The sequence below is a fragment of the Balaenoptera acutorostrata genome, chromosome 3, assembly GCF_949987535.1.
Source record: "Balaenoptera acutorostrata chromosome 3, mBalAcu1.1, whole genome shotgun sequence".
Taxonomy (NCBI): Eukaryota; Metazoa; Chordata; class Mammalia; order Artiodactyla; family Balaenopteridae; genus Balaenoptera; species Balaenoptera acutorostrata.
In genome coordinates this window covers 24,500,665-24,644,843 of record NC_080066.1, presented here as the reverse complement: position 1 = coordinate 24,644,843, position 144,179 = coordinate 24,500,665, and the positions used below count along the sequence as shown (strand labels likewise).

Sequence of the window (144,179 nt, the reverse complement as noted above, 5' to 3'; positions counted from 1 at the left end):
TGGTATGTATGAAAATTCCTGTTTTCTGCATCTATAACCAACACTAAGTTGACAATTGAAAAAAGAAGCCATTCTGCCAATGAAATTAGCTAAAAATACTGTCTCACAGTATTAATTTCTGTTTCTTTGATGGCTGGAGTTGCACATACTTCCATATATTTATTGCTCAGTCACTCTTCTTCCATTATGAAATGCTCATACATGCCTTTTACTCATTTTCTTTTATTTACTTGTTTATTTATGTCTTCTTGATTTGTGAGTATTCTCTTTTTAAAATTAAGAAGTTAAATTTTGATTCTCACATACTTTAAGGTTACCTTCTCCTCATTAATTATCTGCCTCCTAATATATAAGATATTTTGATATACATTAAAATATATTAGTATAGTCTATACAAATTTGTATGATCTATACTATATTTGTGTAGTAATATTTTCCCTTATGGTTTATTCTTTCAATGTCACAACTAGAAAGGAGTTCACCTACCTAAGATTATATACTTACATACTTTCATTTTTAACTGGGCACATTGAAAAAAAATAATGAAACACCCTGGCACTTGGAAATCAAATACCTAAATAACATAAAATGGAGACACAAAGCAACATATATATACTGAAAGACAAAATCCATTACTAAACTGTTTTTAAATTTTAGGTTGACTGAAAGTTACCAATTATGAACCCATTCTTTCTCTAGGAAACAAAGCAGGAGTTTCATCTCAGATTAAATTTATTTAAAAATATTTCCAGGGCTTCCCTGGTGGTGCAGTGGTTGAGAATCTGCCTGCCAATGCAGGGGACACGGGTTCGAGCCCTGGTCTGGGAGGATCCCACATGCCACGGAGCAACTAGGCCCGTGAGCCACAACTACTGAGCCTGCGCGTCTGGAGCCTGTGCTCCGCAACAAGAGAGGCCGTGACAGTGAGAGGCCCGCGCACCGCGATGAAGAGTGGCCCCCGCTTGCCGCAACTAGAGAAAGCCCTCGCATAGAAACGAAGACCCAACACAGGCAAAAAAATAAAATACATAAATAAAATTTAAAAATCCAGCCATTAAAAAAAAAAAAAAAGAACGGACTTTCGTTACTTAAAAAATAGGAAAAAGGAATTAAAAAAAAAAAAAATTTCCATCCCGGTTACATTCATCTGCATTATTTAAGTCCTTAAAAATTACTAGGGATAAAATGAGACAAGAAAATATTAAGAAACTCAGGTGGCAAAGACTTCTATCTATTCCTCTCTTTCCCGTGGATAAAACTGCACGGAGGCAACGATGAGAAAATTCACTCTAGACCTCTAAATGCGTATCACCCCATCCTTCGTGTGGTGGAATAAGAACAGTTATCGTCTGAATGTGAAATGCTGTCATCTAGTGGACTGCAGACTTCATCATCGACCTGGTTCCTATTCAGAAATGTCCCTGGAGAGTCTTAAATTGGTGGCCACAGAATTCTGCAGCCTATAATTCACATGATTATTTTATTATTATTATTTTTTGGTCTTGTGCCAGAGAAAGAAGTAAAACAATGCATTGGGAGTTACAGTAATGGAGATATAGCAGGGACCAGGGAGGGGAGAGCTGGGGGAGGAGAGTAAAAGGGGAGGTTGAAACCCATACTGTCAAGGGTACATTGCAAACTAGCTGTTGTGAGGTGTTCTGTTCCTGAAGTAGAGATTATTACCCCATTTTACAGATGAGGAAACAGAAGCTCAGAGAGGACTAGCGACTTCCGGTGGTCACACAGCCAATGAGTGAAGGAGCTAGGATGGTGGAAGTAACAGGAATAAGTGATGAGGGTCTAGCATCAAGTGGGTGATGGGGACCAGCTTTTTAATTGACGGATGGCCTGTGGGTCTCATATCAGTCATCAGGGGCGGTGTCCAGATGGGCAAAGTTTAGAACTGAGCACTGAATGCTGTCAATTCAAGCATAAAAATACACGTCTTAGTAAGAGTGGCCTATGTATACATAGGCCACCGGCATGTGGGATCATAGTTCTCCAACCAGGGATCGGATCTGCGCCCCCTGCAGTGGAAGTCCGGAGTCTTAACCTCTGGACCACCAAGGGAGTCCCACCAGGCCCTATATTAACCCTTTGCTTCAGAGTCAGAAGTGCTTGCTAATTGACTTTGTGTAAGAATTCGGGCAACTGTGTTGCAATTCTGTGCCCTGGTTATGCAATAAGACCCAAACCCAGCCAGGATATTCCCCTACTGAAAACGGAGAGATATGCCTTCTCAATAATGCACATATGCTTTTAAGGAAGGCTGTGCGTCCCTGCCTACATCGTAGAGCTGCATGAAAATGCTGTCTGCAGCCTCAGCTGATTCTATTCAAAGTGTGTGCTCTGCTTTTCCCCTAAATAAAAGCATTTCCAGGAATACGAAGCACATCTCTTTTTTTGGAGACTTCCTCTTGGCAGGACCAGTACGGTTGATTTATAAATTGCACGCAGGTGTGCAAAATAGATCACGGTTCGCTGATAGGAGCCCACTTGCTACACCTCCTGCACCATCAGATGCGCTCTTAATTAGCAGCACATCGCTTCTGCAGACGTTGTTAGTTCCGGCCACTGGGGCGGCTGCGCTGGATCCAAGGGGCATTAGCCGTCCTCCTCTTGGAAAAGGGGGCACGAGCTCCTTAGTTTTGCAGATGCTGTAGTCAAAGCACGACCTCCCTGTTTAATTTTTTACTGATTCATATTTGAAAGAGGTCCCTCTGCCTCTGGGTTAGGCCATTTTCACTGGTGATGTAATTTGCCTTTTTTTTTTTTTTTTTTTTTTTTTTTTTTGCTCTCAGATGCTATTGGAATAAAATCTTTACAGGAGAGATAAGATGCCTGCTGGACATTGCTCTCCCAGAATCTGATGCTAGAATGCAGCTGAGTGAAATGAGTGTCGCTGCCCCTAGCAGACACTGAAAAGGAGAAATTCTTTGGCTTTGCGGACTAATTACTTTGTGTGGACTAGTTCCTGGAAGTGTGTGTGTTTGTGTGTGTGTGTGTCCCAATACGGTGAGTACATTTTTTGGATCTTTGGATCATACTGACTACATGAAACTTAAAAACCACACTGGCGCTCCGCAGAGACTCATGGTGTCCCTCTCTCAACTCTCCTGGCGGGGTGCCTCATGACTTCATGAACAAAAGAAGGAAGGGAGATGAAGTTCAGGGAAGGAGGAGAGAGGGCAGGAGACTCTGGTACACAGAGCATTGCTCATTGGCTCACTTACCCACGTCTGCCCTATTCTTTTTTTTTTTTAATTTTTATTGGAGTAGAGTTGATTTACAATGTTGTGTTAGTTTCAGGTGTTCAGCAAAGTGAATCAGTTATACATATACATATATCCACTCTTTTTTTAGATTCTTTTCCCGTATAGGCCATCACAGAGTATTGAGTAGAGTTCCCTGTGCTATACAGTAGGTCCTATTATTAGTTATCTATTTTATATATAGTACTGTGTATATGTCAATCCCAATCTCCCAATTTATCCCTCCTTCTCATTACCCACCCCCCGTAACCATAACTTTTCTTTTTTACATCTGTGACTCTACTTCTGTTTTGTAAATAAGTTCATTTGTACCATTTTTTTAGATTGCACATATATCATATGATATTTGTGTTTCTCTGTCTGACTGACTTCATTTAGTATGACAATCTCTGGTGCAACCTTGTTGCTGCAAAAGGCATTATTTTTTTCTTTTTTATGGCTGAGTAATATTCCATTCTATATATATACCACATCTTCTTTCTCCATTCCTCTGTCGATGGACATTTAGGTTGCTTCCATGTATTGGCTATTGTAAATAGAGCTGCAATGAACATTGGGGTGCATGTATCTTTTTGAATTACGGTTTTCTCTGGATAATACGCCCAGGAGTGGGATTGCTGGGTCATATGGTAGCTCTGTTTTTAGTTTTTTAAGGAACCTCGTACTGTTCTCCATAGTGGTTGTACCAATTTACATTCCCACCAACAGTTCCCTTTCCTCCCCACCCTCTCCAGCATTTATTGTTTGTAGATTTTTTTGATGATGGCCATTCTGACCGGTGTGAGGTAGTTTTGATTCGTAGTTTTGATTTGCATTTCTCTAATGATTAGTGATGTGCTCTAGTCTTTCCCTCTCGACTCCAACCCACACTGGGATTGTAGACTATTTGCGTTGAAAATCCACGGGATTGGACTGCCTTTCCTCTTTCGGGCTCCTGGAAGCAGAATGCTGTAGCCCAAGGCCATTATAACTTAACAATAGGAAGTTGTGTTGGTTGGTTTTACATCCACTTGACTGGGTGAAGGGATGCCCAGATTTCTGGGTGTGTCTGTGAGGGTGTTTCCTGAAGAGATTAGCGTTTGAACGGGTGGACTCAGTAAAGAAAACCACCCTCCCCTAGGCGGGGCACATCTAATCCACTGAGGGCCTGAGGAGAACAAAGTGGTGGAAGAAGGTTTGTTCTCTTGCAGGAGCTGCAATATCCATCCTCACCTGCCCTGAGACATGGGTGCTCCTGGTTCGCAGGCCTTCGGACTTGGACTGAACCACACCCCCTCGCTATCAGGGGTCTCCAGCTCACAGATGGCAGATGGGGGTCATCTCGGTAACTGCGTGAGCAGATTCCTTGCAGTAAATCTCCTCAACTGTATCAATTTCTACAAATCTCAACTATCTATTTCTTTTCTATTTTTCCTAAATTTATTTATTTTTGGCTGCCTTGGGTCTTCTTTGCTGCTCGCGGGCTTTCTCTTGTTGTGGCGAGCGGGGGCTACTCTTCGTTGCGGTGCGCAGGCTTCTCATTGTGGGGGCCTTTCTTGTTGCGGAGCACAGGCTCTAGGCGCGCGGGCTTCAGTAGTTGTGGCTCGTGGGCTCTAGAGCTCAAGCTCAGTAGTTGTGACGCACGGGCTTAGTTGCTCCGCGGCATGTGGGATCTTCCCCGACCAGGGCTCGAACCCGTGTCCCCTGCATTGGTAGGTGGATTCTTAACCACTGCGCCACCAGGGAAGTCCTCAACTATCTATTTCTATATCTAGCCGTATCTGTAGTTATACCTATATTTTTATCTATCTAGATGAGGAGTAGATAGATATATATAAATATAGATAAATAATAAATATATAAGTAGATATAAAGGTAGAGCTAGAGCTGTAGACATAGACATAGGTGCCCTATTGGTGCTGTCTCTCTCAGGGACCCTGACTAATACACAGATGAAAGTCAGAAGGGAACCTCAATTGGTTGGACACAGGACCACCCACGATGGTAGGACAGATGAAGTGGATTTTCCGTGGTACCCACAGCTCACGAGGATCAGAGCCTGGGCGAGGCGGCTGGTTTTCAGGCTCCCCTGTCCAGTGATCTCTGTCCAGCACCACCCTGCTCCCTCCACAAGGCTCAGCTTCCCAAGTCCCTTCTCAGAGGACTTTCTGGCAATGTTTGGAGATACTTTTCATTTTCACAACTTTGGGAGTGCTAGTGGCATCTGGTGGGTGGAGACCAGGGACGCTGCTAACATCCTACAGTGCCCAGGACAGCCCCCCAAGAACACAGAATTATCCTGCTCCACACTGTAGGGTAGACGGAAGTAGAAATACAATGGTGTACACATTAAACTCAATGTTACCTCAACACAAAATAAATCTAAAAACAACTGTAACTGCATCGGTTTGCTCTATGTTATAACGGGCTTACGTCTCAGAAAGTCTACTGGGCAGCTTTTTTGTAGTTCCATTTCATTAGTACTGCACAGAGAGTGTGTCTTACTTTTTCTTATCACTGTTAGTTTCTTGCCATCTCGCCAGAAACTCACAGCAGAGGAGGAAAAAGAAAACAAAATTCAGTTCTCATACCGAGTGAAGTAAGTCAGACAGAGAAAAACAAACATCATATGACATCGATATACGATATGTGGAATCTAAAAAAATGGTACAAATGAGCTTATTTACAAAACAGAAGTAGAGTCACAAATGTAGAAAACAAACTTATGGTTACCGGGGGGGATAATGACATAATGACAAGGAGGGATACACTGGGAGATGGGGATTGACATATACACACTACTATATATAAAATAGATAACTAATAAGGACCTACTGTAGAGCACAGGGAACTCTACTCAATTGTCTGTAATGGCCTATACGGGAAAAGAAGTTTTAAAAGTGTGGATATATGTATATGTATTATATAACTGATTCACTTTGCTGTACAGCAGAAACTACCGCAACATTTTAAATCAACTATACTCCAATAAAAATTTTTAAAAAAAGAAACCAAAACTCAGAAAGCTCAAGATGAAGATGAGTAGATGAAATGGAACTCAGCTACTGCTGACCCCAAATCTGAATTTTAGAGAACACTGCTCTGATATTTTTCCCTCACCATCATCTATCCCTTGAGAGCACTAAGTTAAAAATGAACCAGTCTTACTGTACAGCACAGGGAGCTATATTCAATGTCCTGGGATAAACCATAATGGAAAGGAATATAAAAAAGAATATATATATGCATAACTGAGTCAATTTGCTGTACATCAGAAATTAACTTTGTAAATCAACTGTACTTCAATAAAAAGAAAAAAAAGAACCAGTCTGAAATCTGGCTCTTGTTTTGTGTATTTTAAAATATAGAGATACAGACATGTTCTTTCAGAGTTTCAGTCTTTTAACCACAAGGAGAATCCATTTCAGTAAATGTCTGTAAACAGGGCAATTGTGGACCAGAATCTGTTAATGGGCAAAGCCAGATTTTTCCATCCAGTCTCTTCTTTTAACTGATAAATCTCCCCAGAGCGGAAACCAGAGCCACAAAATGTCACAACAGGGAGTAAAACACCGTGGGCACTTAGTGACTCAGAAGTGATTCTGCCTCAGCCCTAGAGCGCAGCAGCTCTGGCTAGAGCCGTGTGGCTGGGAGATTTTCATTAATTGTATGGGGCCCCAGGATGTGTTTTGCAAGGTCTTTGGCAGGGCCTGCCTTCCTGTTTATCTGCCTCAGCGTGCTCTCCCAGAACATACAATTCGAAACACAAGTGGATGTCTCATACAATTCAAAGTCAGAAAACACCAGAATATTTTAAATTGGGCTGAAAATAAAAAGATAGCAGCTCTGGAAGATGTGTTTCCCCTAGCTCCTTTCCTTTGAAGGCTGCAATGAAGCACGTTTATAGGAGAACTTGTCCTTGCCATCTAAGAAAAGAGGGGATATGAACCCAATTATTTGGTGGTCAACTTCACCCCTAAGGTAAATGAAACTGCAAAGCTGTCTTTTACCAGATGCCCAGGCACTGACAGAAAACTGCACTACCAGAGTTTCGTATCCATTCCCTTGGGGCATGATTTAAACCAAGAAATCTGTCATCAGGAGACAAGTGGTGAACCACTCCAGGGATGGCTCAAAAATGATGGTGAAGGGTTCTTGTCTCCCTCTCAACCCTGTAAAATTAAGTGAAACTGATCTCTGATTGATTATTAAACACTTTGCATTAAATGGCTGGGGATATTCTGCTCATTAAATCCATGACTCTCAGCAGAGCTATTTCTGCCAGATTTTATCATAGCGGGGGTGGGGTGGGGTGTGGCAGATAATGAGAAGGAAGTAATAGTGTCAAGTTGGCAAAACTCCAGAGGAAGTCAAAAAAAACTTCTGTTAGTAACATCACCTGCAAAATGAATGCCATTCTTTTTGAGATTAAGGAACCAGGTGAACAAATGTAAGTCAGCACCTTTCCTATGGAAAGCAGTTACTCACTATGACGTGTAGAAGAAAAAGTCCAAAGGAATTTTTTCCTTCTTTTTGGAAGAGGCATACATGTAGGACAAAATGTCTCATTCACTTCATATGGATTCTTTGAAGTATTAATGCTAATTCAGGTTAATGTGTTTCTCTTTATTTTGCTCACCAATTATAATTGTCTCTGGCATCGTTTGTTTGTGCCTTTTAAAAGATTTTGCACACCAGTGCCTATACCATGATAGCTAATATAAACGAGGCTTCCTTGGTTTCCTACAGAACACTTGATGGGGCTCAGCAGTGTGGGTATAAGAGTTATTATGATGCCTTTACTTACTAGATGTGTTTTCTTTCCATTCACATGGTTTTTATTTTTTCCCCCACTTTACGTGAAATCACATCGTCCTCTATCTATCTGGGGATAAACGATGATTACCTTTTTGTTCAGAATCCACTAAACTAATACAGTTCTTCTGTTTGTTGCTAAGCAACGGAGCTGGGTTACCCAGAAGAATCTCACTCCACTGTCAGATCCCTGTTCCCTTTTTGATAAGTGACCAAGGAGAGAGTTTGCTGACGGGAAGAAAGAGCTTGTCACCTAGAGATTTGAGGAATCAAAAAAAAATGAACCGTCCCAAGTGTCGCAAAAAAGCTTTTATCTTAGATAAACAAATTATGGTGTATTCATACCATGGGATACTCTTCAGTAATAACAAGAAAGGGCCACTGATGCACAAAACATGAATGCACGTTACACGCGTCTGAGAGAACGCCAGACGCAAGAGTATGTACTACGTGTATTTCATTTTGTGTCTGTGAAACCCTAGAAGAGACGAATCTAATCTAAAGTGACAGAAAGTGGGCAGTGGTGACCTGGAGCTTCAGGTAGGAGTTGTCTGAGATGGAGCACAGGGAACTTTTAGGCATGATGGAAATGCCCCACTATCTGTATCTTGATTGCAGTGGAAGTTGCACAGCTGCAAATTGAAATGAAGTTTAAATGGGTGTATTTTATTGTATGTATGTGCTACCTCAACAAAGATGCTGTAGCTATTAGCATCCTAGTTATTAAACTTAGATTTAGTTGTGTGATTTTTAAGACTAGGAATATCTTTTTCTATTGAGAGTCATTCTTTTACAAGGGAAAGAAATTCATGTCATGTAAGGAAAGTGCAACTTAATTTTTAAAAAAGAGTTTTTGCTTATTTTTTTAAAAAAAGGAATGTTTACTTGAGAAGTACTGTAATTAATATTTCTCCCCTGGCTGCTTTTTCCCTTTCCTTTTTGTTTTTATTAAAGTTATACATGTAAATAATTTAAAGAATCTCCTGCTCCACAGAAACAATGACTTTCAACTGTTTCTCTTGGAATTAATTTTGCATTTCCAGTAAAATGCTTGTACTGCTGCTTCTCGATTTCTGTTTTATTGGTTTCTCACTCTAGAAATTTAGTATTTCAGTTATTTTCCCTCTCTCTCTCACACACACACACCCACACACCCACACACACACACACACACACTTCCAGTCTCCCATCTTCTTAATGCGGTTATAGCATAATGTTGTTTAACGTTGGAGTTTAGCTTATTGTGACCATGTGAATGGCATTCATTCCTGAGACAGATGGTAAACTATGATTATTTTTCCTTTCCTGCACCCTTTTCTGTTTTCCCTGGAGTACGATGGGGATGGTTTTTTGGCTGGGTTGGTTTGCTCCCGTGAGGACTGGTGACCTCCAGGCTCCCCGCACAGCTGTAATCATGGACCCTCCTCCCTCTGCACCCTGTGTGTCCCCTTCACCCCTCACTGGATCCCCTGTTCGCATGTCTCTGTAATGCTCTTCAAAAGGGTAAGTGACAGGTCTGCTTGACCTGAAACATTTTTAATCTGCCCTCATATACAAATGATTGCTTCTCTGCGCATAAACAACTAGATGGAAATTCATTCCCTTTCTGAAATTTGAAGCTACTTCTCTAATTTCAGTTTCTAGTGTTGTTTTGTGAGGTCTATGCCCGTCTGATCCATGTTGCTATAGGAAACCGTTTTCTTTCTCTGAAAGATTCTCACAAAATCTTCTTTCTATTGTCCCTGGGTTCTGAGACTTCACAGTGAGGGGTGATTGTGTGGGTCCATTTTCACCTATTGTGCTAAGGACTCAATGGTCCCTTTCAATCTGGCAACCGATTCCCTTATGTTCTGGAAACTCTGAATTGTTCCTCTGATGATTTTTTTCCTTCCTATTAGTTGTGTGTTTGGATACCCCAGACCCATCTTCAATTGTCTTATCTTTTCATTCCTATTTTCTATTGCTTTGTGCATTTTCTCAGTTTTATCTTCCAACATTTCTATGGAGTTGTTTGTTGCAGTCATATTGTGATTTCCAAGGGTTGCTTCCAAAGGTGTGATAGTCTTTTATTCTTCTGCATATATTAATAAATGTTTCTTAAAATTTTGTTCTCCCTATATGGTCACCTTCCAGTTTCTGTTTTCTGCATGTTTTGGTCTCTGTCTTAGTCTGTTAGGGATGCTATAACAAAAATACCATAGACTAGGTGGTTTATACAAAACACACATGTATTTCTCATAGTTCTGGAGGCTAGAAGTCCAAGATCAAGGTGCCAGCAGGTTTGGTGTCTGGCATGAACCTCTTCTTGATTCATAGATGACCACCCTCTCACTGAATAGGCTTCATCCTCAAACAGAAGAAGGGGTGAGGGAGCTCTCTGGGGTCCTTTTATAAGGGCACTAATCTTATTCATGGGGGCTCAACCCTCATGACCTCATTACCTCCCAAAGGCCCCACCTCCAAATACCATCACATTGGGGGTTAGGTTTCAACATATGAATTTGGGGGGATGATGAACATTAAGCCTATTGCAGTCTCTCTCTTTTACAATGAAGGCTTCCACAGATGTCTGGTGATCCTTTGTGATCCGCGCATAGTTAAGGCTAGAGCATTGAAAGGCAGATTGGATGCTCTCTGTACGTAGATGGGGTCTGTTGCGCACAGCCCTCACTTTCCAGTCTTCTGTCAGGTGGGGAGGAAGAACAGCTCAAGGACCCAACTGCTTCTTGCACGGACTTTCACCTAATCCTCTTGTTTTCAACACCACTTCCAACACTATTCTAAGGGTTATCAGTGCAGCAAATTCCTGAGCCTCCTGGGGTCCTGCTTCTTGGCTTCTATTAATGCAGGCTTGGAATTTACCTTTCTTAGATCTGTACTTCTTTCTACCGAAGAGATACCTTCCATTTCCCGCTTGCAAATCCCCACCCACCCCCATTGCCTCTCCTTTTCTTTTCCTTATCTATGTGAGTTTACATTTCATGATGACTGTTTTTTTGATAGCCTCCTTTGGGTTGCTGTGTGAAGTTTTAGGAGAGAATAAAGATGCATGTGTGAGAGTCACCTGCCATCTTTAACTAGAGAAAATAATTTTTAGAAAGGGTTTTAATTTTATATTTTGGATCAGCAATAGAACAAAAGGAGTTAGAAAAATATACTCGTGGAGACAAAGTAGATATGGAAAAATACACAGAGAAAAGGTTGACCAAGCAAGACACACAACAGAGAGGGACAGTGAGATCAATGAAAAGACACAGACAAGTATGAGATAGCAGCTGGTGGGATGCTATTGCTGTTCAAATAATGTCCCAGTTCTGTGACAGACGACATCAGGGGCAGAGGTTTTTTTTATGTAATCGACTCTAGCCATTGAACAAAGGCCATGGCAGGATGGTTGCCTGTTACATGTAAGGACTCTGGACTTAAGCCTTTAATGCAACTGGGCTTATCTCCTAATAGGTTAACTATTCCCTCTCCCACATCCTTGCACCTTGTAACCAAAAGGAAGAGACCCTGCCGGTTACAGAGAAGGCGAAGTTCTGTGCACACAGGGCACACAAGACCCAAGGTGACCCTGCTATCTTTGGACTGAAGAATCTCTCAGCCACAGGATAGTTTAGTCTAAATATTACTTATAAGAATGAAATCTCCCCCAAACAACTAAAATATCCAACATTGGAGGGACAATTTACAAAATGTTATATTTTTGCACTTCACACATTTATCTCTAAACTTAAAAACAAACCTGCAAGACTGTTACTTGCATCGCCATCTTACAAATGACAAAACTGAGGCTCAAAGAGGTGATGTGATTCGCCCAAAGTCATTTAAATTTAATTCCCAAGCCAAGTAATTATTTCCCTATATCATGCTGCAAGAGAGGCAAGATGTCCTTTTCAGAACTCCTCTCTTCTAGGACTATGTGTTTTTGTTTCTTGAGCTGATTTAAACTCAGCAGAAATGTCTTAATTATTACAAACCAGGGAAGCAAGAAATTGCAAGTTTCTAAAGCTTCACCAGCCATAGAGAAGCATTTCAAACAGGCGGAGGGGCAGATACTTAGAAAACCATTGAGCTACTGACACTGTCAGAATTTCCAGGGCTGTGAGTTAAAGAGGAAAACAGCACAAGTCTATTGGCAGGCGGCCAACGGTTCTGTCTGCCCTCACAGCACTAGATTTTCAGAACTCTGTGCCCTTGACTGATGGAAACCCTGCAGAATACCTTCTAAGTATCATTATTTTGAAACTTGAGAGGACCACAGAAAAATTCTGAAGGCTCTTTCTCAAGCGAAGTTTCGAGATATTACAGAAAACATAAGCCCTCAAATGTGGGGATTTTCCATTTAAAAAGTACAGTATGTAGCAACTTGTGGCACTTTAAAAAAACCCAGCAAAACAGCTGTTCCTTTGGCTGTTTCCTAACTGGGGCTCAGTGGAAGAGATTAGTCTTCACAGGCTTACTTTGAAATCAATCTACACATGAACCGAGACCAAAATCAGAGAGACCACGGAAGCCTTGGTCATTATCCTTCTGTGTCTCTGCAGCAATTGTGCTACAGTGTTTTCTGCACACCACGCAAGCAAGCGTTTGAAGGAGAGTCCTCACTTTGCAAAGGATGAAAAGAATCAGCCATCCTTTGTCGAGTTATCTGTGTTATCGGTGACAAGCCTGAAATGAAGATTTCACAGCTTTATTTCATCATAATTCTAAAAATAATTCACACTGAAATGTAAACTACTGAAAATGCATTAAGATGCTACCCTCTCTTGGACATTTACTTTTAAACTGCAGGCAAGGGAGGGAACCTTAAGGCAAAGACATGAGCTTGTCCCTGCAGAATTTCAGGTAGGACGGTAAAGCAGAATCTTGGAGCCAGAAAGGGCCTGAGAGATGATCACCCCCCTTTTCCTCATTTATAGAGACCTTGGGCATAAAGACGTAGGTGACTTGCTGTTGTTAGAACTCAAACTCCCCGACACCCCAGTTCTGGGTTTCATCCACTTTGCCAGTTTCTTACTCTCTGTGGAAGGCAGGGTTGGCTTTGTGACAGAGGGACCCATGGATCCGCAGGATTGGATGGCTGACATCAGATCTGCTCAGGGCAAACTCTCAAATCATCTCGAGTTTTATCATGTCGGTGAGGTAGGGATGGGGTGGTGACAACTCTTAGAGAGAAATCCAACACAGAAATGTTTTCTGAAGACCACAGTCTTCCACCCAATCTTGCCCAAGGTGGTAAATAAGAAAGGCCTTTCTGAAGTAGCGTTTAGGCTGTAAGGACCTTGACCTGTGGGCACAAGAAAACCCTTCTCTGCAGCCTCAGTGCTATTATTCATTTTATTTTCAATCATGATTTCAAATAACCTCTAAATGTTTAGTGTGTAGATTGTTTGAAGTGTGATTAGTGTCGGAAGTGCGCTCCCTACAATAAAGAGGTTTATACACGCCTGTTTTCTTTTTGGAAAAGGCTTAGTTTAATATACAGACGTCTTAACAACAAACCTGCATCTACACAGATGACCCCACAATTGCCTGCTTCTCTTCTTTGGCTCTCTCTCACTCTCTTTTCTTTTATATTCTTTTTTCTGACTTAAGTATGCGTTATTGTTGCTTATTATAACAAGGACCCACCAAATAATTATGACTAAGTATTCTCTTGGGGGATTCAAAATTTTGAAAAGACAGCCAAAAGAGTTGATTCATTTGCAGAAAGATGGCATTTTAGGGAAGTTATAGAAAAAGTGTCAGCAACCATATTTTGCTCAAAGCTTGAAACTTAAAGCACGGAAATGTTGTCATGATAGTAATCCAAGTAGAATTAAATTTCTAACAACCAGGGTGGATCCCGGGGAGAGGAAAAGCTGAAAAGTTCACAAACACACTTAATGTACCATAGGAAATACCTTTGTGTACACCTCTTCCTTTTGTTAAGTTGGCATCCCTGGTCCCTTACCTGCGCATTTCAGCAGGTGAAGGACCAGGAACTAGGAGACTGGAGAGAAAGGGCCAGTTTTGCTAACACAACACAGATTCTACCTATTGGGCGGCCCTCAGAGTGACTTTGCACTGAACCAGGAAAGAGATGGAAACCCCAAGAGAAAAAGACTCACTTGGTCTCTGCAATATTGCCGTGGGCTCTGCTTACCGCCCAGGTACCAGGGCCTCGGTTAACATTTTAAGAGCAGGTTTCAGTTCTATTTTCCTCTGCTCCTAAGGAGGAGAAAGGGAGAAGAAAGAGACAAAATTTCAGGAGCAGGAGGATATGAGCAAATATTCCTGGCATCCCTCCTTCTCAAGTGGGTCCCTGGAGCCAAGGAAAAACACACAGCCTTTCCGGAGTCCTATAATGTTGGATGACTTGTGTTGTCTCACAATTTGTAGGCCATACCCTTGAGAACAAGGTACATGGAGGCACTTAACATAGCACTTGGCACTGGTACATGTTCTAGAAGTTTTTGTTAAATTTTGATCCAATCTGAGTGTCTAGAGCCCGCTGTGTGCTCTATTGTGAGAACGGACTTTCATAGGGTACAATTTCTAGGGATAATTAGGGAGTCGGGCACTGTGGGTGGGGCAGGAGGAGGGAGGGGGGATTGAGAATTCAGGGGGCAACACAGCTCTGAAGATAGAAGGACAAGGGAGCAAAGACTGCCAGTTATTACCGATACCCATCCATTCTCCCGCCTCAAAGAACAAACCTCTAAACATCACATACACAGGCACTGAACATTGCATTTCTTGGCCTCCTTTGCAGTTGAAAGTGGCCGTGTGACTAAGCTGTGGTCAGTAAGATGTAAGTGAAAACATGGAGTGGGAAGTTTTCTTGAAGGGCATAGACTCCTAGGAAGAGTCCTTTTGATGTTTCTGCTATACATCTTTCTCTTTTCTTCTTTGAAGGTGTGATAGCTGGAGCTCCAGCAGCTATTTTGGACCATGAGGTGGCCTTGGAAATGAAAGCCATGCATGCACTGAAAATGTCAGAGTGGAAAGATCAGAGCGTGAGTCCCCAAAGACCACCTTGGCAGCCTGGGACTGCCCATTGGCAGAGTTCTGTGACAGAGGAGCAAACTTCTACCTTGCTGAAACAACTGTTATTTTGTGGTTTCTGTTATGTGTAACCAAACCTAATGTTAACAAACGAAGAAATCTATTTTCTTTCATCCTCCAAGTGACCTCAAATGGATGGGGATGGCTTACGTTTAACAGTTACCTACATCAAGTATAGTGACAGTTTTTATATCATTCAATGAGTGAAGATAACTTCGTTTTAGGATTTATTTGGTTAAAACAGTCATTTTTTTTTCACTCATACTTATCTAGTTTGCTATCAGATTTCCAAGAAAGGGAAAGAAGTCAACCTGCTCTCTGTGCACAAGAGGTTTCCTGAAACACCACCAGCCAAGAATAATGCAGGATCACAAAAACCCTCTACATTTCTCCCACAGTAGTTCGAGAAATCCCAAGAGGAAGGTCTCACATTTGCTCACAGCGAGGTCCTTTGCCTAATCACACTTTCCCCTTCCTGTTTTCCGTCCCCCTGAAACTGCCTGGAAGGAGTGAATCTGCTTCTGACAAGCCTGGGGTCCCAACCAGCTCCCCCTCTGTCCAGGTCACTGTTTCTCCATGGTCTGATTGGGTCCAAATGCATCCTTTATATCTTCCCACACATTTGCTCCAACAAGAAGGTCTGGTGCTTACAATATCTTAAGTAGCTTTATAGCAATGTTATTGAAGGAGTTCTTTCACTATGTACTTGTTTTTTCATCACAGACCCATTTCCCTAGAATCCAGCTGGATTGCAAGGCCCTGTGGGGAGGTTTATATCTTATTATTCTTGACATTCCTCACACCTCTCATAGTGTCTTAGTCTGTGCAGAGCTGCTATAACAAAAATGCCATTGACTGGGTGGCTTATAAACAACAAACATTTATTTCTCACAGTTCTGGAGGCTGCAAGTCCAAGATCAAGACACAGGCAGATTCGGAGGGGTGTTTGTTGAGGACCTGCTCCCTGGTTCATGGAAGGCGTCTTCTCACTGTGTCCTCACATGGCAGAAGGGGTGAGGGGCTCTCTGGGGCCTCTTTATAAGGACACTAATCCCATCATGGGGGCTCCGTCCTCATGACCTCATCACTTCTTAATACAGTCACCTTGAGGGTTAAGATTTCAACATACGAGTTTGAGGGGGTGTAGGTCACAAACATTCAGACCATAGCACATGGTGCTTGATACCTGGAAGGTATTTATTACAGTTTTTGAGTGAATGAGGGCTTCAGTGGCCTATAACACAAATCCATTTATTCTCACTTCTAACCCTAAACAACCATCCTGGAACCAAACTCAGCTCTCGCATGTCCCAGCTCTTGTCCTTAATGGCAAGTTCTTCCCTGGAGACTCTTTTTCACCCCTGAATATCAAAAGGATTTATCTCAGGTTCTCAGGTTGTGACCCTGGCCGCACACAACACTGGATGTCTGGAGGGGCCAGGGGAGAGGAGACAGTCTTTTGCCTCCGTGACCCTGATACGCTCAGTGGGTCATCCAATGCGTTCCTACTTCTTTAGGTCCTTACTAATGGGCTCAACCTAGCAAATGTAAGGGTCAGCATTTAACTGTGGAAACACGTGCCTAAAGCATCCCAAATCCCCAATGCCCGACTTTTCTCTGCCCCTATATGTCCACATTCTTCTGTGGATAGAAAAAAGGAAGAGGCACAATAAAATGGTAGCATCGTGATACCCGCTTGGGACTGGGCAGACAGAGTACGAGAAGACAACTTTGAGGTGCTTGGGCTAGACTCCCTCTTGGGACAACTTTTCGGTGATGGGGGGGTTAGTTAATCCCTTAGAAGCACACAGCAGGAGAGCACAAGATAGACACAAAACTGAGCTCCTGAATCCAGATATAGGAAAGAGAACAGGTTACTATCTGTTCACTTCCTGTTGCAGAGCCACTGGACTGTCCAAATACAAAGGGCAGAGGCGTTAGCCCATTAGAAATCTACTGCAAGTTCTTCCTGAGGAAGGTGGGAGGTGGGGAGTTGCTGTGTTGCAGAATTCTCCAGAGCGCGGGGTGGGGGACGGCAGTCACGGTGGGGACCCAGGGCCAACAGGACAGGGAAACTGGCTTAGGAAGCGCCTCCAACACCAGCCTCCTTTGGAGTTTCCCTGCATGACAACACTCTCCATCCCGTTAAATCACAATGGGATGGACATCCGTCCTGTTTCCTTATCATATACCCCGCAGAGAACACGTTGTCTGACATGTGTTAGGAACCCAATACAGATTTGTTGAGCAAATAAATGAATACACTCACAATGAAATTGCTGATTGGTGTGGCTTTAAAGCAAATCATTGGGAACATTGCAAGATGTTAATATAGACCAGATGCAGCACAAGAAGCTTTGGTATATAAATGGTCACGTGCTTCTCTCAGGCCTAAGGATTTTGAGAAGCCAAGTAAGAAACCTTACTTATAGCTAATAAGTAAGTGCTATAAGGGCTTATAGCACTGACCTTTATGTCCTGTTCAGCCATAGATTATAAAACTTACAGGGGCTCATGCACGGCCCCAACAATGTTCAGAATCTCTTTTTCTCTCTCTCCTTCCAAGCCAGCACCTTGCTCTAGTGGAGAGACTAGGAGCTGAGACGCCTGACTTCCAGGTGAGGTTCTGACAGCATTTTGTGTGAGTGTGAGTACGTGTGTGCGGTAACCTGGGTCCAGTGATTTTCTCTCTCTACACCTCAGTGATGGGATAAGGGACAGAGTAAGTCCTGCTTGGCTTAACTCACAAGTTTGTGTAGCTATTGAACGGAGGAATTCGTGTGAAAAACACTTTTAAAAACCCAGAGTCTAAGAGGCGATGCATTATTCCCATTTTCTAGCTTTTTCTGTTTTCCTCCCATTTCTCATGTTCTTAACTCACATGCCTTCTTCTACTTTTCCAGTGGTCTTATCTTTTTCGATTGTGTTTATGCGGGTTTGTCCTCTTCCTAAAAATGCTGGAAAACTCCTTCTGACCTGTGAGCTCCATTTGATTTTGTCTTTTCATAAAACTGAGCAAAGGACTTCTTACAAAACATAAGCTCAAGAGATTGGATATACTTCCCCGGGCTTTACCCTAAGTAGGACCTTATTGTTTATCCATTCTAAATGTAACAGTTTGTATCTCTTAACCCCAAACTCCCATTCTATCCCTCTCCCTCCCTCCTCCCCTTTGGAAAATAATATTAAAAAAAGAATGTATATATGTGTATAACTGAGTCACTTTTCTGTACTGCAGAAATTAGCACAACACTGTAAGTCGACTATACTTCAATAATAAAACAAAAACAAAACAAACATAAGCTCAAAACACTTGGTGGTGCTGAGCAAGACTGATTAAATTGGCTGGAGGCCTGTGCTTGGGGCATAAAGGGACAGACAGGCTGTTTGTCTGAACTCAGGGAACCCAACAAAGTAACAGTATTCTCCAGAGTTCACAGCTTGGACATAATTATGTTCTCAGCTCTGTGAGGAAACTCCCCTATGTATTAAGCAAAGTTTGCTCCCTTGACTTCCCCATTTCTCCAATTTCCTTTCCAAATGATACTTGAGTAAGGACAATTTACTCAGTGGGAACTTCTGTATCCAGAGAAAAGAAGCTAAAACTCTAGATTCCAAACCGTGCCGAAGTAGAACATACACACATTGGGTCAACAGAGTTTTTCTCAGGACCCAGAATTTCATTTTTGGCCAAAAATAGAACAATAGTTTGAATAAGGAGAGGACTTTATCCAGCCAAGCATCTCAGTGCCATGAATGACTCACAGCTCAGAGAAAAGACGAAAGTACTGAGAAAGCCTTTCTCCCCGGTGTTCCCATGTTTGATATTCCCCAGAACAACAAGAAACAATTGCTACACCAAACATTTAGCGAAAAATTACTACATCAAATATTTAGCAAGTCAACCTTGGTTATATCATTTAACCCTCAAAAAAAACCCCCACAACACAGCACATCAATATTATTATTAACATCACTTGACCAAGCAAGAAACTGAAATTGAGAGAAGATTAATAATGTGCAGAGGGTCACCAACTAGAAGCGGCAGAGCTGGAATTTTTTTTTTTTTTTTTTTTCAGAGCTGGAATTTTAACTAGGTTTTCTGGTTTGTTTTATTTTCTTTGCAACTAATTTATACATTTATTTTGGTTTTGAGGACCACAGGAGTAAGAAGTTGATGCTGTTCATACTTCAGTAATATTATCATTTAAATGATATCAATGGATAATGGGATTCCTAAGCATTTTTCCTGCAGAGGCTTTGTGAAGCTACCTTGGTTGTTCACACCAGTGGTTCAAGTCCAATGTCATGAGGTAGCGGATGATTTGAGCGGCTCCAGGTCACTGAGCTAAGCTTGGGGATATCAGGGGTTCCACACATCCTGCCTAGTCTATTAAGTTGATAGTGATGACATGGTCAGAGTGGGTTTAAACATGCTGTTTTCCAATTTTAAATGTAATTTATAGATATTGTAGACATTTCTTAAAAATGATAGAAAGTTCAGAATATAACAGAAAAAAGCTCCCTTATAATTGCTACAAAGCATAGTTTATGGAATGTTGGAAGATTTGTGCTCGGTTTCCTTCCAGCCTTCCTTTCTAAGTCCATAATTGGCATCGTGCTTTGTATGCCAGAAAAGTGCCACTTTGTTCATTTAATATCATATTCTTTATCCCCATGTCACTAAAAATCATGTAGAAAATTTTTATGCCTTTCAATGTGTCATGACTTGCCATAATTTGTTGAATGATCCTCCCTGTAATAGGACATTTAGATTATTTCCTTTTTAAAAAAAGTCATAAATAACCGTGGTTTTTTGGGGGTTTTGGTTTTTGGATTTTTTGATTAGTACACCATCCACAGAGCAGAATGGCTGGGATAGAGGGAAGGAACATTTTAAAGCACTGACAATGCAATATGTTGCCAGCTGTGCAAAAAGGCTGGATGGATTTGCACTCAGTAAGGTGGACACTCTCTTTGTGGGGTCCCAGGTCTCCCAAACATTTGGGGATTCCCCCCTGCAGCCTTCTAGGGGTTCCCACTGCCATGTCCATGATATCTTGTTCCTTCACTTCACAGAGCCTGTTCCCTGTCTGAATAAGTGACAGAGCTGGAGAAGGATGTCCCAGAACCCTTTCAGTAATCTGTGTCTGCACACCTTAAGCACAGGCATGGGGGCTCTTGGGGCTCAGGGGTCACCCTCACACACCTCCTGGCCCGCATTGTCCCATGCACATGGCGTGTCTGGGCCCTGGGGTCTGAGCGGCTCCCTCTCTTGCACACTTATCTCCTGCACACCAGTCTCCCGAGCAGGTGGATGGCAGTGGGGGGCATTTTGCAAAACAGCCAACCTCAAAGACCCTCCTCCTGGCTAAGCCCCTCTCTTCACAGCCTTCCCTATGATCCCACCTTGCAGCTGCAACAATGGGGCGCTTTTGGACCGTCTGGGGTCCCCTTACAAGCTCTCCTGCCTGTGGGCACCTCCAGCACCTTGACGTGTAAGTAGAGAGTTCTGGTTTACTTCCTTGGGAAACCTGGTACCTTAAACCCAAACACAGAAAAGTGGTCTGAGAGTTTATTCTGAGTCCCACTCAGACTTGGGCTGTTTGCAAACATGTTCCCAAGTGGTAGGGAGCTCTTGGTCAGGTTTGCATTAGGATTAGGGAGACAGTGGGATGGCATCAGTGTGGACAGTGTAGGGGGTACTACTTAGCAAGTTTCCTTTGGATCAAACAATGAACAACATGTGGATGGTGAGAACCCGCTTGGACTTGCAGGATTCCAGCAACGGAAGGGGTTAAACCAGAAGCTTCTCCTTGTCAAGGATTTTGAGTCCACCAGCTGGTTTTTGATGTGAACTACAAAGGACCACAGACTCACGGTCTCTGGGTCAGTCCCGATTCGAAGGGGGATGATTTCCTCTTTAGAGAGGAGAGCTTTCCGATTTGACCAGGATGAATAGATCTGATTACACTTGTTGTTGCGAGCGTTCACATCTCTTGTTCTTAGTCCTGTGATTTTCTAGGTCAATGATATGATGTCCCAAATCGTGAATAAAAGCCAGCTTTTTTTAAAAAAAGGGACTGAATGCCTATGGCTTAATATACACTGTTCTACTGAATTATGATTATTGAGTCCATTTGAGAGGATGAGAAAAGTCGGGAAGTGATTTTTGTTCTTTAGAGGCTGAATATATGGCAAATTATTGATCAGACCTCAGTCAAGTCTTTGCAAGATTAGCTTTGTCTTAATGTCTGAAATGGAAGGAAATGTTATTGATGCAATGATTAGAAGTTAACTCTCATTTCTTCTATTTCTTCGGGGTAGGGGAGAGAAAGCTGGATTCCACGGCCCTGAAAGCAGGGCCTGGTAATGAGGCAAAAGCAAGAGGCTATAAATACTCGGGCTGACAGAGCAGCAGATGGTTGGGTTGTACGCGGATGGTGGGGAGGGAAATGTGCTAAGTGGGATTGGCATATGTTTCCTCAAGTCTTTGACCTGCTTGTTTCTCTGAAGACTTTATTAAAGGCTTGAAAAAATTGATGTGAAAGTTGTGATAGCAAAGGAAAGTTGGAAAAGAAAATGGGAAAAAAAAAAGATTCCCTGAGGCATGAGACTCTCTCTCCCCATGTGATTGAGTTGTATTATAAGTAATCATTTTATCCATCCTGAAAGATGTCAAAGCACCACCCCCAATTTCCCTTCCCCCTCCCCCTGGCCACTACCCCACTGGCCCTAGACTGCAAAGCAGAAAACCAAGAGAGCAGTTGGGCTGTAGGTCTGAGGGCAGGCGCAGAGCTGGTTTGCACCCATAGGAACTTCCTGTTGTCTCTCATCTTGGGACCATCCACGCAGGTATTCGTTGGGCAGCCCAGCCCCGAGGTGAGAACGGCCCTCCGGTTCTGAGCCCTCTATTCAATGAAGTAATACAGTTCCAAAGTGTGATACCAGTTTTGCTCATGTTAGACCAAGACAGGTTTCTGTTTAGCTCGAATCAGTATTTCCTTTGACTGAGACATTACCCATTGGCCTTATTTATTTTATTTTAAAAAATTTTATTTTATATTGGCGCACAGTAGATTAACAATGTTGTGTTAGTTTCCATTGACCTTATTTATGATTTACCCTTGGTTCATTATATTGTCAACTCCCTGAGGGCAGGACCCTCCTTCTTCCCTGCACTTAGCATCGGGCTTCTAGCTTGAGCAAGAATATGCTCCTTCATCATCCAACTGCATTGTTTGTGTCTTTGTACCTCAAGGCAATAGAAAAAGAAAAAACCAAGCCCCAAATTAGCAGAAGGAAGTAAATAATAAAGAGTAGAGTTGAAATAAATGAAACAGAGCATTTTAAAAGTTTAAAAAATCAATGAAACTAAAACTTGTGGGGTTTTTTTGGTAAAGATAAACAAGATTGACAAATCTTTAGCTAAACCAACTAAGAAGAAAGGAGAAGATTCAAATAAATAAAAGCATAAAGGAAAGAAGAAACATTACAACTGATATCATAGAAATAAAACAAATCATAAGAGATTAATATGAAAAATTATATGCCAACAAACTGGGTAACTTAGAAGAAATGGATACATTTCTAAAAATATATAACCTACCAAGAATGAATTATTAAGAAATAGAAAATCTGAATAGACCAATAAAGAATAAAGAGACTGAATCAGTAATCAAAAACCACCCAACAAAGAAAAGCCCAGGACCAGATGGCTTCACTGATGAATTCTACCAAATATCTTAAGTAGAATTAATGCCAATCTTTCTCAAACTCTTCCCCAAAATGAAAGAGAATGGAACATTTCTCAAACTCATTTTATGAGGCCAGCATTACCTTGATATCAAAGCCAGACAAAACACAAGAAAACTACAGACCAATATTCCAAATGAACATAAGTATATAAAGAACTCATACAACTCAGCAAGAAAACAAAGAATATGATTTGAAAAATAGGCAGAGGAACTGAATAGACATTTTTCCAAAGAAGACATACACGTGGCCAACAGGTACACGAAAAGGCTCAGCATCATTGATCATTAGGGAAATGGAAAATCAAGGGGTATTTCAATTGCATTGGAGGAATGGCTTCAGTAAGTAAAATTTTTCAAGAAGTCTTTCTTGAAACTTCTTTCTTTAAAACTTCTTTCTTTAAAAAAAAAATCCATTGCCCTGAGCCTATGTAACTCAGGAAAAGTGTATTTAACCTCACAAGGGTGGACGGGACACTTGGAAGATTTGTTTTCCTTGCTTGCAAGGAGCATTGGCTCTCTGATCTTTGCTTCGCAGTTACCACCTTCCCTTCCTTCCCTCCACACCATCCCCTCCCTCCCCCCCTTTTCTTCTTGTCCGCATCTGCCATCCAGGTGCAAGCACGCAAGGCAGTAGAAGTCTGAGTGAATAGCATCACTCCTCCAAACCTTCCAAAGAGGCTCGTCTTCCCCTTGCAGTGTTTCTCAAACAATAAAGAGAAGTTTCACTCCTCAGGAAGACCGGCCTGGCTGGAGTTTTATCCTTCCTGAAACTGATGAGGCATATGCTTCTGTAAGCGCATCTACGATCAAACTTTTCCTCTGGAGTCATTATCTGCTTTCTTATAATGTATCGCGGAAGAGGAAGTCTTCGCTCGGCAAGATCCTTCACCACTAAAGAAGGTTTACACGCACACTCATTCCAGATGTATGTCTGGACATACAGTACATGCTTGCCAAACAAGAAAGTACAATATTCATGATTGTTGTAAACTCCTATTTTTTCTGGTTTGGATTTTTTGTTGTTGTTGTTTCCTCTTTGTGTTCATTTTTTGTGAAAGGTGTAAGGTGTGTGTCTAGATTCTTTTTTTTTTTTTTTTGCATGTGGGTGTCCAGTTGTTTGGCACCGTTTGTTGAAAAGACACTAGTCTTTTCTAGTAAGGTTTTTTTTTTCAATAACGTTTTCTGGACGACTGCTTCTAGGTTGGACAGGAGCCTACCACCAAGCACAGTTGAGGAAATCTGTTTTCTGCAGTTGAGGCTAAATTTATTGGGCAGAGTCCAATTAGATGATCTCTGATATTCTGGGCCAGTCCTGGGATAAAATCTAGAGCAGTGATTGATTAAAACCTTAGAAATACTTACGATCACCTGGCACACATTGCTCCGGGCCCTGCCTCCATGTCTCCCTCTTCTCCATGTGTCCAAGTCCTATGCCACCCGCTTGCAGCTCCAGACTTCAGCTACTTCTAGGCTCCTAGCACAATTCTTGTCTTTATGACTCATGTGGTATTGGGCTGTTTCATGATAAGAAAGAACCAAAGACCTGAAGGTATAAACTCCTGAAAAGACCACTCTCTCCCCCTCCTCAACTATGTTTCTTTGTAGCAGGAACAATGTCATAAACTCTTTGTATTGCATACAGCTCAGGGTATAGCACAGAAGTGAATGCATAATTTAATAAATGCTCGTTAGTTATTTGATTGACTGGGAAGGCCCTTGTGAAAAAGGAGTAAGTGACTCTCGACCTGTGAAAGAATGTATACAAACCTGATCTTAAAAACCGCAAAGGAAACCATGACTTTATCAAAGGTCTTTTACTGGCCGATACAGCCCTTTGCAAATGCTGACTGTGCAACTAGAAGGCTGTCAAATAAAAATGCATTTGCTGCAATATATACAGTGTGTGAGTGTGTGTGTGTATTTACACACATATACATGTATATGTGTGTCTGTGTGTATATACCAGGAAATTATTAATCCTCCTTGCAATTCTTCATGTTTTCCTGTTCTGCGGTCATGATTTATAAATTAGTGCAATTATCAAAGTTAATCATTTAAATATTCTCTTACTGGGTACCATTCATTTATTCGTGAATATTTAATAAGTTTGGTAGAGAATAGTGAACAAGACTGGCCTGGACCCCATTCTCAAGACCTATTTAAAGGATGCTACTAATATAAAAACATATTTGAAATGATTATCTCTTCAGAAAGCATGTCCAACAATTAAAAGCAAATGGTTTTCCCTCTTCTCCATTGTCGGTTGGGTGTTAAGCATATCCCTGGACTGTTCAATACAATGTCCTGTTTCTTACTGCAGATAAACGCACTGCTTTTCAAACATCATGTTGTTGTAGCCTTAGAGATCTCCAGCTTCAACAATGTAAGTTGTTTTTTTTCCCCATGTAGCCAGGAACTGGATCAATAAAGTAAAAGCATAATGACTTTCCCTGCTTTATTTTAGTATGTTATCTGATACTATTTGCTTTCTTAGTCTTAGTCAATATTGTTGTCTCCCAGGAGGTGCAGATGTTATCTCTTCACTCAACCCATTTTTCCACCATCCTAAATAAAAAGCCAGCCGGGACAAAGGATACTGACTGTGCTGGTGATTTCTGAAGTGATTCTCAAGCAAATGATAGTGCAGCCTAATTTCTATCCTCATCATTTCCTTTGCTATGACTGTGAGCCCCAGTGGCCACACCTTTCACCTTGAGCCCCCAGCTGCCTTAATGATTAGGACTCTGTTTTGCGATGGGGCAGCGCTCGGCTGCATCGCTCAGCTGAGGCCCTGCGCACAGCTCTGACCGCTCAGCGACACATTTCAAAGCTCAGGCACGATAAATGTGCTGCCTTATGCAACAGGAGGAAAGAAAGGCATTCTTCCGCCACAGCCCGGTTTTCTCAGGACGTAGGAAGTTTATGACATCGTGGAGGCACCATACATCCCCCCTCCTTGCTTCTTAAACCTGCTTTTTACTTCTTTTCCTCCCTCCTGAGTGCTTCAAGGGCTCCTTTCAAGTGGTTAAGAGTCTCAAAGACAAATTTTGGAGCTGCCCGGTATGATTGAGAAAATGAGATTCCTCATAGAATAATTACATTCAGATCCCCCTTTTCCTCTGGCTTCTAAGCTTAATTCGATTTATGGGGGCATTTCTCCTTCCATACTGGACTTTCACACCAACTGTGACAATGGTACCCAAGAAAGCTGGTCAGTGACTCCTCATCAACCATGTGAAAAATTGTTTCCCAAGAAGCATCAGCAGTATTTTCCTATAAATTCACCTCATGCTGTGACCGTGGTCCTTGTCTGGGCTCTCATTTTATATACAGGTAAACGGAGGCACAAAAAAAGTAAAGTTTTTTTTTAATTTTTATTAAAATATAGATTCCTTTCCATTGTAGGTTATTACAAGTTACTAAGTCTAGTTTCCTGTGCTCTACAGCAGGACCTTGTTGTTTATCTATTTTATATATAGTAGTCTGTATCTGTTAATCTCAAAATCCTAATTTATTCCTCCCCCATTTTTCCCGTTCGTAGCTATAAGTTTGTTTTCTATGTGTGTGAGTCTATTTCTGTTTTGTAAATAAGTTCATTTGTATCATATTTTAGATTCCACATATAAGTGATATCATATGATATTGGTTTTTCTCTTTCTGACTTACTTCACCCTGTATGACAATCTCTAGGTCTATCCATGTTGCCGCAAACGGCATTATTTCACTCTTTTTAATGGCTGAGTAATATTCCATTGTATATATGTGCCACATCTTCTTTATCCATTCATCTGTTGATGGATATTTAGGTTGCTTCCATGTCCTGGCTATTGTAAATAGTGCTGCAATGAACACTGGGGTGCATGTATCTTTTCAAATTATAGTTTTCTCTGGCTATATGCCCAGGAATGGGATATACCTGGGTCATATGGTAGTTGCTGGATCATATGGTAGTTCTATTTTTAGTTTTTTAAGGAACCTCCATACTGTTCTCCATAATGGTTGTACCAATTTACATTCCCACCAACAGTGTAGGAGGGCTCCCTTTTTCTCCACACCCTCTCCAGAATTTATTATTTGTAGTCTTTTTGATGATGGCCATTCTGACCTGTGTGAGATTATACCTCGCTGAAGTTTTGATTTGCAAGAAATGGAGTTTTTGAAAGCCATAGACTTAGTACCCAGAATGCGCTGTCCCTGGACCGGGTCCAGTGTGGCTGTGAAAACAAGACAGAAAGTGGAGGCTTCTCTAGATTCAAATCCCAGCTCTGACGTTGAGTCACTGGGTGACCTTGAGCAAATAATTTTGTCTTATTTTCCTCATCGATATAAAGGAAGAGGTTGAATTAGAGGCACAGGACTCTAGGATGATAACATGCCCTGATTTCTGGTTTCGTTTCACAGTAGGATGAAAGGCAAATGTTTAAATATATTTACAATTGGCAACTTAGGTGCACAATGGAATAAGATACTTTTTTCATTACATTATAATTTGCAACAGGGGAAAATATGTAGGCTGAGGAGATTTGTAAGGAGAACTGTGTGGGAGTCACCAATAAACTATAGCTCTTAAAAGCTTTATATAGGGACTACACTGGCGGTCCAGCTGTTAAGACTTCGCCTTCCAATGCAGGGGGTGCGGGTTCAATCCCTGGTCAGAGAGCTAAGATCCCACATGCCTCAGGGCCAAAAAACCAAAACATAAAACAGAAGCAGTATTGTAACAAATTCAATAAAGACTTTAGAAAAATGGTCCACATTAAAAAAAAAGCTAAAAAAAACCCAAAAGCCTTATCTACCAGATCGTCATCTTTCGTTCCTTTCCCATTTGAGAAATTTTACCCTCCTTTACTTGTCTCGTCGAAGTGAAATAAGGGATGAAGAGGGTCGTTTTCTGAAGTTCCATTTTTTTTTAGCACCAGTGGTTCCTGACTTTCAAGCTACTTTTTCCAAAACATTAAGCATAAAGTGTTAAATTTGGAGCTGCTTTCTTTTCTCTTCAATGTTTATGAGGTAGACACTCACTCATTCGTTCTGCTTTGAATATCAAATTATTTCATCCACCCAAAGATGAAAATTCTGCACACAGGTCCTAGAATAAATATATTACATTAAATACATTTTGTTTTGCATGAAATCTTACCTCTTCTTATTTGTAGTCTACTCCTGATATATTTTAAACAACAGAATGAAATATAGATTCCTTTGCTGCCTTCTTTCTGGATATTTCTAGATTAGCATTTCTTAACCTGGAGAGCATGGATCCCACCTAAGGAGCTTGCCCTTCTGGATGGTATAAAATGGTTTTGAATCCTCTAAATAGAGTTTAAAAGACTTCAAGTGTCTGTCTATACCTGCAAGCTTTTTTAACCTTGGGGAAAATCTCAAAGTTTTCATCCCATTTTCAAGGGAAACCATAATTTCAAAAGGGTAAGAATCACTGCTCTAGGTATAAATTTAAAGGATTTGACTTGTTCACAATATCGGACTTTTTTTTTTTCCACTTTCTTAGCTGATAGTAGCTAGATTACTTGAGTTAAACTAAGGTCTTCATTTGAACTAGTGAGTGCCTCGGTTTTAAAAAATACTCAAATTTCTGAACTGTCAACTTTGTAGATCAGAACTTCTACCAGTCTGTAGACGTCTATGTACTCCCGTCCTGAGCATCTCTTTGTGACCTGTTCAGTACAAAGTTAACATGCTACATTTCTTGGTCTTAAGAAAATCCTTTTGTAAAATGAATTTATACAAGATTGTGAATATCCTGGAACTTGCAATCTTTTTAAAATTGCATGTCTTAGGAATAAAGACACAGACATAGAGAATGGACTTGAGGACACAGGGAGGGGGAAGGGTAAGCTGGGACGAAGTGAGAGAGTGGCATGGACATAGATACACTACCAAATGTAAAATAGATAGCTAGTGGGAAGCAGCCACATAGCACAGGGAGATCAGCTTGGTGCTTTGTGACCACCTAGAGGGGTGGGATAGGGAGTGTGGGAGGGAGACGCAAGAGGGAGGAGATATGGGGATATATGTATATGTATAGCTGATTCACTTTGTTATAAAGCAGAAACTAACACGCCATTATAAAGCAATTATACTCCAATAAAGATGTTAAAAAAAATTGCATGTCTTTTGGGAAAATGGTTATAGGTTTTTTCTTTCTCTCTTTACCAAGCAAACAAAAAAATGTTATAAACCCTGTTTTCTAGATCTACAGTTGAGCTACCAAATCAGATCACCTTAGTGCAATTTTACACCCCCTTTTCCTTCCCCCTTCCTGTCCACCAGTTTTGAATTTTGACTGAGGTTAAGTGTATAAAATGTCTCCTGGAAAAATATTGGCAGAAATTGAGTAAATACAGAGATTGAGTACATCTGACTTGTATAATATAATGCAATTTATAGTATATGCCAGGAAGTTTCCTCTTTTCTCCCCCACTACCTGCAAAATGAATCACGTTAATACAGCTGCAGTAGTCACTTTGAACTGTACCCGTTTAAATGGACTCCAAGTGCATACAGCCATCTAAAGTAACAAATCCACATGAAAAAATCAAGACATTCCTGTAGAAACGATATTGGTAGAAACTTCAATTCCATTGAATTCGTGTATTTACTGGTCACCTCCTGAATGACCAACACTGGGGGAAATACCAAGGAAGTAAATGTGAGGGTCTGACCCCATGGAGTGTTCAGTCTCATTGAGCAGGTGGGCTTTGCATCTTCAAAACAGCAAGGAAACCACATGTGGAATAGAGTCCGGTTTAAAGCACGTGCTCATTCAAATGCTTGGATACCAAGGGGTGGGGGGATGGGATGAATTACGAGATTGGGATTGACATATATACACTGTTGATACTATGTACAAAATAGATAACTGATGAGAACCTACTGTATAGCACAGGGAACTCTACTAGATGCTCTGTGGTGACCTCAATGGGAAGGAAACCCAAAAAAGAGGGGATATATGTCTACGTATAACTGATTCACTTTGCTGTACAGTAGAAACTAACACACCATTGTAAAGCAACTGTACTCCAATAAAATTTTTTAAAAATCTACAGGAAGTTGGAAGAGGGCTGAGTTGGAGGCACTGAAACAGTCAAAGACAGAATTCTAAAGATATACTTGGATGGAGCCCAGGAGGTGGAGAAAACATTTGAAACTGGGGCAGTAATATAACAAAGGCTCTCCCGGAAACGGGGAGAGGATTTACAGGACGGGCTGAAGTTGGCCCGGAAGAGAGTGGAAAACGCAGGGTGAGGGGGTGAACCTGGGGCTGCTGGCGGCAAGAGTTGAGTCTGGGCCTTGCTGATACCCTGGCTGCTGGAGAAAGAAGGGGTGAAGAGGATGGACTCCCAGCAAGAGGGAAGAATCCCCTTAACTCTGGGCACCTCCAGGGTCAGTCAGTACCTGTGGCACCAAGGACACACCAAAGGTTTGGACAGATGCAGTAACAGAGAGAGTAAAAGAGAGGATTGGGTAATGAGAAAAGGAAGAGGAAGAGAAAAAAGTGAATGGATTCATTTCACTAGATATCTACCTGTGACCAGGGCTTGATAAGGTCAACCTAAACTGGTGGCATTACTGTTTCATGAAATGCTTTAGTGGGTAAGGTGATATGCCCACGTAATAAACAAAACTCCGCAGAGGTGTTTTGATCCTCCTAAACCAGTTTCTTTCCTGGGATCAGGCGTTCCTTGACACAGATGAACAACTTCACTCACCCCTAGTCGTTTAGGAAGTGACCAATGAATACATGAATTAAACCGAATTGAAGTTTCCATCAGTATAGTTTATGAAGGATGACCTTGGTTTTTTTCCATGCGGATTCCTTAACTTAGATCCCACTATACGCTTGGAGCCCATTTAAGATGGGATGATCCAACCACCTCACACCCATTAGGGTGGCTACTATCAAAAAACCAGAAATTAACAAGAATTGGTAACGATATGGAGACATTGGAATCCTTGTGCACCATTGGGAAAATGTAAACTGGTTACAGCCATTGTGGAAAATAGTTTGGTGGTTCCTCAAAATATTAAAAATAGAACTACCACATGATCCTGCAACTCTATTTCTAGATATAAAGCCAACATAATTGAAAGCAAGGTCTTTTTCTTTCCTGATACTCATTAATTTTTTTAATTGAAGTACAGTTGATTTACAATGTTGTGTTAATTTCTGCCTTACAGCAAACTGATTCAGTTATACATATACACACATTCTATTTTTATACTCTTTTCCATTATGGTTTATCACAGGATATTGAATATGAAAGCAAGGTCTTGAGCAGACATTTGTGCACATTATTCACGATAGGTAAAAGATGGAAGCAACCCAGATGTCCCTCAACAGATAAATGGATGAACAAAATGTGGTCTATCTATACAATGGAATATTATTCAGCCTTAGAAAGGAAAGAAATTCTGATACATCCTACAGCACGGATGAATCTTGAGGACATGATGCTAAGTGAAATAAGACAGCCACAAAAAGACAAAAACAAATGCTGCATGATTCCATTTCTATGTGGTATCTAGCGCAGTCAATTTCAGAGGCTGAAAGTAGCATGGTGGTTGCCAGGGGCTGGGGGGAGCGAGGTGGGGAGTTACGCTTTTACGGGGACAGAGTTTCAGTTTTGCAAGATGAAAACATTCTTGAGAAGGATAGTAGTGGTGACTGTACATTATGAATGTACTTAATGCCACTGAGCTGCACACCTAAAAAAGGTTAAGATGGTAAATTTCATGTTATGTGTATTTTACACAATAAAAAAAAAATTGAAAGAAAAAAAAGAAAAGTCTGGTCTAAAATGACTAATGTTGCCTGAGGCTCCACCCAGTGGAAGGCCCCCCCCACCCCTTGCAGCCTCTCAGGGACTGATCTCTGGGCCAGCAGCTCATAAGATGCCCTATTAAGCAGTTAATTATTTCTCTTTGATACTGGCTTTTTCATCTTTTAATACAGCAGTTTTACTGTCTCTGATAATTATTCTGTCTCGATAACTCTTTTAAATCTAATGAGGCGTGGCCAGCTCTGCTTAACAAGGCCACACGTCATTAGCTTCTTGTCTCTGTGTCATCCTGTCACCCTCAATCACTACATGACCAGCCAGGCACTAACTGGTCACTTGTCATTGGCAAAAGAGTGTGAAGTGACCTGCTGTCAGGTCAGTTAGCAGTGGTGCTTAATAAACTTCCAGGACCACACGCAATCCTGCCTTTTATCCCCCCCAGCACAATCCAGGTTGAGGGAACCTAGTTGAGGGATAAATCCGTTTTCCACTAACCCAACAATAAGATCTTTAGGGAGGGTCCTCTGCTTTCTCATCCTCTGCTCCCAGGAATTCTAATGTTTTGTCTCAAAAGCCCCCCCGAAAGAAGCAGGGAGAAGTAATGCACTGAGCACGGGCTTTAGTCAAAAGACGTTGAGTCAGTCTTGCTGAGCTATTTACCAACTGTGTGGCTTCGGGCCAACCACTTAACCTCTCTGGCCCTAGTTCCTTTCCCGAACAACAGACTTCTGAGGGCTGTCTCAAAAGTTAAATGAGTTCATTGCTACCTATATTGCCAAGCCACATCAGCCTGGAAGAAAAAGTAAGATAGTTCCCTTCAGTCTACTTTTGAAATGAGTTAGGGTATAAATTCATATGGAGTCAAGATGGTATCAAACATTTATTTCTTTAGGTTTTCTTTCTCCCCCGTACCGATCTTCTGTTGCATCACTCCCAAATCATTTGGGGGTGGGAGAGTAGGGGTCTATTTATTTATTTGCTTCCAAGCTCATTCTGAGTCTGCTTCTATAAATGAACTTCAGTGGCGAGATCACAGGGAAGGCTTTCCATCTTGTCAGGGTTATTGCTCTGATCTCAAAATGAATCTCAAACACACTTCTTGAATTGAAGGTCGGTTTTCATCTGGGCACACAGATTTCTCTTATTTTCGGAAGACACAAAATCAAGTCATTTGTCACAGGTAGTGTCAGGTTATCATCTTAGGAACTTGATCAGTTTATAATAAACATAACAAACTACGTCTCCATGCTTCCAAGTCTGGAAAGACCATTGCACTGTTATCCTCAAGAATCCCTTCTTAGCCCAAAGCAGAAGACCATGGGGACCAGGTGCCGAGTCAAGGTCGACCACAGTGGCTGTTCACGTGGCCACGGGGACTGCTGGCTCCCAGGATGCTCAGGACCACCCCCCCCCCAAACCACAAGACTCTGTTCCCTCACTGTTGCTTAGAGTCCCAGCATTGCCGCCGGGGTGCTTCCTTCTGGTCTGTGCCAACCACCTGGAAGTTTCTTTTTCTCACAAAGGAATAGAGTGAGAGATTTGGGAGACTTGGGTCCCCGTGAGCTAATGAGCCCTGTTCTAGGGTAACAAGGTCCCTCTGCTCTGGACCCACAACTTCACATGGAAAGTGCAGAGCCTTCACTCGGTTTTTGATTTCCTCGTGATTTTGCCATTTTGTCCCCAGAACACTCACCTGAAAGAGAGCTGGGCTGGCTCAAAGGCAAAGGAGGGGAGCTGGTCCCCAAGAGTCCTGTCTGCCTTAGGCCGTGAGCTCCCTGGGGACAGGGCCACATCTTCCCTACGCTCCTTATGTCCACGGTGCTCAGCGCAGCACCTTGCATGGAATCACACCCAGCAAGCATTCCTTGAGTGAATGAATGAGTAATGAATGGGTGCCTGCCTGGTAGCCCCTCCCCCGACCTTGCAGACTTGGACCCACTTCTACAGCCATCAGGTCTTCCATCAGGGACGCTCCTCAGAGTACTGAGTGATGAGTGACCCTCGTTCCTTCACTTCGAGTGAGGTTTCCATTCCTCTAGCAGCTGGTTACGAGGGCAACCTCGACTTACCTAGTCAGCTGTCTTCTCAAATTCATACGTTCGCTCATTAATCCACTCTTTCTTTCAACATAACTAACTGAGCACCTGCCAAGTGCCAGGCACTATTCTTTTTCTAAAACATAATATATTTGCACAACTCAAAGTCCAAAATTAGATAAAAAAGATATAAACTAAGTTTCCTCCTACAAAGCACTTTACTTTTTTTTAAAATTTATAAGCAGCGGATATATGTATATGTACAGCTGATTCACTTTGTTATAAAGCAGAAACTAACACACCATTGTAAAGCAATTATACTCCAATAAAGATGTTAAAAAATAAAATAAAATTTATAAGCAAATAGAAATATATAAATCTTAGTTCCTGTGTTAAGAAGCACCCTTTATATACTGTTTTGTACCTGGATCTCTCCATATCTACCCATAGATGTCTTCCCGATATTTTTTGTAGCTGTATAGTACTCCATTACCATAAGTGCCATGGTTTATTCAACTTGTTTTCTATTGCAGGGCATGGGTTGTTTCTAATCTTCTGTTACTGTAACACAAACACTGTCACAGTGCACTTTTGTGCATGTGTTATTACACAAGTGCATCTGTAGAATAAATGTCCAGAGGTGGGGTTGCTGGATCACAGAGTACATGCGTTTACATTTTGGGGAGGTCAGATTCCCTTCAAATAGGGGTTTGCCATTCTGCAGCCCCACCAGCAACTGTGGGGGCCAGGCTCTGTCCTGAGGAATGGGGATGCAGTGGGACGAAGATAGACAGGAGCTCAGCTCTTATGGAGCTTACATTCCAGTGTGAGCAGCCTGCAGACAACCTTCACGTACAAATAACCAAGATAATTGCAAATTGTGATACAATGCCGTGAGGACAATAAAACAGGGTTCTGGGGTGGAGACTTATGCAGGCTGGTGAGTGAGGGGTGAGCGGTGCTAGATGAGGGGGTCATGGAAGGTCTCCGAGGAGATGACACTTCATCCAAGACCTGAATGAGGAGGTAGCCATGAGATCAGAGGAAGAACATTCCAGAACATCTGAGGGGACAACATGAGAAGGTGTTTAGGCTCCTTCTGGAAAACCGCCCCTGCCCACCTCACCCATAGGTAGACCAACACGCCACAAGGTCAAGTTCAGGGATTCCTGTTACCCACTAATCAAGGGCTGTTGAGTTGTTTGAAATATTTCCAATCCCAAGAGTGTGTAAAACTAGGTGAGATGGAGAAAAGGCAGGTTCACTTTGCTGCTTAGAATCAGATCTTTCTGTTGTCCACACGTAAGTTATTTCTCATGATTTTTCAGTTTCCAGAATCTAGTAGATAATACACTTTTTAAAAATTGTGCTTTAAAAAATATGACATAAAATTTACCACTTCAACCATTTTTAAGGGTGCAGTTTGGCGGTGTCAGGTATATTCACATTGTTGTAGGGTCTTAAATTTTTTAACTAAAAAAATAAATAAATAATAAGCCTAGGCTGTGAAAAAGGTTGAAACAAGAGAAAAATCACTAGAATTTGCAGCAGAGTTACATGAGTGCCTGTGATTTCAAAGTTCAAGGGAAACCAAAAGAGGGAACATCACTTATGGATGAGAACGAAATTGAGGGTCTCTGACGTCTGGAAATGTCCTTTCCCTAAAAGATTTTGATCGCAACAAATAGCCTCAACTCTTTCTCACAGCCCACTACCATCTAGGTTAGAAAATTGCTGCGTTTTTCCAGCTCCCACAAGGCACTTTCATGCTTGGTAATGAATCGCATCTTTTACTCAGCAGTAGAAAATGATTAGTGCCAGGTGGTACAAGCCTGGATCAAATCAGTCAGCATTAGGCAGGTCAGAGGTCTCTCAGCGGCTCACCTGCTCACCTTTGTACCATGGAGAGAGGATGTACCTATAGATGATCCAAAGAATGTAGCTCTACTTCAAAGAAATGAAATGGGAAATCTATTAATAGCGGAAACAATATAGCTGTGAGTGTCATCTTCGGCCGTGAGAAAATCCACTGTCCTGTCTTCCTCTTATGCTCATTTTCCCTTGGACTCAGTATGCCACATGACAATCATCCACTAGATGGCGCCATCCATCTGTTTATCTGTCAGTGCGCAGCCCTTCCACTGGGTTGAATCCAATTTTGAGACTCGAAAGCTAGAGGGCAAGATTTCCTCAGAAATGACTTATCAATTAAAAAGAAAGTAAAATAAAGACCGCTTTGAATATAAAATGCCTACAAGGGTCCCAGTCTCCTAGCTGCAAGGCTCGGTTTGCCGCAAGGAAGCAACTGACGCGAGGGGGTTTTTAACAAAGCCTGGGTGATGCCTTTCTGGAGGTGGACAGAAGGCATCAAGGAAAGAAGATAAGATTCCATGGAACACCATTTCTAAGTTTCAACAAATTTTGTGGCTACCTGGAAAATCCATCCTAGACCTGTGTGCTTCATTTCACCTGACTGCCCACCAGGGCAAGAGGGTCCGGGTTCCCTCCTCCCGTGAGCCCGGCCTGTCATCTGGAAGTCATCAAGCCACTTTGGGAAACATTTGATGTCACTTCTGTGAATGGCGCTCAAGTTTCCAGGCCCTTCCCTGGGTTTGAGCTCCAAGGGCACATTGGCAAGAGGAAGAGAACATTTCCACACGGGGGTGTCCTGGCAGCTCCAACCACAGGGTGGGCTGGGCCTTCTGTCCGGTCCCTGGCCTTGACCTCAGCTGCCCCGGCTCTTTCCACGCTTTTCTTCTGACTCCCTCTGTCCCCTTCCCCTCTTGTCAGTCTCTTGTTTTTTTGTGACCTCCGACCAAAACAGTCTGCCACTTTCTTTTCTTTTTTCCTTTTGAAAGTTTCACCACAATTTTTTTTTATTATTATTAAAAACTAGGATCTGATTATTTCAGATTCACAAAGAACTGGACGTGTCCTTGGTGGGCTATGATTTACCACACCCTTCAGTGCCCAGGACCACCCCTCCACCTGGCAGTGGGGGCAGGGGGCAGGGAGGCTGGGGAGGGGTGGTCCTCCCTGTACTAGACCATCAGGCTGATGAGATGCAGGGTGACAGCTCTCCCCAGACCACCCCAGGGTGCGTCCACTTGCATTAACGTCAACATTGGGATGCTGATGCCTCGTAGCTCCTCAGGAAGGAGCCCCAGACGTGTTCCGGGAGGAATTCAGGCAAACAGGCCGCCCACCCCCATCCTGTGTGGCCTCACACACATTGCCGCTCCCTCGGCCCTCTCCTCAGCTCTCCCACTCCACCCCCTCACCTCCATCTATCTGAAGTGCCTTTACGGTAATTGTGACATTCATTGGGCAGACATGGCCTGAGTTTTCTGAAAACACTCATCTAGGGTGCTTTCCAAAAGTGATTTTATTTTTTAAGTTGAACAAGGGAGGGTGTGGGGAAGGGAGGGTGAGGTTTCCAGCCTCAGTAGCACCACTGGAAGCGTTCATTGACTGTGTTCATTTTATTTAACCAAAAAGAAGAGAGAGACAGAGAGGGATGATTGATAGATTAGATGGATGGATAGATGGATGGATAGATTATGGACACACAGATCTATAGACAGATAGATGATAATGATGATGAAGATAGATAGATATGATGGATGGATAGATAGGTGACAGATAAGTGGAAGATGGATAAATAAACTTTACACTCCACTTTATTTTTCATAGCTACAAAGGTAATCCAAAGAAAAGGCACAGATAATTTATTAGTTAAATCCACAGAGAAATCCTTTTAACATATTTTTGGTAAAACGAGCTATAGAGCCTCCTCTGGTTTGCTGCAGGGATGTTGCAGTGTTGGGATGGCCGTGAGCTCCGTCCACGGAGAAGGTGGGCAGCTGTTGGGAAGCAGGAGGGCTTTTCTCTGTAGCAACAAAGCAGAGTTAAGAATTCAGAAGCAGAAGAATAAATACAGCATTTATCCTGCCTTTGAATGGCAGAGGTCCTAGGACGCTTCCAAGGGATGCAGTGTGTGTCTCCACCGCAAAGAGCCCTTGGGGTGCGGGCTAATGTCCTCCTGTGAGAACTATTCTTTGACCCAAGCGTGCTCTGTAGGTGGACTCTTGGAAGAAGAGAGGAGACTTTGATGGGAGGGCTTTACTAGTAGAGTTCTGGCTGTTTGGTTCATAAATGAAAGTATTCAACTTGAGGTCACATTAGAAAATGCTCTGGGACTTCCCTGGTTAAGAATCCCCCAGCCAATGCAGGGGACACGAGTTCGAGCCCTGGTCCAGGAAGATCCCACATGCCGCGGAGCAGCTAAGCCCATGCGCTACAACTACTGAGTCTGCGCTCTAGAGCCCGCAAGCCACAACTACTGAGCCTGTGTGCTGCAACTATTGAAGCCCATGCACCTAGAGCCCGTGCGCTGCAACAAGAGAAGCCACCGCAATGAGAAGCCCGTGCACCACAACCAAGAGTAACCCCCGCTCGCCGCAACTAGAGAAAAGCTCACACGCTGCAACGAAGACGCAATGCAGCCAAAAATAAATAAATAAATAAATGTATTATTTTTTTTTAAAAGGCTCTTGTCAATTTCTCTAGCGGTCTTAGACACATCCTGGGACTTATGCATCCCTCAAGTCTGCATAAGTGCCCTGAAGAAGCCACTTTAAAAATAACAATGATTAATTAAGACCAGGTCCAGCCAGTCCTTCTGCTTTTTAAAAGGATCCCCCAAACAGCAGTTTGTTATTTTATGGATTGGTGTACATACAATGGGCTCACTTGATTACAATGCCACATGCTTTGAATATTTTTACTGAAACTGATCAGGCCCCAGGGAGATGCTCAGTGATGGGGGGGGTTATGCAAATGCCCCCCCAGGGGAGAAACGGAGATCACTTCAAAGGTTTTGGTCTTGTGATTAATAACAATAAGAAAAAGGACTTTACACAGTTACAGGGTAGGTTCAGGTCTTTCTTCTTTATGTCCTTGTTTACAACTTTTCCTACCTCCCTGAATCTGAAAATATTGTGGTGGAATTCTGATTTTTCTTTTGCCTTCTCTTCTAGTGGAACATTTTAAGGAACCAAAGGAAGAAAGACACGCTTGAGAATCTGGTCGGTTTTGACCACTTTTCATGTGTATCTAAAGAAGATGAAAGTTCCCAGTTTCCAGAGCATTTTCCCCAATGATAACTTGTAATCCTATTACTTTTTTCTCCTGGATATTCCAAGCATGACCCATTTGGGGGGTATTTTTTCTTAGTTTATATAATAACCTCTAACACGAAATATGTTGTTATTCCTTTTACCTACCACACGTGGAAGTCAAATGAGATAAACCTAATATTTACCAAAAAAGCATAAAATTATTTCAGAAATACATTTGACTTTAACTTCATTTTATTTTTAAAAGGCCTTGGTTGGGTATATGGATGTTTTCCAGATTTTTAGTTTATCCAACTGTCCTACCAATTTGTCTGAGGATGTTTCTTAAACTCTCCATAATTTCCTCATTTTGCAAAAGTAAAATGGATGACTTATCATCAGAGTTATCGTGAATGTAAATAAAATATTAATATCATAATTTAATTCTTCCATTGAAGTAATTGGGACAAACATCATAATGTATAAAGAACTGTAATATATTTATATTTGATGCCCATCTCATTCATTTCTAAATGTTTGCCCATATGAATAGCGTAGAATCAAATGCATTTGCAAAGGTATGATATAGAACAGTACAGGGTAAACTAGAATGGTATAATAAAATGATGAGATTTAAAGAAACCTATTTCTCGGTTCTATGATACCTGAAAGCAAATAATAAGAGCCTTTTTCATGCATCTCACCATCTCCCTATAACATCTTGTAGAACAAGACCCTAATCTCTGTGCGCATACAGAGTTCGCTAAAACGTGCCATTGTCTTTGCAACCATAATTATTGAATCTTGTCTACAAATAAATATGTATAATATATCTAATTGTCACTAATTGCTATACAGCTGGAAATGGGCTCTGGCTAGCAGTTAGCCATGCTGAGTGAATCTAGGATGGATATTCAGTCTGTCTGAGCAATCACAGCATTTTTTTGGCAATAAAACCTGATGTCATGTTGATGGGCTCCTCCTTTTTTCTTCCATCCTTATTTCTTCGCCTGATAGCATTTCATATTAAATGAACACATCTTTGGGAAAACAGCTCAATTCATTTTCACTGGATATGCCGCACTGCATTTTGCCTTTGATCTGTGAAAACGGATTGGTCAGTTTCTCTGAAAATTGTTGGCTAGATGGTGGTTGTCGGAAATGAGACAGGGTAGCATGATAGCACTTGATTTGACAGGTATTGCTTGGTACCTATCACTGCCCACGAGACCCTGTGCTGGGGGCAGGCCGTACAGAAGTTCATTACTTTCTGCCCTTCGCTCGTGGCTTTGTGAGAAACACAGACATCTGGTTCTCCTGCCCTGTTAGACGCTGGGTCCCATCCTTTTCTGTTCGTCCCTAAGTGCAGTCAATGACTCAGCCCTCTTCCCTTTTTAAATGCATTCATTTGTTCTTTTGACACATCTCTACCTGGTCCCTCCACATGCCAGGCACCACGCTGGGTACCAGGAATAGAAGGAATTGCAAAAGCAGCCCTGATTCCTGTTCTTGAAGCTCACACCTCATTGGGGGAGAAAGATGTCCGTCAAAGAATCGTCCTGAGCACATGTAACGTTGTAGGGTGAGCAGTGCTGTGAAGGGGGAGGGCAGTGGGTGCTGTGAGTCATGTGAGCGTAGGGGTGATAGGGGGGCACTGGGCTGGGATCCGACGGTGGAGGAGGGACTGAGAAGCGGGTGGTGTGACCAGAGCGGAGAACACAGGATGGGAGAGGAGAGCAGAGTTTGTGCAAGACCAGAGGAGAAAGGGGCCAAACCATGGCAGGGCTGGTAGGAATCATTCTGGATGGGGCGGTGACTCACTCAGGCTTGGATTTTGTAAGGATGTCTCTGGCTGCTGTGCAATGAACACCTTGATGCACGCCTTGCTGGAGGTTATAACCCCAAAGGATTCGTGATGGATGAGTGATCATGAAAGGGTGCTCGTGCCTTTGTGCCCAGTGAAAGGCACTGTGTTGTGTGCCCTTCCTCACCAATCAAAGGGGTCAGAATTTGCTGGACTGGTCTTTACAATTCATTTTCCAGAAGTAGACAAATAGCCCTGGGAATGAAGTGAGTTCCAGCGGAACAGTAAAAAACAATACGGATTTTATTCATTCGTTTGTTCATTATCTGTTCTAAGAAGCTGTGAAAACATGGCAGAAGAAAATAATATGGTGGCTTCCTGCACTCCTGATTACCTTGAAAACTATTCTCTCCACAAGGGCAGAGCCCAAGTTTCTGTTGCCTGGAAAGGATGGTGCTCATGTTTTTTAGCCAAAGAACTGTGGGAAAAGACTGGATCGTTTCAATAAAATGGGATTGCCATACAGAACTGGCCGCCAATATAAAGCCTTAGTTTTTTTTTTTTTAAGCCAATGAAAGAGAAGCCACGTTTCCCACTGGGGGGACCTGTGTATGGGTCTTTTTTGATGGGCAAAGCCTACGAGTGTGGGTATAGCTTGAATTTTTTTGAATTTACACATTTAAAAGGAGTTTTCAGTAGGAAATAGATGGCCGGGTGATTAAGAACTGTGGCGGTGAAGCCATGTGTCTCTGAGCCCTGGAGTCTCAGCTCTGGTCACATCCCTTAGCCTGGGAGAGCCTGCGTCCTCTCATCTTTAAGGTGCAGATTAGAAAATGTACTTCGCTGGATCGTTCGGCGGCTTAAAGGAGAAAACGCCTCACGAGAAGCACAAGGTCTGGCACGCGGTAGGCCCTCCACGGATGCCAGTGAGTCTTACTTCGAATTGGAGAGGATCCACCGGAATTTCTTCAAGTCTTTGTAACTTTCTAGGAGGCCACTTTAACAGCCCGTAAAACCAGTGTGACAAAGAGCGAGTGGGTATCAGTTGAGTTCAGGGAGGCCACCACAAAGTAGCCAATCCCCAGTCAGGGATAGAGCTGGAAGTACCGTCTGAAAAGTGCTCCCTTCATGGGGAATAAAATTAAAAATAGATTCATCTCAGGGCAAATCTTATCACAAAGAAGGACCAAACTGACTTAGGGGGAGTAGCAGGGTGCAAGGCACGCCTTGTGCTGGTATGGACACAGCCGAATTCGTGGAGTCCCAGCTGAAACCGCAGGTGGCTTTCCCACAATCACTGCACGGCAGCTCCATGGTGGCCCGTTTCTGTGCTGTGACTTTGGGAGGAGCTCCTGGAAACTCAGCCTAGAGCTTCTTCAATTTCTTCAGTCCCACTGAGGATCCTGGGAGTCACGTAATGCCCGGTAATAAATCCTTCTCTGCTTAAGCTCACCAGAATGGACTGTGCTCTTTGCCAGGGAACCCTGATCAGTGTGGAAACTCCTGAAACCCCTATTGTTAACACAGGAGTTGCAGGGATCCCACAAAAACCTTCTGTGAGGACCCACACTGCGGGGGAAAAAAGCTGAAGCTTTGAGCAAACAGAAAGTTGACGCCAGTGTCTCTTTCTCTGTTGCAAAGATTAAATCCTCCAGAGCTGGATTGCATCTGTCACTCATTGTACTCTCCAACACCAGTGGGACTAATCCCGACATTCCACTAACCAGGGCACTAATTTCACTCCAGCCCACATGCAGCATTGCATTCCCACAGAAGCACCTAAGACAAAATTCGCTGGGTAATTAAGCAAAGAGGAAAGGAAACAGGAGATGCTAAACCCACACTCGTAGGCTCTCCATGCCAACCTTAGCATTGTTCTCCAATGCCAACTTTCTGCTGTTCTGGGAAGGGCTGTCTTCTCACAGTGGGCACTGAACATTTCTCTCTCCTTCTGGCTTCTGCCATCCTGCCATCTTTCAACATTCAGCCACATCACCTCCCATGCCTTTCCTGGCTGCTCTGGTTCACAATATCCTCTCCCTCCTCTGAACTTTTACTCTCTATATCACTGGCAGAACCCTTCGTATACTTGCTTCTATTATGAGTTGACTTCCTTGTGTGTATGTTTACCTCTCGACTAGATACGAACACTTTGGCATCTCTTACACTGCTGAACACAGAGCAGGCATGCAATAAATGGTTCTTGATTAGATTATACATTCATTACATCATGTAAAATTAGTCTCCATGGGTTACATACCAACATGGAAGAAAGCTGCAGCCCCATGACCTATTTAAAAATCTGACATCTCATTTGAGTGCTGCGTTGTCTTTCGAAAACAAGAAAATAAATGTCAGATTTGTCTTCTTGCTTCTCTGATCTTCCTGCAATCCTGGCTTTGTAGTTCTGAAGATGGGAAGAATTGGATGTTTCATGATTGCTTGGAATTAAGCATGAAAAGCACTAGCCATGTAACTCTGGGGTGGTAAAAAAAAGAAAGAAGCTGGGAAGGGTCAGAATTAATGGAATCTGGGGCGGGGGCACTCCTCACTGACTCCCTTTGTGCGGGAGGAGAGCAGATGGCCAGAGGATGGAAGAAATGACTATTCCAACTTGCTCCAAAAACTGGGAGTGGGTGGGAATAAAGTCACTGTCAGGCCAAGTTCATGCTGGTTGGACTTAGGGAAGTCAGTGATGGTGAGCCTTGACATTCATCTGTTTAGAAGGAGTTTAAAAGTCATTTCAACAAAATCATCCAGCTCCACCTAATGTTACACTTATGAACTTTCACAGGTAATTTCCATTGACTTATTGAGGCTTAGTTTTCTCTACCGATGGAGGGCTATGCATCTTTCTTTTTTTTTTTTTTTTTAATTTTTATTTATTTATTTATTTATTTTTGGCTGTGTTGGGTCTTCGTTTCTGTGCGTGGGCTTTCTCTAGTTGCGGCGAGCGGGGGCCACTCTTCATCGCGGTGCGCGGGCCTCTCACTGTCGCGGCCTCTCTTGTTGCAGAGCACAGGCTCCAGAGGCGCAGCCTCAGTAGTTGTGGCTCACGGGCCTAGTTGCTCCGCGGCATGTGGGATGTTCCCAGACCAGGGCTTGAACCCGTGTCCCCTGCATTGGCAGGCAGATTCTCAACCACTGCACCACCAGGGAAGCCCCATCTTTCTTAATCTGAAAGCCCAATGGGGAGAGAATATGTATTTGTTCTCCTCCCATCTCTTTGCTTAATAACACTGCTCCCAGCTGTCTTCTGTTCTTGGCAGAGGGGGCAGGGCAGAACCACCCTCCTTGGGACTTGGAGGCTATGTCCTGATTAGAAGTGAGAAACAGACCACGGGCCGTGCTTCGCAGGGGTGGGCACCCTGGAGGCAAGAAGGAGAAGGACTGGGGGCCTGGGACGAGCTGTAGCCAGAACGAGCTGTACAGGAATGGAATGATCACATTACTTAGCCAAGAGTGGATCATCCAAAATTCAGCCCTTCTTTGTTTAGAATATAAATAATGTGCTGCTTTCATGTCAAGTTCTACTTTTCCAGTTATGTTCTACCTGTTTAATTCTACAGTTGCTCTGTATTTGCCTAAAGCACATGCCAATTTGTGGCAGGGAAATTTGCCCTGGAAGCACATTAGTTTCAAGGATGGTGCAAGTTTGTACCAGGTTTCCATTCACAGATAACAGATGTTTTTTTGTCCATCCTTAGTTGACAGCTAACAACTATGTGATTGATTAAAAGGTGAGAAAATGTCTATTCTAATATGCTAGGCAACCATTTCACTCCCTCCCTATTTTTAAAGCAAAGATTGAGGTTCAAGGAGAAGCCTCATTTTATTTTTTTGCACTTTTGAGGATAGACGCCTGAGGGCAGAGACAGTTGTTCTCTTAGGAATAAACCCCATGGAGTGTCCTACAACACTGTGCAAATAGCGTATGCATGGGTGGCTGGTGGTGAGCACTCAGTAAGATCATGTACAAAGAACAGGATGAAAGTCTGACAAATTCTCCTCCTTATGTAAGAATAAAACTATATATTATATTCCAATGAAGGATGAACTGAAGCAAGTCATGGGTCTTTTTTCTTTGTTTCTTGTGACTGTCTCTATAGATATGGCCCTTGGGGTAGCAGTCATTCATCATCCAAAGGACATGGAGACTTAATTCCTCCCTAAAATAAGATTGATTCTGAATGTGGCTGGTCCTTTGCCGTCATGTCTTAGACACACATCCAGCCGGCCATGGAGGCAGGCGTGGGGGATGTTATCTGTTCTGTTGCCATGACACCAGGCAGTGTTTCCATAACACAGCCTTCCCACTTTCTGGGCAAGCCAACTTGGACTGTTTGCCCTGCATGATGCTAGTCAGGCTGGAAAGGGATCGAGGGCCCTTGGGGATTGCTATTCTGATTTGTGCGTGTGAAAGTTTAACTGCATCTCGAGCCAGGCATGTACATAGGCACAGGCTCAAGAGCGAAAGGGGGTGATCCCGGAGGAAGACACGGAGTTGCTTGGAAGGTATTAAATGAACACACTGTCTCTGCTTTCCTTTCCTGTGCAGGGCGAGCTGAGTGTCTCAGCTGCAGGGGTTTGCATGTCCGTGAGATCCGGGTAGCTGCAGAGAGCAGAGAAAACAAAAGGTGAGGAGGGGCAGAGAGCTAATGACAAGGGGGACATGCAATGGCGAACTTCTGCAGCTTCAAGATTTTAGCCTTTTCTACAAAAGAACAAAAAGGAATTCGGGAATGTAATTTAAACTTGAGCTTAAGGAGAGCTTTTTGTTTCTGGGAGGTGGCAAAACACCCTCCATCTGGGGCTTGTATATGTCACTGAGAGGACGGATCCCCTCCTGTCATAAACGGAGCGTGGTGAGTGTGGCTTGGAGTCTACATTGGGCTCAGATCGTACTTAAATAAGCAATTTTATTGGAGTAGCAAGTATCCAGGGAACAAAAGTCACTAACTGCGTTTACTCAGGATCAGAAAAAAGACTTGACTTGGGCCGAGAGGTGTCCTCCTGCTGGTGACTCTGCAAGGGACGTCTATGAAGACGGTCAGGCCGCTGTCACGGGCAGGCATTCCCTTCTCAGCGTGCCAGGGTGACCTTTTCCCCAAGTTGGCCCCATCTCACTATTCCTCCCTCAGTCCTGGTTGACTCCATCATCCATCCAATGGAGAGGAAATCTGAATATTTTTGTCCAAGCTCTCCCATCTGGTAAAGTATGAAATAATTATATATCTGCTTTTCTTATCTTCCCAATTAGACAGCAAGTTCCTTGAGGACCGACTTCCCTTTTACCCATGTTTGCACTCCTACTAACACATTTGTATTTACGTAATAAGCATGTGGTAAATATCTGTTTACATCGTGTAAGTCAAATAGCTTAATGCTTTCAGTATCAACTCCTAGGCAATGGTACCATTTCCAAATCCCTTGCCTTACCAGGAATTTTTTGGTGACCATATAGATGATTTTTTCCCCCATAGTACCTGACTCTTCTTATTTTTGGCTGTGTTGTGTTTTCGTTGCTGTGCAAGGGCTTTCTCTAGTTTCAGCAAGCGGGGGCTACTCTTTGTTGCGGTGTGTGGGCTTCTCATTGTGGTGGCTTCTTTAGGTGCACAGCCTTCAGTAGTTGTGGCACGAGGGCTCAGTAGTTGTGGCTCGTGGGCTCTAGAGCGCAGGCTCAGTAGTTGTGGCGCATGGGCTTAGTTGCTCCACGGCATGTGGGATCTTCCCGGACCAGGGCTCAAACCCGTGTCCCCTGCACTGGCAGGCGGATTCTTAGCCACTGTGCCACCAGGGAAGTCCCTCTACATGTGTCTTTACATTGGATATTTTATGCACGACAGTGTGGTAAACACATTATTTCACTGAAATCTGACTGTCTTGGTTCATGCATATAACTCACGTTCCTAGAAACATCTTTTTTTTTTGTAAGAACACACAACATGGGATCTACCCTCAACAGATTTTTAGTGCACAATACAGTATTGTTAACAGTGTACAGTGTTGTACAGCACAGTCTTAGAAGTTATTCATCTTGTGTACCCATTAGCAACAACCATTCTACTATCTGCTTCTATTTTATTTTTTTAAAATATGGAATGCTTCATGAATTTGCATGTCATCCTTGCACAGGGGCCATGCTAATCTTCTCTGTATCGTTCCAGCTTTAGTATATGTGCTGCCGAAGAGAGCATTATTTTAATTTCCTTATAGAAGTGGGATCATGCAGTGTTTGTCCTTCTGTGACTGGCTTATTTCACTTAGAATAATGTTCTCAAGCTTCATCCGTACTGTCACAAATTACAGGATTTTATTTTCTTTTTTTAAGGCTGAGTAATAGTCCATTGTATGTGTACATCACATTTTCTTTATTCCTTCATTCATCAGTGGACACTTAGGTTACTTCCATGTCTTGGCTATTGTGAACGATGCTGCAGTGAACATAGGAGAGCGTATCTCTCTCCGAGATCTGGAATTTAATTCCTGTGGATATGCATCCAGAATTGGAATTCTGGGTCATATGGTAGTTCTATTTCCAATTTTTTGAGGAACCTCCATACTGTTTTCCATAAAGACTGCACTATATTGCATTCCCACTAACAGTGTGCAAGGGCTCCAAATTCTCCACATCCTCACCAATACTTGTTGTCTTTCGTTGCAGTTGCTGTTTTGATAATAGTCATCCTAACATGTATGAGGTGATATCTCACTGTGGTTTTAAGTTGCTTTTGACGGTAGTAGATTGGGTTAGTAGTTTGACTCTGGCCACTTATCTGCTCTGATGAGGTCCCCTATATAAAGGGCCTGACATACTGCCCAGTGTACAGGGGATCTGTAAATGCTGATACCTTTCCTTTCCCTGCTATGAAGAACTTAGCAACAAGCACGGGCAGAAAGTAGAGCCTGGAGCTTTGTGCTGGCTCTGACTCTGCTGCCTTGCTTAGGTGACCATCAGGAAATCATGTGCTAGTTTCCTTCATCTGCTAAGAGGGAGTGATGGCTGGTTTTGCACAGGAATAAGAGGCTTTATTTAACACACTTTGTGATCCCAGAAGAAAAGAGTGCTCAAGACCCCACATTATTTCTCTATTGTTAATAACAAAATAAACATGTGTCTGGTACAGGGACCCACACTTAGCAAATAAGCAGTAAAATGACCAAGTGAATGAACAAACAAAGCACCCAAACTATCAGTGTAGTGACATGTCATTTTTTGGCCATCTGGCTTCGATGGGCAGAAGCCCAACTTTTGGCGAATTCGCTTTGAGTGGTGTCTCCCATGTGGAAGTGTCGGAGGGCTTTATTTCTCAGGCCCACATTTCCATAAGCTGAATAGGAACGCTCTGTACTCCCTCTCTCATTTTTCTTTCTCCCCAGGCATCTCCCAAGAGGAGCTTGTTGGGAAGACAGAGTCTTAGGAGAGGATTTAGCCTTGGTCCTTTTTGCTTTTTCAAGTTCAAGTTCTGCAGTCCTGATTTTCAAAGGGAAATAGAAATGGGAGGTAGGGCTGATGGAGAAGGAAGAGGTTTGGACCTCACGACTCACAGTGTGGTCCAAGGACATGGCCTAGGCCTCCCTTGGGGGCTGTTGGAAAACGGAGGATCTCAGGTTCATCCCCCTCCCCACTCAACACCAGGATCTACAGCTCGGCAAGTTCTCCAGGTGATTCGTAAGTGGTTAATGCTGGAGAAGAAAGGTTAGAAAAGCCCACACAGCCATCTTCAGAACTGTGAAAGAAATCTGTATTTGGCCGGGTCAGAAACAGTTTCAGCACCAAGGAAGACAGAGAATTCCAGATATAAGAGAGCAGTTCTACAGCAAACATTCCATCCTAGAAGCTTCTGGGTTCCTTTAGTTGCAAATCTCCAACAGATTAACCATCTATCCGGCCCTGGCAGGGGCAGGGGCATGTGGGCAGGAAAAGAAGAAAAGGAGAAAGATGAAACCATTTTCCCATTAATTTTAAAATGATGCATATCTGTTACAAAATTTTATTTTATTTTATTTTATTTTAGCTGCAAGGCATGTGGAATCTTAGTTCCCTGACCAGGGACCCAACCCGTGCCCTCTGCATTGGAAGCACGGAGTCTTAACTGGACTGCCAGGGAAGTCCCTATTACAAAATTTTAAACACTACCTAAGACCATTAAAGAAATGGACTTTAGAACTACCCTCTTCCAAGATTGTATTAATCATATAAAATTGGGACTTCCCTGGCGGCGCAGTGGTTAAGAATCGCCTGCCAATGCAGAGGACATGGGTTAGAGCCCTGGTCCAGGAAGATCCCACATGCCGTGGAGCAACGAAGCCCATGCGCCACAACTACTGAGCCTGCATGCCACAACTACTGAAGCCCGAATGCCTAGAGCCCGTGCTCCGCAACAAGAGAAACCACCATGATGAGAAGCCCGCGCACCATAAGGAAGAGTAGCCCCCGCTCGCCATAACTAGAGAAAGCCCACGCACAGCAATGAAGACCCAACACGGCCAAAAAAAAAAAAAAAATCATATAAAATTGATCAAGAGCACAGACTCTGGAACCAAGCTGCCAGGAACCAGCTCCAGAGCTTACCAGCTGTGTGATCTTCGGCAAATTAATTAACTTGTCTGTGCCTCAGTTTCTGTTGCTGTAAAACAGAGACAATAGCAGAGTTGCTGTGAGGATTCAGTTTTGTTACATGTAAAGCTCTTCAAACCATGCCTGCACAGAAGTGTTCGTGTTAATGACTTTTCACATTTAAAACTTAGATCCCTTTGGCCTTTTAGTGTAAGGAGTGGGTAATAAATTAAGGAATTCATTTTTCCCCTAAAGGTTCGCCAGTTATCCAAACATCATTTAGGGACTGATCTCTCTTTCCGCGTGTCTTATGGGAGGAACGGTGTCTCCCAAAAAGAGAGGTTGCGGTCCTAACTTCCAGTCCCTCAGAATGTGACCTTCTATGGAAATAGGGTCCTTGAAGAAGTAATTAGTTAAGAGGAGGTCATATTGCCCCTTGATTTCAGACTTTTAGCCTCCAGAACTGTGAGACATTAAATTTCTGTTGTTTCAAGTCAAGCATTTACGGTACTTTGTTATAGCAACCCTAGGAAGCAAATACAGTCTTTGGGACCTGTAGTTGTGGAAAGAGATGTTATGGCAGCTGTGACAGCAGAGTCAGAGCAGGAGGAGGCCTCTTTCCACCCTGGACCCCTCCAGGACTCACGAGCGTCTGACAGAAACACCTTTGGGGACTTCCCTGGCAGTCCAGTGGTCAAGACTCTGCGCTTCCAATGCAGGGGGCGCGGGTTCGATCCCTAGTCGGGGAACTAAGATCCCACATGCCATGCAGTGCAGCCAAAACATAAAAAACAAAACAAAAACAAAAACAAGAACACCTTGAAGACCAGTATAGCTTCCTTTCCAGTCATGTTCTGCCTCTGTGGCCTCGGGACTAGGATTCCAAATAACCTAGATCACTCCCACCACCCCTCAGCCAGCTCCCAACATAAGTAAAAAGAAGAACACAAAAGTTCAAGTGCTTTTATGGATTTCCATGCTTCTTAAATATTTAGTAGGAAATATGTATTAATTTTACTGTAACTAGCAAAAAAAACTTTGTCTAAGAAAAAAACAAAAAAGATGAGGTCATATTGGAATAGGGCAGGCCCCTTAATCCAGTATATCTGGTGTCCTTAGAAGAAGATGAAAAGATGGAAACACAGTGAGAAGACAGAAGCAGAGACTGTAGTAATGGTGCCACAAACCAAGGAAACCTGGGCTGCCAGAGGCTGGAAGAGGTGAGGAAGGATGCTCCCCTAGGGCTTTCAGAGAGAGCATGGCCTCTGACACCTTGATCTCAGACTCCAGCCTCCAGAACTGTGAGACAATGCATTTCTGCTGTTTGAAGCCACCCAGTTTGTGGTACTTCATTATGGTAGCCCTGGGAAGGTAAAACAACATATAATGGACACATTTTTGACCTGGTGGCTTATTCCTGTGCCTTAATGAGATGTTTTGATAATCTACAAATCTCAGAAGAAAGCGATCCTGAACATTTCCATGTTTGCCAATAGTTTTTGAGATAAAATTCGACATCTTGATATCCAAAAGGGCAAATCAGTAACTATTATCAGCCGTCGTGAATATTCTCATACTTTTCTGAAAGTCTGAACCTCCCTGTCAGCCCCACTGCTCACTTCTGGGCCCCCGACATGGAGATTTCCACTGTGACACTTCAAATAGAGTTTAACGTCTCGGCCACCATGTCTCCTTGTATTAAGTGAGGAAGGTTTACAAAGCTTAGTGGGGTGCTGTTGATAATTCATAAAGTCCATCCACACGTTGCACTAAAGACTGTATTTGTGCAAAATAAATCTTCCTTCCTTGGTTTATGACGATGTTAATTGCTTCTTAAGGACTGTTGGTGGAATTGGAGAGAGAATGCCAATGCCAGGTTCTATTTCACTTAAGTAAAGAAAATCAGATTAAAATAATGAATGACACTCCAGGAACTATGAGGTTTCCTGGGGGAGCGAATGACTGTCCACAGGGTCTTAGCCTGAGACCCCCCCTGTGGCATAAATAGGGATGCATTTCATAGCAGCTAAGCGTCAGGAAATATGCTTTTAATTATCACTTAAGATGTAACCTGTCAGAGGTCTTAGTATCACTTGTTTTTAATGAGAATTGATTTTCAGATTGCATTACCCAGAAAGCCTAGGATAATGGAAACCCCTGGTTCTTTCCTGAGACCTTTAGTCATCACATGTTTCTTTGTCAATCTCGCCGGCATCGGCAGCCACCAGACATCCGATCTGCCCACATGCGGCCCCGGCAGAGGGGCCGGCTTGTTAGCCTTCAAGTGATTCTGATGAATGAGATTCTACAAAGCTGAGCCTGGCTCATGAGTATCGCTGCAAAGTGGGAGCCCCAGGGAAAACTAAAGAGGGGTTGAATTTTTCACTGTGGTCCACAGGCCGGCCTTGTCGATGCAAGGATGCAGTGCAGAAACAATGTGTTGATAGGAGAAGCACTCATCTGAGCCATGCCCACCTCTGGCTAGATCTTTCACTGGTTTCCTAACCTTTTCTGAAATGGCCAAGCAAGTCCTGCAAAGGCATGCCAGGTGCGGATGTGCACAAAGGCAGAGAGAAGAAGGAAAAGATGTCTGGTTGTCCAAGTTTTTCCCAACTTAAGTCATTCCCATACCATATAGCACCTTCCTGTTTTTCTTGCCATAAACTGGTACTGCCTTTACAATGATTTACTTAATATTTTACCTTAAGCTGACTTGGTAAACTTTGTAAGTTTACTTTGCAAAGAACACTAAAATCGGTACTGAAAACACATTAGTCTTACTGGTTTGGAAATAAAACTTTTCAGTTATAGATGGATATTGTTGCCTGCTGTTGCTTTTGCCTGTGATGGTTGCCTTTGCTAACAAGGATATTTCTTTGCTAACAAGGATATCTAAGAGGTGTTAAAGGCATAGTAACATGATCTGGGACCTTGTCCTTTTCCTTGTCAGAATCAGAAAGATGGAAAGAGAATTGGACGGGGAATAACTTTCTCACTCTTCAATACCATATAATTGTTTTTTTATATATAAAACCTAAAAGAATGGTGGTATGTGTCCCTTTATTTGGGAAATGGTGATAGAATCCATGCATGATTACATGCAGACCAGGTTGGAAGGTGATGTAGAGGGAAATTGGAGGAAGATGGAAAGAAAGGAGACAAAAAAGCAAGAGCAAGCAGGCTCTTGCTTCTCTCCACTATGCGAGAAACATAGTTTTGAAAAACAAAAATGATCGGAGTTAAAATCAGCCCTACTCTCAGTCCCTCTATGTTCTTTCGTCCGTTCCGTGTGTATTATTTGCCTCCCGTGTATCAGCCATGAGGACAAGAATCCCTGTCCTCGGGGGGTTGTTTAGTTCCACAGAAAACAGAGAGGTGCGTGGAGAGCTGTAGGGTCTGCTAGGAAGTCGCCTGAGTCAGATTCTGGAGTACCAGCAGCAGCAAAGGGGAGAAAGTGGTTACCACGTCGTCGTCACCCTGATGGAGGATTCTAAGACCTTGGGAAATGGAATGGGAGAAAGTGGTTACCGCGCTGTCACCCTGATGGAAGATTCTAACACCTTGGGAAATGGAAAGTCATCACAATCAAACCAGCACATTTAGGAAAATAGAACACAGTGTCCCACTGCTTAGGCCCCCTGACTTTCTGGGCCAGGGGACAAGTATTTTTCCCTGCTTCACTATGTTTTGCTGACTATAAAAGAGGAATATCGGCGCTGGACGCCAGGTGGCACTGGTCATTAAAGTTCCAAGGCCCGGAAGTAGAGATGTCTCAGTTAGAAGTTAAGCTTTGAATTCACCAAAAATTTCACTGGTTGGCCTGATGTGATCCCGTGGGTGCCCCCAGGGTGGGTATTAGTCAGTGGTTACCACTGGGTTCATCCTATCCTTCCAGGTGACTCTCCCCAAGCCACGGCCTGGGCTGGGCAGTCCCTCCTGAACTTGCTGACCATGGTGTTTGTGAAGGTGGCCACCAACCTTGCTCTGCTCTTCCTAGGCTGGACCATGGGAAGAATTCTGGTGACATTTCTGACAGTTTTGCGGGTTGGTGTTCAAGGGAGTGGTGAGGTTTGGAGCCAGGATGACGATTAGATCTGGCCACCTCTTGGCTATTCAAGCACTGATTATAGGGATGCAACCTGCCACTCACATTTGAGCCATTTCTCTGGTCCTCCAGGGGAACATAAACCAGTCCATTTTATGCATTTTGAAGCAGTTTTGACCAAACACATATTAGGGCAGAAAAGAAACCTCAGTAGAGTTCCCTTGAGCCTGGGAGGATTTTGTAGATTTCATGACTTATCTCTGTGATTTCCATTGCCATGAAAAATTGAGAGTTGCCTCTACTTGATTTCGATTCACTGTCCCCAAAGCATCATTCCTTCCTTTGCCATATATAATTGTGAACTATATGCTTAATGATAATTTTCCTTCACGTTTCCTGACAATGTGGAGAAGCACAAGTTGGCCCCAAGTGTGTGGCAGCTGCCCGAACTGTGTTCACGTCTCTGTGGGAGAAGCCAGGTCACCGTGATGATCATTTCCTGTGAGCAAGAAGCTGTTCTTGGCCGAGACATGCTTAGAGCTCTGATTGCTGCAGAATGTACCTTCCTCCCCTCTTAACTAATGGGGTCAGACCTTAATAGTGATACTAACTTGTAGGGCTCTTAAAACATTTATGGCCACACTAGTGGTCTCCATCCAAGGTTAAGGAAACCTAGTGGACCCTGTACATAGGACCTGCCTAAAGGTTTTCTAGCTTTGGTGGACAAGACAGGGATCCAAGCCTCCTCATTCCTCCCCGAAGGCTTTCTTCCCATGGTTAGTTGCCTAGAATGCTGTCAGCTCACCTGTTCAATGAATGACACGGATCTAGGAATGTAGAGATTGAGTTATAACCACATGCTATGGACTGAATTGTGTCCGCACAGAATTTATATGTTGAAGCCCTCACCTCCAATGTGACTGTATTTGAAGTAAAGAAGGAATTAAGGTTAAATGAGGTCATAAGGGTGGAGCCCTGATTTAATAGGATTAGTGTCCTTATAAGGGGAGGCATCAGAGAGATCGCCTTTTCTCTCCTCCATATGAAGACACAGCAAGAAGGTGGCCATCTGCAAGCCAGGAAGTGGGTCCTCACCAGGGACCACACTGGCTGGCACCTTGATCTTGGACTTCCAGCCTCCATAACTGTGAGAATAAATATCTGTTAGTTAAGCCACCCAGTCTGTGGTATTTTGTTATGGTGGCCAGAGCTGACAAAGACACCATACAACAAAGGAAGTCTCAGGTCTGTGTATGAGAAATAAGCAGGGGTTCATGGAGGCACTAAAACTCCAATTTTAAGAACAAAACCGAGACAGGGGTTCAGTGTCGTCATTTATACAATAGAAAGAGTGCGGTCAGGCGGCCCCAACGGCGCAGGTGGCAGGGGTCCTATCCGTTCCACTCTTGTCAATTACAGTACGTGTCAGGCCGGATTGGTTTCAGCCTTGCAGATTAGTAGACAAAGGGTCAGCTCAGTCCTATCGCTGCATCTTGTTTTTTCCCGCCGGCAGCAGTAGCCTTTGGAACAATGTGTGGGGATAAAGTGTCTGCCACAGAATTCAGGGCAGGAGTGCAGTATTCATTCCCATCCTTGGAGAGGCACCTTCTAACTCTCTCTCTGGCGTATAGTCCAGGGAATCACACACTTTTCACTCCCAGCAGAGCAGAGAGATAGAAACAAGATGAGGTTTCCTCCACCCCCACGATTGGCGCCTTCCCCCAAATCCCGCGAGTCTCACGGCACCAGGGGGACTCATGGCATCAGATGCCAAGTAAACAGAAAAAGATCACTTGGGAGCGAGCTGGCCACTCCTTGGATAAACCCAAGTCTTTGTTGTCTTATTCAGAAAGGCTAGTTCGGAACGGGTATCCTAATCACCTAGAGGCCTGCGTGATGATTCAAGGCAGGTTGCTTAGTAGAGAAGCTCAGTGGCTTGGCTATTTATTGGATACATAACTATCGCTTTTGAATACTTAGTATATGCCAGATGCAGCCCCAGATTCTCTCCATGCATCAGCCCCTTGATTCTTCTCAACCACTGGGAGGCAGTCACTAAGATCTTCTGCATTTTACACGGGAGGAAACTGATGCTTTAGAGGCATTCGTGGACCTTTCCAAGGCCACGTGGTCAGTTACAGCCCAGGGAGGACCAGATCCTTTACTGCTCACTGAGTGCTCTTCTCCATTTGTCACTTGTCTTTCTTGAGGGTCAGATAGACATTCATTGGAGAGGGACAGGAGTCCTTCTGCCTTTGTCACAAGCAGAAAATCCAATAATACAGGACTATGGGGAACCAATCTTTTTCTCAATTTTTTCTCAATTTTAAAGATCCTGAATCTCACTTTGGAGAATACATGTTCCTGCTGTTTACTGACATGGCTTACCTAAACTGTCAGAAGAGGTGTTTTATTCCTTGTAGATAATCTCCTGGAAATAGGTCTCTTTTGAAAACATTTTCCCGCCAAAAGGACCCCAAAAAGATTTTAAAAATCAAAAAGAAATTGATTCTTTGTGGTCTTCTCATTTTCCAAGGTGTTCTTTTTTAACAGTGAATGTGTATTATTTGCAATCAGATAACAATTGTGCTTTGTTTGTCATTGAAAATAGAGGGCTTTCAGCCCAACTGCCAGTGGGAGCACAGAGGGGCATTTTGCACTGTGTTCTCTCAAATCTCTCTTTCTCTCTCTCTCTCCCCCACCCCACCCCTCCCCTTGGAGAGCTTGCTTCATGGAATGTTCCTTTCAAAGTTCTTCCAATGAGGAGGCTAATGCAATGTCTTCTAGTGAAAGAACAAAGCACTTTCACACACATTATCTCTTGCCAACTACTCACAAGTGAAGCAAAGTCCTTCTCAACAGTTGGTAGCTTAAAACAATAGACTAGAAAGCTGAATATCTTTGCAATAATTATAGAAGTAATTTTGGAGTATCTACTACTCAACTCACAGAACCACATCAACCAAGTACCTTCCTCTTTCTTTGAAAAAAATGATGTCAAATTGTTGAAGCAGTGGTCTGAACGGTGGTCCATTTCGATGATTTTGAATTATGACAAATACTAGTCATTTTAAATGGTTTTTGTCTTCCAGGTTTAGCTTCTTGCCATGAGAGAGGTCAAGTGTCCTGGGTGTGTAGATGGGAAAGGGAGGTGACGGACACAGTGTCTGCCTTGGGTCAAAGAAGCCGATCATGTGATCAGTCACGTGATCACGGGAGTGTGTCAATCCCAGCATGCCTTCAGGTCAGAAATTAAATATATGTATATACATATTTAATTTATATATATGCTGTATGGCTTATGTATAAACACTTGGGTGACTTATGAAGAAACATGGGAGCAGATGTAAAGGATTCATATGGAGAATAAGAGGAGAAGAGGAAGGAAGGGGGGGGAGAGGCAGTGGGGGAGGTGAAAAGGGGGGAGGAGGAGGACGACGGGGAGGAAAAGAGAAGAGAGAGGAGTTACCCTAACCCATCCTACAGAGAAGCGAGGTATTTCTTTTGAAAATTAAAAAAAAATATTTCTGGCCCTGTATTCCATTTGTACTTTTTCTCTTTTCCTCCTGCCTCTCAAGAATCTTTTTGTCGTTACACAACCCTCTTCTTAAGGATCAAGGCCCCCACTTTGAGGGACCTGGGGTCCCCTCTCACCCACAGATGTTCACCGCCAATTGGCCAAGCTAAACCATGAGTCACAGACATCCTAGGAGCGTGTGAACCTCTGGGCCCTGCCCCATTGTCACCCAGCTGAGCCGCTGACTGGGAGCCAGAACATCCTGGTGCCTGCCTGGGATTTCCCATGGTCATGGGCTTGGCCTTGATGCCCAGCTGGTCTTCCCACTTCACTTTGGAGCCCCTGAGGGGTTTGTTCTTCGGGTTGGAAAGTAAAGGACTCAGGGGTTTTAAAAAAAAATTGTGGTAAAGTACATAGAACATAAAATCTACCACTTTAACCATATTTTGTAGGTTATTCTTTTAATGTAGTTAGATTCTCTTAGCCAACGTTGAAGAGTTTTGCATCCATGTTCCTAAAAGTTTTGTCTATAATTTCCTCTCATTAAGCATTTTGTCAGGCTTTTCTATCAATGTTGCACTCACTTTTCTCCCCCACTTTTTTTTTACTGCGGCAAAACCCACATAGCACTTTGGGTGACAGTGATTTGTCGGTGAGGGTTCATCGATTGTAACAAATGTCCCGCTCCGGCGGAGGATGCTGATGGTGGGCAAGGCAGGGGCGTGGGGGGCAGCGAGTCTGTGGGAAATCTGGGTACCTTCTCTCTACTTTGCTGTGAATCTAAAATGGCTCTAAAACTAGTCTATTTTAAAAAGTACCATGAAATTTACCATCTTAATCACTTTTAAGTATACAATTCCATGGCACGGAGTACATTCACATTGTTGTGAAGTCGTAACTTTTTCCTCTGGCAAATGGGAAACTGTATCCATTAAACAGCAATCCCCCCCTCCCCCTCCCCCTCCCCCAGCCCCCGGTAACCACCATGCTACTTCCTCCTTCTATGATTTTGACCATTTTCCATAGCTCGTATAAGTGGACTCAAACAGTATTTGTCTTTTTGTGGCTGGTTTATTTCACTGAGCATAATGCCCTCCAGGTTCATCCATGTTGTAGCCTGTGTCAGGATGCCCTTTTTAAAGGCTGCATCTTATTCTGCTATATGGATGGACCACATTTTGCTCATCCAGTCATCCACTGATGGACACTTGGGTTGCTTGCGTCTCTTGTTTATTGTAAATAATGCTTCAACATACAAATATCTCTTCTAGTCCCGTTTTGACCATTTTTTAAACACTCTCTCAGCAAGTTTCGATTATATGATGCAGTGTTATCAGCTATAGGCACCATGTTATACATGACACCCTCAGACTTTATTCACCTTATAGCTCGAAGTTTGTACCCCTATATCAACCCTTCCCTATCCTCCCCCAGCGCGCCCGCCACCCCAGCCCCTGGCAACCATTTTTCTACTTTCTGTTTCTACGAAATCTTTTTTTTTGGTCTTTCTTTGTGTGGCTTATTCCACTTAGCATAATGCCCTCCAGGTTCATCCACATTGTTGCAAATACAAGATTTCCTTCTTGTTCAAGGCTGAATAGTACTCCTGTGTGTGTGTGTGTGTGTGTGTGTGTGTGTGTGTGTGTGTGTACCACATTTTCTTTATCCATTCCCCCACAGACAGACACGTAGGGCCTTTCCATACCTTGGCTCTTGGCTTTTGTGAATAATATGAACATGGGGGGTGGGGTGGTGCAGATATCTCTTTGAGATCATAATTTCATTTCCTTCAGATGTATACCCAGAGGTGTGATTGCTGGATCACATGGTAGTTCAATGTTTGACCACTTTTTAAATGTATAATTCAGTGGCATTAGGTGCATTCACACTGTCGTGCACAGAGGCTGAGGCTTTTGGGATCCAGCACACAAGTTTGGGTTCCACCCAGCAGAGAGGCCACCCCAATCTCCAGGAGCCATGGCGTGTTTTTTAGGCGGGCTTCTCACTGTCCTCCGTCCCCAGCCTCTGGTCACCACCACTGCGGTTTCGTCGCAACCCTCCTGGACTCGAGCCCTCCTGCTGCCCCCCTCCCTCTCCCCCTCGCCCCTGCCTGGGGCCCAGCAGCAGGGCCCCTCTGGCCACGCACCTTCCCCTGCAGACCCCACTATGTCAGCAGACCAGTGCTGTCAGCCTGACCTGAGCACAGGAAGCCTCTCGCTGACCCCCTGGTGATGCAGAAAGCCCCCTCCCTGGGCTCCCAGCAGACCATCTCCCCCACCCCTCCCCGACCCTTCGCTCTCCACGTGATGCTAAAGTTTCCGGGCCTGGAGGGGAGCAGACTGGGTGAGGGGAAAGTGCCTCGGGGTTTATCAGGGTTCATCTGACCGTCTAACAGCAGGCGCCGGGCTGCCAGCATCCCCGACACTTGGATTTCAACCATTTTCTCCACTTGACACCTCTCCGCCCCCTCCCCTCCACACATAATAAGCCCCATTCTTCCCCAGCAGCGGCCGCCCGGGACCGCCTGTGTTGGGACCGCAGGTTCTGCTGAAGCCGCCCGGCTCTTCTCCCCTTTCCCGCCGTCCATTCAGCGGAAACCCTAGCTGCCCAGGCAGAGGGGCGCCCAGGCGCTGGCTTCTGCCAGGGGTGATAACGCAGGCCCGGCTGCCCAGACCGTGTGGTCATCGGCAGGTCACCAGGTCTCAGCTTCCACCGTGACCCCAGAAGCCAGAAAGAGTAGGCTTGCCTCTCCTGAACTTGCAGGGAGGGCTTGGGAACTGCTTTAGTCTAAATGTGAAAGTCCTGCAGAGGGAAGGAATTGAAGAGCTAGTGGGAGAAAACAATGACAATTCTAAGTATTGTGCCTAGAATGAGGCTCTGCTCCCTTAAAGGGACAGTCAGTTGGGAGCAGACCAGGGTAATGAGGGTCACTTAAGGACCCATCCTGGGTGAATCAGGCTGAAGTCATAGCACAAGGTACTCAGGCTTGACTGCAGTTTGCCACCTGAATACGGCAGCAAGAGCGCTTCTGCGTTGGAGAGCTTTAGTAAGAAATTAACCTGAGAGCTAGTTTTTTTTTTTCATATTTTAGACGTCCTATTTTGTCAGGTGCTCAGAAGTGCCTGTGACTCCAAAGATATTAAACATAAAGGTGTTGTGATCTAGCAGGGTCATTCTGTACATTCTCTTCTGCAGCTTGGTTTTTAATTTCATGCATGTTATACAGCCTTCTGTATTTCACATTACATAATACATAGCTAGTTTTAATAGCTATAAACTGTGGTATTAATGTGCCCTTAATGACTGTCTTCTGATGACCATTTAGGCCATTTCTTTTTTTTTTTTTCAAGTTGATTCATTTACTATTATTATTTTTTAAAAATTTTTATTGAAATAGTTGATTTACAACGTTGTATTAGTTTCAGGTGTACAGCAAAGTGATTCAGTTATATATACACATATATAAATATATAGTCTTTTTTTAGTTTCTCTTTCATTATAGGTTATTACAAGATATTGAGTATAGTTCCTTGTGCTATACAGTAGGTCCTTGTTGGTTATCTGTTTTATATATAGTAGTGTGTACATTTTAATCATTTAAGCCATTTCGTAGTGTCTATGTGTTTGTTTTTATTATTATTAGAAAGTGGCAAGTAACATCCTGTACATGTTGCTTTCTTTGTGCATTTATGTGAGTTTATGAAATAAATTCATAAAAGTAAAACAAAAGAAAAAAACCAGATGTTGTGAACTGTCAAGCTCCCTTTCGGCTGCCTAATGATTGGGAAGTTGCATCCTTACTTCTCCCGGCCCCTCCCGCATTCACTCTTCCTCCAAACAACAAGACTGCGGTGCCTGGAGCGGAAACGGAGCAAGCAGATCAGAGGTGATAGGACCTAAACTCCCCTGTGGGTCTCAGGCCCTGGGGCGAGGGTACCCCCGACAAACGGCAGGGAAGAAAGAGGGAGCAGGGGACGGAAAGTGCACCCACCCTGCATGCGTGCAGAAGCCAGGGCTGTGCCAGCAGGACCTCAGTGGAACCTCAGAATCTGTCACCGGTTCTAAATATGGGCAGGTCATCCTTCAATTTTGCGTGGCTCATGTGATCTGCGGTGACAAAGGATGTGCACACGAGGTTGGCAGGGACCCAGGAGACCTTCTTTTCAAGTATTTTACCTTGGGGCAGTGGGAGCCCTCCCAGCACCTCCCATCCTCCTGTTCTCCAGCCTCTGGGAACTAAGCCTCCTTGGCCTGTGGACCCTGATCTTGGTCTGTGTCGGCTCTTTGCTTTCTTCCTGCCCGCCAGGCCTGCTTATCGCCTCCGTGGAAACTAGCGCACATCGCCCTAGCACGGCGCTGAGTGCCTGACAGAGAAAAAGGAAAGTTCCTGGTGCCTCCACCTCCTCAGCCTGAGTCTCTCTCTGCCAGGTGCGGCCAGAGGCTCATTAATCACATCAAGAGCTGCATTGCCTGTGCCTCTCCCAAGGAAGACAAGCGACATTTAAAAGCCACCAGATGTGCACGTGAGTTCTGTCTCTCTCCATTTCTGTGTATTTAACCGGGTCGGGGGTTGGGACCCCCTTCTCCAGCGGGCTCTCCTCACCCCAGCTCCCCAGATGTGTTTCTGTGTCCTTTGCATGGAGGGTGATTTGTTTCAGAAATCTACCGACTGGGAGATGTTTCCTAGGATGTCGTTTCTAAGGAAGTGGGAGAAAGATGAACTTGCAGCAGTCCTGTGTCTCCAGCCCGCAGAATTCCCTGCCCACTTCGAGCCCAGACCAGTGGCAAAAAGCAGCCCAACATTCAGAGACACACAAGAGAGCCCCCTTCCCCAGCCTTACTTCTTCGCCCTGTGATGCTCAGCTGATACACACAGGTGGGATCCTGGATCCGGTGTCCAGCAATCATGGCCATCACTGTGGAAGCTGCTCCTATTTTGTCCAAAGCATGCCAGGGTCATGAGAAGAGCAGAGTCCCTGCCTCCAGGCTAAGCCAGATGTCAGCTCTGTGATGAGGGCTGGCCATTCCATCTCCCTGAAATTTTAGTTCTTCTATACAATTTATTTTCCTTTCCTTTATAGTGTTTTTATTACAAATAAATAAGTTATTATATAAAATTCTCCTAGACGTTTTCCCCCCTATCCTTACCCGTTCTGTAGGACCCAGATCAAATACCAGTACCTCTTCCAGCCAGGCTGAAAGCAGTCTCTTCCTTTTTAAACCCCTTCCCACCCACGTTTTTTTTCTGAACTTTTTAAGGGCACACTGCTGTCTCTGTTTATAAGTAATTACACACAACAGTATCTCCAGGCTGGGCTAGGGAGGGCCCTCTATCCCCTCCACATGGTTAGCACCCACTCCCTATTAGTCGAATGAATGAATAAGTGAATGTACTTGTTTTGAAGCATTGTCTCTTCTGGGAAATTTGCATTGAACAATTCAAAATGTTCCTGTCCTTCAATGGTATACAAAGTTTTATCCTATGTTTTCATCACAAGGTCTCAAAGTGTTATTTAGTTTTCCAGGCCGATGAAGAGATCAAAAGGATATGTAGTTGCCTCCAAGTTAGACAGGAGAACTTTTAGTTTCTAGAATACTCCTGGACTCTAGCCTTCTTCAAAAGCAAATACACTTCACGTTGGAGCTGAGCCTTCAGACATACTGTTTCTGCATTCCCCTGGAAAGGTCTGTTTCTTTTGTAACATTCTGTAACACTTAGAGAGCTTATGTTACCTTCGTGGAGGAAAGAGCCTAGTGATTGAACAGACTTCCAGTAGGAAACGTCCCAGATGGAATAACAGTGCAGGTCTCCCATACAGACATTCATTCACGCTCAAGTATCTGCAGTATTGTATTTTCTACATCGCCTCTATACATTTCAAATAAAATTTATTCGTTTCAAAAAAGCACACTAAAATGTATTTACAATGCATTTCATACTTGTAGTACAATGAAGTGATTTAACTGACACATCAATAAACTTAGGACCTGTGATTTTCTTCTTATATAACCAGAAATTCCCAGTGAGCAGTCAGGACATCAGCCATTCTCTTACACAAACACAGCTGTTGTTTTGAGAAAATAATATGATTAACAGAGAATTTTCAGGAAGAACTCTGTGTCAATAAAAATTAATTTTGAGTTGGCCTCGGAAATGTACCCAACACACACACACACACACACACACACACACACACACAATTTCCACCTTTATATGCAACAATAACAATTTTAAAAGATTGTGCTAGAACTTCTTCCTTTCCTCCCAGATCCCAAATCCCCCTGGTATAAATACAGAGACTTTGAAGATGGAAAGTTTGCTTTTATTCCTGAGTTTGAGGTGATGCCAGAATAACGGAAGGGAAGTGTCCTCAAGTCCACGCAGAGCCAGATGCTGAGACCGTGAAGTGGGTGAGATTGCAAGGTGGAAGGAGTGGAGAGTATAAAGGACCAGTATGGGGGCTTCCCTGGCAGTCCCATGGTTAGGTCCGTGCTTCCACTGCAGGGGGCATGGGTTCTAACCCTGGTTCGGGAACTAAGATCCTGCAAGCCACATGGCGTGGCCAAAAAAAAAAAATTTTTTTAAAAGGACCAGTATGACCTTGGGGGATGTCCACAGGTTAGTAGGAGGAAAGACATGCAGGAAAGGAGACTAGGAAAAAAAAATTCTAATCTCATAAGAGATGCAAAGGGATCCAACATTTCAAAAAAGAGGAAGAGGGCTTCCCTGGTGGTGCAGTGGTTGAGAATCCGCCTGCCAATGCAGGGGACACGGGTTCGAGCCCTGGCCTGGGAAGATTCCACATGCCGCGGAGCAACTGGGCCTGTGAGCCACAACTACTGAGCCTGCGCATCTGGAGCCTGTGCTCCGCAACAAGAGAGGCCGCGATAGTGAGAGGCCCGTGCACCGCGATGAAGAGTGGCGCCCGCTCGCCGCAACTAGAGAAAGCCCTCGCACAGAAACGAAGACCCAACACAGCCATAAATAAATAAATAAATTCATAAAAAAAAAAAAAGAGGAAGACGCCAAAATTGTCATGTAGTAGGGGCTGGAGACACCCATCGCTGGAACTGGATGTCAGAAATGGTAATGTGACGTCTGAGACACAGTTTGATGAACGTGGTAAAGACAGAAGATGAATTTGATGACTTAAGCAACTGACTAGGAGGTAAAAAAAGTTAGGGTTCAAACACCGACCACTAGCACAAGCCTGACACTGAAATAAAAGAGAAGATGGAAGCCCCCAGGGGCCTGGCCAGGGATAAGCACTTCAGCCTGAAGGAGACTTCTGGAAGGGTGTCCGAGTCTATGGACATACCACCCTGAACACGCCCGATCTCGTCTGGAAGGGTATCCAAAACCAAGAGGTAAGAACCTCTGGGGAGTAAGAGTCTGGAGATTCTAGAAAGAAGAGGAGTCATTGAGGCAACTGCCCAGATGGAGTGAGAAGGATAGAGCCTGGAAGAAGGTGGACCGTTATACCTCGAAGGCAGCAGGACGAAGATGCTATGAGACACAGTAAGCGAGGGAGCTCCTTCTGCAGTTTTCTCAGCACGAGAGGAGGCAAATTGCTGGGGAAAGCTGCGGAGTGAGGGGGTCTAGAAAGCTGAAGCAGAAGGCGGGAGCCACGGAGGCCAATGCACTTCAAGGAAAACAGATTTAAGTTTTGCTAAATGCCAGCAGGAGCCCTGCTGGTTGAATGGACCCATTGTGGCACTCTGTGACTTTCCCAATGCATTCTCCGTACGTGGGGACAAGAGTGAAGGATGCGGGGCTGGAGACAGACCCAGGCAAGGGTCCAGGGAGACAGGAACCTGCAGATTCACTGAGTGTCATCCACTGTGGGTTCTCAGTAACCCCCGAATCTACAGGGCACAGATCAAAACTGATTGAAACTGAATGGAGTAAGACGATGGCTTCAATTCCTAAGCTGTTCCAAGCTGCTTAAACTTACAGAAGAAATATTTCACGTGGGTCCCTCTGTATATGCACTTCTTCCTTGCAGCTGAATACTCTCCATCTTTGGAATGTTTTCCCCACCTCCTTCCTCCCTTCAGCTGGGCCTCTGCAGAGTTCTCTTGCAGGATTTCTCACACTCTGTTCCAATCTTTGCATATCTCCTGCTCTAAACTGTGGACTCCATGGAGGCAGGAACTTTGTTTTCCTCTGAATCCCCGAGCCTTGAACACTGGATCTCAGAATAGACTGGAGTCATTGACTGAATCACTTTGCATTTATTACTTAGGACGTTCAGGACGTATCTTCATGTGCAGGCAGAAGATAAAGATCATGGGATCTGAGCACATTACCTTGTCCAGTCCCTTTATTAGAGACGAAGAAGCCAAAGCCTGAAGAGGTGGACTTCATGCCCTTGAGATGAGGAGTTGGCTAGTTTTCTCTTTAACACAACCTCCCAGTGATGTCTCTCTCACTCCTGCTCCAGGTCTGCTTTGGTTCTAATTCAGGATCTAACATCTAAGCAAGATCTGGCCTGACCACGGGAACTGGAGAGAGAGATGCCAGAATCACAATCGAGAGAAAGGCCCTGTGCCAACGGAAGAAGTACCGAGCAAGGTGATGGTCAGTGTGGGCAAACAAGTGACCCAAGAAGAAGGTGAGAGAAGCTTTGGGATGCCCGAGTCCCCAGAAAATAAGGGACTGAGGTTTAAGACACTTCTCTACAAATTTGACAGTTTTATAAAAGGTCAGAAATGGATGCTGTACATTGGCTGTTCCACACAGTAATGTGTTGGGGTTTTGTTTTTTTTTTAGCTTTATTGCTGGCTCTGTCACTTTATTTTTTTTTCAATTAATTTTTATTGGAGTATAGGTGCTTTACAATGTGTTAGTTTCTACTGTACAACAAAGTGAATCAGCTATACGTATACATGTATCCCCCCCATTTTTTTTGGATTTCCTTCCCATTTAGGTCACCACAGAGCACTGAGTAGAGTTCCCTGAGCCATACAGCAGGTTCCCAGTAATGTGTTGTTTTAACATGATGCTTCCAATATTACTCACTTGCTCCATTTACATATAGTTCTATGGAATTCAGAAATTCCTACAAACAAGCAGTGCAGTTAGAATCAACAAGTTTTATTCTCTCTAGCCATTTTCCCTCAAAACAAATATACCAGTGTATTGTTTGTTTTTAGATGTCATTCTCTTACAAATTTTTGTTGAAGGAAAATGTCTGTTGAAGGTGAACTATCTTGTGCCCTACTTATTATTTTAAACTGACTAAGATAAATATTTAAAGTCACAGTTCTAAGTATTTGCTTAGCTGTGTTATTTTATTTGCTGTTTATTTTAGTTGGAACATGTGTGAATGGTTCCAAGAGTCCAGATTTAATAACAACATTGTTTGTATACATTCTGAGTAGCTTGAAGAAAAGAAAAGGAATTTGTATCTTGAATGATTCAGCATCTTAGTCAGCTCAGGCTGCTATATCAAGAATACCACAGACTGTGTGGCTTACACAACAAACATTGATTTCTCACAGTTCTGGAGGCTGGGAAATCCAAGATCAAGGTGCCAGTTGACTTAGTGTCTAATGAGAGCCCACTTCCTGATTTTAGAAGGCATTCTTCTCATGTTCACAGGGTGGAGAATAGAAAAATCATCTCTCTCAGGTCTCTTATAAGGGCACTAATCCCATCACAAGGACTCCACCCTCATGACCGAATTACCTCCCAAAGGCCCCACCTCCTAATGCCATCACCTTGGGAGTTCAATTTGGGCTTTCAGCATATGAATTCGGGGAGACACAAACATTCTGTCCATAGCACTCAGCTCAGCCAACACATACATTTAAAGAAAGGAATCCTGTCCCTAATTCACCTGTGAGGACACATGATTCAATTAAAGACCTAATGTTATGTCACACAGAAACAGAGGTGCTCTCTCCCATTCCCAGAGCCCTGCATCACACTGCCCGGCTGTGAGGGAGGGTCAGGGTGGGTTATTCTCCCAACACCCGCTCCCTCCATCCTGAACTAGTAAACCACTGAAAAGGCAAATGGAAGAAGATAAAGCTCCTAGCATGAGTGGGTAGAGAACGTTCAGCCCATTTTATTTGGGGATGTGAAACTTTACATTAGGAGACGCATAAAGACCACCCATTGAGATGCCTCTCTTTTTCGGATGAGGGAGTGGATTAGGGTCCCGGGGGTGGAGACTTGCTGAAGAGCCCAGCCAGTCAACTTGTTAGGACCCATTAACATTAGCGATGATGTAACTTGAGGTTTATCCCCTCTAATTGCAACGTACTTCTCAACCTCATTCGACTGCTCATTTCGTATCCCCGACCCCACCTTATTTATAAATGCTCAAGGAAAATAAACGACTACCCATATGGTGACATCGTTTCAAAGCTAACCAATGAGCTCTGGAGGCTCAGCCTGGCCCTGCTCTAAGTCTTTTATATGATGTGGGGGAAGTCACCCAACTGCACTCTGACTCCGTTTTCCCACCTGAGAAGAGAATCCCTCCTTGCCGCTGCATTTACTTGAAAAGACCTTGCTATTCACAACACGCGAGGCCAATCGAAAATATGACATTTATCAATCAACTTAAAAAAAAAACTGAAGTATGACCTTGGGGTGGAGTTTGGAGCCCACAGATCTCACAGCCTTTGGGTAAAACAGAAAATGCCCTGATACATACCTTTCGCAAAAAAAAAAAAAAAAAAAAAAAAAAAAAAGATATACAATTGAAAAGGAGGAGAAAGAAAAGTGGGATGAGTCTAAAGTAGAAACACTAAAATAAAAGCTCATCCCTAATACTTTTAAAAATGTGCATTTTTTTTTTTTTTTCTGAATAGGAGGGTAAGGGACGGTCACCCCGTTGGAATATCTGGTCCTGCAGTAACAGCCTCCTGTCTGCAGCTTTGAGGCCACACCTGGAACACAGATCCCGGCTCCAGGCGCTAACACAGCGGGCTGGCGTCGTGGCTGCAGGGATTTCTGCCCAGCTGGGCCCGAGGTCTATGTAACAGGAAAGTCCCCGCAGAGCCTGCGCAGGTCCCGGCCAGCCCAGCTCCGGCTCCTCCTTTCCCTCTGAAATAGGGAAGCAGCTGTCAGCAGCCTGGGCCTGTGCATTCACACTGCTGGCATGAAAACAGGCAGCTGAGTTGAGTCAAAAATAACACAGCTGCTGGCCCTGGTCGGGTGGGTTCCCAAGGTGGAGAGAGACGGAGACTCCGAGACACAACCGGTCGCACACCCCCACCCCCGCCCTCGATGGCCCTGGCACTAACTTAAACTCCTGCAGCCACCTGGTGTACAAAAACATGTGGATGTCATTTTGCTGCTCGAATGTTTCCCATTCGAAAATGGGAAGGCAAGGGCAAAGGCGATAAACAATTTTCTTAGCTCTGATTTCTCTCCTAGTGCTAAGTCTGCTTCCACATGGCATGAAAGTTCTAGAGTCACTCCCTACTGGAAGAAACGTTCCATGAAGCCAGCACAAAAGCTTTTATTTAATTCGGTCTCACGTCAAAATATTCCATTTCTCTGACCCAAACCTTCCTTTCCCTGCTGTTTGGCTCCAGTGCCCCCCGTGTCCATCTGCGTCCCGACCGCAGTGAGGATCAGCCTTACTGAACCTCCGCAGTCCAGCAAAGAGCCAGGGAGGAGGGGGAGAGAGGAGGTCTCAAGACCACCATCAACCTCCCTTCCCCTTGATAATGTGACGGGCTTCACAGGTTCCACAATGAGGAGGGTGACAGTCATTGACTTTTGATACCACCCTGGCCCCTGATTTTAACCCCTCCCTGATGGAATCAGATTTGCCCAAAGCCTCTTGCTCACGCTGATTTCCTGGCCTAGCATGTCTGGGATGAGGGAGGGCTCCTTAGATCTGTAAGCACGTCCGCACTTCCTGCTGAGAACACGCAGTTTGGTTCCTGTAGGTCGGCTCTGTGCTGCCAACGCCTCCCCATCCCAGTTCTGCAAGAGCCTAACTTATCACCTCCTGGGGGACCAAGAGCAAATCAGGTCGGAATCAGGACCAAGGCTGAAGAGCCAAGTGAAAGATTCATCACGCAGCTGGCCGACGCTCCAGCACTGAGACAGGCCAGTGAAATACACCCACGTGGGCTGCCCTGTTTATTAGAAGCGCTTAGCTTTCTGGAATAAATAGGAGAATCTCCAACAGCAAAGTTAAGTGATTTACAAAGCCCGTTAGAAAAATACCGGTATCTGGGATGCGGAGTCTCTATTTTGAGTCAATTTTTAAAAAACGAAAACAAATTTTCAAGGGCAAGACATCACAGTAGAAGAAAATCCTCTCCTAAGAAAAGACCGAATGGTTTACAGTGATCAAATCTATGGGCTATTTGCATGACTCGTGGCCTGGGCCCAAGGAGAGGTTCCCCTGAGGCAGAGGTTGGCCGCACATCTGGAGAACGCAGCGGACGAGGAGGAGAGATGCCTATGCATTAGTATAAGGCAAAAAGCAGAGTGCCCAAACCTGGCCATTTCCACAGAGAAAACAGACTTGATGGCCACCTTCCTTCATCAGAGTCACCTTGTGGTAGGCTGGGAGATGGACAAGCCAGCTGGTATAAGATAGAGACTTGCTTTTAACTGCGACTGGTCCCTTTGGTGCCACCACCTTTCTCTACTGGAGATGGGGGAGGGGGAGGGGGAGGGGAGGAGCAGGAAATCCCACTCTTGCTTCAACATCCTGACCCCACCCTTTGCTCAAGCAGAGGGTAGACCTCCCCGCCACCAGGGGTGAGCCATGGGCGGCAGCTACCTGCCAAGCGACAAGAACCACACCACGGGGTCCCCGAAGACGTTTCCCTGCCACACATTCTTGCCTTACGGCTGCTGGCGTCAGAGTCCCCGGGATGTGCCCGGGCCAAAGGTGGTCTCGGAGTCAAAAGGATGGGCCGCCAGGTAGTCTTTATACCCCCCGTCAATCAGGTTGGCGGCGTTGTTCCGGGCAAACCAGCAGTCCACCTGCTCTTCCCCGTTGTAGATTTTCCTCTGCTTCCACACCACTGGGACCTGGTGTCCTTTTACCTCAAGGACGGCCTCAGACCTCTCGCCTGCCTCGGGTACGGAGGGATGGGCAGGGTTCTTGCTGAGCCCGGTGAGTCTGGCCTCCTGGTTCAGGAATTGACCTGAGAGGACAAAAGAGACATCAGGTCTATGTCAAGTGCGAGCAACGTGGTTGAACAAAATCTAACTTCAATTCGGGCACCGATGACCAGCAAATGCACGGGTGTGACCCAGAGGAAGGAGATACGTGACATCAGAGCAGTGACTGTGGTCCTCGGCTGGAGTCTCCCAGAGGTGCTCCACCTTTTCCAGTGTCCGGGGAGGGTGTGGGGAGGAGAGACCTGAGTGTATTGGTAGTGGCCCCCACTTCTGGAAGCTACCACGGGAAGGATGCCCAACCCACAAGCAGAGACGCCCAGTCTCCTCCTGAGGTGGGAAGATGAGATGGGGGCAAATAACGAGGGAAGAAGGGTCCGGTCTTCCCCTCTCTCCTCCCTCTGGAGGACCCCTTCCATACGTGCACTTAGTGGGTGTGCACTGGGCGGAGGGTGTGGAAAGCAGGGTCAGAATCCTCCAGGTCGAGTGAGGGCATCGCCAAGGCCGAAGGGACAGCAGTCTGCGTTTGGGAGAGGAGCTTCCCAGGCAAGCTGCACAGAGACGCGTCCAGCTCGAGTGCCAGGAAATCCTGCTTTCTAAACCGAGCCCTGGCAGTGGCTCCCTCTTTACTTGTGGGAAAAACGCCCACATGAAATCGCACGTGGAGGGAAGCCAGGCAGAGTGGGCTGCCCGAGGCTCCCAGCCACGGGGGTGCCGCCCGGGGAGGGGCCGTGCATCTCCCGCCTGGTGCTGGGCCATGGGATGTGTTTGCATCCTCTCCCTGAGGGTAAAGAACCAGACCTGGGGAGAAGGACTCCTCATTTCTTTGCTCCCTTTCCCCAAAGGCCTGTGCGAATTAGTTTATAAAGCCCATTCCTATTCTAGAAAAGTGTCAGGAAGCAAGAAGTATACTTTTCACACTAATTTGAAAAGATATGTGCACCCCAATGTTCACAGCAGCATTGTTTACACTTGCCAAGATACAGAAGCAACCTAAGTGTCCATCAACTGACCAGTGGATAAAGAAGATGTGGTACACAATGGAATATTACTCAGCCATGAAAAAGAATGAAATTTTGCCATTTGCAGCAACACGGATGGACTTGGAGGGCATTATGCTAAGGGAAATAAGACAAATTATTATGTCAGAGAAATTAGAAGTCAGAGAAAGACAAATACTGTATGATATCACTTATATGTGGAATCTAAAAAATACAACAAACTAGTGACTATAACAAAAAAAAAAGCAGAATCACAGACATAGAGAACAAACTAGTGGTTACCGGGGGGAAGGAGGAAGCGACAAGAGAGGGTTGGGGGGGTGGGAGGCACAAACTATTGGTGTCAGACAGGCTCAAGGATGTGTTGTACAACACGGGGAATATGGACAATATTTTGTAGTAACTGTATATGGAGTGTAACCTTTAAAAATTGTATTAAAAAAAAGCAAAAAGAAAAATTGGCCATGTGCCATAAAAAAGAAGAAAAAAGAAAAAGAAATAGACTTTTCATGAGCTACATAAAGACCACATTCCTGTGGAAACTCTCAACCAAGTAAAGATACGGGCAGCATCCGCTTCGTTTTGGGAAACTGAATTCTGTGCTGTGAGCCGGCGTGGAGAGCAGCCACCTACCTAACAGGCCATGGCAGTTGTCAGAAAGGCCTTGGCCGTTGGCGACGTAGAAGCCCAGGTGGTTTCGCTGGTAGGCGGCTGGCTTTTTGTAGAGATGGAGGAGGATGACGAAGGCCACGTTGCCCTGGATGGCGACGGTGACCTTGGCATTGGCGGACACCGACACCTCCAGCCCCTGGCTCCCCACGGCCGCGCTCTGGTTGCAGGGGAGGACCAGCCTGTTCCCACCATCCAGGATGACTCTGGTGGGCGTGATCTCCAGGTAGGACCTCTCGGGCTTGTTGACGAGGATGGTGATGGTGCGGAAGTAAGTGCGCTGTTTCTTGTGGCCGTTTGGGGGAGCGGGGGCCCCGATCAACTCTCCGTTCACCGTCACGCCTTGAAGGCGGGGGCGGGGAAGAGAGCAGTGGTTAGAAAAACTACCCCCACTTTCACGAGAGGGCTTCTCATCAGAATTTCCCTCCTCTCTTGTACCTCTAGAACAAAGAACCTCTGCTCACACGTAGGGACCACTCAGTGCCCACTGAACGAAGGAAGGAAGGAACGAATGCACGAAGGTATGAGTGATTTTTGACCAATGTCCTGGGTAGGAGAAGCTGATGTAGGTTTGGGTGAAAATATCATAAAAAGGGGGTTGACATATACACACTACTATATATAAAATAGATCACTAATAAGAACCTGCTGTATAGCACAGGGAACTCTACTCAATACTCTGTAATGACCTATATGGGAAAAGAGTCTAAAAAAACAGTGGATATATGTATATGCATAACTGATTCACTTTGCTGTACACCTGAAACCAACACAACATTGTAAATCAACTATACGCCAATAAAAATTTAAAAGTGAAAAAAAAAAAGTAAATAAAAATTTTTTAAAAGGGGGTTTGACATGTTTGTCTGCTTTCATTTCAATGTCTGGTTATAGCTCCCAAAACCCTTGTGTGGCCCTGACACAGTATTTTCTTACCCATCAGTTTCCACTACTCCTGATTTGGAGACCCTGGGACACCACTGAGCAGTGGGGTAGAATGCGAAGATTAGGATTTTTTTTTTCACTCCCAAAACTCAAGTCCTTTCACTTTCTAGGTAGAACTCACCAGAGTCCGCATGATCGGAGACCAGCCTCAGGATGTGCCCGGGCTGTCCATCGATGTTGAAACAGACCGTGAGGTTGCTCAAAGGGAAATCGACAACAAAATGGGGGTCTCCATCCGCTGCCAGAACAGGATGAGAACGGGAGAGAAAAAGAAAGAAAAGACATTTATTGGGCACCTTCTCTGTGTAAGCACTCTTTTTCTATTTTCTCATGAGTTATTGACTTAACCCTGTCAACAATGGATCCTCAGTGTCTACACGAGGAAGGTGACGTGATGCACCAGTTACACAGTCAGTTCGTGGAAAGTAAATATTTGAATGCAGGTCCCCTAAATACAAATATGATGCTCCTGTCACCACACTGCAGTCAAACATAGACAACTGAACTTTAGAGGGAAGCGGGGCATCACCCTACACTCCCCATGACTACTGAGCCCACATTCTTCAATTCCCTGTGTGGCTTCCGCTAATCACTTTCTTCCCCTTTGCCCTCCCCAGTGAAGAGATGTGGATGAGAACTTCCTGTCCTGTGACCAGAGTGCCTTGGCCCTTGAGTCATTCACAGCACCAGATGGACACAGCCCTTGCATGAGGAGTAATGACCAAGCCCAGTTTAGGGCTGGTGACAAGTAAAGGACACAGAGTCAATAGGAGGTCAGGTGGTGCGTCCAGCGATGACCATGGCAATCCCTCCTCTGGGTCCTACTGCTCTCAAATTTGTGTCCGCAGACAAGACCACAAAGTTTGGCTGGCCCTTTTTCCTTACCCATCCTCCTCATTTTCGCCTCTGCTAAAGATGAACAGTCTTGCCTCTTACTGTACAGACAAAATATTTCCCAAGAGTCTACGTCAATTCTCTTTTCTCGTGAGACTGGAGGGTTAGTTTCTCTCTAATTTATACACCAAACACAATGTGTTCCTGAATTCCTCTCTACTTTACGGGTACATGTATGTATACGCATTTGTATATGGTGAGGGGTATGGGCCAGGAGTTCAGTGTTTTCAAGCTACAAGCCAATTAATGTTCTTGGTGGAACTGCTGAAAAACCCTCTCTGCCCCCAGCGTGACTCAGAAGGGCCTTTGGAAGAATCTGGTTCATCTCACTGTAAAGTGCCTCAAGCACCCAGTGAATGGCAACTTAATAAAGAAATACAAGGTACTGGTCTTTTGTAGATGAAAAAATAACGCCCATTAAAGATAAAAGTCCATATTTTTGGCACTCTGTGGGTACAAATATAACTACGTGACAGTTCTCTGAGAGTTTCTTGTGTTCACACCATATTATTTCTACTCAAATCTTCCAAATCTCTTTATAAGGAAAGATGCTGCCTGCTCCAAAAAAAGAGAGGAGAGGTCTGGAAGTCATTACTCCATGCTGCATCCAAGAGGAAAGTTTTCCTGGATTCCATAAAGCATGTGTGTTCAAAGGAACGACACGCTACCCACTGGAGACCATGTGTTTCCTCTCCCCAGAGCTAATCTCCAGGTTGTCCTGGGCTATGTGAACCTGCACGCCCAGCACATCGGCAGCAAGGCAATAAGAAAGACTTACAAAGGCAGATGTGTACATCTGAAGAATAAAACCCAGCCCTTGTGTCCTTATTCCATCCAGATTTTTATTATAATCCCAGGAATATGGCCAAGGGAAATTTTAGGGCATTGTTATCTGTTCTTCCCTTCTAAAGCCAAGGATTATGAAAATAATAAAATAATAATGTTTAAAAACCTTGCATTGTCACAGATATTTGTAACACCAGAAGCTAGAAGCAAGCATACTTCAGATCTCTAAAAACAAACGTCTTTCCAGCTCAATCGTGCTGAATGTGTAGCTCTGTCCATCCACCCTTCTATCAGGGCTCCTGCCAGGCTCCTCAGGACTGTGTTACCCACGGGGTTTATGCGATGGTTTAATGACGATCCTGGTTTTGAGAACTGCCCCACGCTGCCGGTTTGCACTAAATAAATATGGGTCCTCACATCTCGTCCTATGAGCTCATGTTCTAACTGGCTTCGGGAAATTCCTGGTCATCCGCTTCCTAAACATTTCAACTCTCAAATCACACACCAGCACATTCTTTCCTTTACCTGAGGTTTTGGAGACTTTAATCCTTGGGTTGTATGGTTCCTTGAGAGCAGGTCCTAGAGAGGAGAAGGAAGAGATCCACCACCGTTATTCATTAAAGAGGAGGAAGTGAGAGGTACAGAGGGCCGAGAGGAGTCAAATACAGCTTTCAGATACGTTTGTGACAATTTAAACACATCTCTTTTAAAGGAGGCTCTTGGCCTTGCAACACAAAGTGAAGGTGTAAATGAGGAGGCGTAACTATTTTATTCCTCTATAAATTAGATAATATTCTTCTTGTCTGTGATTTCTGTGTATATAATAGGAGAAAATATTCTATCATTCTTAAGGTATAGTTATGGGGGGAGGGGGGAAAGCAAAGTTGTTTAATGGGGACAGAGTTTCAGGTTTGCAAGATGAAAAAGTTCTGGAGATCTGTTTCACAATGATGGGAAGATACTTGACACTACTGAACTACACACTTAAAAATGGTTACGATATAGAGAACAGACTGGTGGTTGCCAAGGGGGAGGGGGTTGGGGGAGGGATGGAGTGGGAGGTTGAGGTTAGCAGATGTAAGCTTGTATATATAGAATGGATAAACAACAAAGCCCTACTGTATAGCACAGAAAACTATATTCAGTATTCTCTGATAAACCATAATGGGAAAGAATATTAAAAAAAAAGAATATAACTGAATCACTTTTCTGTACAGCAGAAATTAATGCAACACTGTAAAGCAAGTATACTTCAGTTAAAAAAAAAGAGTGGAAAAAAGGGTTATGATGGTAAATGTTACGTTATGTGTTTTTTGCAAAATAGCAATTTAAAACAACCAAAAATATACAAGAATGTAAAAGAAAAAGATAATGCGACAATCCAGGTCTATAGCCATGTGCGTAAGTACAATTCACAAAGCAGCAGGCAAAAATAAACAATCAATTAAAGAATAACCTAAAAGTAAATTACTTTCTGTCAATAAAATAAAATTAATATCTTATTTCAAACTGTCTATATTAAGATTATGCTCCTCTTAACTGATTTTTGCCCCCCAGAAAATGAAGATCACAGTATCTCAATGTTTTTTAAGCTCCCCCTTCTCCAACTGGTCCCTGGTCAGCCAGACACAGACAGAATCAGGCCGACCACGAAGGAGGAGCGACATATCAGCCTGAATGGCTGCTTTGAGGAGGCTTAAATTGTCACAGACACTCAAAAAAATCATAAAATTAAAACTGAAAAATCATCTTCAGGGAAATCCTATGTCTAACAAGCCTTTTGAGCAATCAGTCAGTTATTCCCTCATCTGTGTTCTTGGCCCTCTGAGTCTCGTGTCATTTGAGTTTGCTCTCTCCTGAAGCTGTTGAGATTTGAGTTGCTGACACTGAATCAAGATGTTACTCAAAAAGCCATCTTCCCTGGATGTGGCACGGATCTTGTAGCGTGACGTAACAACATCATGCAACTTACTTTTCATCCTTTTCATCAGAACGAATATTGTACCAGTTTTGCCAAGACAAGTTCCACTCTTTCTAAAGAGGCAACATATAATTTTTCACCCCTACATCAGGTCTGAACTTTTCAATAAATTTCTAGTTCTACACTCCTCATGGGAAAGGGTATTTCACATGTGTAGAACACTTATTATATACCAAGGCCTCTACACATTTAATCCTTGCAACAACCTTTCAGGGAAAATATTACTATCTACATTTTACAGGTGAGGGAATGGAAGCTCAGAGAGGTTCAGAAACCTGCCCCAAGCCACACAGCTGGCTAGGAGGAGCCGTGAGCTGAAACTCTGTCTGGATCCTAACCGTGTGCTCTCCCTACCATGCCCAGGTGATTCTCAGGGTTGAGAATATGAGCATCAAATGAGGCCCAGGGTTAACGTCAGTTCCCTCACCTTAGGATGTGTGAACCTGACAGGAAGTTAAGAAAAACGTCACACATAAAAAAGTGCTGTTTTCCATAAACAGATATTACTGAGAATATAACCCTCTGCTTTGGTTGAATTACTTTTCCTGCCCTTTTCCCATTCTTGGTGCTACTAATTTCCCCTGACAAATGGCACTGAGACAGATAATAAAAATTTCTGTTTAAACTCTGGATTCTCTTGAGAATCCAGAACTTAGTTCCTCCTATATAATAATATCTATAATAAAAGTTTATTAATTTTATTTAATTGTAAACAAAATCATTAAAATTTAAAAAATAAAACTTTAATTTAGAAAATTTTAAGTAAAATTAACAAGATATGAGTAAATAAAATATATAATAAAATTTCATTTTATTTTCTCTATAAAATAAAATAATATTTTATTTTCTCAGGAAAATAAAATCAAGCATATGCATAAAATGACATAATTGAAGTACTTAAAATATAGAAAGGCATTTAAAAATGAGTATTTGTTTACTTGTCTGTTCATCCCTGTGCCTCCAATAATGCCTGGTTCACGGGAGGCACTCAATATTGATGATTTATCGATAGACTGATTTTACTTTCTCGAATTTCTCTATAGAGATCCATGGTTTATAACAACACAAACACAAGCTAAGCCACTCTCTGAAGGCTAGGAGCTGCAGGTAGAGAACATTGTTTATAGGAATACGAGAAAGTAAGACAAACGACCTTGGCCTGAGAAGGAGCCAGAAGGGCCATCCCGAGAGTGCCCTTACCTGGCTGCAGGTGGGCGCCCCTCAGGCTCTGCATCACCGTTTCGGGCCCCGTGGCCGCGGGCGTGCCGTAGGCGTCCTCCGGGGTCTCTGTCCGCGGTGCTGACTTGAGCGTCATGGAGGTGAATGGAGTGAGGAAGCGATGGTTCACGGCCAGAGCCTGTACCTCCTGCCTCAGCTGCTCTCTCTCCGGCTCCTCAACACTCTGCAGCCAGGAACTCAGCAGCTCCTTCAGGGTCAGGTAGCTCCAGAGACGCTCCAGGTGGTTGGGGTCCTCCTGGCCACCCCCCTTGGGCCTGGGGATCCCCGGGACGTCGTTCCCCATCCTCCGGGGCTCCAAAGGCACGTCCTTCTTGAGTACGACAAACTTCTTACTGTTGCTGGCCGTGACCTCCACGTGCAAGCGGTCCATCTCCCTGTCCACCAGCTTCCCCGCGATGATGATCTCCGAGCCATTGAAGTAGTTGGGGAACAGGGTCCTGGTGGCATGCTCTACCAAGCCGGGTGGATAATCCACGCGGATGTCCGAGAGGAGCGGGGTCCTGATCTCATCGTAGAACCTGGAGAGGAGGAACAGAGAGGGAGAATCGGGGCCTGCACTAGCTACAGGCAGGTCACGTCCTAGAGGAAATCACAGGCTGTCTGGGCGGGGGGGCGGATCTGATCTTAGAAGCAACCAAGTCCAACATTCCACCCAGCAGAACATCTCAGACAGAAGGCCGTGCAGCCGTAGCTTGAACACCACTGGTGACGGAGAACTCACTATCTCACAAGCTCCCTCGCCGTTTGCCAGACTTAAATTCTGGTTTCCTCTTCACCCCAGAACATAACACAGTCAGCGACCACTTTCAACTGGCCATTGTGCTTCAACATAAAAACACGATCATTGTACTAGCACGCAACGCGGAGCTGACACTACCTATCCCACCTCCCTCTCAGGGTGGAATTAGAGTAAATACAGGCATAAATTGTTTTACTGCACTTCAAAGACCTAGCATTTTTTCGCAAAATGAAGGTTTGTGGCAATCCTGCATTGTCAGATGATAGTTAGCATTTTTTAGCAACAAAGTATTTTTCAATTAAGGTATGTACATGACACTATTGCATGCTTAATAGACTACAGTGTGATGTAAACATAACTTTTATGTGCACTGTTAAAGCAATCCACCTGTGGGACTCGCTTTATTGCAATATTTGCTTTATCACTGTGGTCTGGAACTGACCTGCAGTATCTCTGAGGTGCGTCTTGAGATGAGGAAGTGCTTTGAAGTGTCAGGAAGACAGTTATAACCATAAGAGCTAACGGAACACCTAACCTGTGAAAGCCGTCCTGCCAATACTTCACGTAGGTTTTCTCCTTAAATTCTATCATCTGACCAGAATCCTCATTTTACAGTTGGGGAGACCGAGGCACAGACAGTCTTAAAGCCTCAAGTCACAAGGCAGGACCAGAACGTGAACCCAGATCCACCCAGTTTCAAGACCCATGGCGATGTCTCCCACGAAAGGAGTGATGATCAGACTTGGGGTCCGTCCTCACGTCCGAGCCTCCCGCTGAGCCTGCCCCCCGCCCCGAGGACACAGACAGACCCACGGACCCGATGAGCTGGGCGCGGGCGTCGTGGTCCTCGTGGACGTGCCGTGTGAGCCCACAGTTCTCCAGGGACAGCTTCTCCAGCAGCCTGAAGTCCACGTCGGCCCCGATGCCCACGGTGAAGATGCAGACCCGGCCCCGGGCGGCCTCCCTGGTGTTGTTGAGGATCTTCAGGGTGTGGGTCTCCCCGGCGGTGGGCTTCCCGTCTGTCAGGAAGATGAGCAGGGACACACTGCGGTCCTCGATGTCGTTGTGGGCCACGAAGTCGCTGAGAAGCCTGATGCCCCTCTGCAGGGCCCCGTTAATATCTGTGCCTGCGGGACATAGAACAGGACACCTGAGGAGCCTCGCCACCTCCTTTACCTGGACACACCTTCTCGGGCCCCTCACGGGCACCCGCAGGAGTGACGCGTGGGGAAAGCAGCCACCTGCATCCATGGGGCGACTCCACGTCACTAAGACTGCTAGAAACTTGGCAAATGACTAGGAACGGCAGAGAATTATATAACCTTGTCCTGAAGGTGTCTGATGGTACCTCCGCTTAGGCGTCTCCACCCCTTTAGCGTGAACGGTTTCTACCTCCTTTTCGGAGAACCGCTTTGGAAAGGGAAGGAGGGTGTTGGGTGCAGGAATTCGAGAAAGAAAGCGTCCCAGAGGGAAGGGAACGGCACAGAATGAGGAGGTGGGGATGTGGAGACCATCGCGGCGACCTCACTGGAGGATGCTGATTAAAGCACTCACTCATTTTTTTTTTTATTGCTGTCGTTGTCTTTCCTGCTTCCTGCCCCTTCAGGATCACCCCTGCTTGTTAGGACCCCACCAAGCGAAGGCTTTCAAGTTTACACCTCCTACCCCTGCCGTTTCTAATTCAGACACGCTTGTCATTGCAGCTCTGATTAAAGTCAGGGGACACTGTCTGTGGGAGGTGCTGGACAGGTATTTTGCTTGGGGGATGGAGAGACGGATGGTTGGTGGAAGTCAAAACTGCCAACTAACGTGAGGTTTCTGGATTAGCTAAGAATTTCATTCAACTCTGCTGCTGCTGTTCTACCATCGCCAAGAAAAACTGAGAGTTCTTACTGCAGCCGTGAATACTTACTTCCTTTTTCTGACTCCACTGGGGTTTTTTTTTAATGGCCTTATTGACATACCAAAAATTTCACGCATTTTGGTCGCTAGGGATTTTCTTCTTTTTTTGCCGAGCTGCATGGGTATGCAGGATCTTAGTTCCCGGACCAGAGATCCATCCCATGCCCCCTGCAGAGGAAGTGCGGATTCTTAACCACTGGACCACCAGGGAAGTCCCAAAAATTTCACCCATTGTAAGTACACAATGATTTTTAGTAAATTTATGAAGTTGTGTACCCATCACCACAATCCATCCCCCTGACTGGAGTGATTTTGATCTCCCTGCAAAATGTACTATATTTGAGTGAACCAGATAATTTTCCCCACTGCTTTACATCCTCCAGAACTTCTGGCTAAAATATATATGACTAGGACTGTGCAAACACATTGATAATTCGTTCTAAGATGTACACATGGCCTGAACATAAGGGAAAGTTACCGCTGAAACAGTATTTAACAATTCTTTGGGTTCACTCACTTGCCTTTCTGAATGCCCAGCCCAGTTTCATGCTGCCTCTGGATATGTGGGCATGAACTAAAAGGCAGGTGTTTATTTTCTCTTTAACCTAGAACGTAACAATAATGCCAAATCTCTCACTGCATTTTAAAGCCCAGGAGAGCCCAGGCAAAGGATGCACTTAGCGCTTCTTACCCGAGACACCAAAGCACAGCACGGCTTGGCATTGAACGTCCGTTAAGTTGGGGCATCTCCCACACACTTAACAACAGGGGGGCTTTCTCCCCAGGGAGCTGCCCCAACCATTCCGCCGAGAGCTCCCCCAGGGTCATCAAAGGACCCAAGTGCACCAGCAAGAGGGACCACTTGGGTAAAATGGCCATATCTGACATCTAGAGAAGACTTCCTAGTGCAGCCACTGATCTAAGTACTTTAAATATTTTAACTCATCTCATCCTAATAACAAGTCCATTATTATCCTCGCTTTACAGATGAGGAAACCGAAGTATAGAGAGTTTAAATGACTCATAGCTGGTAGAGCTGGATTCTGGCTTCAGAATCTATGCTCATCTCCTGAAATGACACTTTTCTGAGAGAAGTAGATTAATTTTCTGTTCACCTGCAGAGGTTGGGACAATGAAGTACCAAGAAAAAATAAAGGAAACCAATAAGGTTTCTATGGTTTAGATTCCAAAATGCACAAAACTGTTTTCTAAAGCTTTATCTCCACCTCCCACACACAAAGGATTCTCATAGTAAGCAGTACCGTTAATATAATTTAAATAATTTTAATGCATATTCTTTGAGTATGCACTGTAGTTCGGGAGCTATGACAGGAAACGGGGGCTAAACAAAGATGAAGGAGAGTTTCTTCCCTCAAAGATTTGACCATCTTGTCAACTTCCTGCTGTAGATTATCACTATAATATTACATCTAACCTTTCATTCCTCCTGTCAACCAGTAAAACAGTAACTAGATCATGTTGTTGTCGAGACTGGTAGGAAATCCCATTTATAAATCGAAATTCCATCCAAACAAGATCAAGTTCCAAACGAAGTTCATTTGGGAAACCAGAACTTTGCCTTGGATGGAAAATAACAAATATATGAGCGATGAGAAACTCAGATGGAAGAGGATGGACAGAAATGGGTGTTTTCTATGTTTCCAGGTATCCAAAGCAGAATTATCTGAGACACCCAGGAGATGGTATTTCTACAGGGGCCTTTAAGAAAGGTGTCAAAGGGTCAGGTTCGGGTCCAATAAACACTCCAGTACTGAGCACCTGCCACGCATCCACTGTCCTAGTGATGGATGTAACAGCAGAAGTCAGCTCTGTGTCCAGGGTCGAAGGAACGCACATCCAACACGGTTGGTAACACACTGTTCTGACTCTCTAACCTTAGAGTCCTTTACGGCCTTTTCCCACATCTGTGTACTTACCTCATCACGACCCCCCAGCCAAGTGTGCAAAACCTGAGTCCTCCCCTTTCCACCCAGAGCACCGCCCAGGCCACCTGGGGTCCACGAGGACTAACGGCTCAGGAGGGCAGCTCCACCTGCTGCTTCCCAAGGTGCTCATCTTCAAACACACAAAACACTGAATCAGCCATGTGGCTTTCATTCCCCACCCCAAAAAACAATTTACAAAAAGAGCTGCATTGTTTGGGATCCGTGAGATAAACCAGGAAAGGCTCCAAAACCTATCAGGTATTTCCGCCCCACTAACTTACTTGACCATCTTAGTTTGGGGCCTGGAAGAGGAGAAACAAGCTCCTGGGAAAGCTCTCCCCTGTTATCTCCTTTCCTGTGATCAGCGTCAGCTTTCAAATCCTCGTCTCTGGGCAGAAAGTTAGCTACTCACGTATCCCGTCGAGGCGAATGGGCAAAGCAGGATGCGCGTTTACCTCCAGTCGGTGACATGTGGTGAATGTAGACTTTGCCGTCTCTGATATTGTTGGGAGTAACTGACACCAAATGGTCCTTCCACACTTTGACCCGGTTGGAAAATCCAATGATATTGAAACGGTCCTGGGGTCGGAGGTCATGCAGAATCGTGAAAAGGGCATCTTTGGTCTAGACAAACACAAAAGCAAAACCAGTCACGTCTGAGTGCATGAGTCCATGCGTCCCCTGGCTTGGAAACTGCACACCGGGGACAATCCCAGGGTTAAAATTAAGTGCCTGCTACGTAATGGGGACTCGGATAAATGTCAAGGAACTTTGTCACCTAGCTGGAAAAAAAACCCCAGCATTAATATGTTACAATCTTATATAAGACACGAATGGGTGTTTCATATATGCACCATCACATCTGCGGGAATCCACGGTGCATCAAGCCTCTGTATCTTTCACCACTGCTATTCTCTAGACCTGGAATGTTCTTCCTTACTGCCTCATGCCTCTGTTTCATCTGACAAGCCCCTCGTCATTCAAAACCCAGCTAACATGCTATATTCTCTATTTGCAACATTTTCTAGCTTCTCTAAAGACAGTGCACATCTTCTCTCCTTTAGGCTAGCACTGTCCTCAACATACTCACACAGAAAAGTGCGTATTACCCGTCATGACTACAGTCTGCTTCATGCCTCTTTCCCTTCCTCCAGTGTCAGCTCTCTGAAGGCAGGTGCATCTATTTTCTTATCACCCAGAGCAGAGGAGAACTCCTGACACATAGGAGGCGCTAGAGAGAAGTTCAGAGGATGAACGAATGCATGGACACTTATGAGTTATAGATGAAGGGTACGAATAATAAATACCACTGGAATTTAAAAGAGAACGAAGCACTGCAGGCTGGAGTGATGTGAGAAGGTGTCACAGAGAAGGGGGAATTGAGAATGAGACTCAAAGGAACTGGGTAACTTGAGAGACGAGGGAGGGCATCCCAGAAAGAAGCAAAGGAGGTCAGAGAGACGGCTGGAGGAAAGCAGAGAGGTGACACAGGTGAGTTCTGGAGATGCTGAGCGAATGAAAGGTATGCAGGTAAGTCAGACGTGACTTGTGGAAAGAGGAAAGAAACACTGGAAACTGAAAACAGAAAAGCTCCAGGACTGCAAACGAAGCAACCAACAAGGGATTAATCTCCACAATATACAAACAGCTCATGCAGCTCTATATCAAAAAACAAACAACCCAATCAAAAAATGGGCAGAAGATCTAAATGGACATTTCTCCAAAGAAGACATACAAATGACCAAAAAGCACATGAAAAGATTCTCAACATCACTAATTATTAGAGAAATGCAAATCAAAACTACAATGAGGTATCACCTCACACCAGTCAGAATGGCCATCGTCAAAAATCTACAAACAATAAATGCTGCAGAGGGTGTGGACAAAAGGGAACCCTCTTACACTGTTGGTAGGAATGTAAATTGGTACAAGCACTATGGAAAACAGTACCGAGGTTCCTTAAAAAACTAAAAACAGAGTTACCATGTGATCCTGCAATCCCACTCCCGGACATATATCTGGAGAAAACCATAATTCGAAAAGATACACGCACCCCAATGTTCACTGCAGTGCGGTTTACAAAAACAAAGACATAGAAGCAACCTAAATGTCCATCAACAGAGGAATGGATAAAGAAGGTGTGGTACATATATACAATAGAATATTACTCAGCCATAAAAAAGAATGAAATGATGCCATTTGCAGCAACATGGATGGACCTAGAGACTGTCATACTGAGTGAAGTAAGTCAGACAACTATCATATGATATTGCTTATATGTGGAATCTAAAAAAAGGGTACAAATGAACTTACCTACAAAACAGAAATAGTTACAGATGTAGAAAACAAACTTATGGTTACCAAGGGGGAAAAGGGGGGAAGAGATAAATTAGGAGATTGGGATTAACATATACACACTACTAAATATAAAATAGATAACTAATAAGGACCTACTGTATAGCATAGGGAACTCTACTCAATACTCTGTAATAACCTATATGGGAAAAGAATCTGAAAAAGAATAGATACATGTGTATGTATAATTGATTCACTTTGCTGTACACCTAAAACTAACACGACATTGTAAATCAACTATACACCAATAAAAATGTTTTAAAAAAAAGAAAAAAGAAAAGCTCCAGGAGCCTGGACAAGAGTTTTTAAAACAATCAACTCGATATTGTGAGCAAGCACTGCCTTCTCTAAACAGCATTATTGCTAGACATTGAAAGAGATGCAGCATATGAGGTATGAGGTAGGGTATGCTCATTACATAATTGCCATAGCAACGACCTCTGCCACCTTTCACAGGGGTGAAGAGCACTTCACTGTAAGGGCAGGAGGGCTGGGGTTCACCCTGGATCCATCACTTACTACCTGTGTGGCCCTGACAGATAAAGACAAAGAAATACTATATGATATCACTTACACATGCAATCTAAAAACAGAACAAAACCCAACCTCATAGAAAAAGCGATCAGACTTGTGGTTACCAGAGGTACCAGGTGGGGGCTGAGGGAATTGGATAAAGGTGGTCAAAAGGTCCAGACTTCCAGTTACAAGATAAATAAGTCCTAGGGATGTAATGTACAACGTGACGACTACACTTAACACTGCTGTGTGGTATATTTAAAAGTTGTTATGAGAGAAAATCTTAAGAGTTAGCATCACAAGGAAAAAAAACCATTTTTGATCTATATGAGATGAGGGATGTTCACTAAACCTATTGTGGTAATCATTTCACAATAAGTCAAACCATTATGCTGTACACCTACACATACACAGTGCTGAATCTCAACTGTATCTCAATACAACTGGGGGGAAAAGATTAAACGACAAAAAATTAATGGCCCCATCCTCTGAGATCCTCTCTCAGCACACACATCTATTTTGCACTTATCATACTGCATTATCATTATTTCCTCAAGCCCTTTCCCACCTCAGGACCTCTGCATCTGCTGTTCCCCGTGTCTGGAATGCTCTTCCCTACAGTCTGCATGACCGCTGGCCCCTCCTCATCCTTTAGTTCTGGGCTCACTCGTTTCTCTGTCCTCTCAAGCCCGGCACTCTGTTCTCTGCCTTCACAGCGTCGATAGAGAGCATGTCATTACATATTTGTGCGTTTACTTGACTGTCCAACTCAGCTCCATGCCTCCGAGTGCAGGAGTTTTCTCTGTTCCATCACTCCTGTGTCATACCCAGCTGTGCCTGGCTACACGGCAGTCTTGATACATTTTTCCAGAAAAAAGTGAATGGTGAATAAACTGTCCATCTATCACGCTAGACTCCACAAAACAGCTGTCCCCTTGCTCCTTCTCACCCTCCCAATACAACAGTTGGCGCATTGTGGGCTGTCAGTATGTCAGTAAATATCTGTTGAATGAGTAATTGAGACAGAAAGAAGGAGAGAGAGAGAGAGAGAGAAGGAATTCTATGGCGTGAATACAAAGGAAGTAAGAGAGACACAGCCCCCATCCTTGAGAAGCTAAGACAGGGAACACTGAGAAGGTTGATGTGCAGGAAACAGAGCTGAATGATGGATAGCATTAAAGCAAAAATAAATAGATCAGATCGTGACAATAAACAGATGTGGGTGGAATGCCCTGAGCACTGATGCTGACGGAATTCCCGGAGGCTTGCCTCACCTTGACCCCTCATCCTTCCTTCCACTCAGAGCCAACACAAGCCCAGCATGAGCAAAGACGGGCTCGGCGTCATTCTCAGTCCAAGAGTCTAGACCTCTGGGAAGTCTGAAGGTCCACAACTGGAAGGTGACAGATGGGACCACAGCAAGCGGTGGCCATCCCCGAGATGACACAGTTTGGAGCCCGACACTAAGGCAGGCACTTGGAAATGTTCCCGCTGCTGGGGCTCAGAGCTGGCTGGGCACCCCAGGGTGCAGGCTGGACCTGGGGAAACTCGTTAGAAGGCTGCCGTTTGTTTAGCTGCTGGCATCCTTAGGGATCCTTAAATAGTGTGCTAAAGCCCTCGAGAGGGGCTGGCCTGGCTCCTTTTTTCCCCATCGTGATGGATGCTCTGCTTTAGGAATAGTCCTTCGAGCCTCTCCACCCTCCTCCCCTGAGCTCAGCAACGACGGATTTCTTATGACCTTGTAAGGCCACAGCTGTAACTTATCCTCATGTGCACCAGGGCAGGCAGACCCGTGGGCTCCCAGTGGCTCTATTTCCAATTGCCTTAGAACCTTTGGTCTCCAAGTCCTCATCCCAAGAGACCTGGGCAGAAGCTGCCTGGAGCCCCCACCATCCGTTAACCCTTTCCGAGCTCCGACCATCTCCTCAGATGGCGGGTGGCCTGGGGAGCTCTGCTTCTGTAGAAGGCTGAACAGGCAGGAGGAAGGTAAGGGTTCAGATAGAAGAGTAAACGTGAGAGGGCTTCAGCTGATAATTCTGCACCCTGCGTTTATATGCTGAAGATGAACAGAAACCTGGTCAGACTTTTTCCAAGAGTACAGCCCAGAAAACAGGGTAAGCGCATTCCAGAAAGATCAGAGAAAGCCCAGAAAGGCAGAGAATGTACAATCCAAGCTGGTTTGAAGGCCTGAGCTACCCTGAAGGCACCAATTGATCAGATCCATTCCCTGTGGGTCCCAGAGGGCAATCTGCAAAGACCAGTCTGTACATGTAACAAGAAGGGATCCTTATGACATTCCAGGTTGTGTTTGGACTGAAGAAAGATACAAAAGGTACACAGATACAACGAATAGAGGAAAAACTTCTTATTATTCAGATAGTAAAGAAGCACCTTGGCCTGGAAGGAGCATTTAGACAAGATTCCTTTTAATCTGAGCCACGTAGAATCACAGAGAACAGGGATGAGTCCCTGCTTGAAACTATTCCATGGTGAGGAATCCTTCTTCTTCTTTTTTTTTTTCTAAATTTACTTATTTATTTTTTATTTTTGGCTGTGTTGGGTCTTCACTGCTGCGAGTTGCGGCGAGCGGGGGCTACTCTTTGTTGCAGTGCGCGGGGTTCTCATTGCGGTGGCTTCTCTTGTGGTGGAGCACGGGCTCTAGGCGCGGGGGCATGTGGGATCTTCCGGGACCAGGGCTCGATCCCGTGTCCCCTGCACTGGCAGACAGATTCTTAACCACTGCGCCACCAGGGAAGCCCGGAATCCTTCTTCTTATAGGTACTTTCCTTGGGTGGAAAGGAGGGGAAAGAAGTATTTCCTTTGAAAACTGTCTTAGAAGTTAATTCCAGTGCTGCCTTTGGTTTATTATTCAGTAAGCCTTTTCGTCTCTGTCCATTTAAATTCTTTCAGGAACAAGGCACATGTGAACAAATAAAGACAAGCTCTCGGTTTCAGATTCTCTATTCGTTCAACATGGTTGGTGATCATCCCTCTTGCTCTAGTGGGTCTTCAGGAAGCGGAACTCTGTAGGCTTCCCTGATGGTGTCTGTGGAAAGGCGCAGGGCTGGGCCCCGGGGAGGTACAGCCCCCTTTTCACCCTTCACTTACGCTGCCCTTCACGAGGGCTGCTCCCAGGGAAGGGAGTGTCTGTGGGCAGCTCTGTCCTGCGGGCTCTGGGCCCTGCATTAAGCCGTCCTACAGACAAGGGATAGCTCTTCCTTCCCCCTCCCTGCAAAACTGAGCCTGAGCAGCTGGAGGTTCTCGGCACAGCCTTGTGGGGGTGAGCACCCCCTCTTCGACATCCCCCAGGAGACAAGCATAGTGCAATCACGCCCTCAGGCTGACCCATCAGTGGAGCCCATGGAAAACCCAGCTGCCCGCCCATTCCATCGGGGTGCCCGCTGACGCAGCTTTCCTCAGACACTTCTGTGTCCCCGCCAAACCGCACTCACCAGCGACTAACTCTGACACAAAAGGCTTCTGTACCACAGACCCTGGGTTGTGACATCATAGAGGAAATCCAAGTTCAAGGGTACTAGATACTAGCCACGCCATGCTTTCAGCAGAACGGCCTTGCTGTGCTCCGAAGCAGTCCTATCACTTGCCTTGTTCTAAAATGTTTACCAAGGAGCTGACCTTTTCTCTTTCCTGGGTCCACACACTCCCTCTGGATGAACCCGAGAGAAAAGCATCTATGATTTTTCTCATCGAAAACAAAAGAAATCTAAGACCTTCTGAAAGTCTTGCTTGAGCCATGAAAGAGAATCATGATCAGCAGATACATACCCTGAAAACAGCCCTAAGTTTCTGAGAGGTAATACTGGGGAGTAGAATACACCAAATAGGAACTGGGCACAGGTGGGCCTTCTCACTTCCCAGGTGGGTGGAGATAAGGGACACGGGTGGGGACCAGAGGGAAGTGTGTGCAACTCATCCTCCTGTGAGCTGCAGTCCCTCCTGATGCCAGCAGGGGGACCCCTCTGTGCCCAGGACTGGCCATGGAGTCATTCCAATGGAAGGACAGACAGAAACAAAAACTAGTCTGTTATCCCATCAAAGTTTGCAACATTAGATGCTCCCTGCAACCTCAAACCACCTGTCTAAGCCGGCACTGAGGAGGACGGAGACGCCCACCATCCCGGCCTCTCTCTGTGCTCTCCGCAGGCATCCACCCCACGTCACCCTGGAGTCAAGGTCATGGCTAAGACCAGAGCAGCCACAACAAGCCAGCTGGATGCTGTCAGTCCCTGGGTAGCAATTATGCTTCAGCGGCAGTTATTCCAAGACCATGGCATTTCACACGGATTCTGCAAAAGGCAGCACAACCTTACATGGACATGCTACAGCTCTTTCAATGATTTGAAGGGAAGTTTTCCGAAATTGTATCGAGACTGACCCACCAAGTAATTAGGTTTTTTAAAAAAGAATCCTAATTTTAGGAGCAAGGCAATAAATTGAGTGAGAAAGACCATTTCTCCATCATATATTTGTGTCTATATCACTGTTACACTTTACAAGGAATCTAGCAACAGATTGGTTTCAGAGAAGAACCTGAAATATTAAAAATGTTACCCCACTGATGACAGTATAGGCACAGTTCAAGAGGTTATGTAAACTCATAAAGGAAAACAGCGATAACACAAAGGCTGGTGCCCTCCTGTCTCTTCTCTGCCATAAATAGCTCCTGAAATGGAACACATTATATAATTTGTATTAAAAATAAAAACTTTAAACTGTAATAAAAGAAACATAAACCATCAAAAGGTATCTCTGTCCAATATGAGGAATCTTGCTGAAAGAAACTAAAACTATTTTTCTCCTGGCCAAAGTGTTCCTTTAAGAGAAAGAGCAGAAACTCAGAAGCTTTCTTTATATAATTGGAAAATTGGGGATAGAAGTCATCATATTTTCCAATATTTTAAAACAGTTTAGTAAGTGCTAACTATTAACTTGAAATTTCACCTAGAAGTAAATGGAGAAAACTATTTCTTCGGTCTCTACATTGTCTGCACTATTATGAAGAGCATATTTTCAAAATTAAGCAAAATCATAAGGCTCCCGTATTTAAAAATGTTATTTTAAGCTATTTTAATTTCATTTACTGTTTGAATTCTAATTTCAAATGCTCTTTCAATGCAATACTGTGCTAAATTATGTTATAACTCTGGTTCTGATTACCCAATCTGTGTAAAAATGTTAAATGGTTGTTCCTTCATAGCAAGAGAAAAGCACTGTTGTAGTAGAAGTTCAGATCTAAATTCCAGTATTACTTCAGGACTGGTTCTAAAAGAGAATAGTTGTAAACAAGTAAATTCTGGCTAAATAAAAAAAGTCTGAATAGGTTTAGATATTAGAGCATCTTTTGCAATATAAACATAACTATATTTCATGAGTCTTTGTGTTTGGATAACATTATTCTAACTTGAGAAGCAAACTCTCATATGAATGCTCTGGATAACATTACAATCCATCACCTAATGTTTTGACTTTGCTTTGACAAATGTATCAGGTATTTACCTAATAACGTCATGGTACATTTTTCTAAAAAGCTCTTTGCCAATAACATTTCTTTGATTCTTTACGATGTAGTAACCACATCTATTTCTCGTGCTTGATGTAGAAATAACTCAAGACTCAAAAGAGATAATATTTTTCACTTCTCTTCACATGGAAGGTTAGTAGTTATCACGACTTGCTCGCGTGGCTGATCCCATCCCTCTTACTCTGGCCAAGAATATAACCTCACCACTTCTATCCAGGTGGTCATAGGCTCCAGGCGTTCATTCACAGGTATGGCTTCCTGCTCAAACAGGAAGTAGATAAGAGGATGTTAACCAAGAAAAGTTCACCTAAGTTTACAGATCTTTGTAAATGGAGTCCTTCACCCACGTTCTGACACACCTACTGACTAAGAGGATTGAGTTCTTGGTCCCCAGTGCCAGGTCTAGATTCTGTAGTTTATATTGCCCAACTGCATGCTTGGATTCTGGAGCCCTACCCGTTTCAGTCTACAGATTTTTGCGGTGTCTGACTCTCTGACCACCCCTTGACCCATCCAACTTTCCCTTCGGTATGAGTTCTCATGATTTCTGTGTCCCTGGCATAGGTCCACCTAGGCTACTCGCTTTAAATACCCAGAAATGTGCCCTGACGAACATCAAGAACATAACAGAAGGATGTGGGGAGGCTGTGAAAAAGCCACAGTCAGTGAGAAACAGTGGAACAGTTATGAAAGAAGTATACACAGCACATCAGCACATGAGGATCGTACACACAAGGAAATCGAAGAAGTGGAGTCACCCTCCAGCAGGGTGGGAGAGTGGCAGTGTCCCTCTGTCTGTCACCACTCTGCCCCTTGGTGCCCCTTCCATGCTGAGAATCTGTGGTGTCCTCTGCTTGCTCAGCTGTGCACCTGAGGACTTGTGACAATATCCCTGCCTCTCCAATCAGAATGGTTTTCAAGTTATCTAATCCAAAATATTACCACAACCTTACGGCTATAACTTATTCACTCTTGTCTCATAGCTTTCTTCATGTTTTTCCCCAACCAAGAATTCACTCCATCCTTTCCTGCCATCTTCAAGGACTAGCTCCTAGGTCACCTCCATCATTAATCTTTTGTCAAGTACCTCAAGCCCTTTCCTTCCCACCAAATTCTTTCCACTATCTAGAATACATGGCACGTTGGATTTGATTAACACCTGATTATCTATATTTCTTTTCCCCAGCAGAATTCTAAGGTCTTTCATTAAAGTGACTTAAATAGGATGCTTTTCTTTCTTTTTTTTAATTGAAGTATACTTGATGTATAACATATAAATTACAGGTGTACAATAAAGTGATTCACAGTTTTTAAAGGTTTACTCCATTTATAGTTATTATAAAATATTGGCTATATTTGTGTTACACAATACATCCTTTTAGCTTATTTTACATCTAACAGTTTGTACCTCTTACTCCCCTACCCCTATCTTGCCCCGCCCCCCTTCCCTTTCCCCACTGGTAACCTCTAGTTTGTTCTCTACCTCTGTGAGTCCGCTTTGTTTTTGCCACGTTCACTACTCTGTTGTATTTTTCAGATTCCACTGTATGATTTCAGATATCATACAGTGTTTGTCTTCCTCTGGTGCTTTTCTTATATATACTCTTCCTCTCGCCTCCGTGTTTTTGCACGTTCTCTCTCTCTCCCTCTCCCTTCTCATCCCATCCCTGAATTAACTTCTGAAAGACTCAACTATCCCCTCCCCTGTGAAGCATTCATTATCCCCTACTCCACCCCTCAAAGAAACTGATCAGCACCCCCATTGTGCCGTGACTGGACCCTCCATGTACCTCTATCACAGGGAACACTTGGCATACAATTTTCTACATGACTTTTCTTCTCTGGACCGCTTGGGAGAAAAGGCTCTGTCTTATTTATCTTTGTATCCCCTTGCCTCGTACCTCTCCCATAGCACATAATCCACATGTATTTCATTCTTGGAGAATCTGAAGCCTGGAGTCAAAGCCCAAGATGCCATCCTGAGGGAGAGTGGGGTCCTAAGCAAGAGAACGAGGTGGCTGTGATGCCAGACCTGGGCAGGTCTTAGGAACTGTACCCCCTTTGCAGCTTCCATCAGCCAACCAAGCGGATGCAATCCAGAAATAACAATGCTTTCTGACACTCTTGATCATCATTCCACATTTGTTATCTCATTTAATCCTCTTTGACTTATAGCATTTATCGCGTTGTTACTTGTAGCGTAAGTTTCCTACCTAGCCCCTTACAGAGAAGGTCTGCTGATCGGAATCTCCACTGGAAAGACGTAAGTGCAAGGTCAGGGTGCCAGGAAGGGGAAGCTAGGCTTTGGGTTATGCAAAGACCATGCTTTCAGATGCTGACCACAAGGCCCGCACTCTGAACAGATAATGCAAGAGTACTCGAAGCTCTGTATTGTTCATGTTTCCTTCCTACGACAGCCACATAGCACCTTCATTCAGAGGTCCTCAAAACTTTTTAAACATGACCTCATTTAGCTCAATCTTAACTGCCTCAACAAACTTTTTAAATGGGTGCCTCCAATTTATTTAAAATTATCTATATGATCTTTGTTGAAGAGCAAGTTTTTATTTTTTGAAACAAAAAAATTCAAGTTTTCATTGGTGGCCCAGGGTAAAAATATTTTGCCCTCTGCCCATCATCTATTTCCTCATATTCTGAGTCTGAGCCAAAAGACACCAGTTTCCCCCACTGCCTTCTGTTCACGGCCCTGAGTCCCAGACCCCTGTTTTGCAATGTATTTCTGAGACATGCATCTGTTAGTGGCACTGTCTGGGCAAGGGCAGCTCAGGAGATGAGGATAAATGCCATCAACTGAAAGAGCATTCCTAGACAACACCATTAGCCGTCACCCTAGATCACGGGTCAGCCAACCATGGCCTGGGGGCCAAATCCAGGCTGCTACTTCTTTTTAATAAGTACAGTTTTATGGGAAGATGACAAGCCCATTTCTTTGCACGTTGCAACAGCTGCCTTTGCGCTACAACAGCCGAGTTCAGTCATTACGACAGAGACCATCCAGCCTGTAAAGCTTAAGAGATTCACTGGTCTGTTACTTTTAGAAAAAGTTTGCTGACCCCTGTCCTAGAAGACTGGAAAGAGGGAAACTGGACATTGTGTTATTAACTGGAGTCATGCTTTCAGAGGCTAATCACAAGGCCTGCAGCCTGAAAAGGTAAGGCAGGAGGACCCACACCTTATACTGTCCATTTTTTATTTACGTGACAGATGCATGGTACCAACCTCTGGAGACTCCAGATTTCTCAGACGTGATCTCCTCTGTACGCCTGCATCCCTCCTTTCTGAGCTCCTTCCCGCGTGCAGGGAGCTCTCTCCTCCAACCACATCGCCTCCCCGAGGTCCTTCTGGGCTGGGCTGGCCCTGTCCAGCATTCTTCCGGGCTGCTCAGGGAAACTCAGACTGCCCTCCTTTGACCCCCACCACTTAAAAGGTACTCTCTCCACCTCTTGACGTCTTTCCAGCATCCTCCCTTTCTAACTGTGGCAGATCCACACGCTCCCGAAGAGAACGGCTAAAAGGAATGCACCAGCAGACACCACTGGACCTCATGGTACCCAGAGATTCCCCACACTCTGCACCTCTGTGGTCTCCATCCTCGTGCTCAGCCGGTCCAATGCAAATCATAAGAGGGAAAGCGGCTGGCATCCCTGCACACGCCCCAGGTGTGCTTAGAGCTAAACGAGGAAACGCTAATAGTTAATTCTGTGTGTCAGAGCAGCAGCGCCATTCACTTCTCACAACAGCACGCTGCTGGTTGAAGCCTCTCAGGGCAGGCGACCTCTGTGCACTCACCTGAGATGGGCAGCATTCAACTGATCTCCTCACTTGGCATAAGAATAGGTATTGTATACGAAATAGACAACCAACAGGGACCCCCTGTCTAGCACAGGGGACCATACTCAATATTTTGTAATAAGCTATAAGGCAGGGGTTGGGGACCCCTGCCTTATAGGGCGGGGAGTCTCCTGTTAAGAGCCAGCGGCACAGCAGGAGGTGAGCGGCGGCAGGCGAGCAAGCGAAGCTCCATCTGCCGCTCCCCATCGCTCGCATTACCGCCTGAACCGTACCCCTCACCCCCCCGACCTGGTCCACGGAAAAACTGTCTTCCACGAAACCAGTTCCTGGTGCCAAAAAGGCTGGGGGCCGCTGTTATAAGGGAAAAGAATCTGAGAAAGAATATCTATATCTGAATCACTTTGCTGTACCTGAAACTAACACAACATTGTACATCAACTATACTTCAATTAAAAAAAAGAAAAAAAAAAAAAAAACAGGAAAAAAAAAAGAACAGGTAGAGCCTGAAAGCCTGAGAGCTGGCCTGAAGTTACGCCTCATGATACAGTGAAGAATGTTATGGGGAAGAGCTTCACGGTGGGGTAGACCGGGCTTGACTCCAAACTTTTCTACATATAACTTTGTATATTTCAGTGCACTTACATCCCCTTCCTGTCCCTCACCTTCTCATCTACAAAACAGGGATAACCATGTCTGTTTCGATGGATTGCTGGAAGATGAAATGAACAAATGTATGGAAAACCCTTAGAGTGCTGGGTACCTGCTGGTCACTCAGGGGCTGTAGCTCCTATGCCTTTAAAAATGCCAGTTACATTTAATAATTTATGCTCTGGTGGGTTTTTCAGCAAAAATCACTACCCTGCTACATGCCAGGTACCGTGCTAGGAGCTGGGACTGTGTACTCTAATGATCAAAACCAAGGTGGTTCCCAAACCCGTGGAGCTTACAGACCATTTGCCTATAAGGTTACACATAAAATGTCCAAATAGCACATGGAGGCCCAATTTTGCACAGAGAAGAAGAAAGTGAGGTTCTGGAGCATGAAGTAAATAAGCCAGTGAAGGAAGCACGAATGAAATTCAGATGCGAGTTCTCCAATTCACAAGCTCACATTTCCCCTCGTTTTAGTTTGGCAATTACAGATAAGCAACACTGCGCTCGTTCTTTGCCCTCTAAAACTGTTGACTAAATTAAACAGAGAAACGGAGACAACCTCCCAAAGCCACATGGGAGTCTAGGATTGGCAGAGAATGGCTCCGATTATGGGAGCAAGTCTGCAGAAAGTTATAGCATGAAAGACATCTGTTAACTCATATATTAGCCACTGTTTGGTCGCCAAAGCGGGTCCCTTAGCCAAGCTCCTTAATATGAGGGCAAAATAGTAGATCTAATTATATAGATTAGGGGAAAGAAAGAGAAGAACATGTAGACCCTTGTCAAAGAAAACTGTATCTAACAGACACCTACTATCCTCAGTGTTCCCACGTATGTTTGCTTGTGCCAATCCGTTAAGCAGGTAACCAGACAGAATAAAAAAGGTCTAACCCGCTCACGGTTTTTGTTTCTCTTCAGATCCCCGTCTCACTAAGAAGTTGCACAAACTTAAGCTGGGAGGCAGAAATCTTGCCTGACCCAACACCAGAGCCATCTCAATATATTTTTCAGCAAGAGCAGGTGGAGAGAAAACAGAGCTAGCTGAGCCCTGAGCTGGCAGCTGCGGGAGATGCTGAAGCTGCCCCCAGGCAGGTTAAGTCCCGGCATCCAGGCTCACATTCCTACCAGGATGTGAGGACCAGAACCAGAAAATGCCAAATGCACACAGTTTTGGGCGCTCCCCAGGTACTGATAGACCCTTGACTAAGAATACATTTTAAGGTGAAATGACCTTTACAATTCCTTATAGATCAACTGTTTAAGTACTTACTCAATACCAACTATATGCCCAACATTGTGATAAATACAGTGAAGTATCTCGGGCCCTTCAAAGATGCGGGAGCCAAGAACATCCAGGATAAGAGTGAATGCATGATTCTTCACAGCATTCGAGTGGACCCGTGACACATGGCTGATGTTGCCACGCCTGCTGACATATCACCAAAGCCCTGTGCTTGGCGGTAATCTTCCTCTTCACCAGGGGACACAATACTGTGTACCAGACTCTACAAAGAGCCAGCTAAGCTGTTCACTCAGGGCTGTGGCCTTCAAGAAGCTGAGAGCTGCTAAAACAGTCAGCGATTTTCAAAACCACTCAAGGCAGCCACGGGCTTTAGAAATTGCCTGGAGGCTTCTGACATGTGTTTGGCTGCTCTAGGGTGGTTCTCCTGGAAAGCGGCCACACTGCGGCTCAGAAGCCAGCAGAGTGCATGCCAGACATTCAGTGCCTTGCAAGGAATGGGATTCCCTATCCAGGAATGAAGGAAGAGGGGAGAATAACAAACAGAGTGACATCTATCATTACACTGCACTTGGTAAGGAAATCCCTCCCTCTACGTGCAGCCTTCTCAACTGAGTCTTGAAATGTAAAGGCATTGACCTTGTTGCCATCTGCACATCTATCACTGCACATGGGAATGCTGTCTCATCACCCCGTTACTTTCACTGAGACCTCACAGCATCTTGGTTTGATTTATGGACTTCAGGGTCAGACCTGGCTTTGAAGCCTGGCCCTGCCATTTACTAGCTGTGTTATCTACCTTTGCAAAGCCTCAGTTTCTCCATCAGTGAAATGGGGATGACAACCAAATCGTTATAAAGATTAAATACTCATTAATTAAATAATTCAAGTAATTGCCTTAGCATATTGAAAATGTTTCATGCTCCATTTTTAAGAAGTGCCTGAATTATGTTATCATTAAAGGTAAGTCTAGGAGCCCCTGGTTCAGTTCATTGATTTTGTCTGTACAATTTGGGGCCGGATTTATCTTTCTGGGGGTTATTTGGTATGAAGGTCATTGATAGTTCTCCCATAAGAAGTGGGAGAAGACCCATGTGCACTGGAATGGACTGGGCTTGAGGTTAAATCCTGAAGTGACTCAGGCTCCTGAAGATGTGAGCCTTTCAAGCTGCTGTAGCTTTTGGGTGATGAATGGCCTTGTGACCATGCAGTAGAACTGATCATGCATTTTAGCATTTTGGTATTTCTTAATATTTATTAGGAAATCATTTAAATATTATACTTTTGTTGAGTTCTACAAATGCATACAATAGAAACTGTCATTATAAGTAATTTACATTATGAAGATGAAAATCGTATTTCTTTAAACTTACATTTCTTTAGTTACTAGTACAATTGACTCTTTTTCATAATCTTATTGAATCTTCTTATTTCTTCTCTGTAAATTGTTTCACATCCTTTGCCCATTTTCTTATACAGGATTAATTTCATTGATCTGGAGTAGCTCTTTATATATTAAAGATAAACTCCTTTCCTCTTCATATAGCACTTTATATATTAAAGATAAACCTCTTTTTGCTGCAAAGTTTTCCCCAGTCTTTTGTTCCCTTTCTATTTCAAATAAAAGTTTGAAATTTTTATATAGCTGAAGTTATTTTCTTCCTTTGTAATTACTTTCATTGCTTTTAAGTTTAGAAAGTCTTTTCTTACTTCAAAAGCAGTTAAATATGCACCTATATTTTCTTACATATTTTGACATGTGGTTCATTGATAACTTTTAACTGATTAATTTATTTAGAATTCTTAGTCTGGTAACAGGTTTAAATGTTATAAATTGGTACAGTCTTTCTGGAAAAATGTTTTTGCAATATGAATCAAAACCCACAAATGGGTTGGTGTTCCTTGCCCTACTTCTAAAAAATGTAACTAAAGAAAATGATCAGGCATACAGCCACCAAGGATTTCTACTGAAGACAGTCATTCCAATGCTGCTTATATTAACAAAAAATGGAAATAACTTCAAAGTCTCTCAGGGTGGTGGAGTAAATATTCTTTAGCTGCACTGTCCAATATGGTAACCACCAGCCACACGTGGTATTTAAATTTAAATGTATTAAAATTAAATAAAATTAAATATTCAGCTCCTCAGTTGCTCAAATGCTCAATAGCCACATGTGACAAGTGGATACCATACTGGATAGCAGTGGTACCAAACATCCCCATTCTCACAGAAGTTTCTGTTGAATAGTGCTACTCTGTGGCCATTAAAATCAGGTTTTGGGGCTTCCCTGGTGGCGCAGTGGTTGAAAATCCGCCTGCCAATGCAGGGGACACGGGTTCGAGCCCTGGTCTGGGAGGATCCCACATGCCGCGGAGCAACTAGGCCCGTGAGCCACAATTACTGAGCCTGCGCATCTGGAGCCTGTGCTCCGCAACAAGAGAGGCCACGATAGTGAGAGGCCCGCGCACCGCGATGAAGAGTGGCCCCCGCTTGCCACAACTAGAGAAAGCCCTCGCACAGAAACGAAAACCCAACACAGCCATAAATAAATAAATAAATAAATAAATAAATATTTAAAAAAAAAATCAGGTTTTGAAAGAATATTTAAAACCATTGGATAATTTATAATATGATGGTAAGTAAAAACGTCAAAATATAAAATATTTGATGAATTCAGATTGGTTGCAGCAACTTTAATCATCAATATCTTCATCAAATGATGTTTTCTACAGAGGAAACCCAAAACCTGCCTTCACAAAGCTTGTTGTCTTAAAGAAATGAGAAAAAAAAACCCCAGAAAATCTGAAGTGCAATAGGTGCATAGGGATTTAATGAGATACACAGGGAAATGTAGCACATGGCACCTACTCTGTAGCTGTTAACTGACTGGAATTCCAAATGGGAATTATTATACTGGATCAGATACAAGAGCTAATTAACACTGTGTTCTGTGGCCAACAGTGGTCTCAAAAGAAGCCATGATTATCCTTCTGTCAACATCTATTGATATTATCCACCAAAGGCACAAAAACAACTTAGCAAACAAATGGCATTTAAGAACCTGGAGTACATAAAGCAAAGAACTTTACAGAGTACTTAGTAAATATGGAAAGGTTATAAGGCCTCTGAAAAATCAACCACAATAAAAGAATGCTTCACTTATATGTGAATAAAACTTGGGAAAATGATGCCCATAAGTAAAACCTACACGCAATTTGTACTCAACCTTCCCACTAAGAACAACTGAAAAGTTAAACAAAATGTATATATTTTTAAATCTTGAAAGTATCAAAGAGTTAATAAAATAGTGAGAAAAATATCTGGGAGAAGATGAAAATTTAAAGAGGTGGACTCAGCATCTGGGATCACTTTTTAGCTTAAGAATCCAAGAGTTGATGTCCAGAGACCACCAAGGATAGAAATAAACCAGTTTTTGAAAGGACTGCAATCCAGCTCTGAGCCATCTGGTCTGCCCAGAAAAATCTCAAGCCCTGAAAATGGACTAAAATGATCCCAGATTGTTATTCCCCCAGGAACCTGATAGAAATAACTCAAAACTCTCTAGAGGAATAGATCCTGATCCTAGGCCTCAAACTATTTCTACAAAACATTTTTAATATAATTTCCATCACACAATTGAAGATAACCAGTCACACTGGAGAAAAGATGAGTGACAATCAAAACAGCTCCTAAGTGGCTCTAGAGTTTGTAATTATCAGATATGGACTTTAAATTGCTATGTGTATTGTGCTTGAGAAAAAAATATATTAAAAACTTAGTACATAACATTCTGAAAAGTGAGACAGCAAATCTGAAAAAGAACCAAATGGAAATTCTAGAACTAAAAAACACAATACCTGAAATAACTCAATGGGTGAGTTTAACAGCAGATCAGACCTGAAGGGAGAATTTGTGAACTGGAAGACAGGTTTGGAATGAAGCATGGAAAGGCAAAATTTGGAATATACAGAAGACATCATGGGAAACACAGAGAATATGGAGAAAAAAATCTAACATTGGACCCAGGAGGAAAAGTGAGTTGAAGCAATTTCATGGATGACAGCTGAGGCCTTTCCCATGAATCCCCAAATTCATGAAGCCTTACGAACTTCAGGGAGAAAAAAATAAGAAGAAATCCACACCTAGAACCATCATTTTAAAACTACAGAGAACTAAAGATGAAGAGGAAAATCTTAAAAACAGTTGACCATAAAAGATTACCTTTAGAGGAACGACAGTTTAAATTATTATTGACTTTTCAACAGCAACAATGGAACCCAGGCGACAATGGAATATACCTTCAATGGGCTGAAAGAAAATCATTGCCAACCTAGAATTGTTATCCCCAGTAATAATATCCTTAAAGAGGGAGAGGGAAATAAATCATTTCAGACAAGCAAAAACTGAGAAGTCTGTAAAAGCAGACCCACCATTAAAAAAACACCAGTGAACGTTCTTCAGGTGCAAAAAAAAAAGGAATCCCAGATGGAAGGTCAGAGATGCTGAATGAAGAAAAAGTATTAGAAAGGAAGGAGTCAGCAGGCTGACTGTACAAGAATGTGATGCAGAAGAACCAGGAAGATCTGGCTTACAGGAGAGGTTATCTTCCCCTTATACAAGTTAGAAATTATATTTGTCTATCCTCCAAAAGAAAAGAGCTAAAACAAATCCTTGTATCACATTTCGGAATATATTTTTCACTATTTTGGGGTGGGGGGAAATCAGACGTCATGGAGAAAAGATCAATATATTATACTGGGAATTCCCTGGCAGTCCAGTGGTTAGGATGCCACACTTCCAATGCCAGGGGCCTGGGTTCAATCCCTGGTCGGGGAACTAAGATCCCACAAGCCGCATGGTGAGGCCTATATATACATATAATACTGCATCTTTTTAAAAATATAAATGGTGAAAGTAACTACAGAGTAATAACAGAAAATGTTTGCAATAATTTATCAGCTAAGATCAGGTTCAATTCTATGTGGAGGGGCACCTAGGGGTGGAAACAGGGGGGACAGAGGGTTCCCAAGAGGTTTCAGATATTATTTTACTCATTAGACCACATATTTATCATTAATTGCTAAAAACAGATAATGAATTAAGAAAGAAACCTAAGAGACCTAATTCTTTGTTGAACGTAGAGATATTCGTTGGTCTGGCAACCAGTACAGAAAAAGTTCTGTTTTCTACTATGTGAGTTGGAAATATATTATAAATGCAAATTTCTGATATTTATGATACAAGAGTAGGATAAGGAATAGCCTTTTCCTACGGTTTGTGAAAAAATGTAAATAGTTGTATTTTGGGGATAATTTAATTTTTCAGCACAGACTACAGGTCCCCTTAATGTCCCCCCATCCCTGGAATTCTAAGATTCATCCTAAATACTGTGAGAATATTAGTCCTGAATTACTGAGATACAAGTCCTTGGTTCTAATCACAGGCCAAGGGGGCTGCCAATGATTTTATTCCATTGTTCTCAAAGGACATCACTACTGAAAGGAATTATTCCATCAACGATGGTGCTGTTGCGTGGCCTTCTCGTTGTATTCCCGTCTCACTCACATTATCTACCCTGCCAGTCCCCTTTATTTCAAGGTGTTTCTACAGCCCTCTGCTCTCCTAAAACCCCCAGGCTGAAATGATAATTTATGTCCATGGCTTAACTGAATCAGTTCAGGAAGGTTCCCCACAGGCAGGAACAGCTGAATGGTAAAGCAGACATTTGTCATCAGTTGAATTCTATTCACTGAGAACATCACTGTCCCAGGCAAATGTGAGAGAGGAAAAAATGGGCAGGAAGCACTCACTTACCTGCCGCAGTTTGGTTCCCACCATGGAGGCACTGCTGTCAAGCACAAACACCACATTCTTGGGTAAAGGAGGAAGGTCTTTGGGGGCAAAGTAGTGCACAAAATAGCCATTTAGAACCTGGTGGAGGGAAAAGAAAGTAAAAATGGTAGTACCCAGATTAGGTAGGAAAACAAACCAAAATGGACAGTCTATGGGATCTCTAATAAAAGTCAAAGGTAGCATGAAACAGAGTCTAGGGCCAGATTCCATACCCAGAGCAAAAGTATCCATGGTCCTGATTCCTCCAACTAATTGCAAATTAATTAATTTGTTTGTTTATTTATTTTAACATCTTTATTGGAGTATAATTGCTTTACAATGGTGTGTTAGTTTCTGCTTTATAACAAAGTGAATCAGCTATACATATACATATATCCCCATATCTCCTCCCTCTTGCATCTCCCTCCCACCCTCCCTATCCCACCCCTCTAGGTGGTCACAAAGCACCGAGCTGATCTCCCTGTGCTACACAGCTGCTTCCCACTAGCTATCTATTTTACATTTGGTAGTGTATATACGTCCATGCCACTCTCTCACTTCGTCCCAGCTTACCCTTCCCACTCCCTGTGTCCTCAAGTCCATTCTCTACGTCTGCGTCTTTATTCCTGTCCTGTCCCTAGGTTCTTCAGAACCTTTTTTTTTTTTTTAGATTCCATATATATGTTAGCATATGGTATTTGTTTTTCTCTTTCTGACTTACTTCACTCTGTATGACAGACTCTAGGTCCATCCACCTCACTACAAATAACTCAATTTTGTTTCTTTTTACAGCTGAGTAATATTCCATCGTATATATGTGCCACATCTTCTTTATCCATTCATCTGTCGATGGACACTTAGGTTGCTTCCATGTCCTGGCTATTGCAAATAGAGCTGCAATGAACATTGTGGTACATGACTCTTTTTGAATTATCGTTTTCTCAGGGTGTATGCCCAGTAGTGGGATTGCTGGGTCTTATGGTAGTTCTATTTTTAGTTTTTTAAGGAACCTCCATACTGTTCTACATAGTGGCTGTATCAATTTACATTCCAACCAACAGTGCAAGAGGGTTCCCTTTTCTCCACACCCTCTCCAGCATTTGTTGTTTGTAGATTTTTTGATGATGGCCATTCTGACTGGTGTGAGGTGATACCTCACTGTAGTTTTGATTTGCATTTCTCTAATGATTAGTGATGTTGAGCATCCTTTCATGTGTTTGTTGGCAATCTGCATATCTTCTTTGGAGGAATGTCTATTTAGGTCTTCTGTTCATTTTTGGATTGGGTTGTTTGTTTTTTTGATATTGAGCTGCATGAGCTGCTTATAAATTTTGAGGATGAATCCTTTATCAGTTGCTTCACTTGCAAATATTTTCTCCCATTCTGAGGGTTGTCTTTTCGTCTTGTTTATGGTTTCCTTTGCTGTGCAAAAGCTTTTAAGTTTCATTAGGTCCCATTTGTTTATTTTTGTTTTTATTTCCATTTCTCCAGGAGGTGGGTCACGAAGGATCTGCTGTGATTTATGTCATAGAGTGCTCTGCCTATGTTTTCCTCTAAGAGTTTTATAGTGTCTGGCCTTACATTTAGGTCTTTAATCCATTTTGTTTATTTTTGTGTATGGTGTTAGGGAGTGTTCTAATTTCATTCTTTTACATGTAGCTGTCCAGTTTTCCCAGCACCACTTATTAAAGAGGCTGTCTTTTCTTTGTTGTATATTCTTGCCTCCTTTATCAAAGATAAGGTGACCATACGTGTGTGGGTTTATCTCTGGGCTTTCTATCCTGTTCCATTGATCTATATTTCTGTTTTTGTGCCAGCACCATACTGTCTTGATTACTGTAGGTTTGTAGTATAGTCTGAAATCAGGCAGCCTGATTCCTCCAGCTCCGTTTTTCTTTCTCAAGATTGCTTTGGCTATTCGGGGTCTTTTGTGTTTCCATACAAATTGTGCAATTTTTGTTCTAGTTCTGTGAAAAATGCCATTGGTAGTTTTATAGGGATTGCACTGAATCTGTAGATTGCTTTGGGTAGTATACTCATTTTCACAATGTTGATTCTTCCAATCCAAGAACATGGTATAGCTCTCCATCTGTATCATCTTTAATTTGTTTCATCAGTGTCTTATAGTTTTCTGCATACAGGTCTTTTGTTTCCCTAGGTAGGTTTATTCCTAAGTATTTTATTCTTTTTGTTGCAATGGTAAATGGGAGTGTTTCCTTAATTTCTCTTTCAGATTTTTCATCATTAGTGTATAGGAATGCAGGAGATTTCTGTGCATTAATTTTGTATCCTGCTACTTGACCAAATTCATGGATTAGCTCTAGAAGTTTTCTGGTAGCATCTTTAGGATTCTCTATGTATAGTATCATGTCATCTGTAAACAGTGACAGCTTTACTTCTTCTTTTCCGATTTGGATTCTTTTTATTTCTTTTTCTTCTCTGATTGCTGTGGCTAGAACTTCCAAAACTATGTTGAATAATAGTGGTGAGAGTGGACAACCTTGTCTTTTTCCTGATCTTAGAGGAAATGGTTTCAGTTTTTCACCATAGAGAATGATGGTGGCTGTGGATTTGTCATATATGGCCTTTATTATGTTGAGGTAAGTTCCCTCTATGCCTACTTTCTGGAGGGTTTTTATCATAAATGGGTATTGAATTTTGCCAAAAGCTTTTTCTGCATCTATTGAGATGATCATATGGTTTTTATCCTTCAGTTGGTTAATATGGTGTATCAGATTGATTGACTTGCATATATTGAAGAATCCTTGAATTCCTGGGATAAACCCCACTTGATCATGGTGTATGATCCTTTTAATGTGCTGTTGGATTCTGTTTGCTAGTATTCTGTTGAGGATTTTTGCATCTATGTTCATCAGTGATATTGGCCTGTAGTTTTCTTTCTTTGTGACATCTTTGACTAATTGCTAATTTAATCTGTGTAAAGATAAAGTCATTCCTTAAAAGTATATCGACTACACTGACTAAATCAATTTAAATTATCCATCCCTTCTTGACCCTTGTCACTTGAGAATCCTGCTCCCTTCATTATCTGGTTTTTCCTAACCACCTTTCATGTTAAGACATAAAGACCGCTTACATTCTGGATGCACATTAATACATTTTGATATTCCCGCCCTGTCTTTGGAGCAATATAACCTAAGAAAAATGAGCCATGGGCCAGTCTCTCTAAATTAAAATTAAAGACGAACTATTTTCTAACTTCATCTAAAACACCACAGGGAAAATTAGATTATAGGTTTCATTTGCCTCCAGATTATTGAAGCAGGAAACAGATAACCCCAGCCTCCAGCAAGGGAACACTGCTGGTCTTCTTGGGAACATATTTGGGGTTAAAACAGATTTCCTAAGAATTGGTAGTTCTCTCTCCCTTAGGTAAGTATTGAAATCCCTAGTTCTGGGTGTAACTAAAAGTATCAAGCAACTAACATGAAACAGCAACAACGAACCCATTACCTGGATGTCCCCAATGCTCTGTTCCCTATTAACATCATATCTAATGATGAAATCTCCCAAAATGCCATTCTGGGCAATCTTGGCTTGTTGGACCACAGTAGGTTTAAAAACGACTTTGGCAAAAGTTTCGTTTTGGTTGATAACAGTAGAAGGAGGTGGCCCAGAATCATCTGTAAGCAAGATGTAAAGATAATTAATAACTGAATATATAATTTTTTTCTGAAAAGAAACAAGATCTATTTTGCATGGACACAAAGGGTTAGGCTTTATTTTAGTGCAGGTTTATATTTCATATGAACTCCCAAAACTTTGTACAGATAACATATCACAATGCACCAGGTATGTTAGCATATATTTCACTTCTATGCCTCCTTTTAAACCTTTTCTTATAAGAATTTTTAAAATATGCAAAAGTAGACAGAACAGTAAAATGAACTCCCATGTACCCATCACCTGACTTTAACAATTATCAACCTTTTACCAATCTTTTGCATCTGTTTTTATGTATCCTCTCACAACGGTTTGCTAGAATTTTAAAACAAATCTGAGCCATCATACTTCATCCATGAATACTTCAGTATATATCTCTAACTACAAGAACACTTTTAGTGTAACCACAAAACCACTGGCACAAGTAACAAAATTAATGCTCAGTGCTTTATTATCAACGTATAGTCAGTTTGTATTTAAATTTTCCTGAGTCTCTAGAACCTATCTTGGAACGGTTGCTTTGTTTGAATCAGGATCATAACAAAGTCCCCACATCACATTTGGTTTATGTTTCTTAAATCTCTTTTAATCCACTAGTGTCCCCCCTCTTCACCTTTTTTCTAATGCTACACATAAGTGTTGTAAAACACTGGTTATTTGTCCTATAGAGTTTCTTACATTCTGTATTTTGTGATTGTTTACTTGTCCTGTCTTTTAACTTGCTCTTCTGCAGCCCTGGTCCCCAACTTTGGATTGAATGTAGCATCTGGGGGAGTAGAAAACATACCAATGACCGGGCCAAGGGCTCATTTAATTGGTCTGGGACACAGCCGAGGCATCAGGATGTTTAAATTCCCCGTGGGAGTCTAATGCTTAGTTAAGGTTGAGAATCACAGCTCAGTCCCCTGTAGTTCCTGTGTTCTGGTGGGTAGAGCTAGAGACAGGCTAGCTCTCAGCTTCAGTGTCATGGACAAGAACACTTCCTGGTGATGCTGAGACATCAGAAAGTACACAATATCTAGTTGTCTACTTTTGGTTGCAGTAAGATTGATGGTGGGTTCTGATCACCCATGATAAAGTTCCTCATCAGTCTTTCCCTTAATAGTTTTGTCAATCACTGATGATGTCTGCCTGTTCACTATTTCATTAGAGTCGCAGAAGGCTGCTTTCTAATTCTATCATTCCTTCCATATGGAATTCTTCAGTAAGGAACACTTTTCCTCCATCAATCATTTGGTCGCCCTAACATACTGTTTGTCCAGAAAACTTATGACTCTTTAAAGAAAACATTTCCCAAAGCTTTCCCCAGCATGAATCTTAGGATATAAATTAGAATTCCAGAAAGAGGATAAATGGATTTTATGTGATTTAAGAAAAATTAGTCATGACAAAGAGCCTCTTGTTTTCCTCCTAACCTTCATTTCCTTTAGTAGGACACACTACAGAGAATTATTTCGTGGACTACCCACCTTTGTAAATCCATACAACACCATGTCTATATACCGAACAACAGAAATCCAAATTTTTGAGATCTGCATGCATCATGAAGAATATGAAAATAAAATGAGGAATTCGTAAACATCAGTATGTGGACTTTTTATCCAGATACTGAATCAAAGCTCGATTAAAACTGCTGCACAGCATCTGATTCTCTTTTTAAATCTATTCAAGTTGATACCATGGAGTAAGCTGACCAGCAATTTTCCATCCCTAATTAGCAAAATAAAAAAGGAAATGAGGCATAATTTGCCCATGGTAATTTGTGTTTAAGAATAAACTTCTTTCTGCTAAGGGCTTATTAGACAAAAGTCAAAGGAAGCTTAGATATTTCCTTCAACAGAACTGACAATTATTTTTTAGAGACCATTTAGGTGTAACCTTAATAGGAACCACCGGGCAGAACTGACTCTTGTATTATTTGTACTTATCAAGGGCAGGGATTTCAGGAGTGACCAGAGAGCTAGCAAACAGAAAGTCTGTTCTTACAGAAAGTCAGTTGTATGCAAGAGAACATACTTCCAACAGATCTGCTCATCTGAAGAAGGAGCTGTGAAAATCTCGAGGGCATGCTGACAAGTGCCAGCCTGTGTTCCCTGGAGTCAATCTTTCATTGTCATTACTGGTAAAGCCCCAAGAGTGAGAGGTATGATAATACATTATCTAAGAACTCAGGATCACAAATGAGTCAGAAGGACCTGCATTTGATACTGGGTCTGCCTCTCATCATCTCTGAGGCTCTGGGCAGGTTATTGAGCCCTGGTTATCTCATCTATAAAATGGATGAATGGTCTACCAAACACACTATTGAAATGGTTGTGATGTGATGTACCTAGCACCATTCTGATTCATGGTGGGCAGTCATGCTAGCTAACATTATCATCAACCATAAAGGGGTACAAAAAATAGAAGAGCCAGTGACTTCTAAAACAACACAACGTGTCAACCTTGGGATACTTCTTGCAACGAAGAGGAAAGAACTACTGCTATTCGCAACACGGTTGAATCAGAGAGTCATTTTGAGTGAAAACACAAGATACAAAAGAAAGTATTCACTGTGTTTCCATTTACACAAAGCTCAAGAGCAGGCATAACTCACTCATGGCAATTGAAAGAGCCTAGCAGTTCCCTTGGGGGGTGAATACTGACTGGTAAAGAGGATAAGGGGACCTTTTGGGGTGCTGAAAATACTCTACGTCTTGACCTGAAAGTAACTGGTTTGGTATATACATAGGTAAAAATTCATTAAATTGCACACATAAGATGTATACACTTTATTCTGGGCATAGCCCAATTTTTTAAAAAAATTAAACTCATTGAAAGCTGTATAGTCCAATAGATTGAACAAACAATCCCTGGGATGGAACACAGTATTACCTGCCAAATGAACCTCTATTTTAGGGTAAGTCTGTTTGTGTAGGCATTTATATGGGGATTAGGTATATTCACTGTAGTTCCAGCTGGCCGAATGAGGACCAGGGACAGAGTTACGAGAAAGCACTTTCGTGCAGCATCTCTAAGCTCTAAGAAAGATGTCCTGTTGGCAGAAGCAGCTTTCACAACTCATCTCGCTAGAAGTGTTCCAGCAAACCCTGGATGGGTTCATCCCCTGCAGGGGTGGTGCAGACCAGCTCTACCACGTAGTTTCGGACCAGCACCATCAGCATCACCTGGGAACTTGCTAGAAACACAAATTCTTGGGTTCATCCCAGAAACTCTGAGTCAGAAACCCTGGAGGTGGGACCCAGGAATCTGTATTTTCACAATCCTTCCAGGTGATTCTGGTTCCTGCACAAAGACAGTGGTCATGTGCCTTTGATATATGTAACTGGGCGCCACTAGATTCTAACCTTAAAATTCTACATGAATGAGATTTGACTCTCTTTACACTGTCAGGACATACCTACTATTTCATGTTGCAAGTCTCTCTCATTGAAATGGTCTTTACAATTACCCTGAATTAATACCATTCATGGTTGAATGAAAGTACTGAGGATTAAAAAGTATAATTTCTCTCTTCATAATTCATTTGACTAGGCTCTTTGATATAAGCCATGAGAAAGGATACTGTATTATTATTTTTGTTTCCTACTGACCTCGGATGTTTGCTAGTGCATGATGAAAATTCATGAGATTCCTCTAAATAGGCTTATTTTATGTGCCCAACGAGTGGGGTGATTCCCAGTTGGGTTATTCACCAAGAAGCCCGGTTCCTGAGGTTGACCTCTACCCACTAAGTACAAGACAGTCAATGTGACCCAAGGAATTTTCCACTACCTATCAAAAAAAAAAAAGGTCTGCTGGGAAAAATTCCAGAGTAGTATCTCTAGAAAATAAAATCCTCTTTTTATTAAAGAAGGAAAAAAATCTTAGTAAAAAATTTATTAGAGAACAAAACAAATCAATGAGATTAGTATAGGCTGCCCACAGTTACTGACCAAAATCTCAAAGCAGAATAGTACTATTTAGCTTTTCCTGACTGTGAATTGGGGCTCATCCTGGTGACCGCCACAAAATCGTAAGCACAATGAGCTAATTTATTAGCAGGGCCCTCAGCAATCACAGGATGTGTCCTAAACATAATGAAGAGTGCAAGGCAACAGGTTGGGAGCAGACCAAGAGTGAGAATCTAACCTACTTTTCTAATGAGAAACCACATATTTTTTCCTCCTATTGGTTTGCCCTCCTTCGTGCCCACTTGGTCAGGGGTAGCAGTGAACTTCGGTGATTGCTCTGAATTGAAGGAAACTGTGTCTTCTCATGTCATCGCCCTGTTTTAATCCAAGCATCAGTGGTCTTGTGCAAGATGACCTTTGGGGGCACAAGACTGCCTCTAGAGCATCCTTGAGAAGATTCACCGACTGCTCTTTTCCCACCCACCGTTCCCTGCTTCTCAGGTCACCAGCATCCCCACGATGCCCTCTTCCTGTCTAAAGCCCCATATTTTCGAACAAGAAGATACGTGTTATTTTAGAACCCACATAATACTGAAGGAAGTGGGCTCTAGAATTTGGGAGACTCAAAACGGTAGACTTAATATCTCTGAGCCTCAGTTCCACATCTTTTAAATCCACATCATAGAATCACAGTCAGAATTAAGTGACATCATATATAAAAGCAAGTGAGGATGGTGTCTGGCACATGATAGATGCTCAATACATAATAGCCCCCAGCCTCTCCCCGTTCAGAAGTACCTTCTTATTCTTTTTGTCTAGGATGAAAGGCAACTCATGAGGGAAAAAAAACTCTTTGGTAACACACAGTTTACATTTTCCCATAACAGGTTTCCCTACACCACTAAGAGCTTAGTAAAAACAAATAATCATTATTTGGAGGAAAAAAGGTACATCATAATGAACATTCTTAACAGGGAATTCAAGAATGTTGATACAGAGAACAATCTTTATAAAGAATAATGGAATTAGTAGCTTCCCAAGAGCTCCCTGAAATTATATACAGAATTTGGCATGAAAGTGTACATGTAGGGACTTCCCTGGTGGCGCAGCGGTTAAGACTCCGTGCTCCCAATGCAGGGGGCCCAGGTTCAATCCCTAGTCAGGGAACTAGATCCCACATGCATGCCACAACTAAGAGTTCGCATGCCACAACTAAGGAGCCCACCTGTCGCAACTAAGACCCGGCACAACCAAATAAATAAATAAAATAAATATTTTTTTCAAAAAAGAAAGTGTACATGTATTTTTTTTTCTGGAGAGATGTCCGTAGCTTTCACCAGATTCTCCAAGGAGCCCCCATAAGGTTAAGAACCATGCATACAAGTGCCATTAAATATTCCTATTTTTCCCATTGATTCTATCTTGTAATGATAAGGCATGTCGTCTATTTTGCATAAAGCATGAAGAGAACAGGGATGTTATTCACAAATAAACATTCCCCTCCTAGACAACCACCTGGGGGAAAAGGAAAGCTGACTGCTATGTACAGTGTCTAAAGGTGAAAAGATTTAGGATCAAAGAACCACAGTCAAGGTCATCAGCTGAAAGCTACACTTCTTTGGGTCAACTGATGGGGGATTTCCTGGCCTCTGTTTCCTGTGGGCCTTGGGTTGGCCAACTGTCGGAGAAAAGCAGCCAACACCTGGTGATTTTACAAAAGGATTTCCAAATAAACACTGTCTACTCATTTCCCCTTGGAAAAGAGGCTAAACTGTCTATACTTGTTTATGTAACCTTTTCACCTGGGATCCAGTGGGAAGATTTCTTCAATAAAGGGCAAGTCAAAAACATGTGAATAATTGGCCAACTACCCTTCAATGGTCACGATAAAGACAACATTCAAGCAAACTGGCAGAGTATTAAAAGAAAAAGTGATGGGGATGTAATTATGGCATGGCGACTATGGTTAATAATACTGTGTTGCATATTTAAGAGGTGCTAAGGGAGTTGATCTTAAAAGTTCTCATCACAAGGAAAAAAATTCTGTAACCACGTATGGTGAGGGATGTCTGCTAGGTTTATTGTGGTCATCATTTTGCATTATATACAAATAAATCATTTTGTTGTACACCTGAAACTAATATAATGTATGTCAACTGTACCTATATTGGATAGGTCTCAGGGGAAAAAAAAAGTGGTAAAGTTGAGGCAATGAAGACGGAAAAGAATTTAAATACCATCGTAAGTCCCCTATTATATGCAGTTTTCTTATTGGAAGGGGGCTTTCTCCTCTATATTGATAGTTGGTATTTTATATCCTTTTGGAAAATAGCATCATATAGATATGACAACATATAGTATAGAATGATAATGCAAATTTACAGCTGAAGGAGTTAAAATTCAACTCCATCACTGTATAGGTAAGCGGTGTTTACCCAGATTTCTTAGCAAATTAGCTTACTACTTCACTACTTACTCAAAGCTCTTTCTTTCCCCAAAATGATACATTACTGAGTCTCAGTTTTCCCTGTTTGATTGACTTGCCCAGAGAAACTACGCATGAAAACAAGTACAGCTACCTCATACATTCTAAATGCAGATAACCACTAAAAACATGAATTACCCCTTCCTGATACCATTTTGTGTCCATTGAAGACCTCCAACATTAGCTGCTCTAAGTGCTTGAAACTGGACCAAATGAAGGCCCAGCAAAAGCAGTGCTAGGGCAGCAAAGGAATATAAGACTAAGAGATTTCTGGTAAATTCCTCCTCTACGTTGTCCTCTGGCACTCAGGCAGAACACAGTCCAATCACTGAGAAAACCTGGGTGGCATTTTATAGATGCAACCTTACAGAGGGTGTCCTTATACTACTATTCAAAACTGCCAATTCTTCTTACCCATGAGGATGGTTGCTACCAAAAAAACCCCAAAAAACAAACAAACAAAAGAAACAAAAAAAAACCCACCAGAAAATAGCAAATGTTGTCAAGGATGTGGAAAAACTGGAACCCCTGTGCACTGTTGGTGGGAAAATAAAATGGTATAACGCTGTGGAAAATGGTATGGTGGTTCCTCAAAAAATTAAAAGTAGAACCGCCATATGATCCAGAACTGAAAGCAGGATCTCAAAGACCCTACACGCCATGTTCATAGCAATACTATTCACAATAGCCAAGAAGTGGAAGCAACCCAAGTGTCCTTCTGCAGATAAATGGATGAACAAAATGTGGTCTACATGTACAATGGAATACCAGTCAGCCATAAAAAGGAAGGAAACCCTGTTGTGTGCCACAGTACGGAGGAACCCTGAAGACATGATGCTAAGTAAAATAAGCCAGTCACGAAAAGACAAATACTGTATGAGTCTACTTATACGAGGTCCCTAGAGTTGTTAAACTCATAGAGACAGAAGGTAGATGTTAAACTCATAGAGACAGAAGGTAGAATGGTGGTTGCCAAGGTCTGGGGCAGTGGGAGAAGGGAGAGTTGTTAAATGGATATAGAGGTGCAGTTTGGGAAGATGAAGACATTCTGGAGATTTTGAATAAACTCAACACTACTGAACTGTACACTTCAGAACGACTATGATGGTCAATTTAATGTTATATGCTTTTTACCACAATTTAAAACTTCTGTTAATTTTTAAATGAACTTATTTACAAAACAGAAATAGACTCACAGACATAGAAAACAAACTTATGGTTACCAAAGGGGAAAGGCGGGGAGGGATAAATTAGGAGCAGGATGTTCACCAGTACCAAGTGAAAGAGAGAAGGCTACCCTCCCCGGTGTCTCTGAGCCATCCTGCTCAGAGCCAGCGCCGACCCAACTATAGCCAATGTCCAAACAGACAAGTAACATGGGTCCTCCTATCAGCATTAAAAACAAAACAAAAAAAACAAATCCAACTATGGAGCCAAATGATTCATACCTCAATAATTTCTGCACTGAACAATGCTGGAAACCCTCACATAACAACCAGATTGCTTCCTGGCAAATGTACAGAGGCCGAGAGGGGCCATGCCCTTCCAGCTGCAGACTGGAGACTGGATCCAGGGGAAAGACACACAGCAGTGGGGAACCAGAGCTGGGGGTGAACCATTAGTCACAATGCAGCCTTTAATAGGGCAGAGCACCAGATTTAGCAAATAAAAAGACAGGATGTCCGGTTACATTTGAATTTCAGATAAACCATGAATGATTTTTTTAGGATAAGTATGTCTCAGATACTGCACAGGATATACTGTTTATCTGAAATTCAACTGTAACGGAGCATCCTGTCTTTTATCCGGCAATTCTAGAAAAGGGAGGGATCTAGATTCTTGTAACCAGTCTTCTGGAACCAAATTCTGTCTCCTAATCCCTCCTTCACAACAGAATAAGAGCTACACCCAAGAGCTGACAAAATTGACCAACTTAAACCAGGAACGTATTGAAAATCCAATAGCATCTTCATTGCCGACAGTTATTTATTCCTAAATTCTTCTAACAAATATTTATTGAGCACCCATTCTATGCCAGGCACCACACTAGGTGCCTTGATTACAATCCTGAGAGCCTTCACAGCAAAAGGCAGAGTCATGAGGTTAACAGACCAAGCAAAGAAAAAGAGAAATAAGATTTTTAAACAGATTCAACCGACCCCTCATTGGGCATCTACGGATATGCAGGACACAGGCTAGTCTGCAGTCAAAAGTGACTTGATCCTGCAGGATGTGTGGCTGGTTTTTAGTTTATCCTCAAAGACCCCCGCAGTGTCAACAACCTCATCTGTCAACATAAAAGGTAATGAGAGTGTATTTTGAGTGTTTCTCTTCTTCCTAATGAAGCTTCCTTGGTTCTTCGGATTATCTTATGGGAAGCTTACCAGGAGTGATACAACTAAAAAGCAAGCTGTAAGCTGAGTTCCTGAGCAGGTAAAGGATGCAGACATAACTCCTGGAGAGCACAGCAAACATGGCTTCCAGAGCACCTGGGGGAAGCGGGATTCTAACAACCTAAAATGTAATTTTTTTCCAAAAAAAAAAAAAGATACAAATGAACTCATATACTAAACAGAAACAGACCCACAGACATGGAAAACAAACTTATGGTTACCAAAGGAGAAAGGAGGGGTAGGGAGAGGGATAAATTAGGAGGTTGGGATTAACACATACACACTACTATACATAAAGTAGACAATCAACAAGGACGTACTGTATAGCACAGGGAACTCTACTCAATATTTTGTAATAACCTATAAGGGAAAAGCATGAAAATATATATGTATGTATAACTAAGTCACGCTGCTGTACACCTGAAATTAACACAATATTGTAAATTAACTATACTTCAGTTTTTTTAAAAAATGGTTAAAAAATACATAAAATTAATTCATCTTCTTTAAAAAAAGCTGCTTCTGTAGGTCAAGATCCTGACATAGTTAACACCCCTAAATTCTTCTGGAAAGTCCAAAGTAAAAGTTCCTAACTTTTACCAACCATCAGAATCACCTGGGGTGCTTTTAAAAATGCAGCTGTCTGCAAATAGAGACAGAAGGTAGATTGGTGGTTGCCTAGGGCTGAGGTGGGAACAGGGAGTGACTGCAAGTAGGCACAAATGCCTTTTCGGGGTGATAGGAATGTTCTAAACTTGGATTGTGCTGACGGCTGCGTAACTCTGCAAATGTACTAAAAATCACTGAATTATAGACTTAAAATGAGAAAATTTTATGCTATGCAAACTAAGCTTCAACAAAAACTGCTTTTTCAAAAAGCAAAGAATATAAACGATAAACAATGAAAGTCATAGAACCATTATCTGTTTAGAGGTAGAAAAAATTTTCAACATTGTTCTTTAGCTTTACCAATAAATAAGCATGTTAAAAAGTGCTCATAAAAAATTTCAGTTTCGGGCTTCCCTGGTGGCGCAGTGGTTGAGAGTCCGCCTGCCAATGCAGGGGACGCGGGTTCGTGCCCCGGTCCGGGAGGATCCCACATGCCACGGAGCAACTGGGCCCGTGAGCCACTGCTACTGAGCCTGCGCGTCTGGAGCCTGTGCTCCGCAACGGGAGAGGCCGCGACAGTGAGAGGCCCGCGCACCGCGATGAGGAGTGGCCCGCGCACCGCGATGAGGAGTGGCCCCCGCTCGCCGCAACTGCAGAAAGCCCTCGCACAGAAACGAAGACCCAACACAGCCAAAAATAAATAAATAAATAAATAAATTTATTAAAAAAAAAAAATTTCAGTTTCTCATAGAAATTCAAATAATATCAACCCCCAAAAATACAGCTACCCAGGCCTCACCCAGATAAATTCTAATTCACGTGTTTGAGGTAGGACTCAGTCATCTGTATTTTTTTTTAACCTCTCCAGGGACTGTAGGGTATAGCCAGGTTTGAGCATCACTGATGTAAAGCAAAAGGGGATAAAAGAGGCAAGGTACCTTATTTCTTATTTTGTTTATCTCATTTTATTTTACTCCTAGCCATCAGGGATCTGATCATAAATGAAAGTTTTATGCCCCCCTCCAGTTTTTTAAATCATGGAAAGGGCAGTAATTTTGGTGCCGTAGGGCCATAAGAAGTTTGAGATTTTAACCTAGAGAGTGAAATAACCAGCTTTAAACCAATCACATAGATGGAATATCTATCCTGGTGTATGACTTGAGAAGATCACACATCCAGGGATGTTCCAGGAAAGTCTTAATTTCAAATACTCTGTTCCACTGAGCCCACAAATCATAAAAATATTTTAGAGGAGAGTTACTGGAGGAGAAGGGAGCAGGGTGATGGATGAGAGAGGGAGTCTGGTCTTGTACCGAGTACCAATCTGTATCCTTTTAGAGTTTGAACCACGCACGTGAGTTAACTATTTTAATAATCCAGAAAGTATAATGCTTTGGCTTCCAAAGTACATCTCACCGAATTGGCTTTCACATTGAGAAAAAGCCCATTCATTTACGATTCAATAGCCGTGGGTCCAATCCCCATACATCGGACAAGTAAACTGAGGCAAAGGTAGGTTCCACTGCTTTTAGCCTTTCTCTTTCTTTTTACGTAACTAGGGAGAGACTCGGAATTTGAACTCACACCCTCAGTATTTTACAAAAGCTCCCAGAGAGGGTTGTTCTAGAGGCTGAAGGAGATAATCTTGTGTGCAAGGGCCGAGTCTAGCAGCTATAGCACATAGTCATCTTTATCTAGAATTGCTTCCGTAAAGATGTCAATGGGGTTTCCCTGGTAGCGCAGTGGTTGAGAATCTGCCTGCCAATGCAGGGGACACGGGTTCGAGCCCTGGTCTGGGAAGATCCCACATGCCGCGGAGCAACTAGGCCCGTGAGCCACAACTACTGAGCCTGCGCGTCTGGAGCCTGTGCTCCGCAACAAGAGAGGCCGCGATAGTGAGAGGCCCGCGCACTGCGATGAAGAGTGGCCCCCGCTCGCCACAACTAGAGAAAGCCCTCGCACAGAAACGAAGACCCAACACAGCCAAATATAAATAAATAAATAAATTAATTAATTAACAAACATACTATTAAAAAAAAAAAAAGTCAATGGGTCCAACGGTCAGAGATTTGCTTAGAGAACATCCAGAGGTCTGACCTCTTAAGGACAGCCAGATCTATCAGAGGCATGTGCTGGCTCCGGCCCACATTCACACTATCACCGTCCACGTCCTGGTCTAAGTGCTACTCTAGCTGCATCTCTATCCTGGATGTTTTCTGGAAACACGCAATAGCGTCCAGACAAAATCACAACATCCTATGCCTCTGGCTCCTGGGGCTGCCGTTTTGCAGGAAGAGGAACAGCTGAGCTCTGGATGGGAATGAGGAGCAAAAAGGGCCCTGGTCCACTGCACCTGGCTTGGGTAATGGCCTGTGAGACCTCTCGCTCTGGAAGGCAAAATATCTACTCTGGTGCCAAGAGCCAGGAAAACAATTTTCTTAAAAATAAACAGATTCCCAAGAAATCAATGGTCTGGAAAAATTCCTCTGAGATTCCCACAGGCCCTGCAGAGAAGCAGTAAGCAACTTTACAACTAACCAACAGGATTCAGACCTGTCCCCTCCAAGCATAACCCACACACCACAACGCGGACACCTCTGAAGAGTCATGGTGGTTCTGAACCTGGCAAGACACACATCCATTTCATTCCTGCAACAGGATGACCATACTTCCCACGTGGGAAAATTTCCCACTGAATTGTGATTAGGGAGAAATGAAATTTTAAAATGTTCTTTGTTATTAGATTAGGTGTGTGTTTTTCTTTTTCCTTTCTTTTTCTTTTTTTCCTTCCTTTTCTTCTTTACTTTGCAGACACCTAATTAGCTATCTACTCTTTAAAAGGCATCATGTTTAATACTGTAAGGAGACAAAGGTTAATCAGACAAAGACCTGCTTCAAAATCACTTATGATCTAATAGGGGAGATAAGATTTGCAGAGAAAAAAAAGTAAATAGAAGGGGATAATAATAATTATGATGACTAAGCTCTTACTCGGCACCACATGTACACAAATGCTTCCCAATGACCCTAAGAGACAGTTACTATCCCTGTTTACAGATGTGTAAGCTGAGTCTCACATAGCCCAGGTCAGCTTTTTTCAAGGACATAGTTCATAACTGATTGAAAATCCACTAACCATACACACAGTGACCTAGATGACCTCAGAATGGTGTCATGTGTCTCATGCCATTTCTGAATGTCAGGTCCCTTGATGATATCTGTAACTTTTTGACGAGATCTGGATGGACTGCCAGCCCACTGTCTGGAGTCAACTTATAACAGACCTGAATCCACACTCCAGTCTTTGAGGGTGAACGACTTCTCACGTCCAGAGTCACTCACTGAACTGCGTGCTGGGGGCAGAACGCGTATGTTCCACACTGTTTACTCTCCCACATACCAGCTCCGGCTCTTGACTGCTTTTGCATCACGTAAGATAACGACATTCTGTTATTCCTCGTGTCCAGTTACTTCTCTCCTCTCCTTCCAACCTCATCCCTAAATATTCTTGTACAAGAAGCCTTCTTGGGAGACTCTGGACCCTCCTTGCAGTCACAGGGGTTGAATTCAGATTCTGCACATTCCATGATCACTTAGCACTCAGCACTTCCCTGACCTCAGTGTCACAGATATCTGAAATCTTGTCATTCTAACCCCAGTGAATTTGGGGGCACGTCTATCTTATCACCAATTTGACGTAAAGCCTTACTGATATATTTAGGATAAGGTACAATGCAAGTGAATATTTAATATAAACTATTAGTGGAAATTAATATAGTGGTTAAAATTAGATTAGATTGAATTTTTCATTATCATTTCAACAGAGTGCTATTTAAAAAATTTAAATTTGAGAAAACAGCAAATTGAGCAATCTTACTAATGAAGAAAAATGTCTGTGTCTTAAGTCAAACTGGCAGTACATATTTTTCATTATTTAAATTTAGAAAGATATAGCGCATTATTTAGATGTTTACGTTAATGTCAAAAGTTTGTTTTAAAAACAGAGTATTGGGGCTTCCCTGGTGGCGCAGTGGTTGAGAATCTGCCTGACAATGCAGGGCACACGGGTTCGAGCCCTGGTCTGGGAGGATCCCACATGCTGCGGAGCGGCTGAGCCCGTGAGCCACAATTACTGAGCCTGCGCGTCTGGAGCCTGTGCTCCGCAACAAGAGAGGCCGTGATGGTGAGAGGCCCGCGCACTGCGATGAAGAGTGGTCCCCACTTGCCACAACTAGGGAAAGCCCTCGCACAGAAACGAAGACCCAACACAGCCATAAAAACAAACAAACAAACAAACAAAAAAAACAGAGTATTGAGAAATAAAACAAAATAATAAAAAAAAGTATTAGAAAATGACCACATACTCCCTTACCCCTAGTATAAAATGATTATTTTATATAACTTCCTGGTCTTTTGTCAGCTTCACCGTTAACATATTTAACATTAAAGTGTGTGTACAACTGTGTCTCTTTTTTCTCTATCACGTGCTGAATTGTTTTGGTAACCCTATTTTACTAATCACGTCTGTGTGGTTGAATACTTAGGATGAAGGAATGTTTTTGCTACTACAAATATTATCAAACGGGTTTGTACACGTAACAGTACCTATATTTTAGACGTCTCACCGAGGTTAGATTCCCAGAAGTGATACGACGGTGTCAAATGATTTGAACATTTAAATCTCCTGATAGGGCTTCCCTGGTGGCGCAGTGGTTGAGAGTCTGCCTGCCAATGCAGGGGACACAGGTTCGAGCCCTGGTCTGGGAAGATCCCACATGCTGCGGAGCAACTGGGCCCGTGAGCCACAACTACTGAGCCTGCGTGTCTGGAGCCTGTGCTCGGGAACAAGAGAGGCCGCGACAGTGAGAGGCCCGCGCACCGCGATGAAGAGTGGCCCCCGCTCGCCGCAACTGGAGAAAGCCCTCGCACAGAAACGAAGACCCAACGCAGCCAAAAAAAAAAAAAAAAAAAATCTCCTGATAGAGCTTGGCTTAAAAAAAAAATGTACAGGGCACTGTCTTTGTTTTGCTGCTGTCCTTCAGATTCTCCCTCCTCCTGGGGCCCGTGCTGCAGGGGTGCCATCTGGTTTAACGCCAGCGCCCAGCCTGGAGTCAGCACAGGACACCGGAGTGCATCCGGCCAGCACCACTCACCTTGCCCCCGCCCGCTGCCCTGGCGACGGCTGTTCTGGAGCCCCAGCACCTCCAGCGCTGCGATGCCCGACCTCTCCAGAACGGTCACCTCCACCGTCAGCCGCCCCGCCAGCTGCTGGGGCCGTACGCTGACCACGTGCTCGTACTTCCCCAGCCGCCGCTGCAGGAGCTCCTCGTAACTCAGGAGGAAGGCAGCCTTGTCCTTGCTGGGAAGCACCACGGAGGCTCTGAAGGTCTCCGTCCCCTTCTCCCTGGAAGGAAGAGAAAAGGGAACAGGGGATCGGAGAAAGCCATGTTCCCTCGAGTCCCCCAGGACCCCGGCCAAACTCTCTCAGCGAGAGGCCTTAGCGTGGACCACAATGTTTCCCCATCATCAAGCCACCAGCCACTGCAGCTGCCCCCATGATGCATCCTGAGGGGATTCAGGACGGAGAAAACCAGGAGACTGGCCCTAGATAGTTAAGATGCGTATCTAAGGAATAATTTCAATGAGCCCAGACTCTTGCATCTTCCTATACACAGAAGCACTGAATTCATCAACTCGAGATGTCTGTTGTTTTTCAGTGTGTGTGATTAGCAGTAATCTTTTGATGTGTGACTACCTTTTTTTTTTCAGCAAAAACTCCTCTATGTCCTGGCATCTGTTTGGAACAGTCCCTCAGAGCTGAGAAGCTGTCTCCCAGGCTATAGTCTTCAGTAATGCCTCCAATAAAACCTAATTCTTGATTTTTAGGTCGTGCATATTTTTTCAGTTGACATTAGAAAGAAAAACTAGAATTTAGTTTTGGGAGGAGTAGCAAAGGCCTGCACTAGGGGAAGGTCACACAGGTTCAAGGAATTCTGAAGAGCAGAGAATTCAAAGACTACTGAACTCTCCGACCTCTCCTTGTGTCAGACCCGAGGGAGCAAAGGGGAGGGGGATTGACACAGGTGACCTCCAGGAAAAACAGATTCCTGCTGTGATCCCACTAAACGGAACTGTGGCTTGCCTGATTCTGAACAATTTATGAAGTGTAAGAAAAGATAATCCTCATAAAGCCCACACCTTTTCCTCTAGATACTAAGATCGTTTTTCTTCAAAGGGAACAGATGACTTTTTTTCAAATGGGCTGGTAGAGAGGGAAATTGATTCTCAGTATACTAGGTGGTTCTCTAGTTAATGTTATTTACGGAGTCATTAAAAGTGAATTGATTTATTGGTTTTCAGTGTTTAGATTCAGTTTACAGACAAAGAATACAAATACATGACAGATCAGAATTTTAACGGTGATAACTCTGATGATGCAAAAGTAAATGATTAAGTAGGAAGAGATGAGTGCTGGAAACGGAAATGAAAAGGTAGGATGACATGAAGGAGTCAGAATATCATCATTGAAGATAATAGGGCTCGTCTAAGATGGTATAACTCTGCTTAAATTAACTGAAGAAGAAAAAGATAATAATACAAAAAACTGGAATGCAGAGAGAAAGTGGGAGTATTGTAAATATGCTAAATCCTCTTTCTTCACAGCACAGAATCAACAGATAATATCTGATTTTTATCATGAAATTTTTAAAAAGCAAAACTATCATAATATTTAGAGTGAGGGAGGTAACTACCAGAAAACTACAGAAATATCAGAAGTGGATGTTTCTAGAAAGTGAGAACTGGGGAATGGGAGTGATAAAACATTCCTTTTCATCATAAACCCTTAGCTACTATATTGTTAACCAGGTATATATATGTATTTTTTTAAAAAGATTTTTTTTTTGATGTGGACCATTTTCAAAGTCTTTATTGAATTTGTTACAATATTGCTTCTGTTTTATGCTTTGGTGTTTTGGCCCCGAGGCATGTGGGATCTTAGCTCCCTGACCAGGGATCGAACCCGCATCCCCTGCACTGGAAGGTGAAGTCTCAACAGCTGGACCGCCAGGGAAGTCCCTAACCAGGTATATTTAATTATTTATTATGATGATAAAAAATAAAAAGATAAATCTTTGAAGAAAAGGGTGAGAACAAGATGGGTAGGCAGGGTAGAAAATTTGACACTTGGCTGAAGTGGACTTTTAATTCCTTAATTCAATGGTACTTACCCACTGTCTTCTGTGGTTTTATTCCTTTTCTCTTTTACCTTATCACCATTTTTCTTTTCCTTCTCTGTAATTTCTCCCTGATACACCTTGTCTCCAATAAGCCTGAAACACAAGACAGCTGCGTTGCCAGCTTGCCATCCAAGACAAACTCAAACATGGATCTCATAACAATGACAACCCTGGAAAATATTTTTATTTGCCTCTTGGGTGTGCAGAAAGAATGCATTCCAGCCCAAGGCACTCCCCTTGCATCACTCATCTCGTTATAGGGCAGTTTTCAACAGGTCCAAATGGGAAGATCCAAGCCACAGGGCCTCTGATTCTCCAGGAGGAAATCAGAAGACCTGCTCAAACTTCCAAGAAGATTCACCAACTTGAACCTTGCCCAGACCTAAAATTAAACCCATACACCTATTTTGCATCTCTTTACCTCTTAGTTCAGGAGAAAAGAAGAAAGATATTCTATCTAGCACATCAAAGGTTTCATGGTGTCTCGTCCTTCAGATCTCAACTTCAACACTGACTCCTCTGAGCCACCTCCCCAACTAAACAAGCCCCCTCAATCCTACTCGCCATCTTTACAGCATTCGCTACTGTCTGAAGTTATCTCATTTATTCATCTGTTTGCTTATTTATTGTTTCTCCCCAGTGGAGTTTCTGGAGCAGAGCAACATTGTCTTTTTCACAGAAGTAGACGAATCACCTTGAAGCACGCCTGGCCCAGGGTGGGTACCCATTTGTTGGAGGGAAAGAAAGAGGAGATGAAGGTGGGGGGAGGAAAGGAGGGAGGAAAGAAGAGAGTAATGGGATAAAAGAAGAGGTAATAAAAAGGAGGAAGGGGGAGAGGGAGAGATAGAAGGAAGAAGGGAGAGGAAGTGGGGGGAGGGAATCAACCTTCTTTCCCACGAACTGTCCGCTGGACTGAGAATTTATAAATTCTCACGGCCAAAGACTGTGGTCCTCACAGCATCTCAGCCTCCCCCTGACCCTCCCGCATAGAAATCTTCAACCCAGTGTCTCTGACCAGGGTGTTACCTACATAGTGAAGTTAGTGATGAAAGCTGCGGCTGGAATCTGCATCTGAAACGTGATTTCCTGGTCCTCAGATGCTCTGTTCAGCATCCTGCAGGCAACCGTAGTGAAGGCATAACGGGAAATAATGGTGGACTTCACCGAGAATTCTGTCATCAAGGGTTTGGTTTTCTGTTGGAATCAAAACACACAGTATGCTGTGCACCTGGAACTCTCACAACATTGTAAATCGACCATACTTAAATAAAAATTTAAAAAAACAGTATTTTCAATGGCGCATGAAAGCATGATTCAACTATTTGGGGGTAGGTGTCGTTTTTTTTTTTCCGTAAGAGAAATCATCTTCAATTTGCAAGCCCTTGACTTGTGATTGTTTTCTTCTTTCTTTGTCTTGTCCTGATTTTCCGGATTTTCCCCTCAATAGAAAACAGTCATGGTTGAACAACCAGTACATGACAGAGAAACAAATTATTTAGCCCAGTTTTAAGAAATGAACACAGTAGGGAGGGATAAATTAGGAGGCTGGGATTAACATATACACACTACTATATATAAAATAGATAATCAACAAGAACCTACTGTATATATAGCACAGGGAACTCTACTCAATACTCTGTTATAATCTATATGGGAAAAGAATCTGAAAAAGAATAGACATATGTATATGTATAACTGAATCACTTTGCTGTACACCTGAAACTAACACAACACTGTAAATCAACTACACTTCAATATAAAATTTTTTTTAAACTGTAAAAAAAAAAAAAGAAATGGACACAGTTAAGATTTCCAATTTAACAGAGAATATACTCTACTTAAAGAATTTAATAAAATATTGGAATTCTAGAAGTATGTGAAGTATATAACACTTTTCTGTTATAAATGTTTAGATCACATTTCTAGACTCACTGAATTGACCACAACATCAGATTACACCTAAAGAAATTCTCATATTTCCAAATTAATTTCAATATCCACTTAGAGAAACTATACTCTGGGGCTTTTCCATTCAGATGACAATCACATTATTGTAAAATAAGAATCAATACTGAGCTCAGGAAAGTATTTGGGGAATTAGAACCCAGAAATAGGGAAGTCTGTGTTAATTAAATTTTTCCCCAAAACTTCTGATAAGGGCAGTAGCTAGACAGTGAGAATTCAAAAGCTGGTTAAACTATTCACTGTTCTCTGTGCATCTATAATACATGCGTTTGCTTCTACCTCATGGTATTATAACTCCTGCTAAGTGTCCTCTTCACCGCATGAGCCAGGCCAGAGTGTGGGCAGTGGTGGCAGAGTTCCACCAGACTGTTCATCTGGTGGCTGAACCTGAAGCAGAGAAAAATCTAAATGCATCTGAAAGATTTTCCCCTAGAAAGAAAACAAGTTCTCCAATTCGGTCTGAGAAGGAGTTATTTCAAAACCATGGTTCTCGAGATGTGGTCCTTGGACCAGCAGCGCCAGCATCACCTGGGAACTTAGCAGAAATGCAGAACCTCTGACCCCATGCACCAAACCTACAGAGCGAGCATCTCAGGGGGTAGGGCTAGAAGCCTATGTTTCAACAAGCCCTCCAGGGGATTCCGAGGGTTGAGAAGCACTCTTTTAAACGAATATAACTAGGTGACACTTCATGTATTTCTGCTAGAATTTTATATCTATAAATTGAGAGGGCTTGAGTAAATCACCTAAATTATGTCTTCTTCTGAGATCCAAGAATCTAAGTCAGAGCCAAAAGTAAGGAATAAAACTTTGGGTTTTAGGAAATTACTCCTGAAATCAGAAATAATCGATGATTATATATTTTATATATATATATGATTTTATATATTTTACATAAAGAATATATAATCATATATATATTTTATATATACAATATATAATCATATATATTTTATATATTTTATATATTTTTATATATAAAATATATAATCATATATATATGATTATATTTTTTATTTTAAAAAAATTCTTTTTTAAAAAAATAAATTTATTTATTTATTTTATTTTTGGGTCTTCGTGGCTGCACGCAGGCTTTCTTTAGTTGCGGTGAGTGGGGGCTACTCTTTGTTGCGGTGCGCGGGCTTCTCGTTGCGGTGGCTTCTCTTGTTGCGGAGCACGGGCTCTAGGTGCACGGGCTTCAGTAGTTGTGGCATGCGGGCTCAGTAGTTGTGGCTCGCAGGCTCTAGAGCGCAGGCTCAGTAGCTGTGGCGCACAGGCTTAGTTGCTCCACGGCATGTGGGATCTTCCCAGACCAGGGCTCGAACCCGTGACCCCTGCATTGGCAGGCGGATTCTTAACCACTGCACCACCAGGGAAGCCCTCTTTTTTTAAAATTGGGGCATGGTTGCTTTACAATGTCATACAGCGTAAGTCAGAAAGAGAAAAACAAACATTGTATATTAACGCATATATGTGGAATCTAGAAAAATGGTACAGATGAACCTATCTGCAGGGCAGGAATAGAGACACAGACGTAGAGAACGGATGTGTGGACACGGCGGGGGGAAGGGGAGGGTGGTATGCATTGGGAGATTGGGACTGACCTATATACACTACCATGTGTAAAACAGAGAGCTAGTGGGAACCTGCTGTATAGCCCAAGGAGCTCAGCTCGGTGCTCTGTGGTGACTGAGATGGGTGGGATGGAGCGGGGAGGGTGGGAGGGAGACCCAAGAGGAAAGGGATATACATATGCATATAGCTGATTCACTTCGTTGTACAGCAGAAACTAACACAACATTGTAAAGCAATGATGACAAAACATTCTTTATGAACATCTAGTCTCTTTAGGACAAAATCTGCTGCTTTAGCCACCGAGTTTGGAGAAGATTTTCATACAGCAACAGAAACTGGACACCTTCCTCGTACACCTTTAGACATTTAGACCTGGACACCTTTAAGACATTTGAGTTTACAACCCTACTTTAGTGTGAGTTGCCCTTGAGCTGGATTTAGTCATTTTGTTAATTATTTCGAACTCTATGCTCTTTCTGATCTCTACGTGCTTTATTTATTTATTTTTGTTTTGGGAACTAGACTTCTGCATATTAGAAACACCCTTGAAATGAAGAAGTTATAGTAAAAGCTATCAAGACAAATATAAAGAAAAAGCAACTCTCAAGTCCAATCCCCTCGCTTTACCAACGTTAAGACCAGGATAGCGTACTTGCCCCTGGTCACACAGGTGGGAGGTAAGAAATCCAGCATGAGACTATGGAGTTGCTGACTTCCAATCCTGCCTCTTCTGTAAAAGGATTCCAGAGGTGGCCTGGTTGATCAAGGCTTTTCCCAGCGGTCACTGTTAGACAGCCAGTAAAATACAGAACTGCTAAAGCATAGTATATGTAATGCTGATTCAATTCAAAAGTTACCTGTAAACCTCAGTTGTCCCCCCCATTAAATTGTAAACACTCCAGACAGGGCAGGGAGCTGAATCCATTCTGCACTAGTGCCACATTCTGACATTTTCTAAAAATTTTTTTCTTTTTTTTCTTTTTTCTTTTTGGTTACACCATGCAGCTTGCAGGATCTTAGTTCCCTGACCAGGGATTGAACCCACACCCCCTGCCATGGAAGCGCGGAGTCCTAACCACTGGACCACCAGGGAATTCCCCCCCCCCCAATTTTTTTCTTATCAACTTATCACTTCTTTACACAAAAGTTGAATACTACTAGGGAAAAAATCTTGTTAAGTTTACGTCTTTGATAAACAGAGCATACAGCTCTAGCTGCACGGCATTCCAAACAAAACTGAGCTTCTTCCATAAAGAGTCCTTGCCCTGTACTATTTCTAAAGTATTTAAAGATCTTCTGCACTTGGTACCCTTGAGATTATCTTTGATGTCATGTTTATTTGTCCTCATTTATGAGATAATTATCACTTAAAATATCACTGCAATTAAAATGTGAAAATTAGAAGACGCCTGACAAAATGCTAAGTTTGACTACTATGGTATCTTCTTTTGCCTTAAGATTATGGATAGCAGAATTTTCCACAACATTACATCAAGAGGAAGCACAGTTTATGGTTTGTAGCCCCAAGAGACAGGGTGAGAAAAGTTCCAAGAAACTATTTTAGTTTTACTGCTCTGCCCAGTTAGTGTTTTCCCACGGGAGCCCCTGTGTTATTTACATGCATAGCCCTTGCCTTTCCGTGACAGCGCTGTCTGCTGAAAATCTATTAACATCAATTATGTGTAACTCTATCCCCCATCCCCGAAAGCTACCCATCCCTTCCCCTGCCCCTCCTGGCCTGTAAACACGTGGAAAGCAGGGGCCATGACTTATTCCTTTTTTCTCATCCACAGCTCTCAGCAGAGAATCAAAATCAAAAACATTTGTAAAACTGAATTTTCTGAATCTTGAACAATTAGAGAAAAATATATATCCTCCAAAGGGAAATAGTAATAAAGTAGAATTTCAGAAGCACGACTCTAAATTCTATGATGGATTGGGAAGAAATATTACACGTGATCTGTTCTCTCAAGGCACGGTGGTAAGAAAGTGCAAAAAAAAGAGAGAAACACAGGAAGATATAGGGAGATATATGTATTTACTTTTTTTTATGGGAATATAGTTGCTTTACAACGTTGTGTCAGTTTCTGCTGCACAGCAAAGTGAATCAGTTATACGTATACATATATCCCCTCTTTTTTGGATTTCCTTCCCATTTAGGTCACCACAGAGGACTGAGTAGAGTTCCCTGTGCTATACAGTAAGTTCTCATTAGTTATCTATTTTATACATAGTAGTGTATATATGTCAATCCCAATGTCCCAATTCATCCCACCCCTCTCCTTTCCCCCTTGGTATCCACATGTTTGTTCTCTACATCTGTGTCTCATTTCTGCTTTGCAAATAAGATCATCTATACCATTTTCTAGATTCTACATATATGCATTAATGTATGGTATTTGTTTTTCTCCTTCTGACTTACTTCACTCTGTATGACAGTCTCTAGGTCCATTCACGTCTCTGCAAATGACACAATTTCATTCCTTTTTATGGCTGAGTAATATTTACTCATTGACTAGAAGACTTTCCAGAGCTCAGAAGGAAGAGAAAACAGTGAAGACCATAAAAGTAAGAAAAGGCTTTTAAAGAGATGTAGAATTTATATGTGGTGAAAGAAAACAAAAAGAATATTCTAAAAACACAAAAGACATAGAAATGGAAATGAACCATAGCCCATTCCTGGCACAAGAATAGTGCAATTTACAAATCAAAACTACAATGAGATACCATCTCACACCGGTCAGAATGGCCATCATCAAAAAATCTAGAAACAATAAATGCTGGAGAGGGTGTGGAGAAAAGGGAACCCTCTTGCACTGTTGGTGGGAATGTAAATTGATACAGCCACTATGGAGAACAGTATGGAGGTTCCTTAAAAAACTAAAAATAGAACTACCATACGACCCAGCAATCCCACTACTGGGCATATACCCTGAGAAAACCATAATTCAAAAAGAGTCATGTACCACAGTGTTCACTGCAGCTCTATTTACAATAGCCAGGACTTGGAAGCAACCTAAGTGTCCATCATCGGATGAATGGATAAAGAAGATGTGGCACGTATATACAATGGAATATTACTCAGCCATAAAAAGAAATGAAATGGAGTTATTTGTAGTGAGGTGGATGGAGTTAGAGTCTGTCATACAGAGTGAAGTAAGTCAGAAAGAGAAAAACAAATACAGTATGCTAACACATATATATGGAATCTAAGGAAAAAAAAAAAGTCATGAAGAACCTAGTGGCAAGACGGGAATAAAGACACAGACCTACTAGAGAATGGACTTGAGGATATGGGGAGGGGGAAGGGTAAGATGTGACAAAGAGAGAGAGTGGTATGGACATATATACACTACCAAATGTAAAACAGATAGCTGGTGGGAAGCAGCCGCATAGCACAGGGAGATCAGCTCAGTGCTTTGTGACCACCTAGAGGGATGGGATAGGGAGGGTGGGAGGCAGAAAGACGCAAGAGGGAAGAGATATGGGGATATATGTATATGTATAGCTGATTCACTTTGTTATAAAGCAGAAACTAACACACCATTGTAAAGCAATTATACTGCAATAAAGATGTTAAAAAAAAAAAAAAAGAACAGTGCAATTTAGTTAGAAAGGAGGGCACATGGGGCGAAGAATACTGGCCAGGTACATAAAATCGTGAGGAGATGCACCACCCCAAGGCCAAGCACAGAACCTGGAATGGCAGAGGTTTACGAAAATGTGTCATAAAAGAGAGGATATAAAACCATGGTCTCGGTTTTTCCCAAAGCACAGTTCTTAAAAATCCAACACGCTTTCCATATTTGCATTCAACTCAGTATTTTGTTTAGGAATGTGGGCTGGAAAACAGGGGGCAGAAATCAAGTCTTCCTGTGACATAATAATGTCTTCATTATCTTTCCTGCAAAAGCAAAACAGATGGAAAAGCGTTTTTAGGCAGGGAGTGTCTTAATTAGCTGCTTGGGGGACCAGAGGTTTCTGTGTGACTCATGTGAGTCACTTAAGATCAATCCACCCAGAAGACATCCTGAATCCCCCAAGATGCCATCTGGAACTGTGACAGGGGAGTGTTTGCCACGGCCTTTGCCAGGAGCCAGGTCTCTTCCCAGAAGATTAAACTTCTGCTGTTTCATCCCGGTCTACGAGTTCTTTGTCGACCACTAGAAGAAACCAGCCCAAAGGTGGGAGAGAACCTCAGAAACAACCTCAGCAGCCCCTCTCACTTTACGGAGCTTGGCAATGGTCTGACTCCCGTCCAGAGATCTTTACTAAACCTGAATGCTTCTTCCTTTTGAGAAAAACACAGCTTATGCTGTTATTACGTGAAGCAGAGGACCTCAGACCGGGCACCTCCCTGATGACTGTATTCACCACCTTGGGGAAATAATTTTCCCTCTGTAGACAGAGGGTGTCATCAGCTCTGAATCGCCCATTTGCAGTAATACATTCTATAGGGCAATATTTCATTATGTTTAGAGAGGAAACACAAAATGCAATTATCATCTTTATGCAGAAAAAAAATTCCATTCTGTATACCCCCTAAAACAGGTAAACCATGATGGCTAGAGTTGGGAGCAGGGAGACAGACATGTACGTAGCTAGCTCTCAGTGAGGTAATGGTGTCCAGCACCACACTATCTGCTGAACTGACTATATTTTCTTATTTTCTACATTCTTGATGCTCTGGCATTTGGGGCTTTGATCTTGGAGAGGCTGCTCCTCCCAGGGCCAGCTGATTCCTAGAGATAGCAAATGACGCCCCTGCGAGCACACCTTCCAGATACAACCAATCAGCACGGAGCCCTCTCCCCAGACCACCTCCTTTACCAAACTCTCACACACCAACCAATATTACCCCTGCCCCGCATCACCCCAGGACCAGGTACCTGACCACTGCGGACCATCCCTGTAGTTCAGAGACTGCCAAAATTATTCCAACTACCCAATCCTAAGCTTACGCAGCATACCTAACCTGACTCATCAATTCCTTCCTGTAAAAACCTCAATAAAGGCTCTTAGCCGCATTCTCTCTCTGTCCCTGCTGCCCCCTGACTGACCCAGTGCTTCCCCACATAGCACTGCCATGCCTCTCATCCCTCGGGATCTCTGAGTATAAACTTCCTCCTTCGTGACGATCATTTCTGTGTCTGTGTGTCTCACCACATCTGCTCAAAACATATCCCAGCTACAAATTTTAGAATATCTGCTAGGAAGGGGATGCCAAGACACGACCCCTGCCATCGGGAGGTTAAAGGATGGCAGTGAATTATTTTAGGAAAACAGGCCAGTAGCTGTTAAGCACCATGGAGACTCAGAAAAAAAGATACTCCTGCTTTTCAAAACATACACATTTTTGGTGTCTGTGATACCAGAGAGCTTCATTAAAAGGGTATCTACTTAATTCAGAATAAAATCAAGGAAATCCCCAGGGGTCCATGAGCTGGCAGTGATAGGAGGGTACCAGCTGTGGTCACCACGTCCTCTTCATTAATTAGAGTAGAGAACATTCAGATTAGTGTGCTACGGCTAGAACACGAAATACAAGGAGACTCAGGTAAACGAGGGCTACAGAGGCAGGCAGGAGCCAGATCACAAGGGGCCATAGATGTCCTCAGAGTTAATCCTACAGGTGATACAAAGTCACTGAAGACATCTGCAAAAGAGAGTGATGCACCAGACCTATGCTGGAAAGATCATTCTGGTACTGTTTGGATGGGTAAATAAAGTCCACATGACAAAATTATAATACGTGTATCAATAAAAGTGAGGCTTTTAACATTCCTAGATTTCTAAGAAAATTTGAGAGATTGTATAAAACAGTCTAAGGCAAAGGGCCAAGGAAATCTTTGTAACCAAGAATGAAACCTTGAAGGGTATAAAGAACAGATAAACTTATTTATTACTCAGGAACTTAAAGCTTTTCTATGGCAACTATACTATATACAAAGTTAATAGACAAATAACAGATTTAGGGGAGAACTCTTCCAATTCAGAAGACAGAGTATGCATAGCACACAAAGATCTCCTACATACTGACAATTAGGGGATAAAAAAACACAATAGAAAAACGGGTGCAGAAAAAATTTCACAGAAGAACAACCCTGAATGGCCAATAAATATATGGGGAAAATTCCAAACTCAGGGAAATGCACATTAAAGGAACAATGAGGTATCACTTTAAATCTAAGAGACTGACAAATCAAAAGGAGTAATTATAGCACTGCTGGCAGAAATGTACATATTCATCACTGCTGATAGAAATGAAATTAAGACAGAAGGTACTAGGTGTATTCAAAAAGTAGTCTGACTACATCTATCAAAATTAAAAGTGTATGTGCACTCTGACTCAGCAATCCTCTTACTGAAAATCTCAGCCATAGAATTAAAAGCATCCACATATTAGAAAAAAAATTTTTTGCAGCAGCATTTACAGGGGCAAAAAAATTGGAAAAATATTGAAAGCTCATCAATAGTAGAACGCTTGATAAACCATCGTGTGCCAACAACCTGTAATATTTTTCACCATCTAAAAGAACGGATAGAGGTAGGCCAGGTGAGGCACTGCTGAGTGAAAATAGTAAGAAACAGAAAAATACAATCAGGTGAGAAGGCAGTTGGGTGTATGAGTGACAAGCACAGACTCAGAAGCTAGACTGCTGGGACTCAAAATCCTGGTTCAACCACCTCTTTTGGAAAGTGTAATCTTGGACAAGTGACTCAATGTCTCTGAACCTCCATTTTCTCATCTGTAAAACGTCTCTGTATTTGGTTGAGCTATGACACATGAGGCGCTCAGGACAATGCCTGGCACATGGTCAGCATGCAGGGAACAGTAGCTGTGGTTACATGGTCCCACTGTCTGAAAGCAAATACGAGAACTCTCCTACATGCCCATGTACACGAGGGTCCCCCACCTGCCTCTGCCATGTTGTTTTTCTCATGGCATCTTCTCTATTCCTAACACACTTAACCATTTATTTACTGACTGTGTCTATCTCTGCCCCGCTTTAGAATCCAAGCTCTATGAAAGACTGGGTCTTTTGCCTGTTTCGTTCATTGCTGTATTCCCAGTGCCTTGAACATTTCTGGGCAGATAGTAAGGATTCAAAAAAATAACTTGTTGGGAATTCCCTGGCAGTCCAGTGGTTAGGACTCAGCGCTTTCACTGCAAGCAGCACGGGTTCAATCCCTGGTCAGGGAACTAAGATCCCACAAGCCGCGTGGCTTGGCCAAAAACAAAACAAAACAAAAAAAGCCTTGTTGAATGAATGAATATGTGTATCTATGTCTTGCTGGGAGACTACTGTCCATGAGTCTGGTATTTCTGCACATCTTCCGAGCAGAGGCACTGGCTACCTCTGTTTTGTACTACATTTTCCAGGATATTCGTATAATCAGCAGCTTGGGAAGAGAGAGGTGGGGCTTCCCTTCAGGGCAAAGGGCGGGTTGGCTTAAAGTCCAGAGTAAAAAAGAGAATGTCTCCCTCCAGGGCAAAGATCAGGCAGGCTTAGCGCACATTACAAAAGAGTCAGGTTCCCTAAGCTTAGCGTTTCTCTCTTTTTTTTTTTTAACTAATATTTATTGGAGTATGGTTGATTCACAATGCTGTGCTCGTTTCTGCTGTACAGCAAAGTGAATCAGTTATACCTATACACATATCCACTCTTTTTTAGATTCTTTTCCCATATAGGTCATGATAGAGGACTGAGTAGAGTTCCCTGTGCTCTACAGTACCTCTCTTGTGATAAAACCAGCCACGTGTGTAGGTGTCGCCTGGCCCTCTCTGTATCACTACATGAGAACGGAGCTGGAGGAAAGGCACCAATCCTGCCACTCTGACTTCTGCTCTTACTGTGAGTAATAAATCATCCTTCATCTCTGACCCAGGAGTCTCTTGTTTGGTGCCAGCAACCATGAAACAGCAACAGACTAGCTTATTGGCTTGTAAGTAGGGTAAAAATCTAGACTCTTCACAATTCTTGACCCGTTTATGTTCACATATGTCTGTGCATGATGATGTGAACATGGACAAAAACATGAGACGATGAGGTCAGCAAACCTGGGGTATGGGGAGTCGGATTGGGAGAATAGGAGAAGGGAGGGGAGGAAGAGGCCATGCAGAAAACGATGAGAACACAAAGTTCTGGTCCAAGTAAAGATGGTAATGATTGCAACACTGGTCATGGTCAATCCAGCCTTGACTCAACTACCAGCCAGGAGTGGGGAGGCCTTAGGTAAATGGCTCATTCCTGAGGATGTACAGAGGAATCCATAGCCTCAGAGCCTGAAGGCGTGTCCCCACATTTTGATATGTCACGGCACACACAGTGGGAAGGAAGGACTGAGATCATTTCAGATAAATGCTTAGAATCCTGAACATCTATCTGCCCAAGTTCCATCTGGAAACCTCCAGCATGCACTGAGAGCCTGGACCAACTTCCATTACACAAAGCTTTAATCTACAAATGTGAATTCTTTGCTTGCTTTAGCTGTTTACTTCACAACACAGCCTTTATTTCTTGTGTAAGAACATCATAAAAAGTAAAGATTCACTTAGGTGTTGGGCTTTTTTCTAAGAAGGTCTTTGAAAACTTCACACTTCGTCCTTATAGTTCTACTGGAATAATCAGGTCTCTTTTCAGAAAAAAAATCCACTTAAAGAAAGCCTTATAAAAGCCTATAAAAGAAAGCCTTACAGAAGCTACACTGTTTCATGTTCGATTTCTTCTACATGCAATTTATAAGCTTTGGAGAAGCTGCGAACACAGTTATTGCCTGGTTCAAAATACACAGAACAGCGAGGGGAACAGATTTTTAAGAGAATATACGTGAATATACGTACCAGCCTTTGCAACAGCCTGACTTGCCTTGGGACCCTGAGTGCAACCTAGAAGAAGAAAAGAGACATAAAATATGATCGTGAGGTCATTCTCAGGTGAGTTACATGAGGGGGGTTAAAACCAATTCGAATTCACGCAAAGGGTTATCCATCCTGAAAAGCAGTTTTGACCTGTAACCAGGGAGCATCTAGGCCAGGATTAGAATTCATCCCTCTCAGACCTGGCTGACTGCTGAACCCACGATGTCACACACCCTCCTCACCTGAGGGTTCTTACATCTGTTAGGGGAAGACAGATGAAATGGCCAGGACAGAGTTCATTAGAAAATATCTGTTTTCGGTTTCCATTCACTTTTGGCTGGAAAATCGGCTCTTTGCTGTTGTGTCTGTTACGAGTAAACCTGTCAGCTCAACGCTGATGGGCTCATTCACTCCGCTCAAAACTCCAGGAAACTCTGGAAGCAAAACTGAACTTACCTTGAACTTTCTTACTGTGTTTTTTGTGGATGATTTGTTATACCTTGCCACATGCAGAGGAGGGGCATGGGACGGTAATAACATCCTTATTTTTAAAAATCATATAATAATTAACCAGCCCCTCTGGACTAATTTAAAAGTCCTAGCTGGTTGCTGATTATTTCTCATGACACATCACTGTTTAAAGAACAGAAGGGTTAACTACCGCTGCTGTGAGTGATGAATCGGCCTTTCTGGAGGGCAGTTTGACAATGTCGATCACAGACTTGGAAAATATGCTTAGACTGTATGCATGCCTTTTTCAACAGCTTTATGAAGTATAATTTACAAACAATAAAATTCATTCATTTAAAACAATTCAATGTGTTGTAGTGTATGCACAGAGTTGTGCAATCACCACGACTATCAACTTAGAACATTTTTATTATCCTAACAGAAAGGTTGCACCCCTTACCCACCAGCTCCCAACCCCAGCCTTTGCCCTGGCCCCAGGCAACCACTAATCTACTTTGTCTCTATGGATTTACTCATTGGGGGCATTTCATATACATGGAATCATACCATATGTGGTCATTTATTACTGGCTTTTTTCACTTAGCATAATCTTGTAGCATTTATCAGCACTTTGTTCTTTTTTACGTCTGAATAATATTCCATTGTGTGGATACACCACATTTTGTTTATACATTGGCCAGTTGATGGATGTTTAGGTTATTTCTACTTTTTGGCTATTATTTATAATGTGGAACTTGCATGAACATTCAGATAGAGTTCTTTGTGTTGGACATATGTTTTTAGTTTCCTCAGGCAGATACCTACAAGTGGAATTCCTGGATCATATGATAAATATAACTTTTAAGAAATAGATAAACCAGTTTTCAAAGCAGCTGTAACATTTTACATTTCCACCAGTATGCACGTCTTCTAATTTAGAAATCGTAGTTTCAGAAAAGCATCATATGGGGGAAAAATCAATAGGAAAAAAATGAATGTACAAAAAAATTCTTTGCAACTTTTAAAACAATTGCTAATCATTGGAAATAGCCTAACATATCCTTTAAAAATGGTTTGGTTAAATATATTATGATACATTGATTAATTAGAATACAGCTATTGAAAATAATAGTATGGGCCTATATTTACTGACATCAATGTTAATTTTACTGGACTTCTGTGCTGTTCACCAAATATTTCTCCAACTCTCTGCCAGAAGGATTGCATTTCCTGGCCCCCTTGTGGGAAGACAGAGCCACGGGACTGGCTCTGGCCAGTAAGTTATGAATGTTAAGTGGCGTCTGTCACTTCTGCGCCAAGGATTTGATCGCAGGTGTGAGGTCCTCCAGAACTGCCTTTTCTCACCGGCATAGTAATTAGCAACGTTTGATATGGTCACTGCTCCATCAAGCCCAAGGTCACACTTGCTGCACCGACAATCCAAGATGGACAAGTTATACAAGCAAGAAATAAACGTTTGTCATTTAAGTCACTGAGATTTGGGGGTTGTTACCCCAGCGAGGACAGTCTGGCCTGTCCTCACTTATACATTCAGACATATTTTAAGTGATTAAATCAGGTAGCAAAACGCTATATTTAACATGATCTCATTTTTATAATTGTCTACATGTGTAGAATGTGCCCAAAATGCTAATGGCTGTTACTTTTGAGTGATTAAATTCTTTTTCTTTAAACTTTTTTGTACTATCTCAGTTTTGGACAAATTACTGTGTATCATTTCCAAATAGGAAAAAAACAATAAAGATATTTCCATTTTGTTAACTAAAAGTATAACAGAAACTGGTTTAATCACTATCCTCTCCCTGATCCCTCCTGAAAATAGATAATGCTACTGTAAATTACCATTATAAGCCATTATAGAGTCTCCTATTCTACAGAACATGGAATAGAAAGAATCAGTACAGGATTTAGGTTTACATCGGCCCTAGCTCCTTATGAGAACCAAACAATGACTAGGAGGACACTGGTTTCTATTTCTAAAATGACATGGGATGATTGGGACCGTCCAAGGAAAGCCAGAAGAATCGTCCTGGGCAAGGTCTCCGTCGGGTCTGCAGGCTCAGCTCAGGCCGCTCCCTTCCTAAAAATGTGGAATAGGCTGGGGACCACTTAAGATAGCCATGGTCAGAAGGGAAGCTCAGCCCTGCTCAGGTATTATGTTCTCTGGTTGATCTAAAGTATTTCTTTGAAGTCTCCTCCTTTGTAAAATAGGTTTTCCAAGAAAATAAACAAGCATTAAGGAGAACAAGAGAGGTTGGTTTTTCATTTTTGAGATGACTATCTGACCTCTCAGGGGATCACGATGGCTACACTTCAGTCCAAATTTAGACTCAGACTGAACCAGAATCAAAACTTCCTGGTGCCAGCTAGGATTAGAAGTGGAAATGACAGCAATGTCATCTTCATTGTTTTTAGTTAGGAATTCCTGATCCCTTTTATTGTTGGAGAGTTTTCCCATGGCCTGGTAAGAACCTGGGAGTGTGGGTTAAGGACAGGTAAGTAACCGACTCCAGCTTAATGTCAAGGGCTGCCATGAAGAGTAATCTCAGAGCATGGACCCCCAAATAACAGACTTAAGAGATGGCTCAAATAGGATGTTTTGCTCCTACTGAGCTGAGCTTACTTCTCCAGCATCAGAACAGATGTCCAGACCACAGTGTTTATTGAGAAATATGAGCCACGATTTTTGCCATCAAGGACGATACTACCTACTTGAAAGAAATACACTCAGGAAGACTTAGTAGCGAGGTTATTTTTACAAAAGAAATGGAAAAAAGAAGAGTTCACTATGTTCTCAGATGACCATGAGAGGCTTTACGATGGAGGGATGGCTAGAAGTAGTTGTGTAGGATGTTTGTTGGAGTGGAATGAAAGGGGAAGAGAAATTTAAAGAGCATCCAGTTCAATATAGGAACCATGCTGAGAAGAAGCTCATCATCTGCCTCTTTAACTCACATGGACCAAGCAGCATTCCCTACCAGGATGTGCAAGGGCGGCTGAAGACTGCCTTTGCTCAAAGAATGCAGCAATAACACCATCAGAGCTGGGGGATTGGAATCTCCTCTACTCCATCATCGGGTAGTCCAACCAGAGGTAAAAAACAGCAGGCACTGCTTAATGTTCGTAATTTGGGTAACAGAGATGGTATTCTCACCCCAGGATCAATCACAGTGTTGGATCAGGATTGGGAGGGAAGAGAAACACCGTGAAAGCATTCCAGAAAATCCACAGATGGGAAAGCACAGGAAAGGAGAAGAGGAGTGAACCCTAATTCCACCCAGGGTGAGGGATGTTGTGAATAGGCAGAACAAACACATTCCCGTTAGGGATGGATGCTTTAGTGACCCGGGTCCACTGAAAGAGGGACAGAAAGGCGGGGTTCATGCCCTCAGGCTGTACTTAGGCCAGCCTCAGCCACACACCGCCAAACGGCTGAAGACATGAGTTCCCAGCGGGCTCTGTGCCAGAAATGTATCTACCCGCTGGGCTCCATCTTCTGAGGGCATTCTGAAAACCTGAAACCAAGAGCCAGGAGCTCAGGAGTCCGCTGCCTCAGAGATCTGATACAGGACCTGACACCAAACCCAGGGCTACAGGCTGGAAAGCACGGGAGATGCCACGCATCACCTGGACCGAGGACACTTAGTCTGGGAGGATCCCATCTGGGTAATTCTCTGTCACCCGCACAAAAGTTCTCTTCCTTTGGAGAAATGTTGCTGCAGGTTGTCCTGCTATGAACCTCTTGCCATTTGGGGGGCCCATAACCTCAGCAATGGAAGAAGAAACTTCTTTTGGGGGCTGAAATTCCAAACAATTTTCCAGGCAGCTGGAAAAACAAAAACAAAACCCAAACCAACTAACCTTAGGCAAGTCACCTTGTTTCTTTTAACCTGTGAGAAACAAGGGAAATGGATCTGGCTTGTGGGAAGATAATCAGGAGGTTGGGACCACCCCCCAACCCCACAAAGAAAGCTCAGGTCTCCATCCTATGGCCCCATTTTCCTAAACGGACCCTCTGCCCCTTAGATACAGAAAGCTTACAGGACCTCCAGCTGGACCTCTGACAGCACGGGGGGCACGGCTGCTTTATGTTAGCGCAACCAGGACCTTGGGAGAGCATTCGTTAGGAACACGAAGTCACATACGACTCATCGCCCAGCTCGCAGGACTCCCCCATCCTTCTCCCCACCTCCCCCCAAAGAAACCAGATATAGCTGGTTCTGGTTCAGGAGTGAGTAAATCTCTGGAATCTCTCCCGTAATACCCCTCTTCCCCATCCAGCCTTAGGACTCCATTGCAACGATCACACCCGTGCACATAAAGGAGACATTATCGAGTGGTCTGGAGCTCAGAGAATCTTTCCTTGACTTTACTTTTCAAAGCGTTAAAAAAAACCCAAAACTGGTCTTGATTTTCTTTGTTTTCCCAAATGCAAAGGTTCTGAGTGAGAGACTATAAAACTTAAAACTGCAGAAATGCTCGATTCAGGGAATTAGAAATGTATCCCCACGGTGAGTGTGGTACCAGAAGCCTACGCTGAACACAATCTATGTGCCAGGAGCTACAAATTAAAATCATATTTAAACAAATTACATTACATTGTAAACATGAAAGTGGCGGTCTTTGGAGGAGTCACTGAGAGCCCGGCTTGGCATGCAGCACTCCTGGGTTCTAATCTAGGCTCTGAAATATCACTTGCATGCATCACTTCCCCTGGGTGGACTTCCATAGTTCTCCTGGAGCATAAGCTCGCTGAGGCCTTCCTTGCAGTGGCAGAGATTCAACCAGGCTGTACATAAACAACCAAAATAGCTAATAGGACCTGAGTGCTTACTATGTGTAAGTGCTGTGCTGAATCAACTCATTTTATCCTCACAACAAACAGGAGCAGAAGTGGGTTTGTTATTTTTTTATTTAATAGTTTATTATTGTTTAGAAGCTAATAAAAGGTAAGCGTCAGGATCCTTCACTTGCACGGTCCCTTAACAAACGGTGGTATTCGTAGTGTTTGTCAAAATGTGTCATTTGCTGTGATTTATTTATCATTCTAAATAAATGTTTATTTTAGCACTTTTAGCATTTGGCATTTTTCTTTAAGAGGGCTTTGCCCATTAGGTAAACTTGACTCCTCTCTCAAAACTTAGATCCACCCCCGTCTATGAGGTAGGAACCATTAACAACGCCATCTTGCAGGCGAGGAAACGGAGACCCAGAGAGGTTAAGTTACTTGCCCAAGTACACACAGCCAGTAAGTGATGGGATCCAGATTTGAACCCAGGCAGTCTGGTTCCACTTGGGGTGCTCTTAACCATACACTTTATTGTTTCTTATTATTTTTACATAGAGCTCCTAGCAAACTCTCCCTGACACTCAACACTTGGTGCCTACTATTATCCTGTAAATTAAAAACTGCTTTTGTATAATGGGAACGTAGCTCCATCCTTAGTTAAAGAAACCATATCAGTTTGAGGGACTTCCCTGGTGGTCCAGCAGTTAAGAATCTGCCTTCCAATGCACGGGACGCGGGTTCGATCCCTGGTCGGGGAAACAAGATCCCACATGCCGCTGGGCAACTAAGCCCACGAGCCCTCATGACACAACTAGAGAGAAGCCCGCGAGCCACAATGAAGACCCGACACAGCCAAAAATAAATAACTAAATAAATATTTTTTTTTAAAAAAAGAAACCATATCAATTTGAAAGCAGGCTGATTTTATACAAGAGCCTTGCTTTTTAATATTGATTTCCTGAAAGGTTCTTTCAAAGCTGAATTAGTCTAAGTGTGGTCCATGCATCACCTGCATCAGGATCATCTGGGTCCCACCCAAACCTAGTGGATGGAAATTAATGGGGGTGGGGCATAGGAATCTGAATGTTTAAAGAGCCCCCGAGTGTCTTTCTGCAAGATGAAGTTTGAAAACCACTGCTGATAGTGGGTTTATTACACTACGGGTAACACTGTTTACAGATGAGGTGTAGAGGGAGGAAGGGACTTGAATCTAGGATATTATTAGTAATATTTTCAATTAAAGGTATATAACAAGCTAATAGGCAAGTTGCAGCACAAGAATTGCCACACAAGCTAATAGGCAAGTTCAGGTACATTAAAACTTACATATTCATTGACATTTAAACATTGTTCACCAAATACCATATGATATCACTTATATGTGGAATTTAAAACTGGACATAAATGAACCTATCTATGAAACAGAAGAGAATCAGGGACATACAGAATAGACTGGTGGTCGCCAAGGGGGAGGGATGGTGGGAGAGGTTTGGATTGGGAGTTAGGGATTAGCAGATGCCAACTATTATATACAGAAAGGATAAACAACAAGGTCCTACTGTATAGCACAGGGAAGTATATTCAATATCCTGTGATAAACCATAATGGAAAAGAATATGAAAAAGAATGTAAATATATATATGTATAACTGAATCACTTTGCTATACAGCAGAAATTAACACATTGTAATTCAACTATACTTCAATAAAAAATAAATTTTAAAAATTGTTCACATATAATTTTGAAGACCATAATTATTGAGACCAGAGCACTAACTGCATTGCCAGGCACCATTCTAAGTTCTAAGTATATTAACTATTTTAATCTTCAAAATCCTTTTAATTAAGTAATCTCATCATCCCCATTCTCAAGATGGGTAAATAGGGGCTCATAGATGTTAATTAACTCCCCAGTAAGTGCAGAGCCAGGATTCAAACCCAGGAAGTCTGGTTCTGGAGCCTGTGCTCTCAAATCCTACATCTTATACACACACACAAATTTTTTTAATACAGTAGGGATAAAAAGGTAAAATCGCAAATTTTCACAGAACTTTATATTTGGAGTCTTTTCTGATTTAGTCATTTTCCAGATGAATAAATAGTGTCGTGAGTTGACGACTGCATGAAGTCACTAAAATGGGCTAAACCTGTGTTCTTCTATTCAGGGAAGTTCAGTGTTAAGCCTACTTGGACTTGCAGATGTCAGAGCTTTAGTCCCTCCTCCTAGTTCACAAACAGAATCTTTGTTTCAGTGCTTCCCACATTCTTCTCCCTCCGCCCCCTAAAAAAAGTTTTAGGATCTTTACCCTAAATTCCTACCCTCAGCATTTCAGCTGCCCAAGCCTAACAGCAGCCACCAACACTAAGTGCTGACTCCGTTCCCAGCACCTTAGGTGTATTAACTATCCAATCCTCATCACCCTATTCTCTCCCACTTTTCACAGAATTGGAGATTGAAGCACCCAGGACCTTGCTCAGCGTCACAGAGCTGGTAAGTGCCAGAATCAGGAATCGAGCCCAGGCACCAAGTCTATGCCCTTAACCACTGACCAAAACAGCTACCATTTCTTGAGCACCCACCGTATACCAGGTCCTTTACATAAACTAACAGCTGGATCCTTACAAGTATGCTCAAGAGGAGGTGTGTTCCGTGCTGTGATGGACAGTAAAGGAAGGCTCAGAGAAGGTAAGCAGCTTGTCCAGGCCACACAGCTGTAAAGGGCAAAGGAGAGACTAGCCTTTCGCTCTGGATCCCAAGCCTGCATGTTTCTCCTCCGCCGCACAGCCTCCTGGAATTTTTATGGGTTATTTCTCCTGATAGTCCTACAAGAGAATGACCATTTCTTCCATTTCACAGATAAGCACATCCTTGAGGGAGCGTCAACATGAAAGTAACTACGGGATGTTTAGGTAGATTCTGTTTTCCAGATCTGCTCTTCAAACCAAGGTGCTGGGAAAGGGGACAGAAAGTATACTTGCTTATCTCTTCTTCCCATCCTGTGAAAGCATGCTATCAGCTAAACAACTTAAATACGTGTGTGTAAACAGCACCAGGAGCCTTTAATCAGGACAGAGACATTTCTCCCTATAAGGTCTGCGCTTTGAAAACTGTTCCAACCTGTTTTATACTCGTCAAAGAGCTTTCCTATCCATGGGGCATTGTACTGAGATTTCATATTTGCAGGTTTCATTCACCTGTGAGGTTAAGCCATTTTAAAAACCCTGGCAGATACACAGAGTATTAACCAGGGTAACTGAGACCCTTTGGTTCTTGATCCTCTGCCCATCATCTGGCCACCTTTAAACTGCTAAAGCATTGATAAGAACCTGATGGAAAGTCGTGTTCTCCCTGTTTTCAGATGGGAAAAGCAGAGGCTTCCAGGAGTTTGGAATTTTTCCTAGATGTGCTTTCTCTCTGGAACAACTAGGAACCGACAGCAACAACACACTACCCCACACACGAGCCTTAAAGAATCCTGTAGTTAACCTGGGGCTCTGGCTCAGAAATGAACAACAAAAAACTAGCAGAAACCCGCGCAGGTAACAGGAGCCAAGGAGATTTGGTTCTGCAGGATTTTGAAGTGGCAGACACAATTCTGCAAGAAACTTCGCCAGCCAGACGCTCTCCTCGAGGGACCAGTAGATGGGGAAGTTCCCGAGCAGAAGGCTGGGGACAGAGAGGAGGTGGAGGGACGATGTGACAGGAGATGGGGGTGAACCCTCCCTTCTTCGCGTCCAGGAGCCTGTCCGGCAGCCACGCGCCCGAAGGAGGCGGTGGGAAAGGGCGGCAGCCCGCGTCCCGGGCCCGCCCTGCGGCCCCCCGAACTCCACTTACTTGCTCCGAAGTGTCCCCCCAGCTCTGCGCCTCTTCCAGCGACCCCGCGCAGAACGGCAGGGCCAAGCACAGCCCGAGCAGCGGGAGCATGGTGGGGCCGCGGCGGTGGCACCGGGACGCGGCGGGACGTGGCGGGACGCGCGGGGTACAGCGCTGGGTACAGCGCTGGGCTCGCGGCTGCGAACGCGCGCGGTCCCGCCCCCGCGCCCTCTTGCCCCGCCCCCGCGCCCCACAGGCCCCGCCCCTTCACGCCCCGCCCGGGCCCCTCACCACCACAGACCCCGCCCCACCGCGCACCTCCCGCCCGCGCCCCGCGCACCCCTCCCCGGCCCCGCCCCCGCGCCCTTCGGTCCCGCCCACTCGCCCCTCCGGCCCTGAACTCCCGCGAGCCCCCCGCTTCCGGCCCAGCACTCCCGCGAGCCCCGCCCCCGTCCTGCCCCGCCCCGCCGCACGGGCGCCGGGTATTC

The 144,179-nt window shown here is 43.2% G+C and overlaps 1 protein-coding gene and 1 non-coding gene across 2 annotated transcripts; both read right to left on the bottom strand.

Annotated features, from left to right (window-relative positions):
• Nucleotides 1-46,721: 46,721 nt before the first annotated feature.
• LOC114236040 (U6 spliceosomal RNA) lies at nt 46,722-46,828 on the bottom strand. The gene has a single exon (XR_003622082.1). It is a non-coding gene; the product is annotated as a U6 spliceosomal RNA (small nuclear RNA).
• Nucleotides 46,829-62,625: 15,797 nt separating this feature from the next.
• On the bottom strand, nt 62,626-143,893 carry ITIH5 (inter-alpha-trypsin inhibitor heavy chain 5). The gene is made up of 14 exons (XM_007167432.2): nt 143,713-143,893; nt 134,601-134,645; nt 123,246-123,409; nt 122,207-122,308; nt 120,131-120,381; nt 105,388-105,557; nt 101,896-102,012; nt 82,416-82,584; nt 78,930-79,239; nt 77,335-77,891; nt 74,679-74,732; nt 72,595-72,711; nt 71,493-71,870; nt 62,626-69,884 (listed from the first exon to the last, which is right to left on the bottom strand). The coding sequence occupies exons 1-14, from the start codon at nt 143,800-143,802 to the stop codon at nt 69,595-69,597; spliced, it is 2,814 nt and encodes a 937-aa protein (XP_007167494.2). The 5' UTR covers nt 143,803-143,893; the 3' UTR covers nt 62,626-69,594.
• Between the last annotated feature and the right edge of the window lie 286 nt (nt 143,894-144,179).

Coding starts and splice junctions, on each gene's coding strand:
- ITIH5 (XM_007167432.2), bottom strand. CDS start 143,802: ATGCTCCCGCTGCTCGGGCTGTGCTTGGCCCTGCCGTTCTGCGCGGGG. Junction 122,309..123,245: donor TTCATCACTAACTTCACTAT/GTAGGTAACACC, acceptor CTTGTGTTTCAG/GCTTATTGGAGACAAGGTGT. Junction 102,013..105,387: donor AGAGCATTGGGGACATCCAG/GTAATGGGTTCG, acceptor TCCCTCCACCAG/GTTCTAAATGGCTATTTTGT.